The 144179-nt window shown below is 34.5% G+C and overlaps 4 protein-coding genes and 1 long non-coding RNA gene across 13 annotated transcripts; 2 read left to right on the forward strand and 3 right to left on the reverse strand.

The window, feature by feature from the left end:
• Nucleotides 1–28610: 28610 nt before the first annotated feature.
• Nucleotides 28611–70888, reverse strand: LOC143152776 (uncharacterized). 3 transcript variants are annotated; one of them, XM_076323279.1, is made up of 9 exons: nucleotides 70565–70888; nucleotides 41300–41764; nucleotides 36761–38457; nucleotides 34970–35452; nucleotides 33050–33227; nucleotides 31743–32185; nucleotides 31022–31388; nucleotides 29851–30178; nucleotides 28611–29434 (listed from the first exon to the last, which is right to left on the reverse strand). In XM_076323279.1, the coding sequence occupies exons 1-9, from the start codon at nucleotides 70695–70697 to the stop codon at nucleotides 29176–29178; spliced, it is 4353 nt and encodes a 1450-aa protein (XP_076179394.1). In that variant the 5' UTR covers nucleotides 70698–70888; the 3' UTR covers nucleotides 28611–29175. The 3 variants fall into 3 exon arrangements, with proteins under 3 accessions (XP_076179394.1, XP_076179385.1, XP_076179376.1); XM_076323270.1 differs by lacking the exon at nucleotides 70565–70888 and adding an exon at nucleotides 54190–54341 and having other exon boundaries at nucleotides 33050–33200; XM_076323261.1 differs by lacking the exon at nucleotides 70565–70888 and adding an exon at nucleotides 54190–54340.
• On the forward strand, nucleotides 44233–69859 carry LOC143152817 (uncharacterized). The gene is made up of 14 exons (XM_076323359.1): nucleotides 44233–44317; nucleotides 44402–44663; nucleotides 46180–46268; nucleotides 46635–46729; nucleotides 46806–46949; nucleotides 47032–47161; nucleotides 54471–54689; nucleotides 60763–60857; nucleotides 60966–61262; nucleotides 64382–64716; nucleotides 65856–66015; nucleotides 67744–67870; nucleotides 68535–68708; nucleotides 69625–69859. The coding sequence occupies exons 2-14, from the start codon at nucleotides 44443–44445 to the stop codon at nucleotides 69810–69812; spliced, it is 2274 nt and encodes a 757-aa protein (XP_076179474.1). The 5' UTR covers nucleotides 44233–44317; nucleotides 44402–44442; the 3' UTR covers nucleotides 69813–69859.
• Gen (XPG-like endonuclease) lies at nucleotides 70579–91633 on the forward strand. 7 transcript variants are annotated; one of them, XM_076323310.1, is made up of 9 exons: nucleotides 70579–71034; nucleotides 71974–72224; nucleotides 72272–72532; nucleotides 73396–74053; nucleotides 89033–89309; nucleotides 89389–89675; nucleotides 89755–89916; nucleotides 89985–90150; nucleotides 90228–91316. In XM_076323310.1, the coding sequence occupies exons 3-9, from the start codon at nucleotides 72403–72405 to the stop codon at nucleotides 91290–91292; spliced, it is 2745 nt and encodes a 914-aa protein (XP_076179425.1). In that variant the 5' UTR covers nucleotides 70579–71034; nucleotides 71974–72224; nucleotides 72272–72402; the 3' UTR covers nucleotides 91293–91316. The 7 variants fall into 7 exon arrangements, with proteins under 7 accessions (XP_076179425.1, XP_076179435.1, XP_076179406.1 ...); XM_076323320.1 differs by having other exon boundaries at nucleotides 72338–72532; XM_076323345.1 differs by adding an exon at nucleotides 91466–91633 and having other exon boundaries at nucleotides 70582–71034; nucleotides 71974–72532; nucleotides 90228–90959.
• Nucleotides 74715–76142, reverse strand: LOC143152826 (uncharacterized). The gene is made up of 3 exons (XR_012993644.1): nucleotides 75952–76142; nucleotides 75529–75712; nucleotides 74715–74869 (listed from the first exon to the last, which is right to left on the reverse strand). It is a non-coding gene; the product is annotated as an uncharacterized LOC143152826 (long non-coding RNA).
• LOC143145590 (uncharacterized) lies at nucleotides 78179–79993 on the reverse strand. Its single transcript, XM_076309112.1, has 2 exons — nucleotides 79715–79993; nucleotides 78179–79235 (listed from the first exon to the last, which is right to left on the reverse strand). The coding sequence occupies exons 1-2, from the start codon at nucleotides 79719–79721 to the stop codon at nucleotides 78583–78585; spliced, it is 660 nt and encodes a 219-aa protein (XP_076165227.1). The 5' UTR covers nucleotides 79722–79993; the 3' UTR covers nucleotides 78179–78582.
• Nucleotides 91634–144179: the final 52546 nt, after the last annotated feature.

Below are 144179 nucleotides of genomic sequence, written 5' to 3' on the forward strand. Positions count from 1 at the left end.
AATAGCACTAACTGTGGTCGACACTTTTCGCTATAAACTAATTTGCAGTTACCGTTTAATTTACTTAAATAATCGATTTTACTAATTCTCGAGCAACATTCCGGTTTTATTTGGTTAATCCCTTTTTGGAAACTTGTAAGAATCAATAAATTCTCGAGACAACTTAAAATTGAAATTTCCTCGCTCGCGTATATCTTCATATTTGACCATTGTTTATAAAATCTGTGACTCAAATTCTTAATAACGTGTCTGTAATACGATGTTTGCACATTGTTCCAAAACTATGATACAATACTCTCCGTTAATTTTTGATATCACTTCAATGTCGTTATAACGTCTATTAGTTTTTACTAGCGCCACTTTGTTCACATGTGACACACCAAAGAGAAAACTAAAGAAGAAAATTCTAAACAGCGTAGATTACTTCTACTCTTTGAAGGTCCGGTTGCACACTGCAATGAAAACACAACACGCGTTCACGAAATATTAAAAACAAAAGTTTCCTGTTTCCTCTTTTTTCAATTGCTCAGCGAAATGTTCGTGTTGGCTTATGAATTAACAATTCAAGGGAGAAATTGTTCCAGCCAGCATGACAGTGAATAAAGTTTCATAATTACAACGCAGGCAACGCTACACAGAAATAAGCGGAGTAAAATAATTCTCCGGGGAAATTTAATATTTAAATAGGCACGCAACGAACACGTGCTTCTGGTTGTATCGTAGAAATAAAAAGAAATCAATTTTTCCACTTAATTAATGAATCCTGAAAGATACACGCGGTAACTCGGTCCAACTAATTGACACGTTCCTGCCATTCTATGCTGCAATTCCGTTTTATACTGTCGAATTTATATCGTTTCCAAACGCCATTATTTGGTGGCCACTCTAATTAATCTACTAATTAGCAACGGGAACGAGCACGATCGAAAATTATTTTCGATTACTGTAATGCTATGGAACATCGTTATTAACTCCATTGTTGCGTTAACAAGGGAATTGAGTGAAAATTGTAACGGAGCCCTTGTAATTAACCTCTGCCCTGTTTAAACGTAAAAACTTTGATTTCAGTTGTTTTATAAACTTCTCATTATCATATTTTACCTCTAACGTTGAATCCAATTTTCATAGAACTTTTAACGAATCCATAATTTAACGTGACTTTTATATTTTAAAACGAGGGAGTTTCATTGCTAATACGAATTAACTGTTGGATTTGTATCACATTTTATTGCTTTCTCTCAAAATAAAACTAATCTACGTGTAACAACACGAATTGTTGATTTATTAAGCTTACTTGAATTTGTTTCGCATAGAATACAATATTCTACGCACGTCACACGCTTAACTAATTTCTACGAGAAGTGACTACTTTAGCCAAGCAAATAAGTTTATCTTAGAAAATAGATGTAAAGAATATAAACTATTTAACTGTCGGTTCGATACTTTGGCTCAATTGACACACTTTTAGAAAAAAATACAGTACATCCACAACGTATATTATACAATTTCAAAAGTGTAATCTAAAAAGTTTTTGGAAACTTTACTTTCTGAGAAAGAAAATAAAGCAGTCCCTTTTTTCAATGAAAAACGACAGTTCTCCGTGTTTATAATTTTTATAACTTTTTTAATGATTTTGTTCTAATTTCTTTTTTGATAGTTTCAATCCTTGATTACAGATTTGTAGAATAACCGTCTTTGAGGAAACGTCGGTAGCGTTATTTTTAAAGCTCGAATCACTGCAAAATCAACAGACCTTTTTAAAAATGACAATGATACGCATATGTATGTATAACTAAAAAAACATTTTCATATTCGTTAAGATACAAATAAACATTGCACAAAGGTCATAGCCTGGGCTTACATTCGTTTCCTGAAATTGAATTGAAAAAATTATTTTAGAGCATTTTGATCGTCTAGTGCTTTAAGGCAAGCCTTATTATTCTTCGTTCATCTAGTTGAATGTCAAATATAATACATCACTATAGTACTCAATTTGATACTATTATTTTAATACGGATAAAAATCCCCGTAAATGTGATAATATGTCCGGTTTAAATATACTATATATTTAATTATTTCTCTAAGAATTAAAAATTGGAAGAAATATTTGAAACGAAAGTTATATGTTGGTGTCAAGAAGGACATATCGTAATGATAATTATTTTCAAGAGTCCTGCGAAAGTGCCAGTTAAATTTTTACGTAAATGAGTGTAACTCCCATGATTGTTAATATTTTTTAATGTAATTTTGACAAAGTGTTCACCGAATAACAAACAATATTGTATCAATTTCAAACGATTACAGTTATTAATTTTCTAAAGATGTAAGATTAAAGAAAAATCGAATGTTTCAATTACGAGGCAACTGCCCTTAATAATGAAACAATTCGAAGATGAGAAATATCAAAATGCAATATCGATTCCCGAGCATTTCTTGACAGGATCCTATTGGCTGTGCAGAAATCAACGAGGTTGAACCATAAACAGGATAAGTATTAGGTTGTTCGGAAAATCGTTTCGTTTTTTTTTTGTGAAAATGAAACACGATTTTTTTAGAGATATAAACACTTCATTAAACTATATATTCTCCATTGTGGAAAACGAAATTACTTTCCAAACAACCCAATAGAATATATACTTCGAATACGAAGTAGACACGAGGATCTAACTTTGGCTAAAAGTACCGCAAATAATTCTATTTATGAACAAATTAATAAATCGCTTAATTTTTGAGGTAAATCATTGGATTGTACGTGTACATCGATCTAGGTGCCGACTGGTACGAGGGAAGGGTTTATCGGAGCAGCAGAAAAAAAAGGAACACGAATGGCATCAACCAATAAAGGAAAACGGGGTTGAGAGGGCTATGGAAACAGAAAGCCAGAAAGAAACAGACGCCGGAGAGAGTAGCCCGCGAAACGGCATTACATAGGTGTAAGAAGAGTAAAGGAAATGGAAGAAAGTGGTCTAACTGGAGGCAGGCAAAGAGGGAGCCAGCCGCAAAGGCCACAGAGTCACCCAGTGACTGCACGTTCCTCTGGCCCGTCTCCAAATCTACTCTACAAGCTTTTTCTATTTTAGCCCCTTATTTTTCCTTTCCTCTGATTTATCGTTTTATTGCTCAGCAGTCGTTCTGACAACTGCTAAACCTGACTCACACCCATCCTCCGACCAAACGGCTCCTCTATTCTTTTCTTATCCAATGTTAGCTCTGCACGCGTTAGGTCTCATCTCCGATCGATTGATAACGAGGTTCGTCCCGGGCCAAGCTGTTTGTAGAATGGATCCACGAATCTTTGACACGCAATTGACGTTGCACAAATTTTCAAAGAACTTTTTTCATCACGCCTATTTTTCATACCTTGTCGACTTGCTAACGAATGTTCGAGAATATTCTTTTTTGAAGAAAACAAACAGTTCATTTCGTTGTTCGAATTTTTATCTCGACGAAAGTTTCATGCAACGAATAAACGATAAACAACTCTTCGTCCGTTACTCATTGAACACAAATTAGAATTTCTAATTATAGAATAAAATATTGTAAGTTAGCAAATAGAAATTGTACCGTCCAAGCGATTAAACATTGCGAATAAATCGCTGTACGTTAATTCTATTCGTCGTGTTTTATTTGAATAAATCTTTCCCCATCTCTGCAAGAAATGATAAACTATACTGATACAATGATACATACTAAGAGTATTTATTTGGAATAGAACTTTTAATACGTATAAACTATACTAGAATAACAGACTTATCTCGGTGTAGCTCCCTGCCAATATACACTTGCTCGAACGTTCCAACCACATCTGAAAACTTTACTGGAAGTCTTTTAGTCGGAGGCTGGTGAGCTCCTGTGTCACGTTCGCTTCGATTCAATCAACGTCATCAAATCCTCTTCCGTTTAACTTCATTCTGATTCCAAAGATAGAGGAGGGTTACAAATGGTAAGATCTAGGCAACAGGAAAGATGTGGTACCATAAGAATCTTTTTCTCGGTGAAAAGTACACAAATTGTCATAGAAAAATCCACAGTCGGAATTGTTTGCACGAATTAACGAGCCGGAGACGTTTAACTCGCCAGTGATCTCTTGTACGATTAAACAATGATTTTTTCACATAATTGAGCATTTGTTTCTTCCTTACGGACCGTTGAAGGTCGATCGGGACGTGGATTAGCTTCAAAGGATTTTCAATTCTCTTCGAATTTTTCGATTCGTTGATAAGCCACTCTATTAGGCTCGGACAATTATCACTGAAACCAGTCTCAAGGTGTAAACGATTTCTACACCGATTTATCCATTTTTATTATTAAACTTAAAGCACGCTTGTTGTTCTTCCCGTCGATTCATGATAGACGTGACCGACACTTCAAATCGTTTCCAAACTTGAACGCTGTCTTTTCGTTATCGATAAATATGCACGGCAAACCGTTTCTAAACAATGATAAGCTTAGCCAATTATCAGCATTTATCACCGATAAAAACTGTGTTTGTCGAAGCTAGTTTTAAGAAAGGAATAAATTCTTAGTATCTTTTTATCAAACCTCTGTTGAATCGTTACGCAGAATGATACTCCGTAACGATAATCGATATTATTTTTTCGATGAACCAACATTTTATATATACCACAGCTGGTTCAAGGTGTTTTCTAGATACATATATCATCACCGGGTAACGGTGCTGACAATTGAGATGCGAATGTAACTTGTAATAATGAAAAGTAACGATACTATAATAATGTAACTAAATTACTATTATCTAACGAATATTTAAGCCATCATGAAAATTCGACCTATATGTGATTATTGTTAATAAATTATTACTTTCTAAACATTTTATATATATAGCTGTATTCTTTAAAATACGCATTTTAAAAGTATCTTGCAATTCATTTAATAATATATTAATTTATATGTGTAATAAATGTATAAGAATACGCAAAAATATCACTCTCTCCAGTAATCAGCCGTTATAAGTAGCACAAGTATTTAGATAATTAAAACAACTAAATTAGTAAATAAATGAACAGAACCGTTTACTTATATTTATTGCACAATGCACTAATGCATTAATTTGCAAAAACAAAATATGTATTCTTTTCGGACGAGTAAAAAAATAAAGTAAAATAAAACGAAACAATTTTCCTTCTATGCATGTAATAGGAAATGGAAGTAAGAAAACTTACTTTAGTACCACTTATAGTACATTAACAAATGAACACAATAAACAAATAAATGATTTATTTTGGATATCGGCATAAGACAGACTTAGGAATTTTGCCGTGCAGAGCATTCGTCGCACCCTACATTTCTTTCATTATATAAATCGTTAATGCACATTCTGCAATTCTCTTTAGTAGCAGCTATTGGTGTAACTTTTTTATCTTTGCCTTCAATTATTTTCTTTTTAATTATTCTCTTCTTCGCACATTTATCGTCAATTACTTTTTCTTTCTTTTTTCAGATAATATCGCTGCTGCCATTTTCCGAAAAGTTTCCGTTTTATTTTTAGTTGATTTATTAATAATTTTGGGAAAAAATAAATGTTTCACGAAAGGAGAATTTTCTTTCTTTATCACATCATCAATTTCCTTCTTCGTTTTTTCATGCAATGGTAGAAGTGATAATATTTCTATGACGGCATTGTCATCCATTCTTTCGTTACTTACAATAACTATAAATCGAACGTAATTTAGATCTTTATTTTCCTTTTCAAATTCTTCTATCTTGTTAATATCTTAACGTGGATTCATTACCTGAATTATTTCCTGAATCATTTTCATTTTATTATCAGCTTTCGATTCATCTTTACGTTTAAACATTTCAAACAATACACTTATTCGAAAATTCGAAATATTCAATTTATCGACGACCGACTATGTATTATTAGATACAATCCACAGCTGTTTTATAATTTGACGGCCGACTACTGTTCGTACATCCATCTTAAATAATAGCCATGGGGACCGTCTACCACTTTTACTTATATTTTTAATACTAATAGTCGACCCTACCAAAAAATGTACATATTAACCGCTTAATACTATTCTAACCTCAAGCATTTCATTTAAATATTACTAATTACGTATGTATAATATCAATATTTAAAACCTACGTTTATTAACGATAAACTATTTTAGATCCCTGCTTCGGTTACCAAATTCATTGAAATTTCGCCATGTGATATCACTTGGTCAATCGCCGTCAGAATAAGAATTTTTGTTGTTCACAGTATGATCACTTGGGACATGAAACTGTATATACCGAAAATGAAGGTGTAGATTGACCACTAGCATATCTCATTTTACGCGATTTTATTATTACTTCTTAATTATCAGACATTTATTTTGGAAGAGGCCGATTACTGGTTAAGGGCCGACCACACGCACATTTATCCTAACTGTGAACGTATGAATATAAAAATTTGTATAATTTTCATTTCATTTTCACGAGAGTCATTCTCACCGATAGATTGGTGAGATTTACCCCGATGAAAATGAGCCCAAACACGATCTTATTCGTAACTCAAATCACTTTTGAATTTCGCAAATACGTACATACGTGTTGCAATCATTTTCAACTCAAAAACTATGATACACCGACACGTGTATACAATGCGACATCGCTTTGAAATTTCGTCCACCAAACACACGTAATACGAGACTTGTTCATTGTTTATTTTCGTGCACGCGATACACTGGCAGTTCTCGTTTTGTCGTTCAAAGTCTTTAGAGTCTCTCGAGAATCTTTGCAACGACATCACCGGGCAATGAAATTTAAATTTCCCAGAAATGAAATTTCGATCGATGACATTGTAAACAATATATTGTGCAATAACAGTTTCCTATACGAAGCTTCTCGCGTACAATTTAATGATTCTCGCAACACGGAAAAATGATGAAACGTAACAGTGAAAAATAATCGCGTCCGCCGAACACGAACTTTTGAACAATGGAATGGAGACCACGACGACGATAAATCTGAAACGACGAAATTTTGTTCAATTAAATACGATCGGGTCGTAATTTTATTCGAACACGTGACCACCGTCGAAGAATTTTTACATTCCGAATATAAAGCCGTCACGTCCGCGTTAATCGTGCCATTTTCCGATAACTTATCGCACTTTACAAGCGTTCGATATAGTTTTCGGTGCATGTATCATCCGTGGAAATAGCTCGAATGCTCCAGGCGGCTATCGGTGCCATGCAAGTAAGTACACATGCAACACGTGCATAACGTGGACGAGTGTGCGCGGGCAGAGCTCGTATATCTTTGTAATAAACTCCGGTGGGCCCGGCCCTTTCGAGCCGCATGTTACACTTATGACCCGCCAACGTTAATTACGCGAATAACGGTACAGCTGAAAATCCAAGCAATCCGTAAATGCACTTTGTTCGCGATTAGATCGAGCAGCATGCGTGACTACCTTGATCTTAATCTTTATAGAGGCACTTACACGTAAGTGTAAATATAATACATGTAGTGTCTAAATTATTTTAAATATTGTAGCGGGGAGAAGTAATCGCTAAAATTGCTAATAAATATTCGTAATTGTAAATCGGATCAACGAATGTACAATTATTTGATTTTTGATTTCTTTTAAATGAAACAAACAATCCTTAAAGAGATGAAAGTAAATAAAGTCTCTAAATGAATCAGTAACGATAAATTTTCTAACAAATTTGAGTAAAGTAATAAAATAATAATTTTGTCCACGTTTAATAAACGTTTACCCATTTCTAGTTCGTACTTTTTAACGTAGAATAGGAAGTAATATGTAAATTGGATTAGGTGTTGGAACATGTATCTTCTCTATCGGATAGTATCTTTTACTACGCGTTTCATGAGTTTTTATGAAATTTTTTATCGCTTCTACAACATTAGGATATTTACCTCTAGATTTTAAAAAAGGTTTAATTACTTCTTTCAAAAAACCCCTTGTAATTGGGCTTCTTCGTAAATAAAAGCATCAGTAGCAATACAAATTCCTGTACGATAAATTGTGTCGAGTTCGTTTAATTCGCTTTGTTCAATGGGAGTATATACCGTGACTCGCTAAATTGTTCAAATATTTCTCTTTGTTGTTTCTTTTTCTATTGAAATGTTAAAATTGAGTGTAAAATTTGGAAGATCTTTTTGGAGTACAATTTCAGATATATAATTAACAACATCAATGATACTATTAAATCAAATTTCACATTAATGACAGTCTTCTTCCGAACATGCTTCGTGCCAGATTTTTGAATTATACTACACAACCGGTCTGTGTAAATTCATGATTTGCTAGAATTAATAACAGCTTCTTACAACGGCGAATATACTGCAAATTTCGAAAAATTATAATTTTGATCTTTTACAAAGTTTGTAAAGTACATAAATTTATGTACCATAAATTTATGTACATTCTCTGAAAATAAGGCTGTCTCTTGCAAATTTACGGAGTTATTTAATTATAGACGCGAAAGATGCGAAGCTTCTCGAGTGACTCGAACACGTAGAACAGATAACTGGCTTCTTGGTGTCTTATCATTACCTAGAATTCTTATCTAACTGAGTTATGTATTAGAACGAGCTAATAATATTTAGCTGATTTCGTTCAAATTTGTACTTCCGGTACAGGTCAGTTTCGTTATAGGTCGTGTCAGGTACAATGAAGTCAAAATCGTGGAAACCATAAGAACATTTTTTCGGTACGCGATTGCGTACGAGGCTCTGTATTACCACTAATTATAACTATTTCTTGTTGTAAAAGTTTTTAAAGATTACCGAGAAAGTAAGAAATATAATATATATACAAGAAATTATAGTATCTTTATTAAACGATACCGGAAACAAAAAACGCGTTTCACAGTAGAAGACCCACTTTAAAAAGGAATAAAGGGGTAAAAATAATTTGTATGTAACGTTAAAGGTGAACAAAAATGAGGCTAAGTAGAAAACGGAGAACCATCGATTGTGTATTTAAACGAAAGATCTGGAAAGAATAAGGAAACAAAGTAGGGTAAATAATTATTTGGCACAGCAATACAACGAAAGGAAAAACCATCGGTTTTGTATTTAAACGAAAGATCTGGAAAGAGTAAGGAAACAAAGTAGGGTAAATAATGATTTGAAACTGCAATACAACGAAAGGAAAAACCATCGGTTTTGTATTTAAACGAAAGATCTGGAAAGAGTAAGAAAACATAATAGGGTAAATAATTATATGACACAGCAACACAACGAAAGGAAAACGGTTATTTTCCCGACACTTTAAATCTCCGAGCTATAAAATCGACCAAACTCATTGCTATTAAAATCATAAGTACGTTTCTCGCTGCTTTGTTTTGTAGTTACCATTCTATTGACCGTGCTTCGTATAGCAACGAAAGTCAAGTCAGGCTTTGGGTGGGTTCGTGACAAAGCCAATATAAACCGATTTGTCACGCTATCTCTCAACCTATCGTTCAAACACTCGAGGGTCTTGTTTACCTTAACTGGTTCCTCGTTATTCGCGACTTAAAAATTGTACATATTCAAATTCGATGAAAAGTATGACTTGTGATTGACATTTTTAAATTACAATATTTATCGTTACGTACAATAATGTTTATTTTAAAGTAAAAAGTTCAAAACTTTTAATATATGTATACACTAGTAGACAAGGTATAGGTATCTACATATGTATGTACCCCGTGCACCTTGTTATTAACAAGGCAGAGAAACGAGTCATTTTTCAACGAAATTTCAACCGAAAAACGAAAAATGAATTTTAACCCAAAAACCAACTTTAACCCTAAAGAGATTCTTGTATAAGTTTAACGTGATAACAATGAACTGAAAAATTGCACGGTTACTCCAAAACATAGAAGGAAGAATTATTCGATAGAAAAATTGTTATCTCGCAATTTGATCTCGCTCGAGAAAAAATAAAGCGTCTAACGTGGGACGTTTTACCACAACCGATGTACTACTACCTTGATCAAAAAGTTTTAGGACTTTATTCATAAAATCAAAAATACAAATTTATTCGTCCAAATCGATATGGTCCCCTTCAAAGTAGTCCCCATTGACTGCAATGCACTTGCGCCAGCGCTTGATCCAATCCTCGAAACACCGCTGGTACTCAATTTTCGGTATGTCCATCAGAGCCGTCTTCGATTTTGTCATGACCTCCTCTCGGGTACTGTAACGCGTTCCGCGAAGCGGTTTTTTAATTCGGTTGAACAGAAAAAAGTCGCAGGGAGCCAGATCTGGTGAATTTGAAGGCTGCTGGATAGTGTTCGTGTTGTTTTTCGTCAAAAACTCGCGGATAAGGATCGCATTGTGCGCCGGTGCGTTATCGTGGTGCAAAATCCACGAGTTGTTTGCCCACAAATCTGGCCTTTTTTGACGAATTCACTAACCAAAACGTCTTGAACGGATCCATAAGCAATGTTCAAGTCCTCTGCCAGCTCTCTGATGGTCAATTTGCGGTTTTCGGACAACATTTCTTGAATTTTATCGATGTTTTCATCGGTTTTCGACGTTGTCGGCCTGCCACTGCGTTTGTCATCCTCGACCGACTCACGACCACTTCTGAAGCGTTCGTGCCATCGAAAAACATTTGATCTCGAAAGAGTATCGTTGCCGAAACACTTCTCCAACATATCCAAGGTCTGTGGACCGTTAAATCCGTTTTTTACACAAAATTTAATGCAAACTCGTTGATGCTCAAATGATGCCATTTTCAAAATCGAAGACACGAACAAAGGAGATGTGCTCAGTACAACGTAACTTTTACAAATATCAAGCTATGATGCTGAAATTGGAAGGAAGTGTTAATGACAGATATGGTAACCTAACAAAAAAAAAAAAAGAAACAATCGGGTGATTGACAGCGACACACGGGGGGACAGTCCTAGAACTTTTTGATCAAGGTAGTATTATTATCGAAATTAGAGATTTCTTGGGATTTCGTTTATTGGAGAAAAATTTGAACGATTCAAAATTCTATAGAGTCGTCCTCCTTCGCCACGGAGCGGATAATTTTTCGAGAGAGAAGTTGAAAGTTCACGAACAAAGTGACGAACGATTATCAATCGTGAAGAAAGAAAATCTTTCTTAGAGAATTTCGCATGGATTTCGTTTCAAAGTACTCGATCGCTTAAAAATATCTCCACTCGTTATCGTTTCCCCTCTCCCTTTCTCCCTTTCATCTGTCCATCTCTGGGTCCATTTAAATTGCATTCGACTCGTTCGCTCGAATGCTCGAGGTTATCGGGATGCGTTTAAGGTTAAAACCGTCTGCGTTTCTATTAACCGAAATTACGGTCGGGCATTGCACCGCGACGCGGATACGTGCGACGTCTGTTCGACAACGATCTAGCGTCGTTTGGATGCCACGTGCCGCCATTGGTAGCACGGTGCTACCATCGCGAAATAAACACGGTTTATACCCGGGGAATTCACGGTAAGTAGAAATTCGCGCAACGGACATTGTTAAAAGGTCGTTGGTGTCGCGACGGTAAAGAACGAACGACCACTTCCGTGATAAGCGAGCGACTCGGATAAATTCGAAGAATAGGCACTCTCTGATTAATTAATCGCAAAGTTTCGCTCGTACGGTGGGTACATTTTCTAGCGGTGTGTCGTTAATGCGACGTTCACCGGGGCACGAAAAGAAGATACGAAACGTTGAGGACCGAAGGGAGAAATTGAAATGTAAAAGTGACGGAGGTACACAATTAGGAGAAATTAAAATTGAAGAATTGAAAATTGTGGAAACAAGGGAGCAGGGAATACAATATGACACGAGAAAACTAGAAAACAGGAGCTCGTCTTGTTTGTTGGAAAAGGTAGAAATATGGTTGCGAAAATGACAAGAAACGACAAAAATGTATATTTTCAATGTGACTTACCAACCGAGCCCGATCCCGTCTAAATAATTTGTAGCGCATTTGTGAATTTCACCTACTCTATTGAAGGTTGTCGGTTGAAACGCGAACTTCGTCACCTACCGACGCTTCAACAATGTCCGTAACTTCAAAGCGACTCTTTGAAGGACTGGCACGATATTCTATTAATTTGACTCACGAATGGATTTTATGCTACGATACGAATACGTGCGACGTCTATTTAATTGCAATCCCGCGTATTTAGCGTGTCACGGACGCCATCCTTGAATTTCAGCATGTAATACGAGGCGTAGGAATACCCGGAGCCTCCGGATATTCAAAATTTCATTAAATATTTTAACGCCTACGCGTAAAAGGTAACGCGGGAAAAAGCATTCGCTAAAAGTGTACCGTGTATTTCGTATTGCGGAAATTCCATCATCGAAACACTTGTCACCTGCGCTTTCAGTTCCTCGCGTACGTGCAGTGTATATGCAATTGTATTAACTAAAAAATGGAGGAAATACTGAGATACAAGTAAACTGGTTAAAAATTGTATATTTAAATATTACGCGATTGGTTTGTTTCGTTCGAAATAAACCGGTTCCGTACAGAATTTACAATTTCGTTTCTTCGTTTGGTTTTATCGACAATTAAGCTGTACCTTTAACGAAAGTTAGTCGTAACGTTTAATGTAACACGACGTATAGGGAAATCAACCGGTCCACGCGAGATTGTATGTATAAATGCTATAAAAATGTCGAGAATCGTGATAATAAAGGAATCTCAAAGTTATTTAACTTACGCTAACTCTGTATTTTTACTTTTTTGCAGCACGCAAACGTGAGTCGTTTAGACGCACTCTGTCGTATAATATTTCCTTTGTTCTAACAGCAAACGGTAAAATTGTGTTTTCATTGCTCCGTCGAACTTGTTAAAATTATAATTTAATATCTTTTTTACAAGTACGTATGAAATGTACTTATTTCAGAAATATACCTTTCAAAGATCTAACCTACGCTACACTCGTCTAATCCAGATCTAATCTGGACCATTACTTTAGAACACCTTTACGTGCTCAGGGAAACACTCGTAAACCTTGTTTAATAATAGCGATAATTATTTACGTTGGTAACGATCTTACCAATTTGAATGGCCTTGAAGTATGTTGAAGGAAAATGATTCGTATGCATTCCGGAACGAAAAGTAAAGTGTCTTAGATCAACATACAAAGTAATAACGATCGATATACAATTCCAATTTCAAAATAAATTGTAATTATCTATTATTTGTGTATTATTCTTGAATGCCTGTAACTTTAGAACTAGGGTTAAGCGACCTTTGATCGTGGGTTGAAGATACTCGAGACTCTTTGCCTCCATTATATTTCAAATTCATTGACATCGAGGAAGTCACTGGTATTGTAAATAATTATTCTTGAAATTCAAAAATCGAGAAGAACTTACTCGACATATAAGCTAAAGGTGCCCAAATTGAACCCACTTTTAACATTTTCATAAATTGTGATGTGCACAATACTTATAACCTACCGATCGAAAATGTTTATATCGATTATCAATCTGCATTTATTAGACAATACAGAAGAACCTCTCGCCCCACGACTTAAACGTTTCTTCTTCTTGAGAAGGGACATTGCTTGGTGAAACCAGCCATCTGTTTCTGAACTTTTTGCTTTCAAACTTCATAGACATTAAAATTGATTGGAAAATGTTGAGAATACGCGGAAAAGAAAAATAGTGTCTAAATTGAACCGATCTAATTTGAACAACTCGGTCCTCAGAGACTTTGCCACGTACATAGTACTTGACCTCTTTATTATTTAAAGACAAAGATTTCTTTCTTCGATATGATGTAAAGGTATCACATCGTATATTGTAAATATGTGAAAGATTAAAATATATTACCGTTCCAAGTTGTAAGTCCGTTAATATTACACAGAACTGTTCAAAATTAGATTTCACCGTACATCGAAACAATTGTTGCACCAATTTCTGCTATTTATCAACACGGTCCAATTTAAACGGCGGTTAAACCGGGACAACCTTACCCTAATACTTCTTGCAACACATCAACGACTGAAAAACATCGTGACCATAATAAACAACACGTAATTTCATCTAGAGGCGCATCTTTATCCTGAGAACGCAAAGAACGTGAACCATATATCCTGCAGGGGTGAGCCACCATCTGCGGGGGGTTTATAGCTAATAAACGCAAATACCTGCCACGCTGCTTATGCGGAATACATGAAATATTGATACACATAAACTACCAACGCGACAGCAACACAGACAACGACAATGCCGACAAGGACGAAACGATGTCCAAAGTACCTTACTGAATAACGATTTTAATACCTCGTGTGCATGGGTGTTTGCAAACGATGGCAGGGAATCGTAATCGTGCGAGGCATCGAGGTAAGGGTTGGATTTAACGACCAACGAGATTCCTCCACCTCGTTTCATTCGTTTTAATCCCAAAGACACAGCTACGATTGCAGAAGTCTACACTACTGTATACCTAGCGACCCGAATATAGTATCCACCAATTCACAAAATAAGCGCGTTTCTTCTCTTTCCTCCTAAAAGAGATTTTAATTAACATTTGAAGAGACAAAAAGCCGTTTTTGAGACTACGTATTCGCATTTTTTTTGCCTAGTTCGAGCTGTAATTTAGTAAAAGGTTCACAAAATTGTCAAAATTACTCTTTCATATTCTACTTACGACGCTAAAAAATATACCTACCCAAATTATAAATTCATCGACATACATTTTGTTCAAGTTTCGTACGAGTCTAGAATCATGTTCACCGTCGATAAACAAGACACACTTATGTTACTGAACGTAACTCCCATGATTATTATTAATATCTCTTAATGCAATTTTGATAATTTATTCCGAATATCAAACGATAGACTGGGTCAATTTCAAACGATTAGAGTTATACATTCTTTAGAAATGTAAGGTTGCTAAAAAAAGCTTGATGTTTTCAATTCTGGAACATAACTACCCCCTTATAATAAAATATACAATTAAATTGCAGCACACCCTACAGTCATTGCAGCTTTTAAGTAACAATTTGTATATCTAATTCAAGTAAAGGAATCATTCTCCAGTATTTATATTTGTACAGTAGATGATTCCTTCGTATAAAGTAAGTAAAAAAATTAGGGAACGTGTTTGTTTAATTGCTTGCGGTAATTTTCAACGAAAATATTAATGATCGTCCGGCTAGTGTATCCAAGAAATACAATAATTTACGTGCGAACTCACTGCTTACTTATATTTCTAATAACAGTTGATTATTTATTATACTTGTGAGCCTCTGTTTCAGTAGTTCTTATACAATTTCTACACATTTTGTTACTATTCTTTTTTCCTCAGTTAAGCATTTTAATAAATTTATTTTTATCGAGTTGAATCTATAGTACTATAGTTTTATGTTCGAAGTTATTTCTCAAACCTTACTCTACGTTATGTTCGAAATTCTTCCTACAGTTATTATTTTTATTTTTTTTTTATGCACGATCTCCTCGCTGATTGCACTACAACTTCCTGGACATCCTCTACAATACGATCTATTGACTTTCGGGACCTATAGCAGTAAGCGAAAGTTTCGCATTCAAATCAATTAACGATCTCGATTTTGTCACATGAAAACAAAGGCTATTGCAATTACATAATTTCGTCAGTTTAGCCCGTTGCTACCGTTAATACAGCAGTAATGCTGCAAACATATTTCTTACAAGAAAATTCCGAAAATAAACAAACACTTATCACTTTTTGAGACTAACGAAAGAATAATATATTAGAATATATTAACTCGATAAATTAGTACACTACCTTATTACTTACTTACATATCGCAGTTGCATTGTAACAAGAGTCTGTACTGTTACGTCTAGTTAATGTTGATAAGAAATATGTTTTGTAATTACCTGTTTAGACGTTATTCTACACGGAGCATATTTTTCGTCATATTTTATTTTCCCACAGCCTCTCCTCTACAACTATTAAAAACCAGCTACGAATCCGCGATAATGGATTCGTAACGCGTTACGAATACGCGTGATAATGAATTCTTTCTTGGTAAATTTCAATTTTAATTATCAATTGTCAATCTAATATCACTTTGACCGACAATTTCCTCAACTGAACGAATCTCGGTATACCCTGTGTTGTGTACACATTACAGATGCTTTCGTTCATTCTGCATTTATAGACACGGATTATGCTACGAAATAGAAGTTGTCGTAATCTATATTGACATATACGGTATCTCGCGATGAGAGCAGGAAGCCCGTGGGGACACAACTCCCGAGGGATACAATTCTCGGTTTTTTCGTACCGGAGGCGAGAACGTGATGGAACGAGAGCGACTCGGAGGGACCGAAACCGAGCGAGGAAACGAAACGTACGAATCGCGTTGCACGCAACAAACGGGAAACATATCGGACATCCGAAAGACGAAACGGGACCAAGTATCGAGACTTGGTTTGTCTCGTACCATTCCTCGTTCGCTTTCAGTCACTTTAACCTGCTCTCGTTCTATTTCGCTTTCGCCTTCGCAAGCCAGCAATGAAACAGAAACTCGGTGAGAACCGAGTAACATCGGCCAGATCAAATCCAGCTTAATCGAAGAGAATACTCTATTTATTTAACGATTCAATGGGAATTACCTGCTGGTTGCTTTGTTGACAATTTTTATAAAACATAAACTTTCGACCCTCGTGAAACGTTTCAAGAAATGATTTGTTCTTGGAAGCAAGCTTTCGCGTCTCGTTCGACGAGAAGAGTAACCGAGATACACCAAGTGTATTATAAATGTTCGATCGCCGAACCTCAAAGCAACGGTACGCGTCCATCTGTGCGACAACGTTAATGCAAACCAACAACTTTTGTATTTCCCACTGTGAGAACGGCATGAGAATATTATCAGTGAATCGATAAGGTTACTTTCAATTAGATACATGTACGATGTTATGCGAACCATTTCTGAAGAATTATTGGGTTGTTCCGAAAGTCATTTCGTGTTCCAAAATGGAGAATGTATAATTTGATAAAATGTTTATACATTCTAAAAAAAACGTGTTTCATTTTCACCAAAAATGAAAACGATACGACTTTCCGAACAACCTAATATTTATCCTGTTTATGGTTCAATCTCGTTGATTTCTGCCCCGCCAATAGGATCCTGTCAAGAAATGCTCGGGAATCGATATTGCATTTTGATATTTCTCATCTTCGAATTGTTTCATTATTAAGGGCAGGTGCCTCGTAATTCAAACATTCGATTTTTCTTTAACCTTACATCTCTAGAAAATTAATAACTGTAATCGTTCGAAATTGATACAATATTGTTTGTTATTCGGTGAACACTTTATTAAAATTTCATTAAAAAATATTAACAATCACGGGAGTTTTCGCAGGACTTTCGAAAGTAATTATCATTACGATATGTCCTTCTTGACACCAACATGTAACTTTTGTTTCAAATATTTCTTCCAATTTTTAATTCTTAGAGAAATAACTAAATATATAGTATATTTAAACCGGACATATTATCACATTTACGGGGATTTTTATCCGTCTTAAATAATAGTATCAAATTGAGTACTATAGTGATGTATTTGACATTCAACTAGATGAACGAAGAATAATAAGGCTTGCCTTAAAGCACTAGACGATCAAAATGCTCTAAAATATTTTTTCCAATTCTATTTCAGAAAACGAATGTAAGTCCAGGTTATGACCTTTGTGCAATGTTTCTTTGTATCTAAACGAATATGAAAATGTTTTTTTAGTTATATATACATATGCGTATCATTGTCATTTTTAAAAAGGTCTGTTGATTTTGCAGTGATCCGAGCTTTAAAAATAACGCTATCGACGTTTCCTCAAAGACGGTTATTCTACAAATCTGTAATCGAGGATTGAAACTATCGAAAAAGAAATTAGAACAAAATGATTAAAAAAGTTACTATAAACATGGCGAACTGTCGTTTTTCATTGAGAAAAGGGACTACTTTAATTTCTTTCTCAGAAAGTAAAGTTTCCAAAAACTTTTCAGATGTCACTTTTGAAATTGTATAATACACGTTGTGGATATACTGTATTTTTTTTCTGAAAGTGAGTCAATCGAACCAAAGTATCGAACCGACAGTTAAATAGTTTATTTTCACCAAAAAAAAAGACTTTCCAAACAACCTAATACATATATGTAATTAAAAGTAGTCTGAATACAATTGTGTTTGATTTCATCTTCATCGAGGGAATCTCACCAGTCTATTGACAATGTTCTCATAAATAAACAACGAAAAATAGTAGCACTTTTTAATTTACACAATTGAGCTGCCATTTTGTAAATTCGTACCTGCTAGCAACTCTAGTCGAAGGTCGCTACGAGCCGAGGAACGTAAAACAATAATGGAGATGATTCGGTAGGTTTTGTAAAGGATTGAACACAACTCTTTATCGAGATATTTTATCGTACATGTAAAAATGAATCGCATTGAACCGAGAAGAGTACAATAATTTTCGATAGAATAATTATTTCGGTAAACACTGAAAAGAATGCGACTCGTTTCGCGCACGTAACGCGAGATACAATATTTGCATAATCGTTTTCAATTCGATCTAGATAAATTATTAAGCAATTGTTAAATGTTCGAAATATATTCCGTGCAGATTCGGGATTTGATAAAAACTACCGTTAATACGAAAATCATCCGGTGCGTGTACTGTTCGGCATGTTTCACGGCGACTGAATCGAGGTCCCGCGTCAGCGATGGCGCTTCCGTTTACGAAGAGAAAGAGAAATGGTGGCCACGGAGACCAGCGACGACGAGGGAAGAAAGTTCGCACGATGTGCACACGAAGGTGGATGATGTAAGCACGTAGTGTTAAGTCGCACGAAACTGTGCACGTGAAACGAGCGTATATCTCGCGCGGTTCGTGCAATTCACCAGTACAGAATGAAAATAATATATATATAAATCTTGTGAGAATCAAGGAGAAAAGTGTACAAACTTCGGTGATTTCTTGGTGCACCCGAGCCCTGTCTACAGCGCCCGTTCTTTTTCGCGATAACGTTTCGAAACGGTTCGTCATTCTTTCATTTTGTCCGCGATGTTCACGTGCGTTCACCCAAACGCGCAAAAACATGAACGTCGTCTTACGAGAGACACCGTTTCCGCAAACTCGCGGTTTTGCGGAATTAAAATCCAACACGAAACGAAATCACTTTTAGGTATTTGTACGGAAAGTCGAAGATCGTTCGAAAGTCACCAGACGCACAGGACACCAATCTCTTGGAATTAGATATTTCGAGGCGTAGTGTAGACTAGAGTAGACCATGTGTAAATTGACATCTGTGTCTGTACTCGCGCAAAACTTACGTCTGCCGAATAAAGAGATCACTTCTTTGCACGAACCTTTGAATCACCCTGTATTGTTCGTTTTGCTACGTATAGTCGAACTGCTTCTGTCGAGATCGGTAAGTTAAAAATACGGGAACCGAATAGAGAATAATTATCTTACAACGTTGTAGAGCGAGTCTGAAACAAGGCTGGACCAAGTTTTCAGTGAATAATAATAATAATAACGATATTTTGTTTGCTTGCCGATGGAAAATAATTTATCGAGAATCTGGTAGGGTACGGGGAATTTTTATCAATTTCTCATTTTTTGATCTAGGAAATAATGAAAATGAATCCAAAGTGGGAAATGTGGAACGAGAAATATCAGAATGATTGACCGAAATTCAAAATCCTTGAAATACGTAGGTACACGCGAGTGTACATTGAGATTTCAAGTACAATATATTGCAAATCTCGATGCAATTCTAATTTTCCTTCTAAGGAAAATAAGTAGGTACGTTCGAACGGGTCGTCTACGTCGTGGCAATACACGATGTTCGTTTGGTAATAGTTATTATCGCACGTTTAACGCACTAATGGCACGTTTATATGGCACGATGAACACTTTAAAATATATTTTCAGTGCAATCTGTCACCGTCACGTATCATTACAGACAAATCGCATAAGCGTGACACGTGACAAAATTTATGTAAACGGAATAAGCTTTTCGTCACGTAACAATTCTGCGACACCAGTTACGCTGTGTTAGACTCCTTGAATGTAGAAAATAGAAACGAATATTGCCGTGAAATGTAAATGTTCTCGTTACAATAAATTGTTATTGCGTATTGCATCGTAAATCGTAATATTTTCCGATTACGAATATTATTTTCTTATCTACAATTTCATATATCAAGCAAAGAAATATCTATGTATTAAACGTATTTCTACAATTAAACTCAAAAATAAATATGCTTGAAAATACCCACACTCTAAAATACCGTTTCAATTCCGTCTCAAAATCATGAAAGGTACGTACTGCTTTTCTTTTTACATAATTACAAGATATTTCGTTGCATCAACTTAAATGGGACTTCCTACATATAATACATATACAAAACCCTTTAAATATTAAACTATCTCGTTTAGAGCTACGTATTTGTAGTTATTCACGTGGAGATTTAAAACTCTGGTTCTAATCAAATATTAATTATTATAAAAATACGTAGAATAAAAGAAATGTTCGAAATTAATGAATTTTCTATATTGCAATAAACAACGTGCGGACACTTATTCAGATAAGTCCTTATTCGTTCACAATTCAGTTTGGAATTTTTATTGAACAAATAACGGGTCAAAAGTTGTTTATCTTTCATTTAATATTCGACATTATTTTCTAGATAAGAATCTTTTCCATTTCTGATTGAAACAATCTAAGAGAAACGGCTCGCTCGATTTTGTATACATTGAGATGTCGAATGAGAAATATAAGAGAGGACAAACAGTGAAAGTGAGACACAGTGAGAGGTTACAGTGAGGATAGATAACTTTGCGACAATTTGACAGGGAACGTAGTGTATTACTTTAAGAACTACAACGAATTAAAGTTTTCCAATCGACGTTTAATTACTACTTCTATAAGGACCTTAATTTATTTAATATATGCGTGTGTATTTTACACTATTCCTATAAAAATAACGAGATCTTTGAAAATAAAAACTCGGGTCAAATTTTTACAGTGCAACTAGCGATCCAAAATAAATAGAATTCTTCTATTTATTTACGATAACATTTATTTACAACAAATAAATAGAATAAATCTTCAAGAATGTATTCCACAAAAATTTCTAACCAATAAATTGACAATTTTTTCTTCTGGTAGTATTTATTTACGATAACATTTATTTACAACAAATAAATAGAATAAATCTTCAAGAATGTATTCCACAAAAATTTCTAACCAATAAATTAACAATTTTTTCTTCTGGTAGTATGCAAATCCCTCCGTACAATGAAATTGAAGGAAGAATCATACGAATGCGGAAAAGTATACTAAGAAGTAACGGAACATGAACAATATCGAAAAATTGTTATCGGAGTCAGCGCGTTATTTTAGCAGATGCTGACCACATTAAGACGATCGTAAATGCGTGGTGTGGCCAAAAGCCGAAGATTAATTTGAAATTCGAATTTGCTCGCCAAATCTTGATAAAGAAAATCAGACAACGGTATGTAATTCCAGAAAATAGCGAGAGATGGATGTGTGCCAGAAAGCTGTGTGTCCAACTGGGAAGTCAAAACGAAAATAGGCAAAAATCCAAATTTCCAAAACGCATAAGCAATGATTAATATTGCTGCCTCAAGTTATAACGAGTTTCACGAAGTGGACACGATATTACCGAATGCACGAAATTTGCTTTGAGGAACGACACGATGAAACAAACTGCGACGATTCTATTACCATTCTCGAATTGTTGGGACAAGAATAAAGCAATAGTAAATGTCATTGACAGTAGAGGTGAAGTTAGTCTTGATATATTTCAAACGGCTTAACTTTAGGATTTATGGAGGATTTATGGAGAGATTCGTACGAAATCTATCGAAATTAAAACAATTTCAAAAACCATTGAACATTAATGAAATCTGATCGTAAGACAGTCGTCGATGACTGACACTTTATGAAAATTCAAACTTTAATTGTCTGTAGATACTTTTGATTTCATACCAAATGAAACATTGAAAACTAACATTAATTCAAGTCTCGATGACTCGTTAAAACTTTCGTTTGTACTATTACATTAGGTCGCGTCGTCTAAATAATCATGTTCACGAATACGTGACAATTTCACCCAAAATTAAACATCCGTGTTAGTCGTTTACGTAAAATCTTGCATCACGCAGTGACGAATAATTTACGAAAGTGTTGCCGATCGGTTCCATAATCAATGAATTAAAAGTAACCGATCGGTCAGAAACAATAACAACGACGCAAACTCGTTTTTAAAAATAAATAATGCAAGGAGCACTCGCAAGATTTTCGATGCTTCGTCGCGATGATGCTCCTGATTGATTACTTCGCGCCACGAGGTACTACCAATCCCTAACCACACTTTCGCGTAACTTGCGCGAATTAACTAGCGTAAAATAATGTTATTTGGATACATTTACATGTGTGCTTGACGTACAGAGTCGCGGAGGGCTCGAAGTGCGTAATATCTACACCACAGTGAAAGGAAACATAAGCGAATGGGGAGAGAATTGCAAGTTCTTAACACTTGCATCGATATAAAGTGCATGTCCAGAATATTACCAGCATTTGTCACCGAACGCCACATCTCGATTTCTCTCTAAATCAAATATATTTTTGTATCTGAAAAATAAAATACAGATAACGGAAGCCTAAAACGTTCATCATTTCTTTAGAGTGTATAAACATTTCATTAAATTATATATTCTCCATTTTGGAAAACGAAATGACTGTCCGTACAACCTAAATATTTAACGAAAGATTGCATATAATTCTGCGTACGATTGTTTTCGATTTACGTCCAATTTAAATTCTTTGGAGTGCTAAATTTAAGTAATGGAGGTGAAGGAAAGAAAAGCAATTTTTTTTCGGGATTTTTTCATTCCGAGCCTAGGACTCGAGAGTTAAGTGAACTCATCGGTAAGGTATCCTAGCAGGCCCTGCCTTATACGCTGGGACATTGAGATAAAAGATCGTATATATACCGATCGGAGTAGGTACAAGAACTTGCGAGAAACGATCGGCGGTCAGAATTCTATTTATTTTGGATCGCTAGTTGCACTGTAAAAATTTGACCCGAGTTTTTATTTTCAAAGATCTCGTTATTTTTATAGGAATAGTGTAAAATATATACGCATATATTAAATTAATTAAGGTTCTTATAGGAGTAGTAATTAAACGTCGATTGGAAAACTTTTATTCGTTGTAGTTCTTAAAGTAATACACTACGTTCCCTGTCAAATTGTCGCAAAGTTATCTATCCTCACTGTAACCTCTCACTGTGTCTCACTTTCACTTTCGATACTAGCACCGTTCCAAGGACTTTGCTACTTTTCTATTTAAAACATTTTTCAACCGAAATTTATTTTTACTCGCGATCATACGATCTTTTAAATTATCACTCCGTAATCGTTAGTACCCAGGTACCTAGTACCTAGGTAGTCAGGTACGAACCTCGGTACGAATATTGGAGGCTTTTAATCATTTATTTTCTTTTTCACGTGAACTTGATTCTCAAATCTTCACCACCAGATATCACTTTGGATCTTTCCAACAACGGTTTATTTTTCAAATATTTCGTAGAAAATAATCTTCCCCGTAGAAAATTACAATTGCACTCGTTCTTTCGAGACTAATCTACATATATTGTTTCCGTTCATGTTCAAACGTTGTATCAGAGTTTCGTTTCTAAAAGAATTATGACAACGAGTGCAATTATACTTACGAGACTTTTGTAAACATTTCGCCTGATGAATAGATCCATGAGGAGTCTAATATTGTAATTCATGGTCCCTCTTCTCTGTCAAAGTTAGAAGACCCATATGGACTGGGTATTTTCTGTCTCCTTTTGCAAGCATTGTATACCCCTAATTTCTCGCATTTTATTTTATTATACATTGTTGTATTCTTACATCAGTATTATATTATACTTTCTTTTCTCTCTAAGTGTTTTAATATAAATACATATTAAAATTTTGTCAACAATATACCTATGTTGGCATCTAGACATTTGCCGAGAAAACGGAGGAAAGTGTGAATGGGTAAAGTTCTCCCCGACACAAGCAAACGCTATAAATAATTCGTGAGTAGATATCGTAAACGTCGCAGTGAAGTTTTTTCAAGATATAAATCACTAGGCTTTGTTGTAAAATCTTGCTAGTATATACTTCACTTTCTGCTACCACCGCGGGACATAAACGTCGGTCTCTTGCTGCAGTTACTTTTGAAGAAAGAAGTTACCGTCACTGTTGTTTTAAAATTTTACTGATAATGCAATATATAATTGCCAGTATGCACAATGCAATTGCTGCATTCTTATCCCTGTGTTTTCACTTGAACGTACGCAATGTTTGAATCTCGATTAATGTTTATTATAAATGGAGAAAAGATACTGTATTCGCTAGAATTATAAACGCATGCTTCTACAATTATGAAACGCATTTTTTATTTAAATTTTCAGGTTCAAGTGAAAAACGAGTATTTCGGAATTATGAAAGCATACGTGACGAACATTTGAAATTTTACTGATAGCGTTCTATAGTATAATATTTCTTCCGTTCTACAATAGATACTGAATTTTGTAAAATGTCAAATCAATCGATTCAAAAATCTCGTATAAAATAAAAATAATATCACAACACTTAATAATTTTGCTCAACGATATAATGCGCTCAGTTTTTCATGCTCTGTTTAACAGCAGTGTTAAATTTTACGTTATTTATATGAGGATAGAAAAATTTTAAAAATTTAAAAGCAAAATTTAAAATTTTAAAAATTAAAAAAGCAAAGTGGAAAAATACTAATAATAGCGGTGTGTGTTACACTTCATACTTTACAACTTTTGTTCGAAACATTTAACTGGCAGATCTTGGTGGATCACCCGATATATGTATCTACATTGTTATAATTTTATTCGTGAATATGTATGTAAGAAAATACTTTTCATTCCATTTAGAATTTACATAAATATTGCTTAGGAAAAGTATTTTCTTCGAGATAATAAGTATGTTATTGACTAAATAAAACACTTTCTTCGTTATGATAGCAACTATTTTGTGCAGGTAATATAGTAAATGGCATAATAAATAACTTATAACGGAGAACAAAACGACGACATATTTTGTTTTCGATGTTTTAAACAATTGACAGAAGAGAAATGTATACCTATTAGATGTAATTGTTACGCAGCCCTTTGAGAATAAACGTAATGGAAGGAAAAAATTTATACGAACATAAATTACTTTATAATTAGCTATCGAAGAAAACGGAAATACTAGGAAAATTTGCTGCAAAAAATGATAGCAGAATCGAAAAATATTTTTCACTTTTTATACTTCTATTCGCGATCGAACTACCTAGAGAATCAGTTGTGTACATCGTACAACTGAAAAGCAAATAATTATTTATTAATTAGAAACGGAATATCCAGTCATTTCCGGTTCCAGTTATTAACAATGTAAAATAATAGAAATGTATGTATGTATTTTCTTTAATTGTATAAACAATTTTTACCGATAAACAAATTCGTTAATTATTCCTATTATTTATTTAGTATTCAACATTTGTAAATTTATGATTATGAACGAGCAAGTAGGCAAATATGAATTGGTGCGGTTGATCTGCAACACGTTTCTATAAAATAATAACAAATCAAAGGGAACAAAATAAAGTTGATCGTTAATTTAATTAATTGTAACTTGATCTAATTTACATTTGTATTTCATTAACGAACAACTCTCTGCAAAAAATCCAATAAATATAATATTTATCTATAAGAATAAGTTCAACGTACATGGATCTGATGATTAGAATTGTTTTTATGATTACAGGCCAAAAAAATCTATTCTTAAGTCGTCGCCAAATGGGAGATAGTTGTGTAATAATACGAGCAGGAATTGGCTACCATGGGAAAAGAGATTCTATGAAGTCATTTAGCTGGATGAGCAGTGACAAGTATAAACACCTGATAGATATATTTATTGAATATCAGGTTCAATATCAGGATGAGCAAATAGAAAAGTATACTATGTACATACATTGTAGGCGGCGATTATAAATTTCAACATATTAATGGTCCGATTAGTGTCGTTAAAAGAGTGTAGCAATCTTTTTTCCAAAATATTTTTGATTATTCTATGCAATAATCAAATTCTATTATTTTAATTATTATTTAACACTGCTCCACAATGTCATTCATAATCGTTTAGGAGGTAAACTGAGGGCAAGACTAATGGACGAGGGACGGGGAGAAGGAGGGGGATGGGGGATATAACACGTTAAATATTTCAAAACGTATAATAGGTATTAACAAAAATTTTGGACATACACAATAGATATGTATAATTTTTCGATACCCTTGAATAACTTTGTCTTACTGCTTCAACGTGTAAAGTATGTACTTTTTCTTTATTTAATTCGTATAAATAGATATAAAATATAATACACTCCAATTTATTACGTTCGTTCGGTTTTATCTTTTCAGATATTTTAAAATCGCTTGAAAATTTATCCATTTTCAGTTCAACAATCGCGAACCCAGTTCTGCGTTAAATAACTATTAAAATACAATGGATACAGATGGTTATAAAATCGTAATGTCACGTGTACGCAAGATAATTTACAACCAAAGCTATTCATTATTCGACATGAATACCGATAGTTAGGCCACATAGAGTAGGTTCGCATGAAACCCGCAGGGAAATTGACAAGATTCCAGAGGCGAGAAGAAGAAACATATTTCAGAGTGGTTCGAGTTGGATGGAAGGGACATAAAACACGAGTCGATCAACGACGTCAAGTCGCATAACCAACGATACAAGTTGTACAGCCGGTGAATGTAGTTGCATGTGCAAAGGCATTGCCTGCGCCTTTCAGAACCTCCGAGAAACCACGAAGTATCGCGAAAAACTTAGTTTTGCCAGGACGATAAATCATCTTGAAATTCGCCCGGACTGACAGGCATGTAGTTTCACGAGGGCCTGCACGCAAAATGCAAAGCAGCCCCGCGACCTGTGGGCTTGCACCGCAATTAATTAGCGTTTCGTGATACCCGTGCATGTGTCGAAGCATTCTTTTTTATGTCGGCTAACTAAAAACTGCTCACACGATAAGCTAACGCCATTTGATGATCCCTCTGGACGTGTAACCAAAGGACATGCAAAATTCGTCCGGCGATTGATATTCCGCGTCAAGATTTTTCAAGAAGAAAACAAACGATGACAAACTTTTGTTTGTCGCACAAAACGATTATTAAAGATTCGGCTTTAGTTAATATTCGCGTTCTGTCTACAGATTTTTTTTTTTTGTATATTTGTAACAAAGCTATTGAACGTATAAAAGGGAAAAATCGTTACTTTTAATTGTAAATGATTTAGTGCACAGGTTGATCTAGAGTGGATAGAGAATTTAAGAGAAATTAAGAGAATTGGTCCTCAGTTTTAAATATAAACAACCCTATGACAGTACTTTTAAGAGTGGTCAGAAAACGTACAGTTTTTATTATCAACTAGTTTAATTATACAATGTTTTCTGGGATGGGAAATTTTGATCGAATTAAAATGTATTTTATCGTTTTAAAGCATAGATAAATAGGATTTTACTCTTTTCTATCTACCTTATTTGATTTTATTCAAAATTTGAATTGATCAAAAACCTCTCTAAATATAAGTTAAAACTACTGTTGTTATATATACATTTTTCTCAGACTCTTTTGAAAGATAATTGTAAATATGCGTAAATTTCGTTTTTCTGGTCTCAAAAGTCTAGATAAAGTGTCAAATAAGTTCTATAAATCTACATACTTCTATAGGTAATAAATTATTTATAAATTGAAAATAGAAAGAATTTAAAAAAATAATATTTATTAACTTCATTTACAAAAAAATATCAGTAAATACAAACTGCAGTGTCACAAAAATGTGCATACGAATATTTTATATGTTAATATCTGATTGGTCCTCAGTTTTAAATATAAACAATCCTATGACAGCATACATTCAGAACTCACTTTGACTTTTCATACTATATTTCAGCAAGATATTAAATACCTATTAAATAAACATTTGTGATTTATTTTCGTGAGTATATGCTTGAAAATCCTTTGACTCTTTTCGAAGATCATAAAAGTGCAAATTTATCATTACCGCTTACCGTAAAGTTTATTTTCGTAAAAAATGTTTAGATTTTGTTCAACTAAACGTTTCTAATTATATTACTAATTTTGAAAAATATAATTAATTTTGTCAATGGTCGTTTCAATTACTTTTATTCAAGGCAACTTACAGTATGTTATGCTGTAAGGTGATTACATTAGACTATTATATTTACACAAAAAATAATTTCTAAAACCATACTATGTAAACTCCGAAAGTTTTAAAGTGTACGTACAACCGCATTATGTAAAAGAATTCTTTTACCAATATTCGTAAATGGCAAATGTAGTAATCCATTTAAAAATATAAAATTTAATTTTTTAATCAAATTCATTCAATTTCAGTAAAATTCATTTTTGTTCGTACATGCTTTTATATAAGAGGAATACTAATGAAAATCGAAATTAGAAATGTATGTACAATAATAGTACGGGATATAAAAAAGGAATGATTTAAGAAGGTACAAAAGGCTTTCAAGTAAAAGAATACAGTATTTTATTAAACATCTTGCACATCTGAGAACGTACGGCCTCAATTCTCATAATGCACAATTCTTGCTCACTTTGTCCGCGATAGTCTACGTAAATTACGTTCTTAATAACAAGCGTGAAACACGATTACCGGTCAGTTAGTGAAATTCATACTTCAACGTTATAAAATTTCCATTTTGTACGTAAAATTGAATTTTTGTAATTAATTTCAATTTCCCGTTACGCAATGTGATTTTAGTTAGTTTGTGCATAAAATAAGTCGCCTAGGCCGGTTGTCGAAAGAAGGTTAATCACTCACCGTTCAAATCACACGAGGAAACAATCCGTTAGGATAAAGTTTTAGAACGCTACAATAGACTCAGTAGTACTAGTATCCTAGTAGAACTTTCATAGAAAGAAAAAAATTTGATTTCAATGTCCAAGTAGTCTATAACTCGTATTAATGTCAGGTACAATGTCCGTATCAACCTGATCAACTGTGATTAATTATTCACCGTCACCTCGAACTCTGAATTAGCTAAATCTTTCAAGACTTGGATAATTCTTTCTTAATCATGACTTCTTAACAAATCCACTCTTCGGCGGAGGTCCAAATAGTTTCTCCGAGACGGGTGCAGCAGGATTCATCCCAACAAGAGGTACGGGTGAGATTGCATCAACTTTAGAAGATGTCGATCCTAATGATATCAAAGAGGGAGAAGAAGATGGTCGCTCTATCGATAATGTCTGTTGAGGAAGTTTAGCATCTGTTTGGATACCCGCAGAACCATATATCTCCTTTAAAATCATCAACATAGTATCCTCGGACTCCCTAAATAGATACAAAGAATTGTAATATGCAAAATGAGTTTACACTTTATATACAATATTGGATACTTAAAATAATACAATACTGTCGTTGCGTTTGATTAAACATACGAATATATTACAATAATGAAATTTCAAACGAAAATATTACAGTGAAAGGATTATTTTTTTCAAAATCAATTCCTTTGTCTGATACACACAGTAGTATAATATTTATTTTTATTTTCCATTTCTTCGAAACAAGATAAGTAACAACACCACTTATCAGATGACTTGATATGAAGGTTTTCTCTATTTTAAATATTTTAATTGAGTTCGTTAACGTCCATCATTGGACCCCTTATGAGAAGCCTATCGTAGACAATGTGTGAATCTCAACATTTTTATTGATGTGCAATACAATGTCAAAACCATACTAACCAGTAACAGACATGACTTGTCAAAGCAAAGATGTACTCGTTAATGTATTCAAATGGTGCTTCTTGGAGAACATAATCTACTCTTCGTCCACCATTTAACTTTCCCACTTTAAAATCAGCGCCACCATCGTCGTTACTTTGTTGTTCGGGCACTGTTGGCGTTTGTTGTAATTGCTCTTCGACAACTTTGTCAATTTCCCGTTCGAGTACACTGTTATCCGGTTTATGAAACAAAGCTAACTGATACACTGAATTCCATGTGCTTCTGACGGAATCCAGTAACTTTTGCTTCAGATCTGCGCCAACGCGTGCCATTGTTTCTTTTAATTCTACAACGCAAAAAACATTGCACGGTGAAATTAATCGATATTATTAAGTGTATTGAGAATTTTTTTTATTCAAACATTATCATTTTAATTAACTTAAACCATTAAAGAGACATGCGTGTAAAATGTGCCTACTCGTAGTCGCACGTTTCCATACAGAAACGCATATAATTGTTGCATTCGCCGTGGTAGCGTAAAATATCGAAAAGATGGTCTTAAAGGTATTCGTAAACTAGATTTAGCGGTTTACGAACACCTTTCATCAAATCTGAAGGAAGATAAAACCGCGAACGTGAAATTATCCATAGTACATCAAAATGAATTTCTGTAGCTACAGTTAAAAATTACTGATTATAAACTCGAGTCCTGTCGCAGGGGGAAACGAACCAGCGCCATTTGGCCCTGACTTCACATTCTACGAGGTGATCTTTAGAGACGAATCTTCTTTTAATAGATTCGAAGCTTGTAAAAGTTAAGCAGCCTGGACTTCTTGATCTCTGAGAGACACTGTTCTATTACTCATTTAGTATAAACGGGTAGGAATATTTCCTATGATACATGCACTATTAACTAAATAATACATTTTATCAACATTATAGAACATTTTAGCTTAAATAATTTAGGAAATACAAGGCAATCGAGAGTAAGAGAATTTTAAACATCTGCTTTCCTCCCCTGTGTATCGTGTCGTTTTTAAGTTCGTTTTTTATTGTAAACTAAGTAAAACCGTGGCATATGCATCAGGGAATGTATTAAAGGTTAATAAACTGGCATATTTTACAAGTAAAATAACGCAATAAGAGTATTGAACTTTTAAAACGCAATGCGATCCGATCGAATACTTACCTAAATGCATTCTCTTCCTTCCTTTGTGATGTGGAATTAACATTGGTCTATATTTGCGAGCTTCCGGATTAATGAGAGTCTCGATTCTGTAGGCTACAGGATCGAACGGGTGAAATATATTGAAGAAAGCCGGACATGTCGGTAATAGAAAATCTTCCCCGAGCATATCAATGCCTCGAACAGTTACAAACATGCCAATTGGGCTACCAAGGGCGAAAAAGGCACGTGGGTGAAAATTCAATTGTGGATAACGTATATAAGGCTGACCCGTTCCAGCAGCGCCTATCACATAACTTATTTTTTTACTAAGACGTCTCTTTAGGACTCGTTCGGGTAATAATTTAGAAGGATCAATATCTTCCTCCTTCTGCAATAAAAAAAAATCCTTCTAAAAACTATACATATTAAAATTACTTAAAAAACGTATTCAGTATACACGCTAAAATTAGTTTTAAAAAATGTATTTAGTTTGCATACTGGACAAATTTTTAAAAGGTTAGAGATACATTTCTTATGGCAAAGTCACTTTATTTTTAAGCGATTAGTAAAATATATGCTATAGTAACCGCTAGAGATAATCTCACATTTAAGTTAAAAGCATTATCGTTTAGAATAATTTTAATTCGGTATTAAAAATATCATAGTAAGTGTTTTTCACATCTTGATTAATAATTTGCAGTTTTTCTCTTTCGTAAAAAAATAAGTAAATATATGTACTTACTCGTTCTTCGCTCGTTTCAGTGTCATTAGCATTCGGAACGTCGTCCGATAGTGGTTTCTGATGACACAGAAGATCGAATAAAATCAAGCTACCCAACGAATGACCACCCAGATAAATTTCTCCATTGAAATCCGGGTTTCTCTCTTTGAAAAGAGTATACAGCTTGTTCACCTCGCTTCCAACTGTTTGCATTATGGTTTGGCAGTACACGGGACTAGTATAAAAAAGTATATCCAGCAGTGTGTCATTGGTGAAATGTCGCAGCTTAGGTATACTCTCCAACGTGATGGCTTGTAATTTCTTATCGATCCCAGTGTCTTCGGAATGAAGCGTCGTGTGCCAAGAAATTGGTAAAACTTCTATCCTATTCACAATTCTCTGTTCACTGGCAGTGCGATAATGGGACTGGACCAATTGCAGCGATATGTTTCGAAATTCATCAACTGTAATAATGTAACGCATATTATTATACATGCATGTCGTATCTTCAATATTTCGGTGAAAAATTAATCGAATAAAATTTAATTGTATCGAAGGCACTTATAATTCTTCAAAACTAACTGGCGTGTATCTACTTATATAAAAAATAAGCGATTGAGTTTGTAATAGTTAGAAAAATAGGCGAAGAATAATCAATTACCATAGATGCACAAGTCAACTTTAATAGAATAACATCGTGCCTCTATGCATCAAATATTGTATGTGTGGACTTTATGTACGAACATTTAACAAATAAATGGAAGTGAGTCACATTCTTTACTAGAGCGATCAATTACTTTAACTGAGTTGCTTTCTAGATATATGTTAAGCTTTTTGATTTCTTTCTTTGGATAGCCCTGTATGTTTCATAAATTTTAGTGAAAACAATACACGATATCATGAAGTGCACTCTTCGACATAAATATATTGTCAAAACACGAAACAGAGTATCTTAACTGTTTCATTGTTTCCACCCGTGGAGAGTACAATTTTGATAGTGTTTCCTCTCTAAAAATTATTATCTTTAGGGATATACGTAAAGAACAGGAAAAATGACTAGTACTTCTTTCACAGACTTTTGAAAATTGTACTATCTACGTACCCATAGTATACAACATTTATTTTATTATTCAAAATATTAAAAGAAAAAAAATATTTTAAGAATAACGAACCCTGTATTGACAAACCAATATTAGCCAAATAATTAGCATTGCTAATAAGCAATCAAAATGCGCCAATATTAGCCAAATACATCTGTATCATAAAGTGTGTTCATTTAAATATATTTACATAACATGTATAAAATTGTTCAATCGTTTAAAACGTACCAACTTCCTCCACACTTCGAAATTTTAAGTCGCAAACGCTTCCTATACCATGAACGAGAAACAGAAGATGATCCACTTTCTCAGGTTCCCCATCTTCGATGTGAAATTCGTCGAGACCTCTTTTTAATACCCGTGGCTTACAACCAGCACCCTGTAAATATGTACTGTCCTCTGAACCCTGTGCAAATTATGATTGAACATTTTCAACAGCACCATGCGTGTGAAAGCATCTACCCGAACATCTTTTAATGGTAATTCCGACATTTTAAGCATGATCAGTGCAGATAACAATTCTGGATATAACATTAATTAAAGTAGGCCGATTTGGTCAAATTTACAGTGAAAACACTTCAATATTTTAGATCAACAGTAATGTTTTATGTTTAGCGTGATTTTGCAAAGTGTTTCACAAAACAGCCATTAAACTAATATAATTTTGATAAAAATTTTGATAAGATCAACAAATTTTTCATTATGAAACGCATTTTTCATTAAGAACACTTTCAAATGTTATTCCTTTTTATTCTTTTTTTTTAAATTCATTTTAAAATATTAATATTATTAATGCAATTTTCACGCCAGTAGTCTTAGAAGTATATTATCCAGATTGTTAATTATACCTTCGCTAGAAGATTATATTTCGGATAAGATTAGATTACTATGTGCTCAAAGAATTAAGAAATATATGACGAAACACTAAACACATTAGCTACATTGATCGTACTTACTTTGCCTTTTTCAAAAATATAAAAATAACAATTAATTGCAAACTAGTACATCATTGATCGCATTATACATAGAAAACAGGTCACCCAAAATTAACAACTTCTCTTCTATCAATATTATTATCTCTAAAGGTAAATAAATTAAATAAAAGTTGCACGGTTTTAAGGACCACGTAAGATAAATTGAACGCAAACTTTTAAGCAGAAACGCTTTGGATATTTGAAGATGATCTTTATATTTTTAAATGGAAATATATTTCTTTTTTCACAGCAGTATCGTAATATGTATTAAGCTTATTTTAACTGCCGTAGATTTTTTAGTTAGACTACATTTGTCCAAAGGCAACGAAAAAAGACATTACTCTTCCAGTACAAAAGAATTTTATTTACGTGTCCCGGGTAATAATAACGACTTATCTGTGTATAGATAAAAAATATCTACATATTGTGTAAACGTGTTAAATAACATCTGACGCAATAGATAATACGAGATAATTATTGATGCAATAATTATGAAACTGACGTACCTACATAATAGCCGAGTATTTTTCGTAAACAAAAATCTGTTATTATTACAACTGTGACGCTTTTCTTTTTCTTCTTTCCGCGCATAAACGCTACTAAAATGTCAATTAAAATTTTGCCACAAAAAATTTCCACACGAGATTAACACATGAAAGCCACCTTTAAATCTGCAAAGCTACATCATAAGTGTATGCGTTCTCTCCATATTATCATAATCCATTGCATTTACAATCTTTTCTAATGCGAAGTTGTAAGACATGTTAAAAATGGTATATATTCTCGAAATCTGTATGTAATAATTAATGGTTAAAATTACATACGATCAATTGCATGTAACATATAGTATACGGTTATACAATAACCACACTTTGTAACCGTTTCTAATAACAAAGCGATTGGTATATGCCCAGGGTGTATCTAGACCTCGAATAGTTAATTTAAACTACACGTTGTGTCCTAGTTGAAATTATTAATCTCTGGTAACGTCTCTCTAAATATCGCGACTCGATCTCCCGTTTCTGATCAATAGAGACGAACCATTCTAATTCGTGGTAGTAAGTGCAAGTGTTTGACTTTGCATAACGGGTGACGTTGCAGTAAATCTTTGAATGCGTTGTGATTGACCACGTAATTGTTTCGCGTAATTTATTAACAACTAAAGGAAATTTACCGTATTGCTCCACGATGCCACCAATTCTGGAGAACTGGATGTCGAATAATGACTTTGGACCGTGAGACTGTAGATGATAATGTACTCTCCATTGTTCAAATCGATTCGTCGGTTCCAGGTGTTCGTGAGACACGCTTGTTTATACACTTCCTCGATTTTCGCAGCAGTGCTTTCATCATAAGGGATATATTTCGATTCAGCGGGCCCTTTAAAAAACCAAGAACACCGTCTCACTTCTGTCGACGCCCCGCTCCAATAGACAGAGGATCTTTGACGTCGTAAAATGTCAACATCGTAACGACCACCGTCCGTGGCAACTGTAGTTTCAGGGGTTATTTCAGTGGAATTATGCACCTCTTCTAAACGCAAGCTATCTTGCATAGAAAATGGAAGCCATAACACTTTGTGCTCCACCTCTTTACGATAGAACCAATGATGGTATACCGGTCGGTACTGCATGCGTTTATCTGAAGTGCCAGTGCTCTGAAATTTGTTACGAAACGACAAATATACATCGTTTACACTCGCTACACGGAAAATTTACAGAAAATAAAATAAGCGTGTGACATTTGTAATTTAGACGAACAAATAACAATTAGTGAAGTATAGATTACCTAAGTACAGATCAGTGATGGTAAATCAATAATAGGCGATAAAATAGCTTCGTTAGCCGCTCGGATAACACATTTACAAGGCTATAATGCTGTCAAAACGTTGAAACATACTTCCAGCGATTCGAGTTGTCACTTGCATCCGAAAGTCTTAAATGTTTTCTTTCTTTTTTTTTTTTTATAATTTTATCAAGCAAAATACTTTTAATTCGCCATCATTGATACACACACACGTAAGTATAATGGAGAGAAATTATAGTTACCTACATGACACATTTTCGAACGTGCTAGTCAAAAACGTGATCTTAAACTAAATTTTTGTAATTCTACATTTAAAAAACTTCGAAAATCAGAACGAAATAAGCAATAAATATATCAATTTCTCGATGTGAAATTTTAATCGCAATAATTGTAGAGTTGACGAAGACATTGTAAGAGAATCAACGCTAACTATAAGGAAAGCTTATGAAAAAGTCTTCCAGTTGAATTCACTCCTTTTAAGATAAAATTATAATGTCATATAGATGTATGTTGCACAATAATTAATACATTTTTATACACGAGAGTTTTTATTCAAATAAATAAAAGCACAAACAAACGTGAACTCTACTTGGGGTGTTTATTACGATTATCGTTCTGATGCAGAAATTTGTAACGAATGTCGTATAATTTATTCTTAGAAGAAAAACAAATACTGTTGCTAGGTTTCTAAGTTCTGTGACGCTTTTGGCAATTACAAGTGTTTGAATTTGTTTTCATAATAATCTCCATTGAACGAAAAAGGGATACCTATTTTACGTATTTGTCCGCGAAGACAAAATATTTAACGCTTTATATGCAGAATCCTGAAATCGTAATCCTTTGTTCGTCTGAAATAATTTGATTCAAAAGGCTGTAGAAATTGATTTATACGTTCTTTATAATTATCCCTTGTCCCCAAGTTTAACTTCAATTCTTTAAACAGCCAAGTGCAATTTGTTCCGTACACCTTTCAATAGGTGCAGAGAAGAATTCAATAAACACGAAAAATATTTCCTAGTTATCCCCAAGTTACTAATTTCTATTTATTGGACAATCCTCGCGATATTGAAATACTTATTAATTTATTTGTCGCGAAGTCTCTGAATTCGGAGAGAAGTTCTGTACATTACCGCGCAATACTGATAAATTCGTAGCTTACCAAATTTTGAGAGCTGCGGGGTACGGTATCTGTGGTTAGACGTCCAGCTAGAGGATTAATTGACATTTGAACCGGACTTAGAGTAGCCGAACCCGTCGGATCGTGTCCAGTTGTTGTTACAGGAGATGCGACGAGGTATCTATTATTGCTTCCGATCGCTGTATCGTGCACTTGCACTGGTCCGGATAGATTCTCAAAGTAATGTTGAGTTTGATTCGGTACCGGTTGCGCGAAAGGTGATATATACGGATGCCTTGCGGACGAAGACTTGGGCAATTCGGTTTGAAATTGCGCCGGATTGTAAAACAAAGGTGGTGGTCCTGATTGAACTGTCGCGCTACATGTTTCAGTCGTAATATCCGCGCGAGGAATCTGGTTGGTCTCCCACAATGGTTGAGTTACAGCCACCGAGGGACTAACGAACTTGGAATCGAACGTGTTACTCGACGGTGGCTGCTGCGAATCGTTTATCGAGGAACTGGCTGCTAATAAATCGATCCGCGCGTTCGCAATATTTTCTTTCTGTTGAGATACGGAGAAAGGATCGACGTTTTCCGACGTATGAAAAAACGAACTGGCGTGCTGCACGAACGGTTTCGAAGGATCGGTAAAAGTGTTCGGGGCTGAAGCTTCGGCCGAGGTGTAGTTCAAACTCGATTTCTGTTGTACCGATGTCGTATCCGCGAAGAAATCGGCAGCTGGCGCGAAAGATTGTGTCTGAAAATATTGTTGGAAGGATGGCACGTTCGATGATACACCGTGACTTTTCGATGCATCAATATTTTCGTCCAGTGGACGCGGCTCCTGAGGAATTATCGTCGGTGGTTCGGAACTCTCTGGTTGAAAAAATGCATCGGTTAACGAATCGGATGTCGCTGTATCGCTCTTCCCTACACTGTCGTTTGACTTTGTATCCTTAGGAGCTACGACAGCTTGAGTCTCTACGGTGTTTTCAGGTTTGGTCGCTCCGCTTGCGAGTGAATCCGGCGAGTGTTCTTTCAGTTCGGCGAGCAGGTGCTCCAATTTTTGCGTCACTTGTACCGCGGAGAGTGGAGCGAACGTTACGTTGGCTTTAACTTCAACGGGTGGTGCGGCTATATTGTCCCTGGGAATGCGCGGATCCGGTTGGTTCGTAGTACTCTTTGTCGTGGCGTCTTCCTTTTCCGAGTTGAGCGTCGTTAAGAAATCTCGATGGCTCGCGTACAAATCGAACCCGGGAAACGAAACGTTGGCCGGTGTGTTTTGCGGTGTTGTGGGTTCCAGAATTTGGGAGGGAATCGATTGGGACGACGACAGAGAAAATCCCGGTTTGCCAGAATGTGGCACGCTCTCGTAACCCGAGTTTTGACTTTGAGGTGTGACGCTTCGCGGAGTGTCGGTCGAACTACAAGAAAACCCGACCGCGGTTGGACTAGATCTGAAAGACTCTTGCAGAGAATTAGCCTGGGACAATTGCTCCGGCGTCGAATGTTGTATCGACGGCGAATGCGTAGAAATTGGTGTTTCGACCAACCGTTGACTTTGAACGGGAACAACGGATTCGTTTGGATTGAAAATAGTCGACGTTCGGACACTTTGCGGATTGAATAACGAATCGACAGCGGGGGCTGGATATTGTTTCGGTGTGCTTGATGTCAAATCGGGCGGCGGTGCGTATTTGAGACGTTTTTGATTGCCGAGTCGGTACGAAATCTGTCCTGAAAGAAAGCAAAGGACATCGTATTACTTCATATGTACTATCAACGTATCGAATCACTTATGGCTTTGTATTCAGAGTTAAGTCTTTGACGCTTGTGCACTTTTCACATACCGCTAAATTGGCAATAACAATTAACGGACCTATGCAACCGTTACCGACAAAGTCGAATACTCGATATTTATTTTATAGTATCGCCACCGTGCCCGTTTCTTAGTTCATTTATTCACGTAAAAATTATAACTCGCACGTAGTTTACATACTTCGTGGCATTACGTTTCATATATGTATTCTATGAAAAAGATACATTTCAAAGAACAAAATATATACACATACTCTGTACCAAATACATATTAATAACGACCCCGAATATTACAACGTAAAATATATTATGGAATTACGTATTAAAGATCTTAATGTTTAAGGTAAATGTATAATGTACGCTTTACTTGGACATTATTATAAAAACGAAAAACAAAATTAAGTACATGTATACCATTTGTATGCATTTTTTAAATAAATATTTCATAAAAATTGAAGTAACCATTTTTAACCTCCGCTATTGTAAACGAGTTCAACTTTTTAGGCAATTATTTATAATGATTGAACTGTGTATTTAAAATTGTCTATTCTGTTGAACTACATTTTCTAAGATTATGAAAAAATTCTTACCACTTATTACAAAATACCTAATTTATTTCGTAATAACTATACACATAGGGAATCTTGAAACACTATTGATTGCTTTCCTCAAGAATGACATCATCGATGTACACATGTTTTGCTGAACAGCTTTGTCACGTTCCTAGCGAAAATATTGTACAGTGTCGAGCAAAACAAATAACTATATCCTATGGAGAAAAGTGTAGCGAGTAAGGCGAATAAAATAAGGGAGCCCGTTGAAATTCTACTAAAATGTATCTAAACCATCTAAGACTAACGTTAAGCACAATCTTATTTAGAATATAAATAACGAATAACGTCATATTTATAAGTGACTTATAAATTTATTTTGAATAAATATATATTCATTACATAAACAATAACGCTCCCTTTTAAGTGCGCGTGCATCTGCACTTGTGGTGTGTAAATCTGTGTTATGTATGTGATCTGTGAAGCGAATGTGACACTTGAGCGGTGCGTGTTGCACAAATGTGGCAATATGTGATATCCGCTCTTGACATTGTTTTGTATGTAATGTATAATGTATTTGTTGCACAGAGTACGTTATGTCTTACGTGTGTGTCGTGTATTGTATGGTGTATGTCGTACGCATAATATCAAACAACACAAACATTACAAGAATAGCACACCCAATGCACGTACAGGCGCACGCGCGCACATACATCAAAGACTTAATGCATACATGCAACACGTATTAGATAAATATCCTATACACCATACAGATATTGCGCACAAACATACGTACACGTACGTATAAATAGTATTATTGCTTACGTAACGAACAAATTTATTCGTTCATCCACATTATGCAAACCGTCCAAATAAATATTCATCCGAATAAAAAACTTATTCGTTATTGTTGATCACTGTGTACGAATAATGAATAATGCACAATTTTGCGCGATTGCTGTCGTGCAATAAGATGACTGAACCTTTTCCCTTAGGAAAAGATGATCTTTCTTACACTTATTTCTGGTTAAAATGTCTCGAATCGGTTTCTGTATTATTTTGCAATTATAATTTCACCAAAATTCAACCATGACTTTAACACTTGGAGTAGTTACGATAAACTTACCTTTCGCTCGATAAATTTTTTACACCGAGTTCTCCTTTCTTTATTTGAAAAATACTGAAACCGCACCTGTTTAATCACTGTCTAAAATTGCGAATTTTTTGATTTCACGAAAACGTATATATATCGTGCCATTCTTAATTATAACTTTCATAGAATATTTGGTCAAATTTTAATTAGCATATTGGATATTAGAAGGGAATTAACTCGTTCCTCGCAGTCTTTCCACAAGAAGTCACGAAAATTTATCTCACTTGTTCTTTAAACAATGCAACGTCAGGCTATTTATTCTTTCTAAATTTCTGAACCTAATCTGAACGGTAGATCGTATAAAATTGAATAGGTACACAACTTCAAGCCACATGGCATCATCCGGCACCTACACGTGAGAATGCACGGTTCATGTCCAAGCTTCATTCGGATTCTGACTCAGCCATAAATATTTTGAAAAGCAAATGACCTTCAAAATATTCTTAAGATATATGGATGCTATAAAAAAAACTGGTAAATCGTGAGTTTCGAGCAACCATATTTTATAGGAGTGATAAATATGTTTGCACAGAATAAACAATTGTTACTTTTACCTTCGTTTTACCTTCGCAATATCTAAAATACTATAAAAACAAATTAATTTCCCTGCTATTAAGTGACCCTTAATTCCCAATGCTATAAAACATTCTATCAATTTATATACATTTAAATACAATAGAAATATAATTCAAGTATAACAAAGTTAAAAAATTTTCATGACGTTAAATTGATCTTAATAACGTTAACAATTGGTCCAAATTTACAATCTATTCTCTACACAATAGTTAGTTGCATTACATCGTCACGACGAAACACGTGTATTTTAAATATAACTGACAATTAAGAGTGAAAAGATTACAATATAATAAGTGTATCAAAAGTTGAACGATTAAAAATCTTTGAAAGTCTCAGATACGTATACCGCGATCAACGCATCATACTTGTAAAAAAATTAAATTAAAACCGATACGAAATATATTTCTCATGTTTATGATCAACGCGTACAATTTTCTCTTGTAGACGGTTTTGTAAATTGAAAAAAAACTTGAAAATTTACCATCGGTCGAGGAGGGAATTGTAGGCGGCAAAGTTGGTTGCGGTGCTAAATTTACAGTGTTTCCTGTATAAACCTCACTGGCTCCCACGAGATTCGAGCGTCGAGGTTCGTGGAAATTTGGGACTACGGGAGGCGGCGTATCTCCTAGAGAATCACGACTATCATGCGAAGGCACATAAAGAGGATTCGTATTTTGTACGCCGGACACGTTCTCCAAGCCTTGGCTAGCTTGAGTTTCCGTTAAATCGTTCGTAATCGACGATAAAGTCAAATTCGGAAGAGAAGAAAGAATCGAAGTGAGATAGCCTTGCTTCACTGACTGGTTATCTGCACTTTTACTTTTCGTGCCTTCGGAATGTAGAGGTATATGTGTGAACGCAGTATCCGTATCAGTCAGAATCACAGGTGAAGTTGAATTGTGCGAATTGACAGATTCCTGTCCCACGAAGTTGTCCAATTCAGCATCTGAAAACAACGAAAAATTTCTTCTCAAATTTTTCTGCAATTTGTTTAAACAGGATGATGCGACACAAAGCTCATATAGACGGAGTCTCCGAAAAGAACAGATAATTAGTTTTTCTCACCGATGATAGAGAACTTGAACGAGTCCTCGTTCAAGCAATACTTATTCAACGGTAACAAAGAAATGTAAAACAATTGAAGAGTGCAATATTCTTGGCACGATAAATTGTGGGTGTGATTAGATAAAATTTAACTTTTTAAAATCAAACTCGGCTCCAACTTGCCCACTTCAACTTTCGTCCGAGTATACGTAGAGGAATATGTATTTAAGTGGGAGCATGGCGAGGCCAATGAAAATTGGGGCCGGTTTCCTCATTATGGAACGCTTACAAGACGGTCTTCACGTTTTTTCGTCACATGTCGGCTTACGATACCGTTGAAACTGATTTGGCTAGACTCTTTCCACAAAAAAATCTGTCTAGCTGTACCCAAATACTTGAAAATATAGACAAATTCTGAACGCTTTAATGACGGTCTCAAAAATGAAACGGTTCTCACCAATGCAACGTAAACCCTACCACGTGGCCTTTGAAAATGTTAAAATTGTTTGTTGCAGTAGATATGGTTATGATATTACGTTTGTACAAACAATGAGTACCAGTAAACGATACGTGTATACACATTTTTGTTCCACTATTATTCGACATCTTTTAAGCGATTTATATATCCGTTATAATATTATACAAATTTTCGTTTGGCTACTAGAAACAATAAAATTTAAATTTACTCCTTAGACGTTTATGTTCTTGGATTATTATTTATTAAATAAACATCGAAACAAATGAAAATGGGAAGAACGAGAAAAATACGATAAGCGAGAGGAATAAAGTACAGTACAGTAGGTCCCTGTTCTATTATCGAGGTTCTATTGTAATATTATATATTCCAACTAAACGATAATAATTTCTGTTGCTTGGTCAAAGAAACCTAAAGATTTGGCGTAATCAGACTGAAAATTGATTCTCTTTCTCGTCGCTAATGATCATGCTTCAATTGATATTTAGAAATATCGTTCTGTGCTAATTATTTTTATAACAGATCACAAGCAAAGACACACTTCCAGTTTTATCGCACAAACATCAACTCCACTTTTTGGAATAATACAAAATGTTTGAAATGTGTAATAGCCATTTCCTATTTTGGGGCCAATTTCTTGTAAATAATTAATTTCTGATTCCTTGTTGGTTCATATAAAATCAACTATCTGTAATTTTAATAATGAACTGTAAGCTGAAATTTTGTCCATTGAAATCTTTTTAGTCAATTCATGCAAAATCCAAACATTGAACTTATTATTGTTTCAATTTCTTCATCTGTAAAGAAATTGATTTCGACGAACCGTCAATTATCTTGCGTTAACGTGGCTATGTGATCATCGTTAATCTTAACTGACCTTCCATTTCAGTTTTTTACCTTCCAAGCTTTAAAACAGTTTAGTACGTAATATTTTAGAATAGAAGATTCGTTGATCACAGTGTCACGAGGCTTCGTTTCAACATCCTTGGCCGTAAAAGGATCGTGATTGATTCATTAATCTATTCAGAAAAAAGTAAATTTCCATTCTTTTAAATAACAAGTAAAACACCTTCTTTCGGGTCAAATTGACCCAAACAGTACACAACGGTACACAATGCAATACCTGCATTTTATTAAAATTACAATACTTCCATTACACGTCCATGTGTAATGGACTTCGGAGACAGATGAAGATCACTATCGTAAATATTAAAACGTGGGTAACCGAAAAGAAAAGTTATTTGTTGATGTATTGCTTATCATTTTATACATGTATCGATTAAAAAGAGAAACCATTAGATACACTGTTTCAATAGTGATAAACTTTCACTCGGGCATTTTACTCGTTTACGAATATTTCGATATCGAGTTCGTATTATTTACCGAGTAACAATGGCACCGACTTTTAACTATTTACATCTTATATCGGAAAAAAATTATTTACTATTTAAACGAGTAATTGGAAGAGAAGGTAGTATGTTTATTGCTCTGAGAATGTTACCGTCTCTCTGAACGTGCGAGTTCCGCCGCGTTGAGGCCTAAAGATTGAACACATTAATGAAAACGTAGCAATACAAGATTCATCTTTACGTTGATAATAACGAGAAAAACGACACATTAACCACCAAATGCTCAGTACGCGAAGTCTCGGGGTTGGATCATTCGGAAAGTGTCAATATTGAACAGGATACAATGAACGTAAGTCCTAATAACGAAGATAATGCCCGGTAAAAGATACGACGTATCTTTTCTTGCGTAGACGATCGCACGGACATCCTGTCGGACCTCGAATTACCCATTTCTATACACGATCACATCCTGTACACGCATGCACATCAAACACCTGCGGTTTTGCAACGGGCCGCGTTTACGCCTAGATTTACTTTGCCGCTCGTGTTATCATCGACATAACTACGGACACCTAACCCTTCTGTAAACGACGTCGCTCGGGACTTTATAAGTAACCGGACGATTTTTGCGGTTAGTCTTCTATAAAGATTATTCCCGAAAGACACATCATGAATACGCGAGTGTGCCTTAATTATTCGGTGATGTGTTATCTAGTGTGGGTTACGTGCGCGACAATTTTTGTTGCTTCGACAGCGATGGACCCTACCACCGCTATCTTCAACGAGGATCCAAGAGATGATGTACTGGCGCCTAACGTGGCGATAGACGAAGAGATGCAGCAACCAAATTTGGAGTTTCAGGCGAAATTACCTTATTGGATCACCCCGGTAGGGAATCGAATTACGAGACTTTTCGAGAAATCGAAAGAATCTACCGCCGAAGGGACCATACTTTTTTCCACTGACGAATGTTCTAGGTGAGGTCTACGCAGGGAAGTTGCGTAATGTTTAAATACGTTTTGTTGTGAACGCAGTGTCTGATTTTGAGACGAGACGTTATTGCATGAAAGATGTATCGTCATCGGTAATGTCAAAAAATGAATGCTAAATCATTCTATTAGCAGCAAATGAATAATCTAATAACTACATTGCAGAAATTCATTTTGTTTATTGTACTTTCAACACGTATAAATAAATGTATTAAACGTAATATATTTGTTTCGCAAAATTAATTCAATTTGTCAGTAAATTCTCGCATGACGTTCGTAATTATAGTTGATGCACTACCATTGATAAACATCATACTCTCAATTGGAATCTTTAAGATATACATATTTCCAAGTAATTCTTAAAAAACGTAAATAACAATCAAGATCGATCCACGTTCAAAATTTTGTTCATTATAGGATTTACAAGTAATAGAATAAATTAAAAAATGTCCAGGATATCGGTTCAATTACATTGAATTGATCGGCGAGAAAATCAACGAGAAATGAGTACTTCGTGCAAATTTTAATATTTATCTAGACTTGTTTTTAAATACTATCAGTTGCAATAAAAAACGTTAGTAGTCTCTGATATTGTTTTTGACAAAGAACATCCGAGAAGAATGCAACACTGATTCGTTTTGTATTAATGGGTCTTATTATTTTAAGACCCCCTCCCCACCCGTCTTATTAATTTGTTATTACTCGTACATGAATATCGTTTCTAATGAAGAAATAACTGAATTGACAGATTTTAACTATATTTTTTCATTGTAATAGATAAAATATTTTTATTATAAAAAAAGAATTGTAACATTTTTGTAGAGAAGAATTAGCATAACATTTGTTAATATTAACATTATTCAATGTTCTTTCGTGTATATTATTTCTAAAGAATACTATTAACGTTTGTTAATATTAACATGAAACAATTTCGAAAATTACATATGAAATAAAAAGAATAAGTGCAACCGTAGGTAAAAATGAACGATAGAATCAGTATATTTTAGTAAAAATATCTGAAATTTTTTTTAATCGGATCTTAAATTAACATATAAACAATGCATTATTTCATTTCTTCAATACTTTTCGAGTAGATTTATGCTACCTTCTAATTCTAATTCTTCTTAATGAATTTTATTCGTATAAGATTGCAAGTAGTGTAATTTTTCGTGAAAGTATTGCAAAATTATGTTTACGCTATAGAAGGCATATCTAATTGTATTATGAGCGTGGTTTTTTGTATAGTGAAATAATAATAGAAAACTACAAAAGGTCCATAATTTTCATAAACTATTATTTTAAGGAACATACACGAAAGAAATAACATTGAAATAATTTCGAAAATTACGTATGAAATAGTAGTTCATAGTAACGTATAAAAGGAACTATTGTTTTTACATTCAACTTTCCTAATACACGATACTACGCATAAGAGATAATTACTTTTAAATGTGAGGTCATTCTTAAATTGTAAACTAAAATCTTTTAGTAATTTATTTTAAAGGTATTGCATCGGAAAGGGTAGCAACATGGAACAAGATACTTTTCAATACATTAACATCTTTTGGTCGAGTAACAGCATTGATACACCTGGTAAGATATGCGACACTGCTAAAATCTTAGAAAATGTATCTGTTACCGTGAAATATTACGTAATCGTCAATTACGTTATGTATATGCTGATTCTACTGTTTTCTGAATCAACTATCAATAATAGATAAGCCGTAACTCTATACGAATCCATTATACATACATACATACATGCATACAAAAGTTTAAAAACAAAAAAAATAATTGCTGACATTTATGTAGATTTATATAACAAATAATACATATTTTGCACATTTATGAAATTGTTCGAAAAAATTAGCCCCCTCCTTAATCAAAGAGCTACAACAACTATTACAAAACAGAAGTGAGCAGAGAATGAGCCAAGTTAAATCTGAATAAATATTTCAGATAATTCCCTTCCAAAAGGTCAATTGCAATTAACCATGCCAGAAGTAAAGTGGATCGATGAACAAAATTTAAACAACGTTCCCAAAAAATGTCAGGTATAGTTTGCTGCTGCACGTTGTACTATCGTCCCGAGAATATTAATTTTCTTCGTAATCTTGTTTATACTCTTAGATTTACCTTGACCTGAATTGCGAAACCACTGATGCAAGAACGGATACGAATGATATAAAAAAAGAAGTTTTCGTAAATGAACAAAATAACAGAGAAGATGCAAAGGACTCTGACAGAGCTTATAAACCTAGATTCCAAACAACAGTCAGTGCACTAATTTTCTCAATCACATTCCGTAGCATATACTATTGAATACCAACTATTTAGCTGAATCATTATTTTCTAGGTAAAATTAGCGAAAAAGTACAACTTGAGCGAAAACGCGGAGGCAAAATTTTCAATCGACAACGGAATAAATCGAATTATCATAAACATCGATGGAAATGTTTCGAGCGCAGCACTTCGGATACCTACGAGTAAGTATTACTTTACTTTCTAACCAATCAATCCACCGTTTGTAAATCCATTTACGCAAAGGTGAAGGCTAAACCTCGCGCCACGTGTTTCGCTACTACGAATCCGATCTCGTTATGTAGCGTAAACTAAAAATAATTGTTGACGCTCGGAACATACTCTGTCATGTGAATTAATAGCACTCTATAATTTCGCGTCCGTGTTCATTGTCCGACGAGGTGCACATTTATTTCACGTAGAAACGTAATTGCCACGTTAGTGTTGCGTCAAAGAAAATAGTCGAGCGAACTTCCAGCGGAAAATTTTCGTTGCCGCGTTAACGAGACAAGCTAAATATACTTCTTAGTGGAATATATACTTGTGACCGAGTAAATTAACGTCAAATGTTTCAGTATTTTTGAACAGTTGTATATGTCAGAAGTCTATATCCCGCTGGTACGAATGTTGATTATAAGTAACAAAAATCACTCGAGATCAATGTAAAATAAAAGAGATTTAGAAGCTTAAAGTATTCAATTATGAGCTATTAACTTTAAATATCGTTCATTTCTAATAAGAGTGGTGCGATCATAACACCTTTAAATTCCACGATGGGAGTTGTTTATGCCTCGTCGACGTCGTTTGGATTGATCGAGACGCTGACTTGTAGTTACCGATTTACGAGCTAAAGTAAATTAATATTTATAAATAAGATGATGGATATAAGAAGGCGAAGGTTTAGATGTACTGGTAGAACGGTGATCGACTGAGTCGGGAGTTCGCCCGTGTTCTTCTCAGCCGACCTTGCCCCTTGGCGTTGAATCTGAAGACTGCGTTCTGTGACTGATCGCAGGTTCGAGGTAAAGGAGTCGTCGTCCTTGCTTTTCGTGTATTACTGGCGTACTCGCAAACCTCAGTGGCGACAAGCCCGCATGGGTTGCAGCTGTGTCGCGTTGTCTACATGCGACCAGCCGATGTCCTGGCTGAAGTCCTGGCTGATCATATACACTGCACTTGACCGCTACGTCCCATTGTTCAACCTACGAGAGCCTGGCGAAGGATCCTGGCAATCGTTCCTTTTGGTCATAAATTCACCTTGTATTCTAAAAACCATGCTGAACCTTCTCTGAAACCCTTCTCGAGATTGGAAAGTCTTTCGCAATACAGTTTTTTAACGGAGTGGGCGCCAGATGAATGAATTTTGAAAGCAGCTCCACAATTCTTAATAGTGCAGCTTCCACTTTCCTTGCTCACACAAAAGAATACCCAAGAGTACTAACATTCCACCCACTTTGAAAGAGTATCTTTCAATTCAGAATCTAAGAAATGAAATCTATAATTATATGAAATCAATCAACGTGAGTCCCATTTATGGCTAAATCACACGTGTAGACTTTATTCTATGAGTATACGTAAACTATTCGTATAAAATGTACCATAATCGTACACTACAGTAAATTAATTACATATCGATTATCCGGTACTAAAGTCCTTGAATCCTGGGGATCTATTTAATTGGTAGAGTTCGGTTCAATTTGCGGCTCTTGTTCAACCTTATCAGCGTTCTCTTCGATCGACAAAATGCATATTTAGTATCGAGGCCTTTTGACTTCACCTCGTGCAGTTCGTAACGTAACTACTCGCGTAATTTCGTCCTTTCCTGAATATAGTTCGATAATGCGGCCCAAAGGCCACTGCAAGGGAGGAACGCTGCCCTTGTCACGGGACCGTATCGGATCACGAAATAAAAATATTGTAGTTTAAAGTCGTTTCACCCGCGCACTTAAACTCACGATTCGCGTAAGGAAATATTAAGATGATAGTAACTTGACTTATTCTCTACTCCGTAGAAATAAGAGGTAATCGCCAAAAGTTACCTTTTAGCGAAAGTCTCCGTAGAGAGTTACCGTTTAGCGAATATCTCCGTAGAGAATATACTGACGTAATTATTGGTAAGAGTACGCGACGGGTGACGAACAGCGATTTGGACTCACGTAAGGTGGCACAATGAATTAATCGTTATTCAGTGTACGGTGGTTTATATACATGGTTCTTGATTATCGTTGATTCTGGTGTTTGGGTTATGCGTCGGTCTTATCGGAGTGCTTGGTGGTCCTCACACCTTCCTGGATAAGTCATCATCATTCCAGGTCTGACGGTATTCCATTTTTGCCGTCTCTGGAGTTGAGGCAGGTGTTCTCGTGCATGTTGCATCCCTCTCACGTCGTGTTGCGGTAAGGCCATCGATGAGCCCCCAATAAAGAAGTGAACAGGTGTCAAGGGAATCAGCTCATTGAGATCGTTCGACAGAGGGGATAGGGGTCTGGAATTTAAGCATGCTTCAACCTGCACCAATACTGTGTAAAGTTCTTCGTACGTAAGTCGCGTTTCCCCGACCACCTTCTTCAAACGGCCCTTTGCCGATTTCACAGCGCTATCCCATAACCCCCCTCGAAATGCGGCGCCCGAGGCGGTATTAAATGCAATCTTATTTGACTCTTTGACAAAAAATCCATTTTTTTGGTTTTCAATTTGTCTGTCCTGCAAAATGCGCAGTGTAGTGTAGCTCAACTAATTCATTTTTGGCTCCTGTTCATGTTTTTATTAGCAAATGTGTAAATTTGTGTTTGGGCGAAATAATCGGACGTTTCTCGTTGTATGATGTGTGTGCATCGCGCAACCTGCCGCCCACGCGTAATAACCCTTCGGAGTTCAAAAATTGATTTAACTGGTTTAGTGTACTATTTCTTGGTATCTGCCTTTCTCTTCTTATGTCGGAAATTTCCCCGACAAATACGTTCCCTTGAACCCCCTTTGCGAGGAGGTCTGTGGCACACAGCTCTTCAGGGTCCTGGGATTGAAAATACATTTCATCCGTTACAATCCGAGTCTTCTGTAAAATTCGCTGATTGTACCTTAATCTTATTTGCCCGGCGGGTAATAATCGATAGAAGAATGCGACACCTATTAGTGAATCGATAGAACGGGAACCATTTCCTTGGAATGTTAATTTCTGACAAGCATCTGCGCTTGGCAGATCGTCGCTTATTTTATCCAAAACTGTGCAAGTTATTTTGTCCGAAAAATCGGTGATACGTGAGCGTAGTTCGACCGTGGTTTGGTAAGGAATGAGTTGCAATCCTTGTCCAATGCCCGTGATTTCTGATTTTGTACGGACCGGGCCCAAACGCCTGTATAAATCGCGCGTCATTATATGCGGTTGCGAGCACGAGTCTAGGAGCGCCCTAAATTCATGCTGCCTGCCCTTACTGTTGAGCAGGTATGCAGTGGTTGTGCCCAGTAGCACGTAAGCCGAGTCAGACCGGGAAGTGCGAGGGGCCAGGCAATTACTCTGCGTAATTTGTGCGAGGACGTGCTTCTTTTTTCTTAATGCGGACTCGCCTTCAAACTTTATGGGGTCCCGCGGTATTGAGGTCTGTGGTCGCGACATTATCGCGCAGACAAATTGAGAACCAAAAAAATGGATTTTTTATCAAAGAGCCAAAGTGCAGAAAGGTATTGTGCTTCTTATCGCATTTTCGTGACGAGCCAAAGATGCAATCCTTTTACGATGGCCGTCTGACAGGCAATTGAAACAAAGCCCCAATTCTCGCACCTTCTGCACTCGCACCGGAACAATTAGTCGCCTAAACTCTTCCCACGTATGCAATGCGGGCATTTCCTCGCAGGGATCACAATTTCTTGCCGTTACCGCGTACGATTTCACGCGTTCCTTTGGTGCTGAATTATGTTTTTTTTTTTGTAGCTTTAATTTCCCTATTTTCGTTACTAAATGCCTTATCAACGCTCATTTTAAATAGATACTTGGAGTGTTCTTCCAAGAATTTAATCATGCCCTTCAACGTTGGCTTAGAGGTGAAACGAACCAGAGCCCTTTCCCATTCACGTTTTCACAATTGCGTTTGATTTTGATCTTAATAGATAGATTATCATCGCGTCCCAACTATTGGTATTTTCTTCTAAGCCTTACAGGTATAAGAGACGATTGCTTGCGGTGTCAATAAGTTGACTCAATTCCGAATGTGAGTCTCGAGCAAACGCGGGTAACTCGAACAGTCCCTGAACACGATAATGAATTAATGCATTTGAATCCTCGTATCGCTCTTGTAGCTTACTCCATGCCGAAGCGTAATCGACTTCAGAAAAACCGAGCGCTTCTGTGACGCGCGCCGCGTCACCAATTAATGCCGCTTGCAAATAATGAAATTTTTGCGTGTTAGTTGATGTTGTATTCTCGTGTATTAAAGAACGGAAAGTGTCGCGGAATTTTAGCCATTCTCCAAAGGGTCCATTGAACGACGGAAGTCTAATTTTAGGAATATTAACACCTACCGCGGTGGTTACTTCACCCGAAACGTTGGATGGTGCAGTTGCCTGCGATACTGCACTTGCGGGATTACGCGAAGTCTGAGCTATCAGTCGCCATGCCGTGAATATAGATTTCGTCAAATTGCTCATGTTTCAGTTCCTCTTTCGCGATCTCTTCTTGGTCGTCATATATCGACACTTCAATTTCCGTTTGTATCTCGTTGAACTTATCATAGAAAGGTTCAGCTTTCTCTAAACGGATGCGAAATTCCTCGATATCGGGATCCCCGTTACATGCTTTTGTTATGTTCGAGAACACGTTACAGCCTTCTTTATTGCTGCTCTCCTTCTCTTTAAGTTGTCCCTTTTACACAGTATTCAATACAGATTGAATGTACTTAAAGGATAGGAGTGAATGGGAACTCACCGTCTGTGTCGAGAAGGAAATATGGACCGTTGCAGTTGAGTTGCCTCACGCTGTGACAACGCGCCCTTACGTCGTTCTTAGCTTGTCCGTTTGATGCGCTTCGCAACCTGCATATGCTAAGTCCAAAATGGTATGGAATTGAATTTCGCAAAATCAGTTTCCAAGTTCAATTACAGATTATGTTGCTGAGATCTGCTTCAATGTTGCATCGATCGCCAAAGTTTCTGATCACTGTTTAAGTCACTTGTTTTGGTGATTCAGCGTCCGCCGAATTATCACAGTTCAAGTTCACTTCAATCGCTTTCTTATTTTGTAAGAAGGAATTATTTTGCCCTCCGGCTCGAAGGACCAATGTTTACGCCTCGTCGACATCGTTTGGATTGATCGAGACGCTGAGTTGTAGTTACTGATTTACGAGTTATAGTAAATTGATATTTATAAATAAAATAATGGATATAAGAAAGCGATGGTTTAGATGTGTTAGCCGAACGGTGATCGACTGAATCGAGAGTTCGTCATGTTCTCCTCAGTTGACCTTGCCCCTTGGCGTCGAATCTGAAGACTGCGTTTTGTGACTGATCGCAGCTTCGAGGTAAAGGAGTCGTCGTCCTTGTTTTTCGTGTGTTTCTGGCGTACTCGCAAACCTCAGTGGCGACAAGCCCGCGTAGGTTGCAGTTGTGTCACGTTGTCTGCGTGCGACTAGCCAATGTCCTGGCTGAAGTCCTGGCTGATCGTATACACTGCACTTGACCCCTACGTCCCATTGTTCGGCCTGCGAGAGCCTGGCGAGGGATCTTGGCAGTCGTTCCTTTTGGTCATAAATTCACCTTTTATTCTGAAACCGTGCTAAACTCCTTGAAATTGGAAAGTCTTTCTCGATACAGTTTTCTAACAAGTGAACGCCAAATGAGTGAATTTTGAAAGCAGTCTCTCAAACTTTCTCCACAGTCCTTAATGGTTGCAACTTCCGCTTTCCTAGCTCACACAAAAGAATAGGCAAGAGTCCCAGCAGGAGTATTTATTTTCTTTTTCAATTCAAGATAGATGATTAAATAAAGCAATTAAAGAGTACAAAAATAGTTTATTCAAAATCTCGACGACCAACATAGAGTGTAACGTTAAGATTTTAAATAAACTGTTTCTGGAATGCTAAAAAAGAACCGACGAATCTGTGAGTATAGATTCAATTTTTTCTTCTTAAAATCTTTAAATTTGAGATGTTAATAAAAAATTTTGGATAAATAAAGGAGAGATGAAACTTTGTAGCAGTACATATATATTGTTGCATTGTAGTTTAGAAATATGTGTAATACGTGGAATATTTAAAATTTCAAATATATGTGATATTTTAAATGTCCGTCATAAAGAATTGTACACCTGAAAGTTCTGTGAGATAAGAAGTTCTCCAAACAATAGACAGAAAATATTTCGAAGGCACTTTAAAAGAATCAAATCGATGAAACAAAGACCAGTCTAATATTAAACCATTTTCTCAACTGTTTCCAATCATCGTACATTCTACAATAAAATTGTACATTCTACTGCCAATACTTTTGATAAAACATATCTACTTCAATCGTTAAAATGCTTCCTACGCATGTACAAATGCACCACAAACCATGAGCCTAAAACCACATTCATCACTGTTACATTTTGCGATATAGTAAACAAATAACCGTAATTAACATTTAATTGCATCTACTCGTAATTAATAGTAATTTATTTACGTATGAGATATAGGATTAATTTGTTCTTCAATGTCTTGAAATTCTTCACCCAAGTCTTTTCTTTAAATAGATTAACTTCCAGTCGAAACCAAATACATCTAAATTATGTAAAACAACATTTAGACGTACAAAAGTACGATTAAAAAATAAAGAGACATGATTCCTAATGCAATTTACACTGTCATAAGAGTTAATGGTTGTTTAAAATACGAATGAAACAATAATAACACGGTTAATATCACGTAGATACTCTTCTTCTATAATAAAAGTTATTACAATAAATTGGACCGAATGCTCCCCTATATACCTTAATTCTTTCGTTGTATTATAAAAATAAAAACACGAGTTCCATACATTAGACACATCTTTTTATCAAAATACTTTGAGGGTACCACCGAACGGAAAAATGTGTTAAGATTAAGCAACGTAAAAAAGATTGTACACAAACGATTTTAAATTTCCAGAGAAATAATCTTAAACTTGTAACTGGCAAGGCACATTCCTCTCTATTGTTTTACGCGAACGATTTTTACTGTTCTTGAACTGTCTCTATACACTATTCACGTACCGTTCATAATATCGACCGCATCGTCGTCTCGAACAATCCAGACCGCATACTCGTTGCATTGCACCAAGCGATTGTCCTCACAATAGAAACCTAATCGAGATACTTGACACGAAGGATCGCGAGTCTTGACGCGAATGAAATTTTCGTCATTGGAACGATTACGCAATGTTCGTCGCGTGTTTGTCGAAAAAGTGCTCGTTCCGCGCCGATGTGTTCCGATACTCAGCATCGAAACTACTTGCGTAAATAACTAGCATGTGCCCGCGTATTGTCATTAACAGACGCAACGGTCCCGTGGCACAGAACAGTAATATCTTGGACACGTAGGGGTGACGCGAAAGGAATGAGAATCGACACGCGTAACGCACCACCTGGCGAGTGGTGGTTAAAGCTCACTGGGGAGAAGAATTCGAAGTACCACTTCACCGCAGAAGGTTCGAATGAAAAAGCAACGAATGACACGGCCGACGAACTGTTCTTTTCAAATCTCCGATTGAACGGTGAGTGAAGATTTTTATCAATATCCGGGACATCGATTTACAAGCGTACCATTTCTCTCTTTGAAAAGTTGTACAATGTAATTTACTTATAAAAATGTAATCTCCGTGGAAACTAGAGATTGAACATTTTCTTCGATTATAAATCTAACGGTCACAAACTGAAATGAATGGGGTAACGAAATGGTGAAAAACGTTTTCTGAAAGTGAAAAGTAGCAAACATTTCTAATTCGATGTTTATATAACATTGAGAACGTCGCGGTAACGAACGGGCGATTATAGTTAACTAAGCGTGCGAAATCAGTAGTATTTCAAGTAGTGTGATTTCAAACAATATTTACATAAAGACTATTAGGAACGCGTACTTCTGTGCAATTATTGACGCTGTATTTAACAATGTGAAAACAAATTTGGAAAAGTAATTGGTCGTCGCTTTAAAAACAATTAAAAAGAAAAACAATCGGATAAAACATGCATGCATTTACCTATTTGTTCGACGTTCCTCAAACAATATACGCACAAAACTTCAATTTGAAAGCTTCATTTTGTCGAAAATATATTAAAGAAAACGAGTTTTTATTTTTCCAAAATACTATTAAAATGGAATACTTTTTATTTGTGGCAAAATAACTATGGAATATTGAGAATGGAACAATTTTAATATATGTATGGCTTTCCTTCAATTTAAATGGATTATCTGTTACACGTGTTTTCTTTTTTTTTTTTCTCCCCACGAAAGAAAACCGTACAAAAGAGTCCACACTGCTAAAGAAGAAAACCAATATAAGTTATAAAAAGATTTATTTCACATATTTTCGCTAAAAAATCCTAATAAAAGTTCAGAAAAGGAAAAAGAATCCACGTAAACGGAGAGTTCATTCACGAGTGTGCAAGTGCCTGTTGTTTAATTATTAAAAAAGAGTTTCTATCTCTTATAATAATACACTTAGGCATTTGGTGCAGAAATATTAATTCGTCAAATAAGTATCTACTCAAAATGTACTTATACGAAGAAGGCGATATGAATTTTTTCAACGTACAATGCGCGAAAATAATTGCAAGATACGCGCATCTACACGTTTCATATATCTGTAGTGAAACATATTTCTGGTCGAATGAAGAAATTCACTATTGCTCTGGGTTAAAGTTCTGAAGATTTTTTTTCGTCTTTCTATTTATAATTAATTTTTATACAATTAAATTCAATGTCAAAAATTAAAACATAAAAAAAACACGTTTTTAGAATTTTATGTGAACATTGATTGGTAGTTGACTTTACTTAAAAGTTTTTCCCTTAATTGAAACATAAACCGAATAATGTCCATTGTAGGAGAAAGTGTTTGTAACGTTAACTAAGTACTGTAAGAAGAGATAACACAGTTCGTGTATTTTAATATTAGAAGAATAATAGCTAGAAATTAAAAAATATAAATATCGCTTTTCACATTTTTCTACGAAAAAAGCACATTCAACGAATACTGTCTCCAAGTTGTACGCGAATTTACATTTGATAACGTAAAACTTCTAATCTGTATATTGATGAAGCACATATGGCTAAAAAATAGTGATGAACTGTTATAAATAAATTTTGTTGATTCGTAATTCAATTTTTCCGAACGAAACATAATTCAATGAAACTGAAAATCGATCTAAAAGTATCTGAAACGAGACAAATATTTATAAAACGTCTTTAAAAAAATCATAAAATATATTTACATATAGATAATGAGTCTAGAATGTCGTGTATAAATTTCGCAAGCTTACAAACAAATTTTGATCAACACTATAAATTCTAACAAGAATTTCGAAGAATAATAAATTTTTTAAATATTACAATTCTTCGTATGATAAATAGAAAAATGTACTGTTACATATGTAACATATATATAATTACTATATATGTTATACATATATAACATATATATATATATATATATATATATATATATATATATATATATATATATATATATATATATATATATAATATCTAACTATTCTCACATAATATCTCACATCATAACTATCAACAATCTACTACTACTACAATCAGTGTACTACTTCTCAGTTATCTGAGAATAGTAATAATTTATCTTTCTAGAATCGAGAATCGTAGAACCGTATCTTCGTTATATGTCATAGAGATATTGGCTAGGTATTTCTTAAGAAAATGAGCCCAAATAACTTCGTTTAAAGATGTACGACGAATTTATAGAATCTAGAAATGATTCATTTACACATAATTAAAAATAATTCAAATGAGGCGGAATTTTTACTCCTTTTTATCAGGAAAACTTCTCCAATCCATCAGTAATACTGTCATCGAGATATAATAAAAAGTATACAAATTTTAACCCTCGTTATTGGTTGAAATTCAATTCCACCTACGAATCTTATCGTTCTCGTTTGTGGCCGCTGCTCGTACAAATTGACAATAGCGAGTTGATTTTGTTTCAATCATCCGGAAAGGAAATTATTTCAGTTATCGGAGGTAGTAACATTGTCAGCATACGAGCAACGCTCTGATAAGAGATTAAGGAAACTTTGAATTCTTTCGTAAATTCAATGTACCGATCCGCTTTATGCCGGTATTCAAAATAATCACTTCTTAACTCTTTTTAAAAAAAAGCAGGTAATTTTGATCTAACAATGAAAAAATCTCGCTTACAATAACTAAATCGTATTTCGAATCTTCAATAAACGAGTCTCACATTCTATTAATCGAACCATGTTTTTGTGTTGCAAACTTGAACACCACGTTCTAATTCAGACTTTTTCACATCGAAAATTTAACCAAAATAAATGTAATTAAGCTACATAAAATGATTGCGAGTCGATGCAACGCACGCAAAAGTCCCCCGTTTCCATTAAAAGTTATGGAAAGTTATGGAAAACAAGTTTGTGTTTAAAATAAACGTAAATACAAAATTTACATAATATTTGTATCGAACACCAACATTCAACGATCTAATGAAATAAAAAATTAATAGTTAAAAAGTTGAACAATGTTTAAAAACATATTTTTGAAGAATCTCGCGCTTCCTGAACGTCATATTTTAACGATAAGTGTTTGTTTATCATCGATAAATAAATAGCGCAAGTACAGTTTATAGCGCCAAGTAGTTGCAAAAAATGAATATACTTGACTAAATACGAAACAGAAACCGAGGCCTCGAGATACAAACGCGTTTAAAAATACAAAATACACGCACAGAATAAGTATTTTTTTTTATTATCAAATTATCGATAATAATTATGGAACCTCGTTAATAGTTTACGACGGATGTAAAGTTTACGAAACCACGGAATAATTTACGACGCAACACGTGCACCATCCGTCGGATAATCATCGTACAGTATTCGCCATGGTCGCACCTGACCGACTTACCACTCTTGGACACATCGACCTGCCCTTAATTAAAACAGCCACTGGCACAACTTCAAGACCCACTCGGGGAAGTTTCGGGGACGCTCGAAAACAACGAGACGCGTAACCGCTCGAAGAAATCTAAAGCTCAAGTTAAACCCAGTAGTACTTACCGAGACCACGAGCTATCGGCGTACAACGGAAAGCTTGGTTACGCTACCGCGGCGTGTCATATGCGAAACACGTTCGGAACGCGTCATCTAACAACTGGCAAACTAGCCCATCGCGTCGCTTTCTGGCCACGAGATACGCGCAGTTGTGCAAGACACGGGGCGCGAGCTGCCCTTTGCTCACCAACTTGCGCGTTCGACTGACGCACATGGAGTTCAGCGGGAAGAAACGAGATCCACGGATTTTTCTCGTTACACCCGATTAGAATAAACGAGTGCAAGTGTCCGCGGCGCGGCACGGGGCGGGGGAGTATTAGTCGCGCGAACTGCTCTTCCCGGAAAATGAAACAAATACACGCGCAACTAGCATACGCTCGACCCGCATACACGCTGTTCTATTATTATATACCCGTGTAGCTTGACCGTGTACCAAGCGTCCGATTTTGTGTACATTCACGCGTGCTGGTTTAATTTTGCGTGGCGCGTCAAAACATTTTCGACAGACCGATGCTAGCTAAGTTGGAGTTGCCATTTTGTTAAGGCTTGCAGGCTAAATTTACAGCAATGGATAGATACAGACGGTTTTAATTTTGTGGCAGAATAATTATAATTTACACTAGTGTTCGCATTTACTATATACTAGCATTAGCGAACTTTAAGTGCACCGTGCATTACAATTTCGTTTCTCTGTAATTTCATCATACGTTTAATTATTATCTGAGAAATACGTACAGTAAAATACAAATCTACCACGTTTGATTGAATAATATTGATTTTCGTGAAAGCTTCGGCCAATCACGCGGAGTTACTTGATCTGGACTAGCGAAACACGTATCTAGTAACCTAATCATCTAAAATAAAAAAAAAAAAAAGAACAATGAAATTCTATGATTGGCATTGGTATCACCTTTTCGGTCTATAACACGATAAGTTTTTTGAAAAATGAAGAGTCTGTACACCCTATCGTAGCCATAATCACGCCGATTATAAAACTTATTGTCTTTACGCCGATTACAAAACTTCCTTGGATTTTCTTATTAATATTTAATAAAATTCCATACACATCTTCAAATAAATTTTCCAGAGGCTACCATCACATTTTTCAGCCCATTATCTTATCATAACCTTTTGAACGCCAAAAAGTTTTCAGTTCATATTATGAACGATTGATGATACTTCTTAAATATCACTTTAAAACGTGAAACCTGCTCTTGGTTAAGCATTATTTGTTTGTAAAGTGAACAATAAATAAAAACGGAATTCGTGTAATTTCCTACACGAGTTCAGACTTGGACACCATGTACCCACAGACAACTGAAAACTTAAATACATTGCATGGTGTGAGCATAGTTAATCAACAGACATACGTCGTTGATTTATTAAATTTCCTTCTAGCAATTTAAACCTCGTTAGCGAGCCATGTAATCAATCCGAAACCATCTGTGGTTATGTGTTAAAAAATTTAATCAAATCTGATACACATCAAACTGTATAGTACCTTGCAGAAAAATTCGATTTTTCACCAACTTCGAATCATATGAATCGATTAGAAAGACGAAAAAGATTGATAAAAGAGTGCTTTATGAACTAACAAGTAAACACAAGACACGTTGACATGAAATGTGTCTCTGTTTTCTCACGACCAATAAAAATAATCCATTTTTGCATCGAATTATAACCTGCAACCGATATTATTCACTTACGTGAATAATTTCACCTATGTTTCCTTAACTAACTCGAAGCCCGGATCTATATTTTATACGACACTTGGATAAGACCAAAAAAACGTATAATTTTCCTGTTATTCCTCCTTTACGAATAATGGACATTTTAAAAAAACATAAGTAATTTTCCTATTAACATTCTAAAACACCGACCATGTACAACGTACCCCAAATGTTTCTAGAATTATAGATTCAATTCCAAAAATTTCATCTTATGCCACTTTGAGAAAATTAAAATCGTACACTATATTTCTTAAGTTATATGCTTTATACTAATTATCGAAGCAAGTAAATGATTGTAAACTCTCCGACTAATTTATATTCTTTCTAAAGAGTATACAATACTTTACTGTTAGTGTTAAAACATTTGTCGTAAAATGAAGCTTTAGTCTCTTCGAACGAATGGGCAATACTGTTTTTCGAAAATACTTTCCCAGGATACTGTGCCTCAACATTTCACATGCCTTGCTTTTCGAATGTTGAGCTGCCTTTCATACGATGCGATTAAACCTATTATCTCTCGGATAATTCGAGTCAATAAACAGTACGTTGATACTTAAACGCAGTTATTACAGTTTCTCAATGAGAAAAATGTCGTGTAGTAACGGTATAAATGAAATATCCGTCGAACAATTTTTGCGTTCAATTGAGAAATAAATATCGCAGATACCATAACGAATTAAAGAAAGAAAGAATACTTTCCAACTACCGTTCGACATCTATGCCCCTCCGTCGCCTTATTGTTATGATATTAACAAATTTGATATTGTTCAATTCAATTCTCCAGAAAATGGCATAAATACTTTGTTTATAGATAACTTCAATCAACTGCCAATTATGAAATACCGTTCAAGTGTTAAAATAAGAGATGATGTAAAATTGAGTACAACGGTCGGTAATATTTCAAAGGTATGTAAATTGACTCTGCACATATTATCATCGTTCGGTGTTCTTAACACATACATTAATTTAATAATATAAATACTCGATAAACGATTTCGAATGATTGATCCACAGATAATCGCAGCAGAACGACAAAATTCAAACGCAACAATCGATCCTAAACGCAACGAAGAGAGAAAAACAACTCGAACAAGATCGTTGGAAAGTGAATCTTTTGTAGATGAACTAAATAATCAAACATCCATGAAAAATTCTAATTACGATGATTCCCCGATAGCCCCTATCACTGAGAACATACTCGTTAATTATGTTCGGCTTAGTACTTTCGCGAACGATAATGGAAATCTAACTGTTCCTTCAAATTATCCCAGCAACGATAAATTGTCTTCTGGTGGAATATTTTCAATGGAGGTAAAAGAACGACATTTCTCTTAATGGTAACTGAAGATTGTCGATTTTTGCTAACTTCTAAACCAGAAGATTCACTCTTTAGTACAATTACTGTGATGATTTTTTTTCTCGTAAACTTTAATATTTTGAAATACGAGTCAATTACAAAGTCAAATTCGGTCAATTAGACTTTCACATATGGTGGCACGGGGAAAATATTGTTGAAACATATCTTTCAGTTACACTTTACAAATTTCGATGGGAAGGGTAGAATAATTATGGAGCCACCTGTCATAGCATATAACAAAGCATATAGTATGTGTTCCATAGTACAGTGAATGCGTTAATTTAAGACCAGTTAAAGAGAAACACTTCTGGTGGAGACTTATTTGAAACCATGTGCTCGATTAATTTTCTCTTTCTACCAAAAATCTCATCTTACGAGTCTTAATCATTAATTAATTAAAAGTAGCTTTGAAGCTTGTAACTGTAACACTGACCGTTAAAAAAACTTGTCCATACTGCCACAGGTGCACGAAAAGCGAGAGACTTTCAATTAGTAAGAATGACAGCAGTAACGCACATTCTAACAATTGGGAGTTGAAAAGCGTTTTGTGCCATACCTACAGTTACGAACAAAATTGAGTGGATGGGTAGTGAAAATAGGTATGACTTAAATTTAGTCAAAATAATTCTATTATTATGTACTTAAAGGAAAAACTAGCTGATCTTCGAGGGATAAAAATAAGCGGACACTCGTTTGAGTCGTTGCTCCAAAGCAAACAATGTAAACAAATGCGAAGCATTATTCCCACGTTTACGTTGTTGTGTCAAATTAACTATTTAGTTGTTGTCTAGGCTTTGTATAGGACACATTAATTGTAAGGAAATATCAGAATGTCACTAAGAAAAGAAATTTCAACTCAAATTCGTTACTTGATTATACTGAACTACCGCAATCAATTAGGTTACCGTGTGATAGCGAAAAAGTTCGATGAATTCAAAAGTACGGTAGAAAATATATATAAAAAATAATTAAAACACAAAATCGTTAAAAATTTAAAAGGCCTCGAACGTAAAGGTTCTACTCCTATGAACGAAAATCGTTGAATTATTCGTAAATGTCGACTAATCCAAAAATCGCATCGCGAAATACTGCAGAAGTGTTAGAATTAAATATGTTATCGAAAACAGTACGATGTAGATTGCAGAAGATGGGATTAAGATACTGTAAAGCCAAATGTAAGCCACACATTAATCAAACCAATATAAAGAAACGTTTAGGTTTTGCTAAAAAATATGTAAATATATCAATATCATTCTGGAGGAGAATAATGTGGAGTGACGAAAGTAAATTTGAATTGCAGCAATTGAGAAAAGGATTATGTATGAAAAAAATAAATAAAATGAAATGTACAAAAAGCCGTTCATTATATCAACGGTCAAATGTGGAGGGTCATTAATGTTACTTAATTCATTGCGAGTGTTTTTCATGGGATGGAATTAATAATTTGGCACAAATTGAAGGAATAACGAATACTCACAAATATATTGAAATAATAAACGAAAATTTAGAAGCGACAGTTCTAGAAATGGGTCTCAAAGAACAATTTATTTTGCAACGGGACGACGACCCAAAGTATACTGCTAAAAAACAAAGAAACTTTTTGAAGATTCAAATATTAAATTGTTGAAATGGCTTGCGTAAAGTTCGGACTTGCATCCTATAGAAAATTTACAGAGTGCATTGAATTCGAAAATGCCATTAGAAAAACGAGAGAACAAGAACAATTGTTTCAAAAATTTGCAATTAGCATTTAAAAATATGGAAAAAAATTACATTGAAAATCTGATAAATAGCATCCCAAGACGTTTACAAGCAATTATTAATGCAAAAGTTGGACATACTAAATATTAATTATATTCGTTATACATTTTATTACTTCTCCACTTATCTTTATCCCTCGAAAAACCGCTAACTTTTCCTTTAAGTATGTCTTATTTTATCGTAAATGTAAATATCAATTTTAATTATTCGCTAAATAATCTATGTAACAAACGATATATAATGTATAAAACCTAAGTACATAATAATAGAACAACTTTGGCTATATTTAATTCATACCTATTTCCACTACCTGTCCATTCAATTTTGTCCGTAATCGAATACCTGCGGTAATATGAACAAGTTTTTCAATAATCATCATGATATGATCTAAGTACCAAGTAGATATGTATAAAAATTCGATTTTAGCATTCGATGGGTCTCTTCAACCAAAGCGTATTTTATGATAAATTCGGAAATATTTTTCTCTAATGTTAACAAATAACTGTTTAAATAATGATATTTAATAGCTCACCTTATATTCTCAACAAACGAATTAATTATTTTAAAGCCCATTCAAAATTATATGGGTTATTCTACACGAAATCGGACATTAAATTTCAGATTTTGTTCAAATTTAAATATGTTGTGGCTTGTAGCGATATTTAAACATATCTCGAACAATAACTTAAAATTTCGAAAACTGCAGATGTTACCGCTGTTTGAAGAATAATGCTACATTTTTTTTTAAAAAAAAAGTGTAACTATTTAATTGGACATCGCACGAAAATGAACTTTTTGAAGTTTATACTGATGACATTGGAGTACCGAATAAAAATTGTTTCAACTTAAAAAGATAACTGTTTTACCATTGTTTTACAATTAATATTTACATTTGATAATTGTTTTATAATTGTTCTTACAATTATGATTTAAAAAATGCCATATTTTTATAAAAAAGCAAAATATAAAAATTTTAAAAATTTAGAATATACTCCTGATCATCCCTTAAATCCTTTTCAATTAGCAAAATAATTATTTTTTTAAGCTGGAACAATTTTTATTCGGTACTTTAATGTCTTAGGTAAAGCTTTTAAAAGCTCATTCTTGTGCAATATCCAATTCAACAGTCATACATTTAAAAAAAAAAGATAATATTTTCCAAACAGCTTTAACATTTACAATTTTCGAAATTTTTAGTAAATTTAAACAAAATCCGAAATATTGCTCCATTTAACATTCGATTTCGCGTGAAATAACCATATACAGTACTATTATTTCTTACACTTTCAAACGTAACTTGCCTTTGATTCAGGATCGACAAGAAATTCGTACACGATCTTCGACTGGATTGATTGAAAACGTCGATATTGAAACACCAATAACGAATAACATCAGAATGTCCATGAAAATGATAGAGACTTTAGACAATCGAGAATTATCCGAAGAATTGGTAAATTACGACAACGAAAATACTATTGATGAGAAAAGAATGCTCATAGAAGTGAACAGAAATTCTAATTTGCTTGTCTCACCCGGGACAATACATAGAGTAGTTTTCGATGTAAGGAACAACTGTGTTTTGCCAGTCAGATATGGATTCAGAGTGAAGAGTACGCCTTTCAGAGTGTACAACCTTCAACCCACATAGTAAGTTATATACTACTTAGAGTGACGTTATATATTTTTAGTACATAATACTTTCTGTTTTATGTCACATTGACAAATTACATTGTTGCCTTTACGCTAGATTGTTCCACTTTTTCTTTCTTGTACATTAATTTATATTCTCTGTGATGTCAATAGTATGAACATTGAGTAAATAAACTAACCGACTGAAAGCTTTTTTACCAGTTGTACCATTCAAGAGAACTCTCTTTCACTTCTGACTCTCTCCGACAATTTGAATACTCAGTGTTCAAAAACATTCAGTGAAAGTAATTGTAACATCTATTGTATCGTCGTGAATTCTTATTTCTATAAATATTATTTTAATGCAATAAACGCGAAACATTAGATTCATTAATACATTTTAATAGATACTAAATTTAATCCTAACGCTAAATGAAAATATAAAAGTAAAATTTTTATATAAATAATCATTGACCATTGATAGATAAACAGATACGTAAATAATGTAAAAAATATAACAACAAATAGTAAGAAGTAGTAATAATAATAGTATATTAATGTAGGGATTATCTTTATTAAACCCCACGTGAATAAAGTTTTAGAGATACGAGAAATAAAGAATTTAATGTTAATAATAAGTTTAGTTAAAATAAAAGTTAAGGCTCACACAAACTCTCTCGCTCACGATGCTCTCTCCTTGCTAGACTAGTTCCTCTTGTGCTTCTCTTGCACCCTATGTTCTCTCACGCATTCATTCCCTTTCATTCTAGTTCTTAACCTTTCTCACTCAATGCATTTGATCACATTCATCCAAAATTCCTCAGTCTGGTGTCATCTCAATTACTCGTTTTTCACGCCTTCGTTTGGTCATTTTGTCGTTCTATTTAAACACTTTTCTTTTACGCCTCAAAAATATTTCACTCGCTCGTCTATCCCAAACAGTCTTCACATTTTCTTAAAACCATATGTACTTATTTCATTACATTTCCACATTACTATTTATACATATTATATGGGAAGATATTTAAAACATCCTGGATGTAAGTGGACAAATCTTTTTCACTAATTCAATAATTTTAATAAAATTGTTATTATTAATATCATTTCAATATACATTACAGTACAACACTCCACTAATCTTTTATGCTTTCTCGCAGTGTATGGATATATCCAGGACAAATGAGTAATGTAGGAGTGGACCTAATTATACCTGATAATGCTGCACCGGATACAGCTAATACAGTTACATTATCCATCCAAGGTACGGAAATAAAGGATAAATCTGTGTACCTGTATGTACAAGGTTCACTCTCAAAGGTAAGGATAAGTATAGATTAAACCATTATTATTAATATAGTCAAGAAGGGGAGTGATTCTACATACAAAAAATTAATTGAAATTGCAGAATAAAGTATTTGTAAATAAGTCTTTCTCTTCAGGAAAAACGATTTTAACAGTATGTAGAGTACACATATATTTGAATAGTAATTAATATGACAAATTTCAATAATATAACTTCCTGGTTGTGTTTACAAATATCATACAAATGAACTTGTTCAGAACATATTTATATACAAAGCTAAGCCACTAACTTCTCACGAAGACTTATTAATATAGAAGTTGTTGAAAATTTATTCCATACTGCTGCATACAGAAGAACTATATTCTAAAAGTTAAATTATCCTGCATTTCTTGTAACATACTATACATTGCATTTTTATATTTTCAATGCATAAAGTGACCCTTACTTTTAAATCTTCAATACTCCTGGAATTTCCAGTATAAACTATGTTTCAGTATGACTAGTTATCGATTTTATCTAACTACATACATAAAAATCAAGTTTTTTACTTAGCCAACCAAACTGTTCTTATTACTAGTACAATAAATGCTTAACTTGTCAAAAGAAATGAATATTTATTATGTAAAAAGTTTAGATATGATGCTCCAATTAAGTTATTTAAAAGAAAATGAAGTTCTATTACTTCATTTCCAATTATCTTAGTCCAAACTTTCTTATTTTAACTGTTTTGAACTTGAGTTTCTGTAATACCACAAGGATTACTGGAATGTATGCGTATTAAAAATTCCTATTAGTATAAATTTTACCTTACCAGTTCATATAATATAATCGTAAAAAATATTGATGCTAAAGCAACCAATGATAAAAAGACATTCAAGAATAGAAATCACAAGTAGTTCATCCACACACTTACAATACTAAATATTTTATATAATGATTGAAGAGTTACATTCAGCAAAAGTTCACTCTACATTTTAAATTATGCTTTCATTAGGATGATAGCGATTTTTATAACCTAAATATTTCTCTTTAATCCAACTTGTGACACCTAAAAGATGTCATTTAGTTCAACTAACCATACGATACATCTCTAGTCATTTGTAAAATATTCTTTAATAGAAAAATTTTTCATAGCTTTAATTATAAATGAAAATAGGCCATTTATGATAAAAATAAATCTAGCTTCAATTAAACTACATAATATTAACATTCTATTGTTTATTGGACAAACAAATTATATTTATTAAAAATAGTCTATGCAGTAATATATTCAAAATTCTAAAAACCTTAATAGTTGATAAAACTTCAAATATTAAATAAACTTCTTACTTGAGTGTAAAGCTTTCAATACTAATAGAAATGTTTCTTTCTTGTATCACAATTGAAATAAGTTAATAATAACCTAACCTTGTTTGATCAGTTTGAGTTTATTTAACCAAAAATTGTTTTCACTTAATTATAGATCAAGTATTTTAGAGTGATATTAGACATTAACTATTGACATTAATTGTAAACAATAAATGTATAAAATCTAAAGATATAAAACACTAATATATTAATAAGTACAAATATAGAATACAAGAAACTAGATTGAATGACATTAAATTTTGCATCTTTATAATACAATTGAAGATTTCCATAGAGTTCATTTACTATTTCTAAGATTAAATAAATATATATTCAAATTTCTTTTCTTGTCATTACCTTGTATAATAAACATTATATTATGTAATAACATACAGTTAACTGATGATGTGAAACCAAAAATTGAATATTCTTTCAATAACAACTGCGCTGGAAAATTGGAAAAGGATAGATGCTACAAATCTCGTTGGAGTGCAGACATTACAATTCAAGATTATGATTCAGGTATTAATTAAACTTCTTATTTGAGTGTAAAGCTTTCAATACTCCTAAACCTGTTGATCTGTTTGAGTCTATTTAATCAAATATTGTTTTCACTTAATTATAAGTACCAAAATACAAACATATAATATTGAAAAATATTTTTAAAAACAAAAATTAAAACTCAACAAACAGAAAGTGTCACAAAATATCAAAATAATTTCCTTGTAAATTCTATATCCTAAACAAAATATGAATAATTTCATGTCAAATAGATTCGAAATGAAAACAAGATTAATAGTAATAAATTCATAAAAAATTGCACAAAAATTAAACACATTGACAATATTAGACCATTCTAAACTAAATAAGTAAACTATATATACTATTAAAATTGATGAATAAGTAACCAATATTGAGAACATGATGATTTATCACTAATATATTTCAAATATAAATGTTTCAACAATATATGTTTACTATAATTAATATTGTCAATACCTATTGTATTGACATATTAATATACTAATCAAATTTTTTTATATAAATAGCAAATTATAATTCATTTTACATATAGTAACTGAATCTTTGCAACATAAAATTCTGAAAAACAAATATAATTTTATGTGAAAATAATCATAAACACTATTAAACTTTTCCATAAAATAATGTTACATCTTCAATATAGGTTTAAAACGTGTAATTTCATCACCAAATGAAATTTATCCACGTACAGAATTTATTAGTGGTACAAGAAGTCTCACAACATTTTATTATTCAGCGACATGTTGTGACACAACAGCTAAAATTACAGCAATAGATTTATTGGACAATTACAATACCCACACAATAGACGTTACAGGTAATATTTTCATTACATTCTTTTAATTCTTCACCTGGATAATTAATAAATATAAATACCAAATGAACCATAAAAGTTAATCAATTTCTGTAGAGTTAATTTAACTATTACTATTTACTATCTTTTAGTATAAGTAGACATATCATGTATAAATATACAAGATATCGCATTATTGATACAACCAAGAACGGAGTGATTCTACAACGAAAAATAAGATGATCAGATAGACTTAAGTTTATCCATTTGAGGCTTTATTTCCAAGAAAATTAACTTCTTCAGAGTGCAAGTATACTTAATTATGTTATAATTGAATGGATCTTAATTCAAATAACTATTTATTTTCATATTTATAGAACTTATTATCAATTTTCATCAATTTTTCACATTGATAGGGTACAGTAATTGAGAATACATGGATATGTTTCTTGCATTGTAAACATTTGGCAGTATCACATCTGCCACAAAAATTTTAAAAAATTTTCAATAATTTCTACATTAAAAATTGCATATCTTATTTTTATTTATAAACACTTTCTAAGCACAGATGGATAGTAGTAGACAATATCAATAAGGAATCGACATTAACGTATGGTATTAATGTTATTTATAATAGACACATAGTGTGTATTCAGCTCTGTTCAAACGTGACATAATTAAGTGTACACATATCTAAAGAATATTTCAAATCGATTTCATTAAAACCAAACCTCAAATGAATAAATTTTATTCTACATTTTCATCCTATTTTTTCATGTAAAATCATCCGTTTCTTGGTTTTATCATCAATTTTAGGGCATCTTGTATATACATTCTATATATACAATTTTATTACATAAACATTACTGTCATTATCATAAGAAACACTAAATCCAACAAAAAATTACTTCTTTGAAAACAATATGATATATTTTTTCAGTATGGAACAACTTGTCAGAATCAGAGATAGCAGCTATTACAGTTGGAGTATTACTTGCTGTACTCCTCATCTGTTTGGTTATTAGTTTAATAATATATTGCATTCGAAAAAGGAAAAGTCTAGACCTGCCTTATACGCAAAGATATGGATCTAGACCACCTCCACGTGCTGAAAGAACTAGTTTTTAATTCAATATTTGTACTAATAAAATATTAAAAATGAAATCTTTATTAAACATGCAGTTTTATTATAACATGGATTAATATTAGAACTACCCTTTATTTGTATTGCACATCCTAAAAATACACATAAAAACCTATTAATCAATTTTAATATTATAATTCAATCATAAGATTTTTAAATGTGCTTTAAAATACATAAGTTTAATGGTAAAAGCAAAATTGAATTGTATAATTGTATAAAACTCTGCAAAGTATACGGTGCAAAATTTGGATAATAGCTTGATACTTTAAACATGCAAGTTAAATTATTATGGGACTAAAAAATGATGATTATACTATTCCATTTGACAAAAATAATACAAAGCAAGTTTTAAATTAAACAGAAATTTTAGAATTACATTAAACAATCATATTTTGTCATTGATACATACAAATGTAGAACTTGAGTAATAAAATCAAAATTCTGAAAACATGATTCTAATAATTAACAATAAATAAACACAAAACACATAACATTCATTTATTTCACTACAGACCATATAAACATTATGCAGATGTTTGGCTTGAAAAAACGTTGCCCGTATGTGTGTGAGAATTAAGCAAAGGAACGAATAGAGGCAACCACAATTAAATGGTTTTGCATGTTGATTAAATACATTTTTAACGGATATTATTTACAAATTGTATCGTGTGACAAAAAGATTACGAAAATATGAACCTGTAAAAGCCCCACCCAGGTGTTTCGTTCATTGACTCACCGTCACAGAGTACTGCAGGTGTAGCAGGTGTAACGGGCACCAACAATGCATTTTCGACATAATTTTCGAAAGGGAAACCTTCACCAGCTGCTGACAATAACGGATTTTTCACTTTACGTGATGCACTACTCATGTTTGTAATGATGTTGGCACCACACGACTCATAAACACTGCCATGAAAAGATAACTAAATCACGAATCGCAAATCACTTTCAGTTCACCATAAAGCACACGCACTTGACCTATACTGCCACGTAAGCACATACATATGTGACAGAGGTGGCATGCAGCTATCAGAAACCTTTCTCTATCAAAATGAAGCAGGGATGTCGTATTTTATGTTGTGGCGACGCTTCTTGGAATTCACCAATAGAGGGCTATGAACAACCGTCGATTCTCGCAAATTCTAAGAGCACCAAATTTTTTCAATTTACGGAATCTTTTCATATCCAATGTCCACATATCTAAAGGTAAAAACTGTAAAATAAACTTTATTGATGAGTCAAATTAGTACGTACCAAACGAAACACAAATTTCTACTGTATTCTTTTCTTCTCTGTTCCAAATATTAATTTAGACATTACAATATTACTGCTGTGTCCTACTCAAAATACAAGTACGCATACACCACACAACCAATCAATCAGTGGCTCTCTTTAGTGTGTTATTGTTAATCTACATATAAGATTTGTAGAATTTATTTCAATTTTGTTAAATATTTGATATTATATTATAAGTCGATAAATATATTGGAAAATATTAAAAGCGTTATAAATGAGTAAATTAATGCTTCTTTCTTTCTCTGATTTATTCACTCTTTTAAATTAAAAACATTCCTGATCATAAGTGAGTATCATATGCTGTTATTTTTCTGTACCTTCAAATACCTATTCTTTGCAAATTGCACTATATAATTTCAATGAAAGAAACGAAACTGGTTTTTACTTGAAATTTTACTTCAGCAGGGAAATACAACTGGATTCAATAATCGAAACAATAGTTTTTTTGTCGTTGCCACAGATTACAGTACATAAAATATATTTAAAAATAGACATTTTTGTTATTTTTTAAGTACACCTTTATATATTTTTTATTCTCAAATTCTCCAATAAAATCATTCAATTATATTGTACGGTTATATTCGTAATACACACGTAAATACATTAGTTTCACATTACATGAGCTCACGTGAACGCACATTAACTTTAAAAGCATGAGCACAAGGTTACAGTTGTTTTTAAAGGTAAAAATAACTTTAATCGAGTTTCGCGAATTCATGTGATATCACAAAATAAGCGAGCCCGTAAGATCACATACAGAATATATGAATGTACACTACCATCACGCAACTTTATGTAATAGCACATCACATTATGCAAATTCACGTGACGATATATATGTATTTATAGGAGTTTCGTAATTGTTCGAAACAGTTGCTAGCTTTTCGCTCATAGTTTATGAAAGTATGTTTCAACAGAAAATGAAAGATGTAACTGATTTGCATGATCACGTGACGCCACGTAACATGCAGTTAGTGATAACAGTGTGTTCCCAAGCAATTTAAAAACAACTGCAAACTCCCGCTCATATTTCTAAGAGCAGCGTGCGTCACGTATGCTCACGTGACGTGACAATAATGTGTTTTCACCTTACATTACTTGTAAGTATTGTACTTTTATCATTACATTTTACGTGACGTCACATTAGTGTAATATTCAGCTCACGCCTCATGCGTTTCTCATTTTCTATTGAAACACTTTTATGAACCATGAGCCATGAGTTTCAAGCCGTGTGCCGTGTGCTGTGTCCCGTATTCCGTGAGCCGTGAGCCGTAAAGGATGGAAGAATTACTCATAGAAAAAGTGCGAATGCACGAAGTGCTGTACAATATGAAATCTCCTAATTATAGAGATCAGAATATTCGGCAAGCAGCATGGGACGATATAGGTAGAGATTTCAAAATGAAAGGTAAATTAGAAATGTATGTCTTTTCCTTACTCACTTAAGTTTTATACTACAATGGTAAAATAAATGAAGATAAAAACATGATATAATAGTAAATTAGTAAAAAAGTAAAGCAGACTTTTTCTACAAGTTATAATTCCTAATTTTATTTAATGTGTACTCCTCTACTGTTAACAATATCTTGTTACTATAACATTAAATCAACAAGAGAACTCTCTCAGACCTGGGAAGTCTCATATATTCCACTGAAACAATTTTAAATTTTATAATACAAATATGGCATTTTGTATAACTTTTAATATCTTGATAATTTATTATAAATTAAATATTGTGCAATCAAAATTTAATTTGAAAAAATGTATCTGATATTTCTATTGTATAAACAAACATTGATCACAAAATTTTATTTTTGACATCATCTGTTGCTAGGATTACCTTGGATAATTATTCTTGTAGTTGTAAAATACTGAATCAACATTAATTGGGTATTGAATGGTTATGTTTTCCATTTATAGTTACAATGTAATATAGAAAATATTCTTTATACTTTAGTTGATTTATTTCACATTTCATTACTTCTACCGTTACTTAAGTCTCAATTTATATTAAATAATGTCATTTACCATTTATCAAATAGTCTAAACCTAATTGGTAATTGAAGTATAAGTTATTAGTAAAAGAGTTACTAACTATCAAATATCTGAAGAAAATATCCACCTTGTATAAATTTGTACATTAACATAAAATTCCCTTAATTAAATCAACGGAATTCAATGTCAACAAATGAAAATAAAAATTTAAGAGGTAACAGTACCATTGAGACACCTTAATGACAAAATTAATAAAAAAATATTTCTTTCTTATAGCTGAAACTGTAAAAGATAATTGGGACAAATTACGAAGGTGCTTTTTAAATGCAATAAACAGGCGCCGTAATAAAAAAAGTGGCCACTCTGCTAGAAAAATCTCTTCGTGGAAATATGAACAGCAAATGTCATTTCTGTTACCATTCATAGATATCAGGAGAAGTCAAAGTAATGTAAAAACGGAAATTACTCAAGACAATCAAAATCATAGTAAAATTGATAGTGAACAGGAGTTTGACTCTACTATTAATGAAACACACGATTATATGGCACCATTTAACACGACTCCACAAGCCAGTCTAGAAGAAAGTATACAAGATAAAAATGTCTCCCAATGTTTGGATATTATAAAACAAACAAAAAGAGATGAATGTGATAATTCTGTTATGGAAATGATGAATATCATGAAAGAGAATGCAAACTTGAGAAAACTTAGGTATGAAGGAAGGCATGAAAGAATGGATGATACAGATATGTTTTTTTTAAGCATGGCCAGCCTGACTAAAACATTACCACTCCTTGAACAAGCGCAAATAAAGTTACAATTGAGCAATGCAGTACTCCAAGCTCAAATAAAATATACACAAAATCAACCACATTATGAGCATCCCCCTTTAATGAATTCAGCTTCAGAATCAACTTCAACTAATTACGACCGGTAAAATCACTTAACTTATAAAATTTATGAATTTACAGATTTTTACAACTTTTTCATACATTTGTTATAAACTTATACAGTTTTTGAATGTATTCATTTTTACAACTTTATCATATATCTTATTTAATACACACTAATTTAAATTTCAAAACACAGGTTTCACTTATTTTTAATTTGGGACATCAATTAGCAAAAGATCTATTAAATAAAAAGTTGTATCGAGTCACTGGTAACTCTAGTGTCAACCCAGTGCACTATATATGTAGTTGTGCCTGTAACAAAACACTGTCAAATTAGCACTGTGACAGTGATGAGAATTCTAATGAAAAAGAACACATACAACATATGTATTATACCTCTGCAGACTATCTTTACAGTTCAGTCTAATAGTACATACCCACCTGACAATTTTTGAATGATACATTCCTTAGAATTAGTTGTGTGTATTGCTGCCTGTTTATAAAGATATTTTCAAAGATGTAAAACTATATCACAATCAAATTTATCCAGTGAACATTTGCAATTTGTTTTTATGATGAGGAAACATAATTATGTCTCATAAGGAAGAATTTCACTTCTACTCGCTAGTTTTATAAAAATTATACATATATTAATTCTTAGTATAAATCATATTATATTCTGTACTTTGTTACTAAAAAAATTGTGCACATTTTTTATCTTATCTCAAATTTACCTCTTTGCCCGTACAACTAAAATATTTACTATTCTGTCTTTCATGGAATAAGTTTATTAAGTCCTAGTCTAGATGAAAAGTTGTCCAAATAAAAAGACATGTTCTTGTCCATTGAATCGAATCTAAATAAATTAGTTACAAATTTTAGTTCTTTCAAATACAAGTTAAAAATAAACTTATTTTGTATACATAGAAAAGTACAAATTTAACTAAACATTGTTTACCTCGTTGTTATAGTATATACAAACAATATTTTTCTTAGAAATGTAATTACAATAAAAATATGTAGTCATTAAATACATACACCAATTAAGACTTCAAAAATGATTCATTCAAGATGCATCACATTTTATTTGAATGTATTTTTTGCTTCTTTATTTAAGTTATAAGCTAAAAAATTTGTCAAAGTTCTTTGTTTTTCAACTGCATGTAATTGCCTAATTTAGAAGATATCTTTGTAACCATTAATTAAAGTGAACTTAGATCGTGGAGGTTGAAAAATAAAGTGGGTTTAATTTAATTGGAATCATAATTGTGACTAAATAATTCACACATTTTTTTCAACTCTGCTGTACATTTGTTCTAATCTTATAAAATTGATGGATTAGGAAATTTTTAAAACTTTATACTATTCATAACAAATGTATGAAAAAGTTGCAAAAATTTGTAAACTTACAAATGTTAGAAGTTTATAACAACTATATGAAGATCTTCCAAAAATCTATAAATCTACCAATTTTACGAATTTACAATTATAAGTAAAAGTTGTAAAAATACGTACATACGAATACACTGGTTTTCAAACTTGTAATAAACCCGCATCGAGATAGGTTCGCATAGCATTTTAGGCGCCCGATATCTTTGAGTACACGCACATCTCAATAAGTTTCATTAATGATAAAATTCTATGTTGTTTATAGTTGTAGATCCAAATAAGTACTTCCTTATTTTTGTAATTATGATTCCTACAAGGAACGTTATCGCAAGTCTCGCGTCAGTTTTTACTGTGTGTACAGTGTAATTAAGAAAGAGTACAATAAAAGAAGGTGAAAACATTATGAATTCCTAATTTTTTAAAAGCAATTATTTATTGATTCAAAAATGGTGATACGAATTGTCTGTTTAGAAATTTCATTGGAAGGTTGAATTTCGAAAACATATATAAAAACAATCAGAAAAGATACAAACCACAGAGAGTCCATACCTGTGAAAATTAGACTAGTAATAACATTTTGCTTTTTGCCTACAGATTGTTTTTATGTCAATTTAATGTAGCTTTTCAAAATAAATGTTGACAAGGGTTTTCCGCGGCCGGTGTATATGACTTTATGAATCAGTATTGATTCAGTTTGTGATGTCAGAAAAAGCATCCCGATGTATTGCGACGTACCTAGCGCCATATTGAATTTTTTCAATCACTAACCACACAGCTACTAATGCAAAAGCTGTGTGTCCGTGAGTTCGGACAACTTCGCAAAGTTGAGAAAGGCGATTGCGAGGTTTTCTCTCTCGTTCTCGAATACTAAAGAAACTTGTTGAAAAATTTATTTTACGGAGCAACACATTTTAAGATCTGATCACATTTTGACTATTAAACACAAAAATTTATTTTAATGTCAATACGAGTGTGTTTAAACGGCTGAATGAATTTCAACGAAATTTTATATTTGAATTTTATACAGTGGCCCATAAAAATATTCCTATACGAAAACGAAATTCATTTGATTTAATTTTATTGTTATTTCAACACCGTTTTTTAAAAAAATATAACTAAATGTAATTAAAGTGGAGTTCTTGATGTTTAAAATGGGATAGATACATTAGTATCTACTACAATGAAATTTATTAATATTTTATAGATTAACCTTTCGATCGGATTATAGCTTGCAATCATTTTGACATGGATTTTACCCAAGTTGGAAGTAATTTCATTACTAATATTGTCCCATTTAGATTGTAACATGTATTTTAATTCTTCTTGGTTTGAATTGGCCTATTTATAATTATTCGGTTTAATTCTTCCTACTGATATTCAATTCGGTTGAAATCTGGGAACTTGGCAAGTGTGGTTATTATGTGGGGAATATTAAAAATGAGCCATTGCCGAATTAACTGGAACTTGAACTTAGGGTTGTTATCCCGATGAAAATTAAAATCCTTTGAGCTTCTAAATTTCTCATCACTGACTTTTAAATTATTTTTCAGGAGATTTAAACGAACAAATTTGTTCATAATTCCATCAATTATGTGTAAATTGCTTGTTCTCTTGGCACTTATACACTTCCACAGTATTATGAAATCATCACCATCTATTAATTCTTGGTTGTAGATTTTCTCTGTTAATCTCTTCGTTCCATCCCGTTCCGGCCCGAGTACTCTGTCCACCTATCACGGTGATGGTTCTCGACTACTGTCCTTATATAGACGGAGACTCTGTGATGTTCGAATTTCCTCCTAATTGTCACCTAGGGTAGGGTGTTAAAGATATTTGCGATATTTAAAGACACCATTAATGCCACCCCACCCTGGAAGACGGCTGAAGCCAAGAGGGATCGGCGACGAGTCGCATCGATGGTTAACTATCTCTTCCGAAATCCGAACTGGCACTTGGTCAAGTCAAGCCTACATCACGACAGGTGCCCGACGATGTGGATTGTCAGCACCTTTTCAGTTTGGCCGCATTGTGGAAAATGTGTGGACCTACCTACTTTTCGGAGGAGGGCCATTCTGGCTACCTTCTGGTTGGAGGAGGATCGCTCGTACACCAGGCAATAGTCGAACAGCTGCCGGAGGCCGTCTCCAAGGACGCCCTGAGCCAAGACCCAAACTCAACTGGGCACACCGTCTGGGCATTACATTTTGTCGTAAATTCTTCACGAAACTTGCCTAATTTGGGACGTCTATGTAATGCGTGTTTCAATTCAGCAAAAGTACAGAGGTTTAGCGTATAGCTGTTTTATACATTCGATATGGTTCGGCAATGTTATTGTTAAAAAATCAACGAAATATAACCGATTTTTTTTAGCATACTTTTTGTATAATTTTCTGAACCGATAACGCATCTTTTAGTACTAAATATTTGGCAAGCTTTTATAAAGTTATTTCTGTTTTTAATAATGGTTGCAATTAATTTGTTTTTCTGACTGCCGTATTCAAAATGAATTTTATTCGTCATTTTGATAATTTTGTCGTACGAATGTGTACGTTTTTAAATCGTCTGCAGGCGAAAGCCACTTACTGTCTCCCAGGCTTTTCAACAATTAGCCAGTGACCAGTTACGCAGAAAAACTACGTTTTTGGAATGACCAGGCGCTGCTAGTTGTACAAATGTACATTAAAATGAACTTATTTTTCGACCATCGAATTCTTTTAGGGACAACCCCTAGAATTATGTCATTAGATATAATTGTGGAAAATAGATTATAAATGGATGATGATTATTATTATTTATTATTAGAGTACATGTGTAAGGTTATCGTGACTAAATTTAACATTAATCGACAACGCTTATTGCCAACTATCAACAACTCTCGACCAAAGACACACTGTTTTTCTCGAACGACACGCTATACAATAATCAGCCTTTGTTCAAGGCGCCGGTCCTTCTTGTACTACTGATTCTAGGTCTATGTGACCTAGGTCAGGAAGCTGCACGAGTTTTCTTAATCTGGACAACACAACTAACGTTGATGTGATTGGTCTAGTAATATACTTGTTAAAGTCAAATTTTTCATATTAGCAATATATTTAACATATATAGACGAACATAATTACTCATAATTAAGAAGAATTACTCATATTTAGGAATAATTACTCATAATTAAGAATATTTACTCTATTTACCCCACCACCACCACCACGGTTTTTTACTTGTTGTAGTCGTGGGTACAGTCTGTTGTGCAGGCTCGGTTGTAGACTCGATTGTAGGCTCGGTTGTAGACTCGGTTGTAGACTCAGTTGCAGACTCGGTTGCAGACTCGGTTGCAGACTCGGTTGCAGACTCGGTTGCAGACTCGGTTGCAGACTCGGTTGTAGTCTCGGCTGCAGGCTCGGTTGTAGACGTAGAGTACAATACAGTGGTTTCTGGGCTTGAATTCTCTGGAGTGGTTTCTAGACTTGAATTATTTGGAGTGGTTTCTAGACTTGAATTCTCTGGAGTGGTTTCTAGACTTGAATTATTTGGAGTGGTTTCTAGACTTGAATTATCTGGAGTGGTTTCTGAACTTGAAGCCAATGTAGTGGTTTCTAGACTTGGACGACATCTTGCACGATTGGGCCAATCACATACTTTCTTTGCGGCGTTGAAGTGAAGTCCTTCATTACAGTTCATCAAATATGGTTTACCGACGTAACAAATGTAGAAAGTAGAGCAGTCTTTTGGATTTGGAAGTAAAGTGACAAGGTAACTTTCGCGTTTTGGGCATGTTACGGCTCCACTAGTCTGAACAAAGGCTATGGCAATTGTGACAATTGCCACTACAAAGGTCGCTGAAAATTTTGAAATAATCTTTGTTAACTTTTTACACTAACACTGGAATTGTTAAACTATACACGTTGTACTAAAAATATTTAAGTATCATTGTATGTGTATATGAAATTATTTCTAAAATGTTGTAAGTATTTGGACTATCATTAATATAGATTTTGTTGATTCTCCATGCATGTCAAAGAATACAAAATATTGCACGTACGCGGTGCGCACGCACACACCCACACAGTGACTGAATAATCAGGAGGAGTATATAATTATCTAAATTGTATAATATTTTGCACAATTTTACATTTTAGTCTAATCAATAATAATAGTAATAAAAGTTCTTGCTTTAAATCTGACAGTTATATAAAAAAGTTATTAAAGGTTAAAAAATCCGGTCTTTATTTTGTTCATTGTCAATATGTAGTTTTACAATGCAAAAATTTTAATTAAACATAGATGACTCTGACAATTATTATATTGAGAAACTTACCTTTCATCTTGGTTACGTAGAGAAATTATTTACTAATCATAAGCTTTTTGTATTGTATTGTATCAACAATTGCGAATGGGCAATTGTATAGACTCTACGCCTTATATATTTGTTACAAGCTTCTTCACTATCGTAAAACAATATCAGTGACTAATATTATCAGACTTTACGGAAAGTCTTATCAATCATAGTTTAGATTATTCCTTTTATGTTTACTTGTGTTTTAAAAAGTATGATATTTTAAGAAAACTTTTCCAACTCAGGTCTTTGGAGTGGATAGTCGGATACGTTACCACTGTGCCATTTTCTTATGTAATTTTTCTTCGAATATTCATGTAAGAAATTATGCATAATAGATAAACAGAGAATGGTCTCGTATGTTATGCACAAATGAATCACGATTTTAGTTTTACAGCAATAATGGTCGCCAACGAGCTTGCTATAGTAATTTTACGAGAAAAAATCGCAGCGACTTGATTTTTCTTTTGCGTTAAACTTTGCAATTTTTCGATATCACGAACATGTCCTTACATTTCGGATACCATAGTATTGGAGATGCATGATATTAACAATTAAAATAGAGCATCATACAATAGAGTCTACAAGCTTTAATTAAAAGAAAAAAATCATGATCATACAATAATTTTTAATGGAATTATAGTTATTCAAAAATTGACAATTTTTCGGTTGAAATTTACCGATCAACCTAATTTTCTTGAAAAATATTGAATTGTGCGATCTATTGAATTGTGCGTTTACTATATTATTATTCATTATATTGAACCAAATCAGTGATTTATATTACGCAAAAATCCCTTGTAAGATGGAGCTGGTAAATATTGGTAAATATTAATTATTGGACCAATAATGTCCTGAAGGTAGAGTTATTAAAATATTAATATAAAATCGACTTAATTTTATTCTTAGATCCATTTCATCCCTTACCACACTGAACAAATGTAAAACTTGTTATTATAATCATGCACCATCGAACACTTTGAAACAATTACCCAATTGATAAATAAAGATTTTCACGAATTGTAAAAGTTTTTCCCTATTTCTTTTTAAGATAAAAAGGAAATGTTGTATCCTTTTTTACGTAAAGTCCTCTGAACTGTTTCCACCAACATATTTTTCTTAATTTTATGTATGAGTCTTAATTCGAGTTGAAAACTTCTTTGTTAAATTTTTCATAAGGAAACCCGGGAAATCGCGGAGTGTAATATTTGGGAAGAGTTAGGATTCAACACAGATGAGAATGTCCTTGTCCATTAACACGGTCTGAATCTCTTTCAATCATCGAAACCCATTTCTCGTACTCCAAAAGTTGTAAACTTTGACTTCTATTCATGACGATAAGAAATTAGTCGTTCGATTCTTCTATCGAGCTCAAATTGATGTCGGAAGAGTCAACGGTTTATGAACCGAAGTAGGCGTGTGATTATTTTGTATATGCGACTTTTAAGTCTTTTGCTAGACAGTCGTGGCACCAGTTTTATTAACATGCAGACAAGAACTGATATATCTGAGTTACAATAAAACACCTCTTCACGAAGATCTACACGGTTTTATGATAACATTGTTGTGAAACAAGAGGCAAAGTTTCTTGCAAAACTTCGACAGATCCCCCTTTTCCTTGCACAGGAAATATGTTTGTTTTTCTGTGGACAAGTATGTTCAATAAACGGTATTATCATAATTAATCGAAAGTGAATCTGGAATTTTCAGAACATCTGAACATACTATACATTTATTGATGAATATGTACAATACCAGGTTCGTTCATGCCTGCCCTGATCAATATAATCGGAGATATAGAGTGTATATTTCATTTTTCTAATTTTTCTCAATGATTTCCAGTATCAGAATTTTCTGTTCCCACTTGAGCCTGTTTAGAAAGTAGGCCTAGAATAAGTTGTCTTTTGTCCTGTTGCCGGGTTTTCCGTGAACACGAGCGACTCTTTGCGGGGGTCGTGCAGAACGACCAAGTGTGGTAATGCATACGAACGAAAGGAGATGCGTGTGGTCTGGAGAAAATGTAGAGTGTTTGGAAAAGACGAACAATTAAGATGGGTGAACGTGACCAGATACATGGGGTGAGAAAGATTAAAAATTAGAACAAAAGGGAACGAATGCGTGTAAGAATATGGGGTATGAAAGAAGCGTGTTTGAGAGGAATAGAGCAGTAGGAGTTGTAAAGACTCGTGCAGAGAAGATGGAGCAGTTGTAAAGACAACGCAGTAGTTGTAAAGACGCGTGCAAAGATTAGTTTAGTTTTATATGGAAATTCTTTGTTTACATAATTAATCTCCTAATAAATGAGTTCATTTTTAGTACACAAAGAAGGACCAATTTTAATACCACGCGCGGTATAATCGAGCGATCGTTTAATAGGATTGTTCTCTTTACTTTGAAGATTAACGGTTTGGTTTCCAAGTTGTGCGAATCAATATTTATTTTGATGACATTGCAAGAAGTTAATGTGTCAGCTATTTCCTTGCTTCTCAATTAAAGGCAAATGTGGCCTTAAGAAATTCGTGAAACAATATTGATGTTACTAGGGTCAATAATTTTCACAATAGCAACGGTATATTCGTGAACTGTGATTCTAGGACAATCTCGTGTCTAGGATGATCACTTGCTCTTTTGTTGGGAATTGAACTTCTTGAGTAATTTGACCATAAGAAACTGAAGATGAAACATTCTAAGACGTAGTATCCAGAATTGATCTGTTATTTAACAGAGGAAGATTGCGAAAGCTCTTGTAATCAGAGACTTTACTATTCTCACTTGATATATAGTATTACAATTTTTGTAAACACAGCAACACGAAACTGGTTAAACCGTTGGAATGTAGCACATCACGTAGATACATAACTATATCTACGACCTATTGAAGTAAATATTCGGGAGTTAGAACTTGTAAACACGTTTATCCCTGTCGACAGTTAGTAGCTATATTTCATAATGCTGTTAATATTTCACCATATTTTTAGTATTTTATCTAATCAGTGTAATGTCCATGCAGAAGTGTTTGTCAATAGCTTGGGTGTACCTCACCTAGAGTAATAATATTCGGATTAATGTTTTCAAAGTTGTTCACTAACATTACTAGTTCTGACAGTATCATAGGTATCGCGAATATATTTTTTCACTTTACTACTTTTTCTATTAACAGTATTCAAGATACAACATACACCAACGCACACCTCACACATTCTCGTATAATAATTCGTTGTATTGTTATTATATTAGTATTCAAAGTTTACTGTTGACACTACCATGTACGCCAATCTCACTATTCACATGTATTTATCAGCTTTGTATATTCAAAATTAAGTATCGTCCTAAATTCAATTGGTTATTCAATGTCTTTTTTTCAATTTTGAACGACACCGGATAAGATTTCTATATTTCTATAATGCCAGTTTGTTTTGTTACTACAAAGGCAAGCTTATGCAGAAGAATGGGAAATAGAGTAACGAGATAATATAATGGTATGGTATAAATAACCTCACATTGTTAGTAGTTTCGAGCAGCCGGCTTCTTTTGATTCGATTATAACTCTCGCGACATTAATTGTAAATTGTGTACAGATTGTAGTTGATTTGACAAGTAGAGTGAAAGTAAAAACAGTGTATTGGAACCTTATTAAATTGTTCTTGAACAAATTTCCTACTTAAAAGGTTCTTACTGTACGTAGATTAATAGATAGCTATTTTTATTCAATTTTTATGAAGTTACAAATTAGCGTTACACCTGATATAATTATATTTTCTCAAAAATTAATTTGTTAACTTATTTTTTAAATGGTTGGTAATTCTGTTATTAGATAACGTGAACGTTACTAGGAATATAAATTGTGATAGGGGAAATGAAACAATATCTTCAATGATTCGAGTGTAATCTACGATATCTTTTCATTATTACATCATACTTTGAAAACTTTTTTATTACTTCCTACATCTTGCTTTGTATCAATTTTAGATAATGCATGTTATCTTGCAGTTGTGATACGTTATCCAAACTACAACGCTGTTATTAATAAAAAAAGGTATGATACAGAAAGCTTTATTAATTAAGATAATACATTGATTATAAAACATACTAGAAATTTATTTTCTGCTTTACATTAATATAAAATATTTTCCCTATTTTAATTTTCTCTTTAGATTATCTCTTTAGATATAGGAGATTTAAACAATCGTTTCAATGGAATCTCATTCTTTTGCGCAAGAGACATTTTGTTAGCAGCATAATTTCATTCTGGCTGCAACCACTTTCGAAATATCACGATTATATTCGTGTTTTTAGATAAAAGGGTACTTTACGTTTTAGAGAGACGGGCAGATTATAAAACGCTGGACAGGAACATAAAACAATACAGTATTTCTAAGATCAGTGAATTTGATAGTTCCTAATATTTTTCTATGAGATTATCTAAAGAACGATAGAGAGCAGTTCACTACATTAAACGATAAAAGGCTGCATTACGACGGTTGTCGACGAATTTCAGGAAAAGCGTTCGATAAGATATAACGATAGAATACGACTCTAAAAGTTAAATATGGCGACTCGAAAGTTGTTTGTGTCCTACGAATCATCGAACAAAATGTATGAATAAATTTTTCTGTATTGAAACTCATTTTTATTACATATATTTGGATTTACACGAAAGTTATTTGTCATGCGAATACATGCATTCGTTTCAATGCACTTGATTGATCGTTGCGTCCAGGGAGTCATTCATCTGCTGGCAACTTGTTGGTAGTGTTGGGATTTGAAACGCTTCGAGTCACTTTAAATTGATATCGTATGTCAAGCAATAAGTTAAAATCACTTTAAACATGATTCACAGCTGAAAACTTTTAAAAGTCTTGATTGTTTTTATCGTTTTGGAAGTCTTGTGAGTTTCGGTAAGTTTTGAAAGCTTAACAGGAACGCATTATGAACGCTAATAATAAGAAAAGAAAATAATATAAAAAAGGGTTCTTAATAATTTGAACTAAATATATAAACAAATAAGTTTATTGCATATACATACTACTCAATGACAGTGTTGAACGATATTTCAGATAACGGATTGTAATGCCGTCCGACACTTTGTAGTGTGTTCTCTACAGCAAATTAATAACGTAAAATCGAATAGAAATTAAATTATGTCTGATTCGTGTTATATTTATTTTAAGGGACGTTGTTTGTACTGACAAGGGGACCTTACAATAGACCAAATCGCTTTTGAAACGATAGTAGATACATACCTAGTATCAGAAAACCCTATTAGGTTTCTTACAATAGGCCTTCGTTTTCGGGATATTTTAATTTAAAGTTTGATACGCACATAGTATACGAATTACTTAAATAGTTTTATTAGATCAAGTTTTGGATAAGTCGGTAGAACGAGTGATATAAAGCTCTTGGTAGTGGATCGTGAATCCCTCTCTCTTGTTTTACTATTTTTTTCTTTTTTTAGTACATTTGAAATGTACATTTCAATTCTGCATTTTGAAATGCAGAAATATGTTTGATTTATTTTTGTATTTAATGTCAATCCTGTATGGCACCAATATTAAGACAAAAGATCTTAAATTTTTAATATAAAACATAGAAGTAAATATATTTTTCTGTATTATTTATTCGTATTAGTTATTACTAGGTAGATTCTGTATTGGTCATTCGTATTACCACTATCGACGCTAATGGTTTTCGAACATATTTCAAACAATTGTAACCTACCAAGGGCGTCCATATACCTCCTCATTTTGGGTGTCCGTATTGTATTTTCCAAACTGTTCCTTGGTTGGTGGTTCTGCTGTATGAGCTTATTGTTGGTGGGAAATAATTAAATGTAAAATTAAAAATATACACTATTGATTGTTTCTTTAGCTTTTTTTAAATTCTATACAATACTTGGAGTGGTATTTATAATAGAAACACACAAAATATAACTCCCGGAAGTACAATGCACATTTTATAAATGTAATTACTTGGCAACAACATAAGCCTAATTGTGTTCTGCTCATTGTCAAAGCACACTTGATTTTTAAATGTTTGTTTTGGTGTGTCATTTGCTAATAAGCCTGCTGCATACCACGCATATGACAGCATAAGCTGAAATATTGGAGCAGACAATTGATTATTAATTAATGAATGTATTAATTAATAATCCCATATGTAATGTCGTCTCTTACCGTACTTTAAAGAAGCACTTGAATCGCATCTCGGCGATGTGTTTATAGAAACTTCTTTCTATGTAGCTTAAAGAGTGCTCTCTCGACAGTCTATCGGTTGCGTTCGATGCAGTTTGATCGAGATTTTTCACTTGAAAAAAATTTTTAAATCAGCGTATGCGAACTTCATTTGCGGCATTGTATGCTATATGAATTCAAAAAAGGTAGTACAACTACGGATACGGTTAAAAACATTTGCGAAGTGTATGATGAACGTGCTTTGAATTTGAGAAAGTGTCAAAGATGGTTTTCCAAATTTCGAAAACGAAAGCTTTCATCGAGTTAGAACCACAATTAACTATCGATGAAATTGCTGAGAGATTAGGCAGTAGCAGCGGTACTGTCCATAGACGTTTAATATAATTGGGAAAAGTATCGAAACTGGGAAAATGGTTACCGCATGAACTGACGGTTTCTAACCCTATCCAGCGTATGAACATTTCTGCTTTCCTGCGAGATCGACGAAATAATCGTTCATTTCTCGATCAGATTATTACTGGTGACGAAATGTGGGTCTTATATTGCAATCCCAAACGAAAACGTCAATGGTTATCACCTGGTCGATCATCTTTACAGTGCCCAAAATCAGGGCTTCATCCCCGGAAAGTTTTGTCGCGCGTGGGGTGGGATATTAGAGGAATTATTCATTTTGAGCTTTTAAAGCAAAATCAGACCGTAACGGTTGAGATTTACAGCCAATAACTTGAACGTCTTTTAGCAGCGTTAATGGAAAAACGATCATCGTTAGTGAATCGCAAAGGTGCTCTATTCCACCATGATAACGCTAGGTCACACACAGCAAGGATAACGGTAGAAAAAATTAAAAATTTCAATTGGGAACTTCTGCCACACCCACCATACTCTCCGGATCTTGCTCCAAGCGATTACCATCTATTCCGGTCGATGCAACATATTTTAAGTGGAAAAAATTTCAACAATAGCGAGGATGTAAAATCAGCACTAAATGAGTATTTTAATTCAAAATCCCAGAAGTTTTTCGAAAATGGAATGAGAAAATTGACCGATAGATGGGAAAAGGTGATCGAAACTGATGGTCAATATATGGATGATTAAAAATAAATCTAAGTATTAATTTTTTCACCGAAAGTCACCGTCAAAAAACGACATTACTTATGGGACGACCTAATATTTTTAATACGTCTTCTCTACTTGTTAATTCCCTCTTATTTTCTAACATGTAACAGGTATATGGATACCCTCTCTAGGTATATAAGGATTACTGATACACTAACAATTGTTTGGAAAATGTCCAAAAACCATTAGTGTCGATAGTGGCAGTACGAATGACCAATACAAAATCTACCTAGTAATGACTAATACGAATAAATAATACAGAAAAATATATTTACTTCTATGTTTTATATTAAAAATTTAAGATCTTTTGTCTTAATATTGGTGCCATATAGGATTGACATTAAATACAAAAATAAATCAAACATATTTCTGCATTTCAAAATTTTACTAAAAACAGAAAAAAATAATAAAACGAGAGAGAGAGATTCGCGATCCACTACCAAGAGCTTCATACCACTCGTTCTACTGACTTATCCAAAACTTGATTAAATAAAAAGATTTAAGTGATTTATTTATTATGTGTATATCAAACTTTAAATCTAAAATGTCATCAAACTTAAATCTCAACTATTAGAGATTTTTAATACTAGGTATACTTATACTATAACTTGCATCTACTTCTGTTTCAAAAGTAATTTCCACTACTGTAAAGTCCCCTTGTGAGTATTGTACCGTAACTCTTACTTGTATTTCACTTTTGATTTACAAGTTTTACTGGCATTCAAGTTTTCTACAAGTTTTCTACATTACAAAAAATTTGATTTACTTTATTGAATATTACCAAAAATTTTGTTGTATTCCTGTTAGGTTTTATGAAAAAAAAATCAATTGAATTGCTAAGTATACAATTTTAAGTGGCAATTACTGTATATATAAAATTATACATAATTTTAATTGTGAAAGATTTATATTTTTGAATTTGTAAAATTAGTATTTGTCTTTCAATTTCTTGTATTTCTTTATATATAAGGTAAATGTTATATAATAAATATACAATTATATTTTTGACAACTTATGAAATTTTTTAACAGATGATGGAGAATCCATCATATCATCATAAAAGTATTGATAAGCAATAAGTAAAACAATTTGGTTGCATTAATGCCCTGCGTATAGTTAATTAGTTCATTATACTTGTAAAAATAAAATAAATAATACAATGACTGTAAAAAACCTTTGAATTATTTTCATCGAAATCCGATGATAAATATGTCTTTTTTAATATTTTTTTTTTAATATTTAATTATTATTTTAATTATCCTACTGATAATTGTAGCTAATTATGTTTTAATTATCAATAAAATTGAAAGTATTGATTTAATTATCTTATTTAACTTGTTGCTTAATAGTATTCTACATTGTTTCTCAAATCATCTTGAAAATAATAATTTTAAAATAGTTTTAATTAAAAAAGTTTTACTATTTAGTTGTCAAAGGTATCCAAAAATAGGTTACGTTTTTTTCATTTAATGGTATTTCAAGGAATATTTTTTTATAGGAGTTTCATTACAAAAATGATCACATTTGCTAGTTATTATACCTACGAAAAATTTCATTAAAGTAATATAAATTTCTTTTTACGGTTTTGAATTTTATACTTAATATATAGGAACTTATAACTTCTTTGCGTGGTATCATAATACGTAAACTTGTCGTCTAGAGAGCGCTGGTGTAGGAGATTGTTTACAGAATTTAATTTAAAACGTTTAAAATGGGCGTCAAAGATCTTTGGAATATTTTATCGCCTTTATGTGAAAGAAAACCAATATTCGAACTCCAAGGAAAAACAGTAGCGATTGACATGAGTTGTTGGGTTGTTGATAGTCAGACAGTCACTGATTACTCTGTTCAACCAAAAATGTATCTTAGGTCTGTCTGATTTTCTTAATTATACTAATTAAAAACGTATCATAATAACTGTATCAATGTTATTAATCGTAGTATAGTTTTGTATTTAAAATTAAGTAAATTGAATAATTTTCATTCATTATAGAAATTTATATTTTCGCACGTCATTCCTTCTTCTGCAAGGAATATCACCAGTATTTGTTTTGGAAGGAAAAGCACCGAATTTAAAACATAATACTATTGCAAGGAGAAATGATGTCCGCAGAGGATTTCGAGAAAGAAAAACAATTCATAAGGGAGGGAGATCACAGTTTAATAGGATTCTTAATGAATGTAAAGAAATGCTTAAATACATGGGTTTAGCTTGTGTACAAGGATATGGAGAAGCTGAAGCAATGTGCGCTTACTTAAATGAGGATGGGGTATGTTTTTATTTTTATGTTACATATATTAGGTAATCCAAATTATGTTTAACTTTTACATTAGTAAATATTTATGTAGCTTGTTGATGGGTGCATAAGTCAAGATACTGATTGTTTTTTATATGGTGCAAAAGTAGTTTATAGAAACTTTTGCATGAGTGCACAAGGAAATCGAGGAGGTACGGGTGGTGCTGTAGATGAATACAATATAGAAAAAATAAAAAAACTGTTAGATTTAGGAAGAAATAAAATGATTGTATTAGCTTTATTATGTGGATGCGATTACAATGAAGGATTAAATGGTATTGGTAAAACTGCAGCTTTGAATTTGTTTAAAATTGTAAATGATGAAGAGATTCTGGAACGGTACGATTTACGTTACAATAAGTTTTAGTAAATATTTATTGTATAAGAATATATATGATAAATATAATTATTTTTCTAGAATAAGAAGTTGGAAAACAGATAATAGTTTAGACCAGAAAGAAGTAGAATTATTACGTTCAAACATATGTTCATCTTGTGGTCATAATGGTAAAGTACAGAAGCATGCAAAATCAGGTTGTGTAGACTGTGGTACTGTTATAAAATGTAATAATTCTTATGGGTAAGTTTTTGTTTATTACATGTTATTTATTTAAGGCATGTAATATTTAATATAATGTATTTTTCTAGAGAGAAAAGGGCATTGATATTAAATGAAATTGCTTTGCGTAAGAAAGTACTTCTTATTGAAGATTTTCCTAATCAAGAATTAATAGACGAATTTCTTATTAGGAAAGACCCTGTACCCAAAAAAATAGATCTTCAATGGAAACAACCACATATGAGTAAATTAATAGTAAGTTTTCACAGGAAATTTTAGAATAATGTCTTATAAGTTAATGTTTAGCAAATTTATGAATTATTTTATATTAGGATTTCATGGAACAACACTTGTCTTGGGAGCCACAGTATGCATTTAAAAAAATATTTCCTTTAGTAACAAGATGGCAACTCTTACATCTTCCAAATATTTCTGTTGAAGATCGTTTATTAATATCTGATTTATTCATTCCTGAAGTAATAAAAAAAATTCGGAATATTAGGTCCGTTGCGTGTTACGAAATAAATTGGCAAAATGAGCATAATATAATAGAAAAGTTGAAAGAGTATATTGCATTAGATAAAGAAAATAGTGGTAATAATGTTGATAATCTGTTTGAGTTAACAAGTATTGAACCACAAAGTGCTGTACAGGAATGTTATCCAGAGTTGGTTGAAGTCTTTGAAAACACAAGAAATGCAAAAAGGAAAAAACGGACAATCAAAAATAAAGCACAAAATGGTTCCAATTTTGAAGGCACCAAAAAAGGTAAAATAGAAAAGAGACGAAGGCAACTTGTCAAAAATCCTGCAAACGTAGAAAACAATAGAAAAATTGATGAATACATTTATAAAACCATGCCTTTATTAGAAGAATCTTTTGGAAGAATGAGTATCACGCCTAAAAGATCTAAGAAGTCAGACAGACAGAAAGAAAACCAAGAAAATAATAGTAAAGTAAAACGTGACCTTCGGTTCGAGAAAGTGCTACAATCGGAGAAAATAAATTCAAAATTGAATAATACGTTGGATAGAATGTTTAACGAACTTTCACCGGATGATTTTGTTAGTGATAACGATGATCAGGATTTAAATATGACAAAAATAATTGATAGTATATGTAGTGAAAAAAAAGTTTTTCATTTTGATATTGTAAAAGATTTACAAATACCTACAGATAAAAATAATTTAAGTGAAAAATTTGCTGTAGATTTTAATACAGTTGATACAGCAATTGATGCTAAAATAAAATACCAAACAAATATTGTAAATTGCGATCAATCCAGTGATGAATTTGCTGATATAAATGAATCTTATGTATCTCTTAATCAAAGACTTGGATATAATAGATTTAGCCTTGGATATAATAATCTTATGAACGATACTGATCCAGAATAAATACAGTTTGTCATTGTGCATGTAATATAAAATAAATTTTATATAAAGAATATCATGAATAAATTAAAATACTGTAAATTATTTCTGTGTATATGGCTATAATTATATTTATACATATTATATATAATTGTAAGTGAATATTTTTATATATTTTAAAACGATTTTTAAAATAGAAACAGAACGCGGAGGAGAGAATGCCTGACTGCCCTCCTTAAGCAAGGAGAAGGATCTTGGGGACAAGTATACTTATTAGGTGTCGGAGTGTGTTGTCTCATTCCTGAGGGCGATGGAACAATTGCCCCTTCACGTGAAGGTTAACCCATTTGCATTCAAGCGCGGAATAATTCGCTAGTTGCGACTGTACACTATCACCGAGCGCGGAATAGTCCGCGAGCCTACGACTCCCATTTTACCAGTCGCAACTGGTACGTTCAACCATTTCTGAGAACTTTTTGGTTCCATTAGTTTGATATACATCAGTGTATTCTAAATAAGTTTTACTCTTTTGTGAAAATCTTTCAAACTGCCACTACGAGTGTTGCGGCACGCAAAAATCCGTGCGGCACGCAAAAAAGCCTATAAAAAAATATTTTGCTATATAATATTGTGTATTAATCGTTTTAAACAGTATATTGTTAATAAACTCCATGAATAATTTTGATGCTCGTTACTGCACATAGGATCAACCGCTCGCGGTGATACGGGTCAGTCGTCAGTTGAACGTCGCTGATCTTTGAACGCGGCAGCCTAAGCAGACCGATGATGCAAATGGGTTAAGGGAGGCCACGATGAAGATTCTGCGTGAGTCGGCGAAGGAGACACCACGAGCTTTCACAGTCACGTGCGGATGCTTTTGCTACCCCTCCCCGTGAATGGTTGCACACTGGCAGTTCCGACGGCGAGGCCTATTGAGTTCCTCGTAGACGCTAAGATGGCCGCTCTGTAGGCGATCCTTTCTTATTTTTTTTTACGTGAAAAAATCTAAAAGACGCCTACAATCCCTTGGAGCGGAGTCGGAGGAGTTTATGTGAAATTCCTTGTAATACCGGATGCGAGACCTACCCACTAAAATCACCACGGTGGCCACCCTCGCACGAGATCTGGGGAGGCTACCGGATACAGTATGTCGACATGACTTCCTGGTGCACTTATCACTCCTCGTGTCGTACGGAACATAACGTTCGTTAACTTCAGCTTCCAAGCTTCATTTTATTGACAGAACAGGATCAATGTTAATTATCTTAATGTTCCTAACAATAAGAAGTACGGTTTCAAGGAGCACGACAACGTTAATTGCGGCAGAACATTCAAATTTATATACGTATAAATCGGTACCCCCATTATAGGTAATTTTGCCATCAATGATGTGGTTTAATCAGGTGAATATCACGAATAACTGTTAGGTTTTATAAATGCTTAAATTTAATTATAATATTACGATTGTCTAGACGAATGTAATAATAGTTTGTAGCGAAATAGTTTCCGAACATAAATACTTTTACGGGGTGTGTTATAAGTTGTGCCTGTCCCACAAATGGACGATCTACAACGAGAAAATACTGTATTATTAAGAAGTACGGTTATCAGAAACACGGTAGTGTCAATGGCGGAAAATTAATCAAATTTATAGGCGAATAATTCAGTATCCTGACACTGGTGGATACATCATTTCATAAAGGTAAGACATTATTACCAATAAGAGATAAATTATTATTATGAACAAATGAAATGTGTATAATTTAGTTTTTATTATATTTACCGACACATAATAAATTAAATACCATTCTATATCTTAAAAGAAATAACAAATATTTGTACAAGATAAATTGAAGGGTTTGGAATGTCACACAAACAACTGCGCGTTCCTTATCGTTTGCTGATCACGGTGTTTATTCGTCACGGCTTAACCCATTTGCATCATCGCTCTGCTTAAGCTGCCATGTCAATAAAATAAAAAAATATTTTTTTATAGGCTTTTTTGCACCTTCGCATAGTATTTTTTGCGTGCCTCGCGGATTTTTGCGTGCCGTAACACTCATAGTGGCAGTTTGAAAGATTTTTACAAAAGAGTAAAACTTATTTAGAATACACTGATGTATACTAAACTAATGGAACCAAAAAGTTTTCAGAAGTGGTTAAACGTGGTCTGTTGCAACTGGTAAAATGCGAGTCGTAGGTTCGCGTATTATTCCGCGCTCGGTGATGCACTTGGATGCAAATGGGTTAACTTTATTCGATCGGTAGTTACACAGCGTCGTTTCGTGTGGAGCTTTCGCGGTATATATTGGTATACTATATTTCTTGCGCGCCGGTTACAGGCCGAAAGATTGAGTAAAAGTCCCGGGAAGATTCTCGCTCGCTCACTTATAACCGCGAGAATTTCTCTCACCCTTGCATGTTAACATATATCGTATAACGAATAAAGTATAATGTAGAAGGTAGGACGTAGAACGTTTTGACGTATGAAGTATTACTTATAACGTATAGCGTATGTCATATAGAGTATAAGGTATAACGCATATCGCATAACGTATAACGTATAAGGTTACGAAGAGGAGTTACAGCATATTAACACATTAGCTTGAACATGATTAATTGTGTGTATTTTGTTTAATTTGTACAATGTTGCTAATATCTTGTAGTTCCTTTAATTTGTTCGACACCTTACCTAGGTATATATAATATCGAATTTTAGTAATTTATAGCAGAGTATTTAAATTATTCCTTCTTATTTATATACCTTATAATTCATGATTTATAGATCACTTTTTACTATGGTAATTTATGTATTGTATCTTGGCTTGTTTTGTATTTTTTTTTTTTTTTTTAATTTTTATTTATTAGCTATGTATAATATTTCCCTGGAAGCAGAGGATTCCCTCATCGCATCTTTTGCTAGATCTTTAACTTATTGTTAGTATGAAGTTTAGAGTAACTTAGTTTTAAAGCAACCATCTATGAATCTCTGTATTTTGCCAAGTAATTATCGCGTAAGTAGCTTATTTTTGCTCGTTTTCTCGTTTCTCAGTTTGGTCACCATTGCTTCTTATGTAAGCAAGTGACTGGTTTTGTACTCGTAAGTATGTGATCTGAACTGTCGATCGCCGTCTCTTCCGTTGCGTCCGCATCCAAATAACAGTTGTTCGTACCAAAGTTGTGTGCTTTTGAATAATAAATTTATGCTCGCAAACAGTTTTGCAAAATATCGATTTGTTTAAACAATATGTTAAAAGATATGCTGATTTTATTACGAATACGTATTGTTAACTAGTCCTCAGGTGTCAAAACCTGGCGCCACAAGTAGAAGCAGTCTACAATATTGCGTCTGATTGAAAACGTATCATTGACATAAATCATTTGGTAGCTTTGGAAAGATCTGATTTTAAAGCCTCAATCCTACTGGAGCTATACCTGAAAATGTATAAAAGTATAATATATACGATGTTGCTACATTTTTCGCTTGTGTTTCGAGCAATCGTTTCAGAACGAGCTTGTGTATTCCTGTGTGGGTGTAAGCTAAAGTACATTTTGCGGAAAGTTACGTGTATTCTGCGATATAGAGATATATTTTTAACAGAAAAGTGAAAGTCAATCCAAGTAATGTAATTAATAATTTAATGGTAGCATACAATTATAAAAATGGCACCGAAAATAATTAATGTTAAAAAATCGAGATAGCACAAAATATTATTGATTTAGTGTATAGTTATAAACTAGCTGGATTTGCAGACATAGCAGTACGATAAGGATTGGTATTCGATGCTTTTCAGAGCTACGAAATGTTTACAAATATGACTTCTACACAAGTCATTTTATGGTATTGTCCCTTTAATTTCAAACAGTTTGAAAAACCTAATGCTACACACAATAAAGTTAGCACTTTCCTGAATTAGTACATTTATAGAAATTAGTCAAATATAAGGAATATTTGGCAATAGTTAGACACAGTTTTCATGTAGTTGTACTTTTCAATTTAGTTTCTGTCACGCGGTTATAAAAGTCTTTCCTACCTTTTCAATCAGAAACAATATCGCGGACCGTTTCTAATTTTGGCGATAACTGTTCGTGTTCACTCCAAGAATTCACGTTGCGCATTGAAGCTGATTTTATTGTACCAACGCTGACTTTTATTGGAAAAGATCAAGACACAATTTTCAAATATACGCACTTTCCATATTGATTTATAGTTTATATTGGAAAATTTACAAAGACGCACAACAATGGCCTGTATAAAAAAAAGTATAAACAACTGTACATTTTTTAACATATTGATTAAACAAATTTATATTTTGTAAAATTGTTTGGAAGCTTAAGTTTATTATTTAAAAATACGTAATTTTTGTTTAATAAGCTTTTTTCTAAATCTCATTATTTTCGAAATATCGAGGGAAATGTGTTTTTCTCCTCTAACTTTGAGGGCTGATTTCACCCTCTAGATATGAATAATAGTAAACAAAAAATAGGTATCAAATATTATTTTAGAATTGTATTATATGCAAATTTCAGTAAAATCGACGATTTACACTTAGGTGATGTCCTTTATAAGAGGACACGTCAAGTCGCATCTTTCCCAATTTTGCTTGATTTTGTTCGACAATATATTTGCTTGGCAGAACTAAACAAGGAGATCGAAAGAACTTTAATTCTTACCATTTTTTCGGTTGTAATACATGTCACGGGAAATAGATGGAATCAAAGTTACATTTATCTCCCTCTGGGACGATTAATAATTCTTCGTCGCGGGTAGTACCGAGCTAAATGGCAGCGAATTTAGAATAATAATTTTTACAGAAGGAGTAGAGTACTTTAAAGAACAACATGTAATGTGTATGAATGTGCGAATATGTTAATGCATCGAAGGACTGCGGTTGTATCTCCGATGAATTGATGTACATATTGTAATAAAATGAATTTGACTGACAACAGAAACTTTATTTTTGCCCATTATTTGTTTCCATTTCCTTAACCCGATTCTATCACACTGCTAAAACTGCTGAAAACTATATGTCCTCGACTATCATGTACTCCTGATACAAAAGCCCAAAATCAGCGAAAAATCTAGCAAAAGTTCAGAAATTCGTTCGAAAATCGTGCAAAATCTCAATTCGCGGAAATACTTGGAATCTGACGTAATTTCCAAAAATTCCCGGAATAAGAATACCTTCTCGAGTATCATGTTCCCTATTACCAAAGCCCAAAATCAACAAAAAATTCTAACAAAAGTTCGAAAATTCATTCGAAAATCCCATAAAATCTCAAGTCGTGGAAATTCTTGGAATTTGACGTCATTTCTAACAATCCGCAAAATCGTGCCACTTCCTCGCATATCGTATACTCCTGACACCAAGAGTCCGAACATTGGACATTTTCTACAATTTATGTCTGAATTTCATCCTTTGGTATGAGGAGAACACTGTCGCCAAGGAAGTATGCATTTCGATTTTTCAAGTACTAATCAAATGTTACATCGATATATCTAATAGACAATTATTACTTTCCATATTTTAAAACTTTAAGAAACACCTCTTTACTTCGGAGCTCGATCAAAATTAATTTCTATAAGTTTCTTAATCATTTGTGATGCATAAATAATATGCACATTGTTCAATTAATATTGGGAGCACATATAAATGTTACTAACAATCGCGGAAATGAACAAACATTCACCGAAACCGTTCGCCTTCGCAAATTCAGCAATATCTTGACGTTTATTTATCATAATTATTAACAAGCGTCGTGGGACCGTAGATTAAACAATTATTAACATTGTTCTAGTATAAATAATGGCTTGAAAGTCATCACTTTCTGGAAATATTTGTTAGATCGAACGAAGACAATCGAAGTAACCGTGCGATAAAATAAATGAATATTTCTCTACATATCGAAATTATAGTTTGTATATATGCATATATATTCTGAACGCTCAGTGATACACATATGTCACACGGCAATGAAGTGGGTTGCCATCTACTAGAGAATAGGTAAACTACACTTAAGGTGTGAAAACACCTGGCGGAGAAACGCTCAAAGAAACGGAGAAACGGAGAAATAAATGGAGAAACGAAGAAATAAACGGAGAAACGAAGAAAGAAACGGATAAACGAAGAAAGAAACGGAGAAACGAAGAAAGAAACGGAGAAACGAAGAAAGAAACGAAGAAACAAAGAAAGAAACGGAGAATCGGAGTAATAAATGGAGAAACGAAGAAATAAACCGAGAAACGGAGAAACGAACAAAGAAACGGAGAAACGAAGAAAGAAACGGAGAAACGGAGAAATAAATGGAGAAACGAAGAAATGAACGGAGAATCGAAGAAAGAAACGGAGGAACGAAGAAAGAAACGGAGAGACGATGAAAGAAACGGAGGAACAAAGAAAGAAACGAAGAAACAAAGGAAGAAACGGAGAAACGAAGAAAGAAACGGAGAATCGGAGAAATAAATGGAGAAACGAACAAAAAACGGTGAAACAGAGAAACGGAGAAACGGAAAAACCGAGAAACGGAGAAACGGAGAAACGGAGAAACGGAGAAACGGAGAAACCGAGAAACGGAGAAACCGAGAGACGGAGAAACGGAGAAACCGAGAAACGGAGAAACCGAGAAACGGAGAAACGGAGATACGGAGAAACGGAGAAAGGGAGAAACCGTGAAACGGAGAAGACGAGAAACGGAGATACGGAGAAACGGAGAAAGGGAGAAACAGAGAAACGAACAAAGAAACGCAGAAACGAATAATGAAACGGAGAAACGAAGAAAGAAACGGAGAAATGAAGAAAGAAACGAAGAAACGAAGAAAGAAACGGAGAAACGAAGAAATAAACCGAGAAACGGAGAAAGAAACGGAGAAACGTAGAAAGAAACAGAGAAACGAACAAAGAAACGCAGAAACGAATAATGAAACGGAGAAACGAAGAAAGAAACTGAGAAATGAAGAAAGAAACGAAGAAAGAAACGGAGAAACTAAGAAATAAACCGAGAAACGGAGAAAGAAACGGAGAAACGAAGAAAGAAACAGAGAAACGAACAAAGAAACGGAGTAACGAAGAAAGAAACGAAGAAACGAAGAAAGAAACGGAGAATCGGAGAAATAAATGGAGAAACGAAGAAATAAACCGAGAAACGGAGAAAGGAACAAAGAAACGGAGAAACGAACAAAGAAACGGAGAAACGAACAAAGAAACGGAGAAACGGAGAAATAAATGGAGAAACGAAGAAATAAACGGAGAAACGAAGAAAGAAACGGATAAACGAAAAAAGAAACGGAGAAACGAAGAAAGAAACGGAGAAACGAAGAAAGAAACGAAGAAACAAAGAAAGAAACGGAGAATCGGAGTAATAAATGGAGAAACGAAGAAATAAACCGAGAAACGGAGAAACGAACAAAGAAACGGAGAAACGAACAAAGAAACGGAGAAACGAACAAAGAAACGGAGAAACGTTTCTCCGTTTCTCCGTTTCTCCTTTTCTCGGTTTCTCCGTTTCTCCGTTTCTCCGTCTCTCCGTTTCTCCGTTTCTCGGTTTCCCCGTTTCTCCGTTTCTCGGTTTCTTCGTTTCTCGGTTTCTCCGTTTCTCGGTTTCTCCGTTTCTCGGTTTCTCCGTTTCTCCGTTTCTCGTCTTCTCCGTTTCACGGTTTCTCCCTTTCTCCGTTTCTCCGTATCTCCGTTTCTCCGTTTCTCGGTTTCTCCGTTTCTCGGTTTCTCCGTTTCTCGGTTTCTCCGTTTCTCGGTTTCTCCGTTTCTCCGTCTCTCGGTTTCTCCGTTTCTCGGTTTCTCCGTTTCTCCGTTTCTCCGTTTCTCCGTTTCTCGGTTTTTCCGTTTCTCCGTTTCTCTGTTTCACCGTTTTTTGTTCGTTTCTCCATTTCTTTGTTCGTTTCTCCATTTCTTTGTTCGTTTCCCCATTTATTTCTCCGTTTCGCCGTTTCTTTCTTCGTTTCTCCGTTTCTTTGTTCGTTTCTCCGTTTCTTTCTTCGTTTCCCGTTTCGTTCTTCGTTTCTCTGTTTCTTTGTTCGTTTCTCCGTTTCTATCTTTGTTTCTCCGTTTCTTTGTTCGTTTCTCCGTTTCTTTCTTCGATTCTCCGTTTATTTCTTCGTTTCTCCATTTATTTCTCCGTTTCTCCGTTTCTTTGTTCGTTTCTCCGTTTCTTTTTTCATTTCTTCGTTTCTTTCTTCGTTACTCCGTTTCTTTCTTCATTTCTCCGTTTCTTTCTTCGTTTCTCCGTTTCTTCCTTCGTTTCATCGTTTCTCCGTTTCTCCGTTTCTCCGTTTCGATTAAATGATTATAATATTTATAATTTCTATTATAAATCATTTGATCTATAGTTAAATTAGACACTAATACTCTAAATACATATTTAATATATTTTTTAATCTCTTTAGCCTCCAGAAGAATTTTATTTATACTATTTACTATATATAATAATTTACACAGAATCGGAAATAAATCTAATTATTTATTTATAATAATTTTTTTTTTTCAACCATCTTAAAAATTGGGATGTACTCTTTAAATGTTCGTGTCATTTCTTTAATTTATTCATTAAATTGAATTAATCTATTCTTTATAATAACTTTAATAAAATTAATCCCTATATTTATTTTTGAACTCATATTAAAATTTAATAATGAAATTCATTTTATTTGCCTAATTAATGTAATTATTGCCCCTATCATTTGCTTAAACAAAAAAATCAATCATAATAATTATAGGATATTCATCTGTTATACAAACATCTATAACAGTTATTTTATTAATAATTAACAAAAATACATTTTTAACATACTTCATTTTATATTCAATAATTTCTTTAATTTTAATTTTTATATTTAAAATAATAAAGATGAACTCTTCTTCCTTATTTAATATATTAACCTCTAATAAAAAAAAAATTATTTTATACTCAATAATTATTATGTACACAAATTTCCCACCTATAGCACTCTTTATACTGAAATAAATCGTCCTAGAAGCATTAATAAATTCAAGAATAAAATTTACCGTGGATGGTTTAATTTTACATTTATTCGAAAGATGAAACATACAAAAGTTTGTACAGAAGTATTTATTTATTTTATCGCACGGTAGGGAAAATCATACAAATGGAAATACTTATCTCTAATGTCGGTAAATTGTAATTGTCTCGCCATCTATTTGTTGAAATTAGAACAATTCCTCGACAAACTTGAGCGTTTCTCCGCCAGGTGTTTTCACCCCTTAAGTGTAGTTTAACCCTTTCTCCAATAGATGGCAACCCATGTAATTACCACGCTACAGGGATTTGTAATTGCGGTTTCAGAATATATAATATTTGCATACATACAAACTATAATTCCGATATGTAGAGAAATATTCATTTATTTTATCCCACGGCTTCTTCGATCGTATTTGTTCGATCTAACCGACGTCAAATTCGAAGAATTTCCGCGATTCGGAAATTTGTAGGACTTTCGATCGAATTTCTGAATCATGGATCCCGATTTTCTTTGTATCAGAAGAACATGATAGTCGAGGACATATAGTTTTAAGTTGTTTTACCAGTTTTATAGGATCGGGTTAAAGAAATGGAAACAAATAATGGACAAAAATAAAGTTTCTGTTGTCAGTGAAATTGATTTTATTTCAATACATCAATTCATCGGAAATACAATCGCTTTTCTTCGATCCATTAACATATTCGCACTTTCATACTCATTACAAAAATGTTGTTCTTTAAAGTACTCTACTTGTAGAAAGTACTGTACCGTAAAGGAATCTACTGTACCGTAAAAATTACTATTCTAAATTCGCAGCCGATTTGCTCGGTACTACCCACGACGAATAATTATTGTTCGTCGCGAGTAATACCGATTACCAGGTCTCACCACGTGGAGGTTGCTGCGAGCGGAGACCCGGAGAGAGATAGATGGAATCAAAGTTCCATCGATCTCCCTCGACACGCGATACAAACGAAGATACTAAACCAAAGAGATGGAAGGAATCAATGTTCCTTCGATCTCCTCGTTTAGTTCTGCCAAGCAATTACATTATGGAAAAATTAGGCAAAATTGGGAAAGACGCGACACGAACCGTGCAGTTGGTCCTACTAGGTCTATCCCGTTTGCCCTCCGTGGTTCCGATTCCAGAGTAAACGAACGACGCCTACCACTCCCCTAGAGGAGTGCCCCGTTTCTCCATCTTACGACGAGAAGGTCTTATTTTGGAGGCTTTCGCAGGGACCGGCAAAAATGCCTGCTCCTGTGCTCGCAACATGCCCCCTCTGGAAGCGGACACACCGGAAGAGACGGCGATAGACCGTTCGGACTACTTACACGGCCGGCCACTTGCTTGTACAAGAAGCAGTGGTGACCGGACCGAGGAACGAGGAAGCGAGCAAAATTAAGCTAAAGATTGGATAATTGCTTGGCAGATCACAGCCTTAAAACTAACTTATTCTAACTGCAGAGATAGAAGGAATCAATGTTCCTTCGATCTCCTCGTTTAATTCTGCCGAGCAATTACATTATGGAAAAATTAGGCAAAATTGGGAAAGACGCGACACGAACCGTGCAGTTGGTCCTACTAGGTCGGTCCCGTTTCCCCTCAGTGGGCCCGATTAAAGAGGAAATGCACGACGCCGTCCACTCATATAGAGTGCCCCGTTTCTCCCAACTCCGCGTCAGGAACCACGCAAAGCGTGGACCTGACTTACGGAGGATGACGAAGAGAGGGTCTTGTGGCACAAGGGCTTCCGCAGGGACCGGTGCGAACACCTGCCCCTGTGTTCGCAGCATATTCTCTCTCAAAGCGGACGCACCAGAAGAGACGGCGATCGAGCGTTCGGTCCACCTCCACGGCCGGTCACTTGCTTATGCAACAAGCAGAGGTGGCCGGACTGAGATACGAGCAAGCGAGCAAAAAGAAGCTAAAGATTGGGTAATTGCTCGGCAGATGACAGATATTCGTACATGGTGACCTTAAAACTAACTTAGTCTATACTTGGAATTAACAGTCCCGCGGGGGATGCAATACATCAGTCCTCTTCGTTCTTCGTTCTTCGTTTTCCGATACATCTAAGAGAATGTATCTAAGAGAAACCTAAGAGAAACCTAAGAGAAACCTAAGAGAAACCTAAGAGAAACCTAAAGTCAAGGCATAATAGCAAATAGAAATGAATTTGGTTAGTGGAAAAGAATAAACATGTAAAAACAAGTAGAAATTAAAATCAGAGAACAAATGAAATGAATTAGACAAAGAAACAATTCAAAAAAAAAAGAAAGGATTGAGAGAGTGGTCGCCAGTACTGACCACCGCCTACCGGCGGCCAGTACCGGTTACCAAGGTGGGGGGTCCCCCTTCCATAAACCTAAAACGAAGAGATCCGTCCATCTCGGAGCCTCCAGGAAGAATGAAATTTTAAACAATCGGCGGCTCCTTATATACCCACCGCAAGGTCACTTACCAGTGACTTACCGTTACTTCCATTGTCTTTGTTCGATCTAATCGAATATTTCAACAAATTGATGGCTTTTTAGCCATTATTTACACTAGAACATTGTTAATAATTGTTTAATCTACGGTCCTACGACGGTTGTTAATAAACATGATAAATAAACAACAAGATATTGCGAAATCTACGAAGGCGAACGGTTTCGGTGAATGTTTGTTCATTTCCACGATTGTTACTAACATTTATGCATGTTCCCAATATTGATCGAACAATGTGCATCTTATTTATGTATTGCAATTAAGAAACTTATAGAAATAGATTTTGATCGAGGCTCGATGTTAAAACGTGTTTCTTAATGTTTCAAAGCATGGAAAGTGACAATTGTTTATTAGATACATTAATTTAACATTTGTTTCATTCTTATAATTTACACAATACGCGTAGAAGTGGTATTTTTTACATAAAAGTGCCAAAATTTAATTAATCGCTGTTCTGGATAGAAAAATCACCGCGATGAATACTTGTGAATCGATAATCGATACGTGTAGCCTTGAGAATGTCAGTTGGATCTCAGCGAAAAATTCCTCCGCGAACACAGAATATTTCAACGAAATGATATTTTAAGGCATTATTTATACTAGGACATTGTTAATAATTGTCTAAAGTATGGTTCTACGACGCTTGTTAATAAATATGATAAATAAACATCGAGATTTTGCAAAATCTGCAAAGACGAACGGTTTCGGAGAATGTTTGTTCATTTCTGCGATTGTTACTAACATTTATACATGTTCCGAACATTTATCTTACAATATGCATCTTTACATATCGGAATTATAGTTTGTATGTATGCAAATATATTCTGAACCCGCAATTACAAATCCCTGTAACGTGTAATTACATGGGTTGCCATCTATTGGAGAAAGGGTTAAACTACACTTAAGGGGTGAAAACACCTGGCGGAGAAACGCTCAAGTTTGTCGAGGAATTGTTCTGACTTTCATCAATAGATGGCTCCACAAGCATTATCTACCGACATTACAGATGAGTATCCCCTTTCGAATGCCATTGCCTACCGTGCGATAAAATAAATGAATATTTCTCTACATATCGAAATTATTGTTTGTATGGATGCAAATATATTCTGAACGCGCAATTCCAAACATTTGTGGTAATTATATGGGTTGTTCTCTATTGGAGAACAGGTTCGTTAATTTTCGCGATTTCTGTTAACATTTATGCATGTTCTCAATATTAATCGAACAATGTGTATCTTATTTATGCATTATAAATAATTATACTTATAGAAATTGATTTTGATCGAGATTCAATGTAAAAACTTGTTTAGTAAAGTTTAAAAGCATGAAAAGTAATAATTGTGCATTAGTCCAATAATTTAACATTTATTTAATTTTCATGCTTTACACAGTACGCGTAGAAGTTATATTTTATTCTCAAAAGTGCTGAAATTCGATTAATCGCTTTTCTAAATAGAAAATTCGTCGTGATAAACACTTGTGAGTTGATAATCGATACGTGAAGCCTTGATTTCGAGGTATTAAAGATTTTTAAATGTATAACGGAAGGCTAGAATATACCGTGGAAGGTTTAATTTTACAATTTATTCGAAAGATGAAACATACAAAAGTTTGTACAAAAGTATTTATTTATTTTCTCGCATGGTAGGGAATATCATACAAATGGAAATACTTATCTCTAATGTCGGTAAATTGTACTTGTCGCGCCATCTATTTGTGGAAATTAGAACAATTCCTCGACAAACTTGAGCGTTTCTCCGCCAGGTGTTTTCACCCCTTAAGTGTTGTTTAACCCTTTCTCCAATAGATGGGAACCCGTGTAATTACCACGTTACAGGGATTTGTAATTGCTGGGTCAGAATATATTTGCTTACATACAAACTATAATTCCGATATGTAGAGAAATATTCATTTATTTTATCGCACGGTTTCTTCGATTGTATTTGTTCGATCTAACCAAATACTTCAAGAAATTGATGGCTTTATAGCCATTATTTATACCGGAACATTGTGAAAAATTGTTTAATCTACGGTCCAACGACGGTTGTTAATAATTATGATAAATAAACGTCAAGATATTGCGCAATCTGCGAAGGCGAACGGTTTCGGTGAATGTTTGTTCATTTCCGCCATTGTTACTAACATTTATGTATGTTCCCAATATTAATAGAATAATGTGCATCCTATTTATGCATTGAAAATGATTAAGTACCTCATAGAAATTAATTTGGATCGAGATTCAAAGTAAAACGTGTTTCGTAAAATTTTATAGCAGGGAAAGTAACAATTGTTTATTAAATACATTAATTTAACATTTGCTTAATTCTTATAATTTACACAATACGCGTAGTAGTTGCATTTTTTATTTAAAAGCGCTGAAATTCAATTAATCGCTTTTCTAGATACAACAATCATAGCGATGAACGCTTGTGAATCGATCATCGATACGTGTAGCCTTGAGAATGTCAGTTTGATCTCAACGAAAAATTCCATCGCGAGCAATGAATATTTCGATGAAATGATATTTTAAGCCTTTATTTATACTAGGGCATTGTTAATAATTATTTAAACTATGGTACTACGACAATTGTTAATAATTATGATAAATAAACGTCAAGATATTGCAAAATTTGCGAAGGCGAATAGTTTCGGTGAATGTTTATTCATTTCCGCGAGTTTTACTAACATTCATGCATGTTCCCAATATTAATCGAACAATGTTCATCTTATTGATGCATTACAAATGATTAAGAACTTATAGAAATTAATTTTGATCGAGCTTCGAAGTAAAGAGATGATTCTTAAAGTTTTAAAATAAAAAGTGAAGTAATTTATTACTATAATTTGATTTAAAAAATCAATTCTTTTGTCAGACATCTAATGATTTGATTTAATTAAATATTATATGAGTAGGTTAAAATTTAATTCTGGTTGTTAATTCAATTAATAAAGTTTGAATAATTAGTTCTTTCCACAACAATTGTCATAAATCTGTGATTAGCTCCGCAGATTTCAGAACATTGTCCGAAAAAAACTCCAGGTCGATTAGTAATTAAATTTATTTGGTTAATTCGCCCTGGTACTGAGTCTATTTTTAAGCCTAAAGACGGAACAGTTCAACAGTGAATTACGTCGTTTGATGTTGTTAATATTCGAATTAGTGTATGAGATGGAATAATTATTCGATTATCTACGTCTAGGAGACGAAAAATGTAAATATTATTTAAATCTTTATCTATATAGGAGTCAAAATTTAAATTATTAAATTCTGGGTATTCATAGGATCAATATTATTGGTGTCCAATTGATTTAATTGTTAAGTATACGGGCATTCATAGTTCATCAATAAAATATAGGGTTTTTAAAGAAGGAAGTGCAATTACTCCTAAAATTATTATTGGGAGTAAAGTTCATACAATTTCAATATGATGATTTTTAAGTAAAAATCGATTGATAAATTTATTAGTAAAAATATCTAATATAATTATTAGAGTTAATGAAGAGATTATAATTATTATAATTATTGTGAAGTTGTGAAAAAGATTTAAATTATCGGCATATGGCGAATTGGGGTCTTAGAAATTAATTATTTTTCAATGGGACATTTTTAACCAAATTATTAAATTTTGTAAATGAATCTTAAATTCATGCACTAATCTGCCATATTAAGATTTGTTTTTAATAATTAGAAGAATAGAGAGGAATGAGTGGTCTTTTGGGGAAAAGTTTTGGGGTCATTCTAGTGATGATTGATTAAATTTAAATATAGCTAGACGTTTAGTTATAAATCTCTCCAATATAATAAACAAGAGTAAAATTATTCTTTTGAATGAAATTATTGAGCCAATAGATGATAATAAATTTTCACAGTAGTAGGAATCCGGGTAATCTGAATAACGTCGAGGTATTCCTATCATTCCTAAAAAATGCTGAAGGAAAAAAGTTATATTTACCCCAATAAATATTATATAAAATTGAGTTTTAAGATAAAATTGACTTAGGGTAAATCCTGTGAATAAAGGGAATCAATGAATTAATGAAGCAATAATAGAAAATACTGCTCCTATTGACAGTACATAGTGGAAATGAGAGACAACATAGTATGTATCATGTAGTATAATATCAATAGATGAGTTTGATAATATAATTCCTGTTAATCCTCCTATTGTAAATAAAAAAATAAAGCCAAATTATCAAATAATAGAAGGATTAATAATAAGTTTTGACCCGTAGTACGTAGCTAGTCATCTAAATACTTTGATTCCTGTGGGAATTGCAATGATTATAGTTGCCGAAGTGAAATAAGCTCGTGTGTCTACATCTAAGCCTACTGTGAATATGTGATGTGCTCACACAATAAATCCTAGAAATCCAATTCCGAGTATTGCATAAACTATCCCTAGGTTCCCAAAAGTTTCCTTTTTCCCTCTTTCATTGAAAATGATATGGGAGATTAATCCAAACCCGGGTAAAATTAAAATATAGACTTCAGGATGCTCAAAAAATAAAAATAAATGTTGAAATAAAATTGGGTCCCCTCCCCCAGTAGGATCAAAGGAGGAAGTATTTAAATTTCGGACTGTTAATAACATAGTAATAGTTCCGGCTAATACAGGTAGTGAGAGAAGAAGTAAAATTGTAGTAATTAACACTGACCAAGCAAATAAGGATATTTGATCGAATTTTAAAGCATTATTTTTTATTTTAAGAATTGTAACAATAAAATTAATTGATCCTATAATTGAAGAGATACCTGCAATATGCAAAGAAAAAATTGTTAAGTCTATAGATAAAGATGGGTGATAAAGATTTGATGATAAAGGAGGGTAGATTGTTCATCCAGTTCCCGAGCCTGGGAATAATAGTGTTGTAAAAATTAAAAGTAATAATGAAGGCGGGATTAATCACAATCTTATACTATTTATTCGGGGAAATGCTGTATCAGGGAATCCAATTATTAAGGGAATTATTCAGTTTCCGAATCCTCCGATTATAAATGGTATAACTATAAAAAAAATTATTACAAAAGCATGTGATGTTACAATTGCGTTATAAATTTGGTCGTTATTAATTCAAGTTCCTGGCCTATTTAATTCTATTCGGATTAGTATCCTTAAAGAAGAACCAATTATACCAGATCATATAGCTGATATGAAATATAATATCCCAATATTGTTGTGATTTGTTGAATACATATATTAATTATGTTAAAAATTAGTACAATCAGTATATTATAAATATAAATATAAATATTAAAAAAATTATAAATAGATAATAGTTTAGAAAATTAAGGTTAATCTTGTTATATATTTTTTATTTAATTGAAGGGAAAAAATATAAGAAGGATATATTTAAATAATTTCATGATGTAATTAATCTTATAAAACGATATACAATTATTAAAAGTATAATTTTTATTCTTGAATTTATTAATGTTTCTAGGACGATTTATTTCAGTATAAAGAGTGCTATAGGTGGGAAATTTGTGTACATAATAATTATTGAGTATAAAATAATTTTTCTTTTATTAGAGGTTAATATATTAAATAAGGAAGAAGAGTTAATCTTTATTATTTTAAATATAAAAATTAAAATTAAAGAAATTATTGAATATAAAATGAACTATGTTAAAAATGTATTTTTGTTAATTATTAATAAAATAGCTATAATAGATGTTTGTATGACAGATGAATATCCTGTAATTATTATGATTGATTTTCTGTTTAAGCAAATGATAGGGGCAATAATTACATTAATTAGGCAAATAAAATAAATTTCATTATTAAACTTTAATATGAGTTCTATAATAATTATAGAATAATATATTAAATATGTATTTAGAGTATTAGTGTCTAATTTAACTATAGATCAAATGATTTATAATAGAAATTATAAACATTATAAACGTTTAATCGAAACGGAGAAACAGAGAAACGGAGAAATGATGAAACGAAGGAAGAAACGGAGAAACGAAGAAAGAAACGGAGAAACGAACAAAGAAACGGAGAAACGATGAAAAAAACGGAGAAACGAAGAAAGAAACGAAGAAACGAAGAAAGAAACGGAGAAACGAAGAAAGAAACGGAGAAACGGAGAAATAAATGGAGAAACGAAGAAATAAACCGAGAAACGGAGAAAGAAACGGACAAACGAACAAAGAAACGAAGAAACGAACAAAGAAACGAAGAAACGAACAAAGAAACGGAGAAACGAACAAAGAAATAGACAAACGAACAAAGAAACGGAGAAACGACCAAAAAACGGAGAAACGAAGAAAGAAACGGAGAAACGAAGAAAGGAACGGAGAAACGAACAAAGAAACGGAGAAACGAACAAAGAAATAGAGAAACGAACAAAGAAACGGAGAATCGAAGAAAGAAACGGAGAAACGAACAAAGAAATAGAGAAACGAACAAAGAAACGGAGAATCGAACAAAGAAACGGAGAAACGAACAAAGAATGGAGAAACGAAGAAAGAAACGGGAAACGAAGAAAGAAACGGAGAAACGGAGAAACGAAGAAAGAAATGGAGAAACGAACAAAGAAACGAAGAAACGGAGAAACGAACAAAGAAACGGAGAAACGAACAAAGAAACGGAGAAACGAACAAAGAAACGGAGAAACGAACAAAGAAACGGAGAAACGATGAAAGGACCGGGGAAACGAAGAAAGAAACGAAGAAACGAAGAAAGATACGGAGAAACGAACAAACAAACGTAGAAACGAACAAAGAAACGAAGACACGGAGAAATAAATGGAGAAACGAACAAAGAAACGGAGTAACGGAGAAATAAATGGTGAAACGAAGAAATAAACGGAGAATCGAAGAAAGAAACGGAGGAACGAAGAAAGAGACGGAGAGACGATGAAAGAAACGGAGAAACAAAGAAAGAAACGAAGAAACGAAGGAAGAAACGGAGAAACGAAGAAAGAAACGGAGAATCGGAGAAATAAATGGAGAAACGAAGAAATAAACCGAGAAACGGAGAAAGAAACGGAGAAACGTACAAAGAAACGGAGAAACGAATAAAAAAACGGAGAAACGAAGAAAGAAACGGAGAAACGAAGAAAGAAACGGAGAAACGAAGAAAGAAACGGACAAACGGAGAAATAACTGGAGAAACGAAGAAACAAACGGAGAAACGAAGAAAGAAACGGAGAAACGAAGGAAGAAACGAAGAAACGAAGAAAGAAACGGAGAAACGAAGAAAGAAACGGAGAAACGAACAAAGAAACGGAGAAACGAACAAAGAAACGGAGAAAAGATGAAAGAAACGGAGAAACGAACAAAGAAACGGAGAAACAAACAAAGAAACGGAGAAACGAAGAAAGAAACGGAGAAACTAAGAAAGAAACGACGAAACGGAGAAATAAATGGGGAAACGAACAAAGAAATGGAGAAACGAAGAGAGGAGCGGAGAAACGAACAAAGAAACGGAGAAACCAGCAAAGAAACGGAGAAACGGAGAAATAAACGGAGAAACGGAGAAACGGAGAAACGGAGAAACGGTGAAACGGAGAAACCGAGAAACGGAGAAACGGAGAAACCGTGAAACGGAGAAACGGAGAAACGGAGAAACCGAGAATCGGAGAAACCGAGAAACGGAGAAACGGAGAAACCGAGAAACGGAGAAACCGAGAAACGGAGAAACCGAGAAACAGAGAAACGGAGAAATCGAGAAACGGAGAAACGGAGAAACAGAGAAACAGAGAAACCGAGAAACGGAGAAACGGAGAAACCGAGAAACGGGGAAACCGAGAAACGGAGGAACGGAGCAACGGAGAAACCGAGAAACGGAGAAACGGAGAAACGTTTCTCCGTTTATTTGTTCGTATCTGCGTTTCTTTGTTCGTTTCTCCGATTCTTTGTTCGTTTCTCCGTTTCTTTCTTCGTTTCTCCGTTTCTTTCTTCGTTTCTCCGTTTCTTTCTTCGTTTCTCTGTTTCTTTCTTCGTTTCTCCGTTTCTTTCTTCGTTTCTCCGATTATTTCTTCGTTTCTCCATTTATTTCTCCGTTTCTCCGTTTCTTTCTTCGTTTCTCCGATTCTTTCTTCGCTTCTCCGTTTCTTTCAGCGTTTCTTCGCTTCCCCGTTTCTTTCTTCGTTTCTCCGTTTATATCTTCGTTTCTCCATTTATTTCTCTGTTTCTTTCTTCGTTTCTCCGTTTCTTTCTACGTTTCTCCGTTTCTTTCTTCGTTTCTTCGTTTCTTTCTTCGTTTCTCCTTTTCTCTCTTCGTTTCTCCGTTTCTTTGTTCGTTTCTCCGTTTCTTTCTTCGTTTCTCCGTTTCTCCGTTTCTCCGTTTCTCGGTTTCTCCGTTTCTCCGTTTCTCGGTTTCTCCGTTTCTCCGTCTCTCGGTTTCTCCGTTTCTCGGTTTCTCCGTTTCTCCGTTTCTCGGTTTTTCCGTTTCTCCGTTTCTCCGTTTCTCCGTTTCACAGTTTTTTGTTCGTTCCTCCGTTTCTTTCTTCGATTGTCCGTTTATTTCTTCGTTTCTCCATTTATTTCTCCGTTTCTCCGTTTCTTTGTTCGTTTCTCCGCCTTTTTCTTCGTTTCTTTCTTCGTTTCGCCGTTTCTTTCTTCGTTTCTTCGTTTCGTTCATCGTTTCTCAGTTTCTTTCATCGTTTCTCCGTTTCTTTCTACGTTCCTCCGTTTCTTTCTTCGATTCTCCGTTTATTTCTTCGTTTCTCCATTTATTTCTCCGTTTCTCCGTTTCTTTGTTCGTTTCTCCGTTTCTTTGTTCGTTTCTCCGGTTCTTTCTCCGTTTCTCGGTTTATTTCTGCGTTTCTCCATTTATTTCTCCGACACTCCGGTTCTTTCTCCGTTTCTCCGTTTCTTTCTTCGTTACTCCGTTTCTTTCTTCGTTTCTCCGTTTCTTTCTTCGTTTCTCCGTTTCTTTCTTCGTTTCTCCGATTATTTCTTCGTTTCTCCATTTATTTCTCCGTTTCTCCGTTTCTTTCTTCGTTTCTGTGTTTCTTTCTTCGATTCTCCGTTTCTTTCATCGTTTCTTCGTTTCTCCGTTTCTTTGTTCGTTTCTCCGTTTATATCTTCGTTTCTCCATTTATTTCTCTGTTTCTTTCTTCGTTTCTCCGTTTCGTTCTTCGTTTCTCCGTTTCTTTCTTCGTTTCTCCGTTTCTTTGTTCGTTTCTCCGTTTCTTTGTTCGTTTCTCCGTTTTTTTGTTCGTTTCTCCGATTCTTTCTCCGTATCTCGGTTTATTTCTTCGTTTCTCCATTTATTTCTCCGATTCTCCGTTTCTTTCTTCGTTTCTCCGTTTCTTTCTTCGTTTCTTCGTTTCTTTCTTCGTTTCTCCGTTTCTTTCATCGTTTCTCCGTTTCTTTCTTCGTTTCTCCGTTTCTTTCTTCGTTTCTCCGTTTCTTTCTTCGTTTCTTCGTTTCTCCGTTTCTTTCTTCGTTTCTTCGTTTCTTTCTTCGTTTCTCCCTTTCTCTCTTCGTTTCTCCGTTTCTTTGTTCGTTTCTCCGTTTCTTTCTTCGTTTCTCCGTTTCTCCGTTTCTCCGTTTCTCGGTTTCTCCGTTTCTCCGTTTCTCGGTTTCTCCGTTTCTCCGTCTCTCGGTTTCTCCGTTTCTCGGTTTCTCCGTTTCTCCGTTTCTCGGTTTTTCCGTTTCTCCGTTTCTCCGTTTCTCCGTTTCACAGTTTTTTGTTCGTTCCTCCGTTTCTTTCTTCGATTGTCCGTTTATTTCTTCGTTTCTCCATTTATTTCTCCGTTTCTCCGTTTCTTTGTTCGTTTCTCCGCCTTTTTCTTCGTTTCTTTCTTCGTTTCGCCGTTTCTTTCTTCGTTTCTTCGTTTCGTTCATCGTTTCTCAGTTTCTTTCATCGTTTCTCCGTTTCTTTCTTCGTTCCTCCGTTTCTTTCTTCGATTCTCCGTTTATTTCTTCGTTTCTCCATTTATTTCTCCGTTTCTCCGTTTCTTTGTTCGTTTCTCCGTTTCTTTGTTCGTTTCTCCGGTTCTTTCTCCGTTTCTCGGTTTATTTCTGCGTTTCTCCATTTATTTCTCCGACACTCCGGTTCTTTCTCCGTTTCTCCGTTTCTTTCTTCGTTACTCCGTTTCTTTCTTCGATTCTCCGTTTCTTTCTTCGTTTCTCCGTTTCTTTCTTCGTTTCTCCGATTATTTCTTCGTTTCTCCATTTATTTCTCCGTTTCTCCGTTTCTTTCTTCGTTTCTCCGATTCTTTCTTCGCTTCTCCGTTTCTTTCAGCGTTTCTTCGCTTCCCCGTTTCTTTCTTCGTTTCTCCGTTTATATCTTCGTTTCTCCATTTATTTCTCTGTTTCTTTCTTCGTTTCTCCGTTTCATTCTTCGTTTCTCCGTTTCTTTCTTCGTTTCTCCGTTTCTTTGTTCGTTTCTCCGTTTCGTCTTTGTTTCTCCGTTTCTTTCTTCATTTCTCCGTTTATTTCTTCGTATCTCCGTTTCATTCTTCGTTTCTGCGTTTCTTTGTTCGTTTCTCTGTTTCTTTCTTCGTTTCTCCGTTTCTTCCTCCGTTTCACGGTTTATTTCTTAGTTTCTCCGTTTCTTTCTTCGTTTCTTTCTTCATTTCTCAGTTTCTTTCTTCGATTCTCCGTTTCATTATTCGTTTCTGCGTTTCTTTGTTCGTTTCCCCGGTTCTTTCTCCGTTTCTCGGTTTATTTCTTCGTTTCTCCATTTATTTCTCCGACACTCCGGTTCTTTCTCCGTTTCTCCGTTTCTTTCTTCGCTTCCCCGTTTCTTTCTTCGTTTCTCCGTTTATATCTTCGTTTCTCCATTTATTTCTCTGTTTCTTTCTTCGTTTCTCCGTTTCTTCCTTCGTTTCATCGTTTCTCCGTTTCTCCGTTTCTCCGTTTCGATTAAGTGATTATAATATTTATAATTTCTATTATAAATCATTTTATCTGTAGTTAAATTAGACACTAATACTCTAAATACATATTTAATAATTTTTTAATCTCTTTAGCCTCCAGAAGAATTTTATTTATACTATTTACTATATATAATAATTTACACAGAATCGGAAATAAATCTAATTATTTATTTATAATAATTATTTTTTTTTCACGTATCTTAATAATTGGGATATACTCTTTAAATGTTCGATTCATTTCTTTAATTTATTCATTAAATTGAAATAATCTATTCTTTACAATATCTTTGTAAAATTAATCCCTATAATTATTATAGAACTCATATTAAAATTTAATAATGAAATTTATTTTATTTGCCTAATTAATGTAATTATTGCCCCTATCATTTGCTTAAAGAAAAAAATCAATCATAATAATTATAGGATATTCATGTGTTATACAAACATCTATTATAGTTATTTTATTAATAATTAAGAAAAATACATTTTTCACATATTTCATTTTATATTCAATAATTTCTTTAATTTCAATTTTTATATTTAAAATAATAAAGATTAACTCTTCTTCCTTATTTAATATATTAACCTCTAATAAAAGAAAAATTATTTTATACTCAATGATTATTATGTACACAAATTTCCCGCCTATAGCACTCTTTATACTGAAATAAACCGTCCATGAAACATTATTAAATTCAAGAATAAAATTTACCGTGGAAGGTTTAATTTTACATTTATTCGAAAGATGAAACATACAAAAGTTTATACAAAAGTATTTATTTATTATATCGCACGGTAGGGAATATCATACAAATTGAAATACTTATCTCTAATGTCGGTAAATTGTACTTGCCGCGCCATGTATTTGTGGAAATTAGGACAATTCCTCGACAAACTTGAGCGTTTCTCCGCCAGATGTTTTCACCCCTGAAGTGTAGTTTACCCCTTTCTCCAATAGATGGCAACCCATGTAATTACCACGTTACAGGGATTTGTAATTGCGGGTTCAGAATATATTTGCATGCATACAAACTATAATTCCGATATGTAGAGAAATATTCATTTATTTTATCCCACGGCTTCTTCGACCGTATTTGTACGATCTAACCAAATATTTCAAGAAATTGATGGCTTTTTATACCGAAACATTGTCAAAAATTGTTTAATCTACGGTCCAACGACGGTTGTTAATAATTATGATAAATAAATGCCAAGATATTGCGAAGTCTGAGAAGGCGAACGGTTTCAGTGAATGTTTGTTCATTTCAGCGATTGTTATTAACATTTACGCATGTTCCCTTTACTGATTGAACAATGTGCATCTTATTTATGCATTAAAAATGATTGATTCGCCTCTAGCAATTGATTTTGATCGAACTTCAAAGTATAGAGGTGCTTCTTAATGTTTTAAAACATGGAAAGTAATAATTGTCTATGAGATATATCAATTTAACATTTGATTAATACATGAAGAATCGAAATTTTTGGTAAAATAAGTGAATAAAAAATAATTATTATAAATAAATAATTAGATTTATTTCCGATTCTGTGTAAATTATTATATACAGTAAATAGTATAAATAAAATTCTTCTGGAGGCTAAAGAGATTAAAAAATATATTAAATATGTATTTAGATTATTAGTGTATAATTCAACTATAACTCAAATGATTTATAATAGAAATTATAACTATTATAATCATTTAATCGAAACGGAGAAACGGAGAAACGGAGAAACGGAGAAACGGAGAAATAAATGGAGAAACGAAGAAACAAACGGAGAAACGAAGAAAGAAACGCAGAAACGAAGAAGGAAACGAAGAAACGAAGAAAGAAACGGAGAAACGAAGAAAGAAACGGAGAAACGAAGAAAGAAACGGAGAAACGAACAAAGAAACGGAGAAACGATGAAAGCAACGGAGAAACGAACAAAGAAACGGAGAAACGATGAAAGAATCGGAGAAACGAAGAAAGAAACGAAGAAACAAAGAAAGAAACGGAGAAACGAAGAAAGAAACGGAGAATCGGAGATATAAATGGAGAAACGAAGAAATAAACCGAGAAACGGAGAAAGAAACGGAGAAACGAACAAAGAAACGGAGAAACGAACAAAGAAACGATGACACGGAGAAATAAATGGAGAAACGAACAAAGAAACTGAGAAACGGAGAAATAAATGCAGAAACGAAGAAATAAACGGAGAATCGAAGAAAGAAACGGAGTAACGAAGAAAGAAACGGAGAAACGATGAAAGAAACGGAGAAACAAAGAAAGAAACGAAGAAACGGAGAAACGAAGAAAGAAACGGAGAATCGGAGAAACGGAGAAACGGAGAAACCGAGAAACGGAGAAACGGAGAAACCGAGAAACGGAGAAACGGAGAAACGGAGAAACCGAGAAACGGAGAAACGGGGAAACCGAGAAACGTAGAAATAAACGGAGAAACGAACAAAGAAACGGAGAAACGTTTCTCCGTTTCTTTCTCCGTTTCTCGGTTTATTTCTTCGTTTCTCCATTTATTTCTCCGATTCTCCGTTTCTTTCCTCGTTTCTCAGTTTCTTTCTCCGTTTCTCCGTTTCTTTCTTCGTTTCTCCGTTTCTTTCTTCGTTTCTCCGTTTCTTTCTTCGTTTCTCCGTTTCTTTCTTCGTTTCTCCGTTTCTTTCATCGTTTCTTCGTTTCTCCGTTTCTTTCTTCGCTTCTCCATTTATTTCTCCGTTTCTCCGTTTCTTTCTTCGTTTCTCCGTTTCTTTGTTCGTTTCTCCGTTTCTTTGTTCGGTTCTCCGTTTCTTTCTTCGTTTCTCCGTTCCTTTGTTCGTTTCTCCGTTTCTTTCTCCGTTTCTCGGTTTACTTCTTCGTTTCTCCATTTGTTTCTCCGTTTCTTTCTTCGTTTCTCCGTTTCTTTCTTCGTGTCTCCGTTTCTTTGTTCGTTTCTCCGTTTCTTTGTTCGTTTCCCCGTTTCTTTGTTCGTTTCTCCGTTTCTTTCTTCGTTTCTCCGTTTCTTTGTTCGTTTCTCCGTTCCTTTCTTCGTTTCTCCGTTTCTTTCTTCCTTTCTCCGTTTCTTTCTTCGTTTCTCCGTTTATTTCTTCGTTTCTCCATTTATTTCTCCGTTTCTCCGTTTCTTTGTTCGTTTCTCCGTTTCTTTGTTCGTTTCTCCGTTTCTTTGTTCGTTTCTCCGTTTCTTGGTTCGTTTCTCCGTTTCTTTGTTCGTTCCTCCGTTTCTTTGTTCGTTTCTCCGCTTCTTTGTTCGTTTCTCCGTTTCTTTGTTCGTTTCTACGTTTCTTTGTTCGTTTCTCCGTTTCTTGGTTCGTTTCTCCGTTTCTTTGTTCGTTTCTCCGTTTCTTTGTTTGTTTCTCCGTTTCTTTGTTCGTTTCTCCGCTTCTTTGTTCGTTTCTCCGTTTCTTTGTTCGTTTCTCCGTTTCTTTCTTCGTTTCTCGGTTTATTTCTTCGTTTCTCCATTTATTTCTCCGATTCTCCGTTTCTTTCTTTGTTTCTCCGTTTCTTAGTTTCTTTCTTCGTTTCTCCGTTTCTTTCATCGTTTCTCCGTTTCTTTGTTCGTTTCTCCGTTTCTTTGTTCGTTTCTCCGTTTCTTTGTTTGTTTCTCCGTTTCTTTGTTCGTTTCTCCGCTTCTTTGTTCGTTTCTCCGTTTCTTTGTTCGTTTCTCCGTTTCTTTCTTCGTTTCTCGGTTTATTTCTTCGTCTCTCCATTTATTTCTCCGATTCTCCGTTTCTTTCTTTGTTTCTCCGTTTCTTAGTTTCTTTCTTCGTTTCTCCGTTTCTTTCATCGTTTCTCCGTTTCTTTGTTCGTTTCTCCGTTCCTTTCTTCGTTTCTCCGTTTCTTTCTTCCTTTCTCCGTTTCTTTCTTCGTTTCTCCGTTTCTTTGTTCGTTTCTCCGTTTCTTTGTTCGTTTCTCCGTTTCTTGGTTCTTTTCTCCGTTTCTTTGTTCGTTTCTCCGTTTCTTTGTTTGTTTCTCCGTTTCTTTGTTCGTTTCTCCGCTTCTTTGTTCGTTTCTCCGTTTCTTTGTTCGTTTCTCCGTTTCTTTCTTCGTTTCTCGGTTTATTTCTTCGTTTCTCCATTTATTTCTCCGATTCTCCGTTTCTTTCTTTGTTTCTCCGTTTCTTAGTTTCTTTCTTCGTTTCTCCGTTTCTTTCATCGTTTCTCCGTTTCTTTGTTCGTTTCTCCGTTTCTTTGTTCGTTTCTCCGTTTCTTTGTTCGTTTCTCCGTTTCTTGGTTCGTTTCTCCGTTTCTTTGTTCGTTTCTCCGTTTCTTTGTTGGTTTCTCCGTTTCTTTGTTCGTTTCTCCGCTTCTTTGTTCGTTTCTCCGTTTCTTTGTTCGTTTCTCCGCTTCTTTGTTCGTTTCTCCGTTTCTTTGTTCGTTTCTCCGTTTCTTTGTTCGTTTCTCCGTTTCTTTGTTCGTTTCTCCATTTATTTCTCCGTTTCTCCGTTTCTTTGTTCGTTTCTCCGTTTCTTTGTTCGTTTCTCCGTTTCTTTGTTCGTTTCTCCGTTTCTTGGTTCGTTTCTCCGTTTCTTTGTTCGTTTCTCCGTTTCTTTGTTTGTTTCTCCGTTTCTTTGTTCGTTTCTCCGCTTCTTTGTTCGTTTCTCCGTTTCTTTGTTCGTTTCTCCGTTTCTTTCTTCGTTTCTCGGTTTATTTCTTCGTCTCTCCATTTATTTCTCCGATTCTCCGTTTCTTTCTTTGTTTCTCCGTTTCTTAGTTTCTTTCTTCGTTTCTCCGTTTCTTTCATCGTTTCTCCGTTTCTTTGTTCGTTTCTCCGTTCCTTTCTTCGTTTCTCCGTTTCTTACTCCGTTTCTCAGTTTATTTCTTCGTTTCTCCGTTTATTTCTCCTATACTCCGTTTCTTTCTTCGTTTCTCCGTTTATTTCTTCGTTTCTCCATTTATTTCTCCGTATCTCCGTTTCTTTCTTCGTTTCTCCGTTTCTTTCTTTGTTTCTCCGTTTCTTAGTTTCTTTCTTCGTTTCTCCGTTTCTTTCATCGTTTCTCCGTTTCTTTGTTCGTTTCTCCGTTCCTTTCTTCGTTTCTCCGTTTATTTCTTCGTTTCTCCATTTATTTCTCCGTTTCTCCGTTTCTTTCTTCGTTTCTCCGTTTCTTTCTTCGTTTCTTCGTTTCTTTCTTCGTTACTCCGTTTCTTTGTTCGTTTCTCCATTTCTTTGTTCGTTTCTCCGTTTCTTTCTTCGTTTCTCCATTTCTTTCTTCGTGTCTCCGTTTCTTTGTTCGTTTCTCCGTTTCTTTGTTCGTTTCCCCGTTTCTTTGTTCGTTTCTCCGTTTCTTTGTTCGTTTCTCCGTATCTTTCTTAGTTTCTCCGTTTATTTGTTCGTTTCTCCGTTTCTTTCTCCGTTTCTCGGTTTATTACTTCGTTTCTCCATGTATTTCGCCGTTTCTTTCTTCGTTTCTCCGTTTACTTCTTCGTTTCTCCATTTATTTCTCCGTTTCTTTCTCCGTTTCTCCGTTGCATTCTTCGTTTCTCCGTTTCTGTCTTCGTTTCTCCGCTTCTTTGTTCGTTTCTCCGTTTCTTTGTTCGTTTCTCCGTATCTTTCTTAGTTTCTCCGTTTATTTGTTCGTTTCTCCGTTTCTTTCTCCGTTTCTCGGTTTATTACTTCGTTTCTCCATGTATTTCGCCGTTTCTTTCTTCGTTTCTCCATTTATTTCTCCGATTCTCCGTTTCTTTCTTCGTTTCTTCGTTTCTGTCTTCGTTACCCCGTTTCTTTCTTCGTTTCTCCGTTTCTTTCTTCGTTTCTCCGTTTCTGTCTTCGCTTCTCCGTTTCTTTGTTCGTTTCTCCGTTCCTTTCTTCGTTTCTCCGTTTCTTTCTTCGTTTCTCCGTTTCTTTCTTCGTTTCTCCGTTTCTTTCTTCGTTTCTCCGTTTATTTCGTTCTTTCTCCATTAATTTCTCCGTTTCTCCGTTTCTTTCTTCGTTTCTCCGTTTCTTTGTTCGTTTCTCCGTTTCTTTGTTCGTTTCTCCGTTTCTTTCTTCTTTTCTCCGTTTCTTTGTTCGTTTCTCGGTTTCTTTGTTCGTTTCTCCGTATCTTTCTTCGTTTCTCCGTTTCTTTCTCCGTTTCTCGGTTTATTTCTTCGTTTCTCCATGTATTTCTCCGTTTCTTTCTTCGTTTCTCCGTTTATTTGTTCGTTTCTCCGTTTCTTTCTCCGTTTCTCGGTTTATTACTTCGTTTCTCCATGTATTTCGCCGTTTCTTTCTTCGTTTCTCCGTTTATTTCTTCGTTTCTCCATTTATTTCTCCGTTTCTTTCTTCGTTTCTCCGTTGCATTCTTCGTTTCTCCGTTTCTTTCTTCGTTTCTCCGCTTCTTTGTTCGTTTCTCCGTTTCTTTCGTCGTTTTTCCGTCTCTTTCTTCGTTTCTCCGTTTCATTCTTCGTTTCTCCGTTTCTTTCTTCGTTTCTCCGTTTATTTCTTCGTTTCTCCATTTATTTCTTCGTTTCTTTCTTCGTTTCTCCGTTTCATTCTTCGTTTCTCCGTTTCTTTCTTCGTTTCTCCGTTTATTTCTTCGTTTCTCCATTTATTTCTCCGTTTCTTTCTTCGTTTCTCCGTTTCATTCTTCGTTTCTCCGTTTCTTTCTTCGTTTCTCCGTTTCTTTCTTCGTTTCTCCGTTTCTTTCTTCGTTTCTCCGTTTATTTCGTTCTTTCTCGATTAATTTCTCCGTTTCTCCGTTTCTTTCTTCGTTTCTCCGTTTCTTTGTTCGTTTCTCCGTTTCTTTGTTCGTTTCTCCGTTTCTTTCTTCTTTTCTCCGTTTCTTTGTTCGTTTCTCGGTTTCTTTCTTCGTTTCTCCGTTCCTTTCTTCGTTTCACCGTTTCTTTCATCGTTTCTTCGTTTCTCCGTTTCTTTCTTCGCTTCTCCGTTTCTTTGTTCGTTTCTCCGTTTCTTTCTCCGTTTCTCGGTTTATTTCTTCGTTTCTCCATTTATTTCTCCGATTCTCCCTTTCTTTCTTCGTTTCTCTGTTTCTTTCTTCGTTTCTCGGTTTCTTTCTTCGTTTCTCCGTTCCTTTCTTCGTTTCACCGTTTCTTTCATCGTTTCTTCGTTTCTCCGTTTCTTTCTTCGTTTCTCCGTTTATATCTTCGTTTCTCCATTTATTTCTCCGTTTCTTTCTTCGTTTCTCCGTTTCATTCTTCGTTTCTCCGTTTCTTTCTTCGTTTCTGCGTTTCTTTCTTCGTTTCTCCGTTTCATTCTCCGTTTCTCGGTTTATTTCTTCGTTTCTCCGTTTCTTTCTTCGTTTATTCGTTTCTTTCTCCGTTTCTCGCTTTATTTCTTCGTTTCTCCATTTATTTCTCCGATTCTCCGTTTTTTTCTACGTTTCTTCGTTTCTTTCTCAGTTACTCCGTTTCTTTCTTCATTTCTCCGTTTCTTTCTTCGTTTCTCCGTTTATTTCTTCGTTACTCCGTTTCTTTCTTCGTTTCTCCGTTTCTTTCTTCGTTTCTCCGTTTCTTTCTTCGTTTCTCCGTTTCTTTCATTGTTTCTTCGTTTCTCCGTTTCTTTCTTCATTTCTCCGTTTATATCTTCGTTTCTCCATTTATTTCTCCGTTTCTTTCTTCGTTTCTCCATTTCATTCTTCGTTTCTCCGTTTCTTTGTTCGTCTCTCCGTTTCTTTGTTCGTTTCTCCGTTTCTTTCTTCGTTATTCCGTTTATTTCTTCGTTTCTCTGTGTATTTCTCCGTTTCTCCGTTTCTTTCTTCGTTTCTCCGTTTCTTTGTTCGTTTCTCCGTTTATTTCTTCGTTTCTTCATTTCTTTCTTCGTTACTCCGTTTCTTTCTTCGTTTCTCCGTTTCTTTCGTCGTTTCTCCGTTTCTTTCTTCGTTTCTCCGTTTATTTCTTCGTTTCTCCATTTAGTTCTCCGTTTCTCCGTTTCTTTCTTCGTTTCTCCGTTTCTTTGTTCGTTTCTCCATTTCTTTCTCCGTTTCTCGGTTTATTTCTTCGTTTCTCCATTTATTACTCCGATTCTCCGTTTCTTTCTTCGTTTCTTCGTTTCTTTCTTCGTTACTCCGTTTCTTTCTTCGTTCCTCCGTTTCTTTCTTCGTTTTTCGGTTTATTTCTTCGTTTCTCCGTTTCTTTGATCGTTTCTCCGTTTCTTTGTTCGTTTCTCCGTATCTTTGTTCGTTTCTCCGTTTCCTTCTTCGTTTCTCCGTTTCTTTCTACGTTTCTCCATTTCTTTGTTCGTTTCGCCGTTTCTTTCTTCGTGTCTTCGTTTCTTTCTTCGTTACTCCGTTTCTTTGTTCGTTTCTCCGTTTCTTTGTTCGTTTCTCCATTTATTTCTTCGTTTCTCCATTTATTTCTCCGTTTCTCCGTTTCTTTGTTCGTTTCTCCGTTTCTTTGTTCGTTTTTCCGTTTCTTTGTTCGTTTCTCCGTTTCTTTCTTCGTTTCTTCGTTTCTTTCTTCGTTTCTCCATGTATTTCTCCGTTTCTTTCTTCGTTTCTCCGTTTCATTCTTCGTTTCTCCGTTTCTTTCTCCGTTTCTGGGTTTATTTTTTCGTTTCTCCATGTATTTCTCCGTTTCTTTCTTCGTTTCTGCGTTTCATTCTTCGTTTCTCCGTTTCTTTCTTCGTTTCTCCGTTTATTTCTTCGTTTCTCCATTTATTTCTCCGTTTCTTTCTTCGTTTCTCCGTTTCATTCTCCGTTTCTCCGTTTCTTTGTACGTTTCTCCGTTTCTTTGTTCGTTTCTCCGTTTCTTTGTTCGTTTCTCCGTTTCTTTCTTCGTTTCTCCGTTTCTTTGTTCGTTTCTCGGTACTTTGTTTGTTTCTCCGTATCTTTCTTCGTTTCTCCGTTTATTTGTTCGTTTCTCCGTTTCTTTCTCCGTTTCTCGGTTTATTTCTTCGTTTCTCCATGTATTTCTCCGTTTCTTTCTTCGTTTCTCCGTTTCATTCTCCGTTTCTCCGTTTCTTTGTACGTTTCTCAGTTTCTTTGTTCGTTTCTCCGTTTCTTTGTTCGTTTCTCCGTTTCTTTCTTCGTTTCTCCGTTTCTTTGTTCGTTTCTCGGTTTCTTTGTTTGTTTCTCCGTATCTTTCTTCGTTTCTCCGTTTATTTGTTCGTTTCTCCGTTTCTTTCTCCGTTTCTCGGTTTATTTCTTCGTTTCTCCATGTATTTCTCCGTTTCTTTCTTCGTTTCTCCGTTTCATTCTTCGTTTCTCCGTTTCTTTCTTCGTTTCTCCGTTTATTTCTTCGTTTCTCCATTTATTTCTGGGTTTCTTTCTTCGTTTCTCCGTTTCATTCTTCGTTTCTCCGTTTCTTTCTTCGTTTCTCCGCTTCTTTGTTCGTTTCTCCGTTTCTTTCTTCGTTTCTCCGCTTCTTTGTTCGTTTCTCCGTTTCTTTCTTTGTTTCTTCGTTTCTTTCTTCATTTCTCCGTTTATTTCTTCGTTTCTCCGTTTCATTCTTCGTTTCTGCGTTTCTTTGTTCGTTTCTCTGTTTCTTTCTTCGTTTCTCCGTTTCTTTCTCCGTTTTTCGGTTTATTTCTTCGTTTCTCCATTTATTTCTCCGTTTCTCCGTTTCTTTGTTCGTTTCTCCGTTTCTTTGTTCGTTTCTCCATTTATTTCTTCGTTTCTCCATTTATTTCTCCGTTTCTCCGTTTCCATGTTCGTTTCTCCGTTTCTTTGTTCGTTTTTCCGTTTCTTTCTTCGTTTCTCCGTTTCTTTGTTCGTTTCTCCGTTTCTTTCTCCGTTTCTCGCTTTATTTCTTCGTTTCTCCATTTATTTCTCCGATTCTCCGTTTCTTTCTACGTTTCTTCGTTTCTTTCTCCGTTACTCCGTTTCTTTCTTCGTTATTCCGTTTATTTCTTCGTTTCTCTGTGTATTACTCCGTTTCTCCGTTTCTTTCTTCGTTTCTCCGTTTCTTTGTTCGTTTCTCCGATTATTTCTTCGTTTCTTCATTTCTTTCTTCGTTACTCCGTTTCTTTCTTCGTTTCTCCGTTTCTTTCTTCGTTTCTCCGTTTATTTCTTCGTTTCTCCATGTATTTCTCCGTTTCTTTCTTCGTTTCTCCGTTTCATTCTCCGTTTCTCCGTTTCTTTGTACGTTTCTCCGTTTCTTTGTTCGTTTCTCCGTTTCTTTGTTCGTTTCTCCGTTTCTTTCTTCGTTTCTCCGTTTCTTTGTTCGTTTCTCGGTTTCTTTGTTTGTTTCTCCGTATCTTTCTTCGTTTCTCCGTTTATTTGTTCGTTTCTCCGTTTCTTTCTCCGTTTCTCGGTTTATTTCTTCGTTTCTCCATGTATTTCTCCGTTTCTTTCTTCGTTTCTCCGTTTCATTCTTCGTTTCTCCGTTTCTTTGTTCGTTTCTCCGTTTATTTCTTCGTTTCTCCATTTATTTCTGCGTTTCTTTCTTCGTTTCTCCGTTTCATTCTTCGTTTCTCCGTTTCTTTCTTCGTTTCTCCGCTTCTTTGTTCGTTTCTCCGTTTCTTTCTTCGTTTCTCCGCTTCTTTGTTCGTTTCTCCGTTTCTTTCTTTGTTTCTTCGTTTCTTTCTTCATTTCTCCGTTTATTTCTTCGTTTCTCCGTTTCATTCTTCGTTTCTGCGTTTCTTTGTTCGTTTCTCTGTTTCTTTCTTCGTTTCTCCGTTTCTTTCTCCGTTTTTCGGTTTATTTCTTCGTTTCTCCATTTATTTCTCCGTTTCTCCGTTTCATTCTTCGTTTCTCCGTTTCTTTGTTCGTTTCTCCGTTTATTTCTTCGTTTCTCCATTTATTTCTGCGTTTCTTTCTTCGTTTCTCCGTTTCATTCTTCGTTTCTCCGTTTCTTTCTTCGTTTCTCCGCTTCTTTGTTCGTTTCTCCGTTTCTTTCTTCGTTTCTCCGCTTCTTTGTTCGTTTCTCCGTTTCTTTCTTTGTTTCTTCGTTTCTTTCTTCATTTCTCCGTTTATTTCTTCGTTTCTCCGTTTCATTCTTCGTTTCTGCGTTTCTTTGTTCGTTTCTCTGTTTCTTTCTTCGTTTCTCCGTTTCTTTCTCCGTTTTTCGGTTTATTTCTTCGTTTCTCCATTTATTTCTCCGTTTCTCCGTTTCTTTGTTCGTTTCTCCGTTTCTTTGTTCGTTTCTCCATTTCATTCCTCGTTTCTCCGTTTCTTTCTTCGTTTCTCCGTTTCTTCCTTCGTTACTTCGTTTCTCCGTTTCTCCGTTTCTCCGTTTCTCCGTTTCTCCATTTCTCCGTTTCTCCGTTTCGATTAAATGATTATAATAGTTATGATTTCTATTATAAATCATTTGAGCTATAGTTAAATTATACACTAATACTTTAAATACATATTTAATATATTTTTTAATCTCTTTAGCCTCCAGAAGAATTTTGTTTATACTATTTACTGTATATAATAATTTACACAGAATCGGAAATAAATCTAATTATTTATTTATAATAATTATTTTTTTGTTCACTTCTTTTACCAAAAATTTCGATTCTTCATGTATTAATCAAATGTTAAATTGATATATCTCATACACAATTATTACTTTCCATGTTTTGAAACTTTAAGAAACATCTCTTTACTTTGAAGTTCGATCAAAATCAATTGCTAGAGGCGAATCAATCATTTTTAATGCATAAATACGATGCACATTGTTCGATCAATATAGGGAACATGCGTAAATGTTAATAACAATCGCTGAAATGAACAAACATTCATCGAAACCATTCGCCCTCGAATATTTCGCAATATCTTGATGTTTGTTTATCATAATTATTAACAACCGTCGTAGGCTCATACATTAGACAATTATTAACAATGTCCTAGTATAAATAATGGCTTAAAATATCATTTCGTTGAAATATTCCTTGTTCGCGAAGGAATTTTTCCTTGAGATCCAACTGACATTCTGAAGGTTACACGTATCGATTATCGATTCACAAGTATTTATCGCGGTGATTTTTCTATCTAAAAAAGCGATTAATTGAATTTTGGCACTTTTGTGTAAAAAATACCACTTCTACGCGTATTGTGTAAATTGTAAGAATTAAACAAATGTTAAATTAATGTATCTAATGAACAATTGTTACTTTCCGTGCTTTAAAACTTTACGAAACACGTTTTAACGTGGAGTCTCGATCAAAACCAATTTCGATAAGTTTCTTAATTAATTGCAATACATAAATAAGATGCACATTGTTCGATCAATATAGGGAACATGCGTAAATGTTAATAACAATCGCTGAAATGAACAAACATTCACTGAAACCGTTCGCCTTCGCAGACTTCGCAATATCTTGACATTTATTTATCATAATTATTAACAACCGTCGTTGGACCGTAGATTAAACAATTTTTGACAATGTTTCGGTATAAATAACGGCTATAAAGCCATCAATTTCTTGAAGTATTTGGTTAGAACGATCAAATACGATCGAAGAAGCCGTGGGATAAAATAAATGAATATTTCTCTACATATCGGAATTATAGTTTGTATGTATGCAAATATATTCTGACACGCAATTACAAATCCCTGTAACGTGGTACTTACATGGGTTGCCATCTATTGGAGAAAGGGTTAAACTACACTTAAGGGGTGAAAACACCTGGCGGAGAAACGCTCAAGTTTGTCGAGGAATTGTTGTAATTTCCACGAATAGATGGCGCGGAAAGTACAATTTACCGACATTAGAGATAAGTATTTCCATTTGTATGATATTCCCTACCGTGCGATAAAATAAATAAATACTTTTGTACAAACTTTTGTATGTTTCATCTTTCGAATAAATGTAAAATTAAACCTTCCACGGTCAATTTTATTCTTGAATTTATTAATGTTTCTAGGACGATTTATTTCAGTATAAAGAGTGCTATAGGTGGGAAATTTGTGTACATAATAATTATTGAGTATAAAATAATTTTTCTTTTATTAGAGGTTAATATATTAAATAAGGAAGAAGAGTTAATCTTTATTATTTTAAATATAAAAATTAAAATTAAAGAAATTATTGAATATAAAATCAAATATGTTAGAAATGTATTTTTGTTAATTATTAATAAAATAACTATAATAGATGTTTGTATGACAGATGAATATCCTATAATTATTATGATTGATTTTTTTGTTTAAGCAAATGATAGGGGCAATAATTACATTAATTAGCCAAATAAAATAAATTTCATTATTAAACTTTAATATGAGTTCTATAATAATTATAGGGATTAATTTTATTAATGTTATTATAAAGAATAGATTAATTCAATTTAATGAATAAATTAAAGAAATGAATCGAACATTTAAAGAGTACATCCCAATTTTTAAGATAAGTGAAAAAAAAATAATTACTATAAATAAATAATTAGATTTATTTCTGGTTCTGTGTAAATTATTATATATAGTAAATAGTATAAATAAAATTCTTCTGGAGGCTAAAGGGATTAAAAAATATATTAAATATGTATTTAGAGTATTAGTGTCTAATTTAACTATAGATCAAATGTTTTATAACAGAAATTATAAATATTATAACCATTTAATCGAAACGCAGAAACGGAGAAACGGAGAAACGATGAAACGAAGGAAGAAACGGAGAAACGAAGAAAGGAACGGAGAAATGAAGAAAGAAACGAAGAAAGAAACGGAGAAACGAAGAAATAAACCGAGAAACGGAGAAAGAAACGGAGAAACGAAGAAAGAAACAGAGAAACGAACAAAGAAACGCAGAAACTAAGAATGAAACGGAGAAACGAAGATATAAACGGAGAAACGAACAAAGAAACGGAGAAACGAACAAAGAAACGGAGAAACGAACAAAGAAACGGAGAAACGAACAAAGAAACGGAGAAACGGAGATATAAATGGAGAAACGAAGAAATAAACGGAGAAACGAAGAAAGAAACGGAGAAACGAAGAAAGAAACGGTGAAACGGAGAAATAAATGGTGAAACGAAGAAATAAACGGAGAAACGAACAAAGAATCGGAGAAACGAAGAAAGAAACGGAGAAACGAAGAAACGAAGAAAGGAACGGAGAAACGAAGAAAGAAACGGAGAAACGAAGAAAGAAACGGAGAAACGAAGAAAGAAACGGAGAGACGAACAAAGAAACGGAGTAACGAACAAAGAAACGGAGAAATGAAGAAAGAAACGGAGAAACGGAGAAATAATTGGAGAAACGAAGAAATAAATGGAGAAACGAAGAAAGCAACGGAAAAACGAAGAAAGAAACGGAGAAACGAAGAAAGAAACGGAGTAACGAAGAAAGAAACGAAGAAACGAAGAAAGAAACGGAGAATCGGAGAAATAAACCGAGAAACGGAGAAAGAAACGGAGAAACGAACAAAGAAACGGAGGAACGAACAAAGAAACGGAGAAACGAACAAAGAAACGAAGAAACGAACAAAGAAACGGATAAACGAACAAAGAAATAGAGAAACGAACAAAGAAACGGAGAATCGAACAAGGAAACGGAGAAACGTACAAAGAAACGGAGAAACGAACAAATAAACCGAGAAACGAACAAAGAAACGGAGAAACGAAGAAGGAAACGGAGAAATAAATGGAGAAACGAAGAAATAAACCGAGAAACGGAGAAAGAAACGGAGAAACGAACAAAGAAACTCAGAAACGAAGAAAGAACCGGAGAAACGAACAAAGAAACGGAGAAAAGAACAAAGAAACGGAGAAACGAAGAAAGAAATAGAGAAACGAACAAAGAAACGGAGAATCGAACAAAGAAACGGAGCAACGTACAAAGAAACGGAAAAACGAACAAAGAAACGAAGACACGGAGAAATAAATGGAGAAACGAACAAAGAAATGGAGGAATGGAGAAATAAATGCAGAAACGAAGAAATAAACGGAGAATCGAAGAATGAAACGGAGGAACGAAGAAAGAAACGGAGAAACGATGAAAGAAACGGAGAAACGAAAAAAAAAACGGAGAAACGACCAAAAAACGGAGAAACGAACAAAGAAACGAAGAAAGAAACGGAGAAACGGAGAAACGGAGAAGTAAATGGAGAAACGAAGAAATAAACGGAGAAACGAAGAAAGGATCGGAGAAACGAACAAAGAAACGGAGAAACGGAGAAACGGACAAAGAAACGGAGAAACGGAGAATCGGAGAAATAAATGGTGAAATGAAGAAATAAACGGAGAAACGAACAAAGAAACGGAGAAACAAAGAAAGAAACGGAGAAACGAACAAAGAAACGGAGAAGCGAAAAAAGAAACGGGAAACGAAGAAAGAAACGGAGAAACGAAGAAAGAAACGGAGAAACGAAGAAAGAAACGGAAAAACGAAGAAAGAAACGGAGAAACGAACAAAGAAACGGAGAAACGAAGAAAGAAACGGAAAAACGAAGAAAGAAACGGAGAAACGAACAAGGATACGAAGAAACGGGGAAACGAACAAAGAAACGGAGAAACGAACAAAGAAACGGAGAAACGAACAAACAAACGGAGAAACGAACAAAGAAACGGAGAAACGAAGAAAGAAACGAAGAAAGGAAGAAAGAAACGGAGAAACGAAGAAAGAAACGGAGAAACGAAGAATGAAACGGAGAAACGAAGAATGAAACGGAGAAACGAAGAAATAAATGGAGAAACGAAGAAAGAAACGGTGAAACAAAGAAAGAAACGGAGAAACGAACAAAGAAACGGAGAAACGAAGAAAGAAACGGAGAAACGAAGAAAGAAACGGAGAAACAAACAAAGAAACGGAGAAACGAACAAAGAAACGGAGAAACGATGAAAGAAACGAAGAAACGAAGAAAGAAACGGAGAAACGAAGAAAGAAACGGAGAGACGGAGAAATAAATGGAGAAACGAAGAAACGAAGAAAGAAACGGAGAAACGAAGAAAGAAACGAAGAAACGAAGAAAGAAACGGAGAAACGAAGAAAGAAACGGAGAAACGAAGAAAGAAACGGAGAAACGAAGAAATAAATGGAGAAACGAAGAAATAAACGGAGAAACGCAGAAAGAAACGCAGAAACGAAGAAAGAAACGGAGAGACGGAGAAATAAATGGAGAAACGAAGAAACGAAGAAAGAAACGGAGAAACGAAGAAAGAAACGAAGAAACGAAGAAAGAAACGGAGAAACGAAGAAAGAAACGGAGAAACGAACAAAGAAACGGAGAAACGAACAAGAAACGGAGAAACGATGAAAGAAACGGAGAAACGAACAAAGAAAGGGCGAAACGGAGAAATAAATGGGGAAAGGAACAAAGACATGGAGAAACGGAGAAATAAATGGAGAAACGAAGCAACAAACAGGGAAACGAATGAAGAAACGGACAAACGAAGAAAGAAACGGAGAAACGGAGAAACGAACAAAGAAACGGAGAAACGAAGAAAGAAACGGAGAAACGGAGAAAGAAACGGAGAAACGAACAAAGAAACGGAGAAACGATGAAAGAAACGGAGAAACGAAGAAAGAAACGAAGAAACGAAGAAAGAAACGGAGAAACGAAGAAAGAAACGGAGAATTGGAGAAATAAATGGAGAAACGAAGAAACAAACGGAGAAACGAACAAAGAAAAGGAGAAACGAACAAGGAAACGGAGAAACGAGCAAAGAAACGGAGAAACGGAGAAATAAATGGAGAAACGAACAAAGAAACGTAGAAACGAACAAAGAAACGGAGAAACGATGAAAGAAACGGAGAAACGGAGAAATAAACGGAGAAACGAAGAAATAAACGGAGAAACGAAGAAAGGAACGGAGAAACGAGCAAAGAAACGGAGAAACGATGAAAGAAACGGAGAAACGAAGAAAGAAACGAAGAAACGAAGAATGAAACGGAGAAACGAAGAAAGAAACGGAGAATCGGAGAAATAAATGGAGAAACGAAGAAACAAACGGAGAAACGAAAAAGAAACGGAGAAACGAAGAAAGAAACGGAGAAACGAAGAAATACATGGAGAAACGAAGAAATAAACGGAGAAACGAAGAAAGAAGCGGAGAAACGAAGAATGAAACGGAGAAACGGAGAAATAAATGGAGAAACGAAGAAACAAACGGAGAAACGAAGAAAGAAACGGAGAAACGAAGAAAGAAACGAAGAAACGAAGAAAGAAACGGAGAAACGAAGAAAGAAACGGAGAAACGAACAAAGAAACGGAGAAACGAACAAGAAACGGAGAAACGATGAAAGAAACGGAGAAACGAACAAAGAAAGGGCGAAACGGAGAAATAAATGGGGAAAGGAACAAAGACATGGAGAAACGGAGAAATAAATGGAGAAACGAAGGAACAAACAGGGAAACGAATGAAGAAACGGACAAACGAAGAAAGAAACGGAGAAACGGAGAAACGAACAAAGAAACGGAGAAACGAAGAAAGAAACGGAGAAACGGAGAAAGAAACGGAGAAACGAACAAAGAAACGGAGAAACGATGAAAGAAACGGAGAAACGAAGAAAGAAACGAAGAAACGAAGAAAGAAACGGAGAAACGAAGAAAGAAACGGAGAATTGGAGAAATAAATGGAGAAACGAAGAAACAAACGGAGAAACGAACAAAGAAAAGGAGAAACGAACAAGGAAACGGAGAAACGAGCAAAGAAACGGAGAAACGGAGAAATAAATGGAGAAACGAACAAAGAAACGTAGAAACGAACAAAGAAACGGAGAAACGATGAAAGAAACGGAGAAACGGAGAAATAAACGGAGAAACGAAGAAATAAACGGAGAAACGAAGAAAGGAACGGAGAAACGAGCAAAGAAACGGAGAAACGATGAAAGAAACGGAGAAACGAAGAAAGAAACGAAGAAACGAAGAATGAAACGGAGAAACGAAGAAAGAAACGGAGAATCGGAGAAATAAATGGAGAAACGAAGAAACAAACGGAGAAACGAAAAAGAAACGGAGAAACGAAGAAAGAAACGGAGAAACGAAGAAATACATGGAGAAACGAAGAAATAAACGGAGAAACGAAGAAAGAAGCGGAGAAACGAAGAATGAAACGGAGAAACGGAGAAATAAATGGAGAAACGAAGAAACAAACGGAGAAACGAAGAAAGAAACGGAGAAACGAAGAAAGAAACGAAGAAACGAAGAAAGAAACGGAGAAACGAAGAAAGAAACGGAGAAACGAACAAAGAAACGGAGAAACGAACAAGAAACGGAGAAACGATGAAAGAAACGGAGAAACGAACAAAGAAAGGGCGAAACGGAGAAATAAATGGGGAAAGGAACAAAGACATGGAGAAACGGAGAAATAAATGGAGAAACGAAGGAACAAACAGGGAAACGAATGAAGAAACGGACAAACGAAGAAAGAAACGGAGAAACGGAGAAACGAACAAAGAAACGGAGAAACGAAGAAAGAAACGGAGAAACGGAGAAATAAATGTAGAAACGATGAAATAAACGGAGAAACGAAGAAAGGAACGGAGAAACGAACAAAGAAACGGAGAAACGATGAAAGAAACGGAGAAACGAAGAAAGAAACGAAGAAACGAAGAAAGAAACGGAGAAACGAAGAAACAAACGGAGAAACGAAGAAAGAAACGGAGAAACGAAGAAATATATGGAGAAACGAAGAAAGAAAAGGAGAAACGAGGAAAGAATCGGAGAAACGAAGAAATATATGGAGAAACGAAGAAAGAAACGGAGAAACGAACAAAGAAACGGAGAAACGAACAAGAAACGGAGAAACGATGAAAGAAACGGAGAAACGAACAAAGAAACGGAGAAACGAACAAAGAAACGGAGAAACGAACAAAGAAACGGAGAAACGAACAAAGAAACGGAGAAACGAACAAAGAAACGGCGAAACGGAGAAATAAATGGGCAACGGAACAAAGAAATGGAGAAACGGAGAAATAAATGGAGAAACGAAGGAACAAACAGGGAAACGAATGAAGAAACGGACAAACGAAGAAAGAAACGGAGAAACGGAGAAACGAACAAAGAAACGGAGAAACGAAGAAAGAAACGGAGAAACGGAGAAATAAATGTAGAAACGATGAAATAAACGGAGAAACGAAGAAAGGAACGGAGAAACGAACAAAGAAACGGAGAAACGATGAAAGAAACGGAGAAACGAAGAAAGAAACGAAGAAACGAAGAAAGAAACGCAGAAACGAAGAAAGAAACGGAGAGACGGAGAAATAAATGGAGAAACGAAGAAACGAAGAAAGAAACGGAGAAACGAAGAAAGAAACGAAGAAACGAAGAAAGAAACGGAGAAACGAAGAAAGAAACGGAGAAACGAACAAAGAAACGGAGAAACGAACAAGAAACGGAGAAACGATGAAAGAAACGGAGAAACGAACAAAGAAAGGGCGAAACGGAGAAATAAATGGGGAAAGGAACAAAGACATGGAGAAACGGAGAAATAAATGGAGAAACGAAGCAACAAACAGGGAAACGAATGAAGAAACGGACAAACGAAGAAAGAAACGGAGAAACGGAGAAACGAACAAAGAAACGGAGAAACGAAGAAAGAAACGGAGAAACGGAGAAAGAAACGGAGAAACGAACAAAGAAACGGAGAAACGATGAAAGAAACGGAGAAACGAAGAAAGAAACGAAGAAACGAAGAAAGAAACGGAGAAACGAAGAAAGAAACGGAGAATTGGAGAAATAAATGGAGAAACGAAGAAACAAACGGAGAAACGAACAAAGAAAAGGAGAAACGAACAAGGAAACGGAGAAACGAGCAAAGAAACGGAGAAACGGAGAAATAAATGGAGAAACGAACAAAGAAACGTAGAAACGAACAAAGAAACGGAGAAACGATGAAAGAAACGGAGAAACGGAGAAATAAACGGAGAAACGAAGAAATAAACGGAGAAACGAAGAAAGGAACGGAGAAACGAGCAAAGAAACGGAGAAACGATGAAAGAAACGGAGAAACGAAGAAAGAAACGAAGAAACGAAGAATGAAACGGAGAAACGAAGAAAGAAACGGAGAATCGGAGAAATAAATGGAGAAACGAAGAAACAAACGGAGAAACGAAAAAGAAACGGAGAAACGAAGAAAGAAACGGAGAAACGAAGAAATACATGGAGAAACGAAGAAATAAACGGAGAAACGAAGAAAGAAGCGGAGAAACGAAGAATGAAACGGAGAAACGGAGAAATAAATGGAGAAACGAAGAAACAAACGGAGAAACGAAGAAAGAAACGGAGAAACGAAGAAAGAAACGAAGAAACGAAGAAAGAAACGGAGAAACGAAGAAAGAAACGGAGAAACGAACAAAGAAACGGAGAAACGAACAAGAAACGGAGAAACGATGAAAGAAACGGAGAAACGAACAAAGAAAGGGCGAAACGGAGAAATAAATGGGGAAAGGAACAAAGACATGGAGAAACGGAGAAATAAATGGAGAAACGAAGGAACAAACAGGGAAACGAATGAAGAAACGGACAAACGAAGAAAGAAACGGAGAAACGGAGAAACGAACAAAGAAACGGAGAAACGAAGAAAGAAACGGAGAAACGGAGAAATAAATGTAGAAACGATGAAATAAACGGAGAAACGAAGAAAGGAACGGAGAAACGAACAAAGAAACGGAGAAACGATGAAAGAAACGGAGAAACGAAGAAAGAAACGAAGAAACGAAGAAACAAACGGAGAAACGAAGAAAGAAACGGAGAAACGAAGAAATATATGGAGAAACGAAGAAAGAAAAGGAGAAACGAGGAAAGAATCGGAGAAACGAAGAAATATATGGAGAAACGAAGAAAGAAACGGAGAAACGAACAAAGAAACGGAGAAACGAACAAGAAACGGAGAAACGATGAAAGAAACGGAGAAACGAACAAAGAAACGGAGAAACGAACAAAGAAACGGAGAAACGAACAAAGAAACGAAGAAAGGAAGAAAGAAACGGAGAAACGAACAAAGAAACGGAGAAACGAAGAATGAAACGGAGAAACGAAGAATGAAACGGAGAAACGAAGAAATAAATGGAGAAACGAAGAAAGAAACGGTGAAACAAAGAAAGAAACGGAGAAACGAACAAAGAAACGGAGAAACGAAGAAAGAAACGGAGAAACGAAGAAAGAAACGGAGAAACAAACAAAGAAACGGAGAAACGAACAAAGAAACGGAGAAACGATGAAAGAAACGAAGAAACGAAGAAAGAAACGGAGAAACGAAGAAAGAAACGGAGAGACGGAGAAATAAATGGAGAAACGAAGAAACGAAGAAAGAAACGGAGAAACGAAGAAAGAAACGAAGAAACGAAGAAAGAAACGGAGAAACGAAGAAAGAAACGGAGAAACGAAGAAAGAAACGGAGAAACGAAGAAATAAATGGAGAAACGAAGAAATAAACGGAGAAACGCAGAAAGAAACGCAGAAACGAAGAAAGAAACGGAGAGACGGAGAAATAAATGGAGAAACGAAGAAACGAAGAAAGAAACGGAGAAACGAAGAAAGAAACGAAGAAACGAAGAAAGAAACGGAGAAACGAAGAAAGAAACGGAGAAACGAACAAAGAAACGGAGAAACGAACAAGAAACGGAGAAACGATGAAAGAAACGGAGAAACGAACAAAGAAAGGGCGAAACGGAGAAATAAATGGGGAAAGGAACAAAGACATGGAGAAACGGAGAAATAAATGGAGAAACGAAGCAACAAACAGGGAAACGAATGAAGAAACGGACAAACGAAGAAAGAAACGGAGAAACGGAGAAACGAACAAAGAAACGGAGAAACGAAGAAAGAAACGGAGAAACGGAGAAAGAAACGGAGAAACGAACAAAGAAACGGAGAAACGATGAAAGAAACGGAGAAACGAAGAAAGAAACGAAGAAACGAAGAAAGAAACGGAGAAACGAAGAAAGAAACGGAGAATTGGAGAAATAAATGGAGAAACGAAGAAACAAACGGAGAAACGAACAAAGAAAAGGAGAAACGAACAAGGAAACGGAGAAACGAGCAAAGAAACGGAGAAACGGAGAAATAAATGGAGAAACGAACAAAGAAACGTAGAAACGAACAAAGAAACGGAGAAACGATGAAAGAAACGGAGAAACGGAGAAATAAACGGAGAAACGAAGAAATAAACGGAGAAACGAAGAAAGGAACGGAGAAACGAGCAAAGAAACGGAGAAACGATGAAAGAAACGGAGAAACGAAGAAAGAAACGAAGAAACGAAGAATGAAACGGAGAAACGAAGAAAGAAACGGAGAATCGGAGAAATAAATGGAGAAACGAAGAAACAAACGGAGAAACGAAAAAGAAACGGAGAAACGAAGAAAGAAACGGAGAAACGAAGAAATACATGGAGAAACGAAGAAATAAACGGAGAAACGAAGAAAGAAGCGGAGAAACGAAGAATGAAACGGAGAAACGGAGAAATAAATGGAGAAACGAAGAAACAAACGGAGAAACGAAGAAAGAAACGGAGAAACGAAGAAAGAAACGAAGAAACGGAGAAAGAAACGGAGAAACGAAGAAAGAAACGGAGAAACGAACAAAGAAACGGAGAAACGAACAAGAAACGGAGAAACGATGAAAGAAACGGAGAAACGAACAAAGAAAGGGCGAAACGGAGAAATAAATGGGGAAAGGAACAAAGACATGGAGAAACGGAGAAATAAATGGAGAAACGAAGGAACAAACAGGGAAACGAATGAAGAAACGGACAAACGAAGAAAGAAACGGAGAAACGGAGAAACGAACAAAGAAACGGAGAAACGAAGAAAGAAACGGAGAAACGGAGAAATAAATGTAGAAACGATGAAATAAACGGAGAAACGAAGAAAGGAACGGAGAAACGAACAAAGAAACGGAGAAACGATGAAAGAAACGGAGAAACGAAGAAAGAAACGAAGAAACGAAGAAAGAAACGGAGAAACGAAGAAACAAACGGAGAAACGAAGAAAGAAACGGAGAAACGAAGAAATATATGGAGAAACGAAGAAAGAAAAGGAGAAACGAGGAAAGAATCGGAGAAACGAAGAAATATATGGAGAAACGAAGAAAGAAACGGAGAAACGAACAAAGAAACGGAGAAACGAACAAGAAACGGAGAAACGATGAAAGAAACGGAGAAACGAACAAAGAAACGGAGAAACGAACAAAGAAACGGAGAAACGAACAAAGAAACGGAGAAACGAACAAAGAAACGGAGAAACGAACAAAGAAACGGCGAAACGGAGAAATAAATGGGCAACGGAACAAAGAAATGGAGAAACGGAGAAATAAATGGAGAAACGAAGGAACAAACAGGGAAACGAATGAAGAAACGGACAAACGAAGAAAGAAACGGAGAAACGGAGAAACGAACAAAGAAACGGAGAAACGAAGAAAGAAACGGAGAAACGGAGAAATAAATGTAGAAACGATGAAATAAACGGAGAAACGAAGAAAGGAACGGAGAAACGAACAAAGAAACGGAGAAACGATGAAAGAAACGGAGAAACGAAGAAAGAAACGAAGAAACGAAGAAAGAAACGCAGAAACGAAGAAAGAAACGGAGAGACGGAGAAATAAATGGAGAAACGAAGAAACGAAGAAAGAAACGGAGAAACGAAGAAAGAAACGAAGAAACGAAGAAAGAAACGGAGAAACGAAGAAAGAAACGGAGAAACGAACAAAGAAACGGAGAAACGAACAAGAAACGGAGAAACGATGAAAGAAACGGAGAAACGAACAAAGAAAGGGCGAAACGGAGAAATAAATGGGGAAAGGAACAAAGACATGGAGAAACGGAGAAATAAATGGAGAAACGAAGCAACAAACAGGGAAACGAATGAAGAAACGGACAAACGAAGAAAGAAACGGAGAAACGGAGAAACGAACAAAGAAACGGAGAAACGAAGAAAGAAACGGAGAAACGGAGAAAGAAACGGAGAAACGAACAAAGAAACGGAGAAACGATGAAAGAAACGGAGAAACGAAGAAAGAAACGAAGAAACGAAGAAAGAAACGGAGAAACGAAGAAAGAAACGGAGAATTGGAGAAATAAATGGAGAAACGAAGAAACAAACGGAGAAACGAACAAAGAAAAGGAGAAACGAACAAGGAAACGGAGAAACGAGCAAAGAAACGGAGAAACGGAGAAATAAATGGAGAAACGAACAAAGAAACGTAGAAACGAACAAAGAAACGGAGAAACGATGAAAGAAACGGAGAAACGGAGAAATAAACGGAGAAACGAAGAAATAAACGGAGAAACGAAGAAAGGAACGGAGAAACGAGCAAAGAAACGGAGAAACGATGAAAGAAACGGAGAAACGAAGAAAGAAACGAAGAAACGAAGAATGAAACGGAGAAACGAAGAAAGAAACGGAGAATCGGAGAAATAAATGGAGAAACGAAGAAACAAACGGAGAAACGAAAAAGAAACGGAGAAACGAAGAAAGAAACGGAGAAACGAAGAAATACATGGAGAAACGAAGAAATAAACGGAGAAACGAAGAAAGAAGCGGAGAAACGAAGAATGAAACGGAGAAACGGAGAAATAAATGGAGAAACGAAGAAACAAACGGAGAAACGAAGAAAGAAACGGAGAAACGAAGAAAGAAACGAAGAAACGAAGAAAGAAACGGAGAAACGAAGAAAGAAACGGAGAAACGAACAAAGAAACGGAGAAACGAACAAGAAACGGAGAAACGATGAAAGAAACGGAGAAACGAACAAAGAAAGGGCGAAACGGAGAAATAAATGGGGAAAGGAACAAAGACATGGAGAAACGGAGAAATAAATGGAGAAACGAAGGAACAAACAGGGAAACGAATGAAGAAACGGACAAACGAAGAAAGAAACGGAGAAACGGAGAAACGAACAAAGAAACGGAGAAACGAAGAAAGAAACGGAGAAACGGAGAAATAAATGTAGAAACGATGAAATAAACGGAGAAACGAAGAAAGGAACGGAGAAACGAACAAAGAAACGGAGAAACGATGAAAGAAACGGAGAAACGAAGAAAGAAACGAAGAAACGAAGAAAGAAACGGAGAAACGAAGAAACAAACGGAGAAACGAAGAAAGAAACGGAGAAACGAAGAAATATATGGAGAAACGAAGAAAGAAAAGGAGAAACGAGGAAAGAATCGGAGAAACGAAGAAATATATGGAGAAACGAAGAAAGAAACGGAGAAACGAACAAAGAAACGGAGAAACGAACAAGAAACGGAGAAACGATGAAAGAAACGGAGAAACGAACAAAGAAACGGAGAAACGAACAAAGAAACGGAGAAACGAACAAAGAAACGGAGAAACGAACAAAGAAACGGAGAAACGAACAAAGAAACGGCGAAACGGAGAAATAAATGGGCAACGGAACAAAGAAATGGAGAAACGGAGAAATAAATGGAGAAACGAAGGAACAAACAGGGAAACGAATGAAGAAACGGACAAACGAAGAAAGAAACGGAGAAACGGAGAAACGAACAAAGAAACGGAGAAACGAAGAAAGAAACGGAGAAACGGAGAAAGAAACGGAGAAACGAACAAGAAACGGAGAAACGATCAAAGAAACGGAGAAACGAAGAAAGAAACGGAGAAACGACGAAAGAAATGGAGAATCGGAGAAATAAATGGAGAAACGAACAAAAAACGGTGAAACGGAGAAACGGAGATACGGAAAAACCGAGAAACGGAGAAACGGAGAAACGGAGAAACGGAGAAACAGAGAAACCTCGAAACCTCGAAACAGAGAAACGGAGAAACGGAGAAACGGAGAAACGGAGAAACGGAGAAACGGAGAAACGGAGAATCGGAGAAACCGAGAAACGAAGAAACGGAGAAACCGTGAAACGGAGAAACGGAGATACGGAGAATCGGAGAAACCGAGAAACGGAGAAACGGAGAAACCGAGAAACGGAGAAACGGAGAAACGGAGAAACGGAGAAACAGAGAAACCTCGAAACCTCGAAACAGAGAAACGGAGAAACGGAGAAACGGAGAAACGGAGAAACGGAGAAACGGAGAAACGGAGAAACGGAGAAACCGAGAATCGGAGAAACCGAGAAACGGAGAAACCGAGAAACGGGAAAACGGAGAAACCGAGAAACGGAGAAACGGAGAAACCGAGAAACGGAGAAACCGAGAAACGGAGAAACGGGGAAACCGAGTAACGGAGAAACGTTTCCCAGTTTCTTTGTTCGTTTCTCCGTTTCTTTGTTCGTTTCTCCGTTTCTTTCTTTGTTTCTCCGTTTCTTTCTTCGTTTCTCCGTTTATTTCTTGGTTTCTCCGTTCCTTTGTTCGTTTCTCCGTTTCTTTCTTCGTATCTCCGTTTCTTTCTTCGTTTCTCCGTTTCTTTCTTCGTTTCTCCGTTTCTTTCTTCGTTTCTCCGTTTCATTGTTCATTTCTCCGTTTATTTCTTCGTTTCTCCATTTATTTCTCCGTTTCTCCGTTTCACCGTTTCTTTGTTCCTTTCTCCGTTCCTTTGTTCGTTTCTCCGTTTCTTTCTTCGATTCTCCGTTTCTTTCTTCGTTTCTCCGTTTCTTTCTTCGTTTCTTCGTTTCTTTCTTCGTTTCTTCGTTTCTTTCTTCGTTACTCGGTTTCTTTCTTCGTTTCTCCGTTTCTTTCTTCGGTTCTCCGTTTATTTCTTCGTTTCTCCGATCCTTTCTTCGTTTCTCCGTTTCTTTGTGCGTTTCTCCATTTCTTTCTTTGTTTCTCCGTTTCTTTCTTCATTTCTCCGTTTATTTCTTCGTTTCTCCGTTTATTTCTTCGTTTCTCCGTTTCTTTCTTCGTTTCTCCGTTTCTTTCTTTGTTTCTCCGTTTATTTCTTCGTTTCTCCATTTATTTCTTCGTTTCTCCGTTTATTTCTTCGTTTCTCCATTTATTTCTCCGTTTCTCCGTTTCTTTCTTCGTTTCTCCGTTTCTTTCTTCGTTTCTCCGTTTCTTTGTTCGTTTCTCCGTTTCTTTTTTCGTTTCACCGTTTCTTTCTTCGTTTCTCCGTTTCTTTCTCCGCTTCTCGGTTTATTTCTTCGTTTCTCCATTTATTTCTCCGATTCTCCGTTTCTTTCTTCGTTTGTTCGTTTCTTTCTTGGTACTCCGTTTCTTTCTTCGTTTCTCCGTTTCTTTCTTCGTTTCTCCGTTTCTTTCATCGTTTCTCCGTTTCTCCGTTTCTTTCTTCGTTTTTCCGTTTCTTTCATTGCTTCTTCGTTTTTCCGTTTCTTTCTTCGTTTCTCCGTTTATATCTTCGTTTCTCCATTTATTTCTCCGTTTCTTTCTTCGTTTCTCCGTTTCATTCTTGGTTTCTCAGTTTCTTTCTCCGTTTCTCCGTTTCTTTGTTCGTTTCTCCGTTTCTTTCTTTGTTTCTCCGTTTCTTTCTTCATTTCTCCGTTTATTTCTTCGTTTCTCCGTTTCATTCTTCGTTTCTGCGTTTCTTTGTTCGTTTCTCTGTTTCTTTCTTCGTTTCTCCGTTTCTCGGTTTTATCTTCGTTTCTCCGTTTCTTTCTTCGTTTCTTCGCTTCTTTCTTCATTTCTCCGTTTCTTTCTTCGTTTCTCCGTTTCTTCCTTCGTTTCTTCGTTTCTCCGTTTCTCCGTTTCTCCGTTTCGATTAAATGATTATAATATTTATAATTTCTATTACAAATCATTTGATCTATAGTTAAATTAGACACTAATACTCTAAATACATATTTAATACATTTTTTAATCTTTTTAGCCTCCAGAAGAATTTTATTTATACTATTTACTATATATAATAATTTACACATAATCGGAAATAAATCTAATTATTTATTTATAATAATTATTTTTTTTTCACTTATCTTAAAAATTGGGATGTGCTTTATAAATGTTCTATTCATTTCTTTAATTTATTCATTAAATTGAATTAATCTATTCTTTATAATAACTTTAATAAAATTAATCCCTATAATTATTATAGAACTCATATTAAAATTTAATAATGAAATTTATTTTATTTGCCTAATTAATGTAATTATTGCCCCTATCATTTGCTTAAACAAAAAAATCAATCATAATAACTATAGGATATTCATCTGTTATACAAACATCTATTATGGTTATTTTATTAATAATTGACAAAAATACATTTTTAACATATTTCATTTTATATACAATAATTTCTTTAATTTTAATTTTCATATTTAAAATAATAAAGGTTAACTCTTCTTCCTTATTTAATATATTAACCTCTTATAAAAGAAAAATTATTTTATACTCAATAATTATTAGGTACACAAATTTCCCAACTATAGCACTCTGTATACGGAAATAAATCGTCCTAGAAACATTAATAAATTCAAGAACAAAATTTACCGTGGATGGTTTAATTTTACATTTATTCGAAAGATGAAACATACAAAAGTTTGTACAAAAGTATTTATTTATTTTATCGCACGGTAGGGAATATGATACAAATGGAAATACTTATCTCAAATGTCGGTAAATTGTATCAGTGGCGCCATCTTTTTGTGGAAATTAGAACAATTCCTCGACAAACTTGAGCGTTTCTCCGCCAGGTGTTTTCACCACTTAAGTGTAATTTAACCCTTTCTCCAATAGATGGCAACCCATGTAATTACCACGTTACAGGGATTTGTAATTGCGTGTCAGAATATATTTGCATACATACAAACTATAATTCCGATATGTAGAGAAATATTCATTTATTTTATCCCACGGCTTCTTCGATCGTATTTGTTCGATCTAACCAAATATTTCAAGAAATTGATGGCTTTTTATACCTAAACACTGTCAAAAATTGTTTAATCTACGGTCCAACGACGGTTGTTAATAATTATGATAAATAAATGTCAAGATATTGCGAAGTCTGCGAAGGCGAACGGTTTCAGTGAATGTTTGTTCATTTCAGCGATTGTTATTAACATTTACGCATGTTCCCTATATCGATCGAACAATGTGCATCTTATTTATGTATTGCAATTGTGGCGGCACTACCCACGCTTGCCACCAGAGGGAAACTCACCACCAACCGTTTCCCGCAAGTTCCCGTACCTGCTCCGATCGCTATATATACGACCTCTTACCGATCTTCCAATGTCCCGGCGTATAAGGCAGGGCCTGCTAGGATGCCTTACTGACGAGTCCACTAGCAGGCCCGGGATGAAACGCTTATCCCCACTTCCTTATATTTCCGTTCGCTCCTTCCTCACATACTTTAATTTAGCGCCGCCAAAGTGGTGACCCCGTCTAAGAACCAACGCAACCTTCTGGACAGCAGCACAGCAGCAGTACAGGTGCAGCACAAGACGATGGAAGGAACGCAACGTAAAGGCCGATTTTTCGTAAATCCCCCTCTCCGAGGGTTGACTCCTCGACCTGCCAGCGACGACACGAACGCTATACTCCCGGCTAACCATCAGGATCAACCCCAGGAGGACAGCAGGCAGCTTGTCGACATTATTCACCGACCACACCGATGCGTTTCATAAATACTGGTACGCGCACGCATCAACGTCGGACAACAAGCGAAAACGCGGCTTGAGCAAACGATGCTCGCCACGCGTATTCCGCAATCGACAGCAGCTGGGCCTTACTACGAAAAAGAAGCATTCTTCTCTTCCACCGCTCTGGACAACCTCCTCCTGTGCCTGTTGTGACAAACCGAACTACGGAACAAATACCTACGCCACTGGAACATCAGGACGGAACTTCAAAGTATCGTTTACCACTGGCAAGGGGGTTATGTGGCGGCACTACCCACGCTTGCCACCAGAGGGAAACTCACCACCAACCGTTTCCCGCAAGTTCCCGTACCTGCTCCGATCGCTATATATACGACCTCTTACCGATCTTCCAATGTCCCGGCGTATAAGGCAGGGCCTGCTAGGATGCCTTACTGACGAGTCCACTAGCAGGCCCGGGATGAAACGCTTATCCCCACTTCCTTATATTTCCGTTCGCTCCTTCCTCACATACTTTAATTTAGCGCCGCCAAAGCAATTAATTAAGAAACTTATCGAAATTGATTTTGATCGAGACTCCACGTTAAAACGTGTTTCGTAAAGTTTTAAAGCACGGAAAGTGACAATTGTTCAATAGATACATTAATTTAACATTTGTTTAATTCTTATAATTTACACAATACGCGTAGAAGTGGTATTTTTTACACAAAAGTGCCAAAATTCAATTAATCGCTTTTTTAGATAGAAAAATCACCGCGATAAATACTTGTGAATCGATAATCGATACGTGTAGCCTTGAGAATGTCAGTTGGATCTCAAGGAAAAATTCCTTCGCGAACAAGGAATATTTCAACGAAATGATATTTTAAGCCATTATTTATACTAGGACATTGTTAATAATTGTCTAATGTATGATCCTACGACGGTTGTTAATAATTATGATAAACAAACATCAAGATATTGCGAAATCTTCGAGGGCGAATGGTTTCGGTGAATGTTTGTTCATTTCAGCGATTGTTATTAACATTTACGCATGTTCCCTATATTGATCGAACAATGTGCATCTTATTTATGCATTAAAAATGATTGATTCGCCTCTAGCAATTGATTTTGATCGAACTTCAAAGTAAAGAGATGTTTCTTAAAGTTTTAAAACATGGAAAGTAATAATTGTCTATGAGATATATCAATTTAACATTTGATTAATACATGAAGAATCGAAATTTTTGGTAAAATAAGTGAATAAAAAGTAATTATTATAAATAAATAATTAGATTTATTTCCGATTCTGTGTAAATTATTATATACAGTAAATAGTATAAATAAAATTCTTCTGGAGGCTAAAGAGATTAAAAAATACATTAAATATGTATTTAGAGTATTAGTGTATAATTT

The sequence above is a fragment of the Ptiloglossa arizonensis genome, chromosome 1 (assembly GCF_051014685.1).
Source record: "Ptiloglossa arizonensis isolate GNS036 chromosome 1, iyPtiAriz1_principal, whole genome shotgun sequence".
In the NCBI taxonomy this organism is placed as follows: Eukaryota; Metazoa; Arthropoda; class Insecta; order Hymenoptera; family Colletidae; genus Ptiloglossa; species Ptiloglossa arizonensis.

What these genes read in the sequence shown, in the direction of transcription:
- LOC143152817 (XM_076323359.1), top strand. Translation starts at nt 44,443, where the DNA reads ATGGACCCTACCACCGCTATCTTCAACGAGGATCCAAGAGATGATGTA. An exon ending in TCCACTGACGAATGTTCTAG is followed by an intron (nt 44,664 to 46,179) that starts GTGAGGTCTACG and finishes TTTATTTTAAAG; the next exon opens with GTATTGCATCGGAAAGGGTA. An exon ending in TAACAGCATTGATACACCTG is followed by an intron (nt 46,269 to 46,634) that starts GTAAGATATGCG and finishes TAAATATTTCAG; the next exon opens with ATAATTCCCTTCCAAAAGGT.
- LOC143152776 (XM_076323279.1), bottom strand. Translation starts at nt 70,697, where the DNA reads ATGAGTAGTGCATCACGTAAAGTGAAAAATCCGTTATTGTCAGCAGCT. An exon ending in TGGCATCGTGGAGCAATACG is followed by an intron (nt 33,228 to 34,969) that starts GTAAATTTCCTT and finishes TAATTTGCACAG; the next exon opens with GGTTCAGAGGACAGTACATA. An exon ending in CTGAAACGAGCGAAGAACGA is followed by an intron (nt 31,389 to 31,742) that starts GTAAGTACATAT and finishes TTTTTATTGCAG; the next exon opens with AAGGAGGAAGATATTGATCC.
- Gen (XM_076323291.1), top strand. Translation starts at nt 72,403, where the DNA reads ATGGAAGAATTACTCATAGAAAAAGTGCGAATGCACGAAGTGCTGTAC. An exon ending in CTTACTTAAATGAGGATGGG is followed by an intron (nt 89,310 to 89,388) that starts GTATGTTTTTAT and finishes ATATTTATGTAG; the next exon opens with CTTGTTGATGGGTGCATAAG. An exon ending in CACATATGAGTAAATTAATA is followed by an intron (nt 90,151 to 90,227) that starts GTAAGTTTTCAC and finishes ATTTTATATTAG; the next exon opens with GATTTCATGGAACAACACTT.